The following is a 144179-nucleotide window of genomic DNA, read 5'->3' on the forward strand; positions in this document are numbered from 1 at the left end:
AATCAACCCAGTAAACTTCAACATGAATCCTTAGAAAAGGAATTTAGGCCAGTCATAAGACTTTATACTTAAAAACTTTTATTCAGGGTGAAATGAAATCCTTCAAAACTGACACTGATCGATTTAGGCCTCCTGCTCGTTGGTATCCAAGTCAATGGAAAATAAAACAGAAGAGTTTTGATCTTCGTCAAGGTTTCAAATATCTCTATGATGATAATGATCTGACCACTATCCTATAATCACGGAGATAGAATTCTATCTCTATGATAGGCCTAATGTATATGTTTTCATCACAAGGGCCTGATCTACAAAGTAAAACTGCCTGAAAAAAGAAGTGTTTCATGGGAAAAAAAAGTTGAATGAATTCAGTTAGTGTTATCATCAAAGAATTGTAGTTCTCTGATACACGAAGGGTTAAACAGTGGAGAAGGAGAATGAGATAAGAAGGTCAATGGGGAGGAGAAGAAGGGGGGGGGGGGGAGAAGGAGAAGGCATGATAGGATGAGAAGGAAAAGAAGTATAGAGGAAGGGATGTAGAAGGAGAAGTTGGAAATTAGAATTAGGGTGTGTTTATGCTTCCATTGAGAGGACAAAATCAGCGTTTTCAAACGTCGATTCAAAACGCCGATCGTAAACGTGGTTCTGGGAGTGCTGTTTATGCTTAACTTTTCAGAGACGAAATCACGATCTCCAGCTGGCTTCGCATCGTAATTTCCGTTGAGCAGGAAAGCGAGGTCAAATTGGGCGCGCCCTTTTTCGAAAGTTTTTTTCCGAGTGTTGTTATGGGAAAGGTACGTCGACTGTTATATAAACATCGAACAATTTCCGATATTTCAGTCATTGCATGGAGCTTCTTGATATAGCCATATGATTTTTGGTGAGGATAAAATAAAGAATATTAAGTATACAAAATAATAAAATTTGTTTATGCTACTGGGGCATCTGGCGATGTCTCCTCATTATAACTCATGTTCCAGTTTTTTTTTTGTGTAAATCTCTCAACGTTCATCGTGATGACAAACTTGAAAGAATAATACTGGTAATAGTACTACACATGCAAAACAAGGGAGATGAGAGGTAATTACATGGAGGTAACATGCGACCATGGAGCAATGCGACTGTATTTGCCTGCGGATTTTCATCTCACCGGAAGCATGTACCAAATGACGTCATTTAAACACGTTTACGATCGTGGTTCTGTTTATACTTCCCCAGAAAGCCTGATTCTGGTCAAACGACGTTTACAAACGCACCTTTTTGTGAGTTTATGATCGGCGTTTTGAAACAGCGTTTAAATGAAAGTAAGCATGGACGCAACCGTGTTTTGGACTAATCACGTTTGGAAACGCTGATTCTGGCCTGAAAAGTGGAAGCATAAACACGGCCTTAGAATGATGAGGAAAAGACCGAAATACAGAAATGAGAGGACAAAGAGAAGGAATATGATAAAGAGAAATAACAAGAATGAGAACAAGGAAGAGAAGGAGAAAGATTATAGTAGGAAAAAGAGACAGAGAAGTAGAAGGAGTACAAAGAGGAGATAGAGGAGTAAGAAAAGAAGACAAAAGTCCAAAGCCTTAGAAAATGAGTATTCACATTACATGTACATGCATCTGGAATTTGTTGATTAGAATGAAAAATGAAATACACTGAAAAGAAAGAAAGGTGTATCATTGTGGTGTCAGCATTGATCATTGCCCTTGTTTACTTCAAAGACTAATGATGACAAAATATCATAGTAAAAGTTACTCCCCTGCAGTTCAGGATTTTGTTGTTAATTTGGCTGAGTAAAAAGACAGCAGAGAGTATGGCTACAGTTGTTGAAATAAACTACACAAAGCACATACCATGTAGTTGAAACTCGCCCCTTTTCACAGAATTTTTGACGTGAGTGGTATACATTGACTATACAGACAATCACTTTTATGAATGAATTACTCAGAAGTCAGAACTGCATGATATTTTTCTTTAAAAATTCCCTCAGAGTGTAGATCACTTTTTTTGTTGGAATTTTACCACTCATTTTGCATATTTATCTCATTTTTAGGAATTTGTGACCTATTTGTCATTAAAAGATAAATAGGCCTAATGAGTGACAGTCCATTCAAATTTCAAAAAGAAAAGATTGAAAACGTGTTCTGTTATTTCACAGCTAATTTCCATTTGCAAACTTTTTTTACTTTCCGCGGGAGTTGCCCATCATTCATCATAATGAATAATTCTGGGAAATTAAGGAACATTAATAATATATATTTATACAAATACTGTGATCAATATGATCTATAAAAAAAAAAAATCCATTCAAGATTTATTAACCACGCTAATCATTCAATCAACAAACTAAACACTGAATGAGTCAGTCGATCAACAAATCTTATATAAATCAATCAATCCTATGCCCATAAATGATAGATATTTAGATTTTTTTAGGAAAAATAAATAAATCATCGACCAATTGATTGATGAATGAATCAATCAATCAAACAATTAAAACATGTAAATCTAATCCTTTCCCCTCCTCCCAAAAAATAAATCTAGAATTTCCTGCCGACTTTGATGCATCTAATCCCCCCCCCAAAAAAAAAAAAAAAATTCCCATGGGTGAATTTAATAGAATGAGAAGCAATCAAAGAACCATTCCAGTCACCTCCTCAAATGATTTAAATCTTTCAGCTATTCGAAATCAGAATCCTCTCTTTCATAATACATGAGATAATTCATTCACTAATGCATGCATTTCCACTGAAGATGAACTAGGACAGTAAAAATAGCCTTCTAGCAAGAAACGACACCATCTGATGGTCAGCCAGCCACACTGGTCAAATGATGATTACAACAGCCAATCTGGTGGCGGCTGACTGACCAGGCCGAGTGACCACTTCAGCTCATTATAGCTAGCAAACAATGCTGATCCTGCCAGAATGACCAAAGCTCTTGTCCAAGTCACTTGCACTCTATATTTACTGCCAGCTCATAACAAATCACTTTAGATTTCAATAAGCAGATTTCACGTTTTAACTTCCAATTGAAGATGTTTTTTGAGGACCTCATATTGAATCGATTTTTTTGTCTGGCAAGCTGAGATACAATCTGAGGGATGCTTTGGACAATTTTTAATTTTAAAGAACTTTACACTTTATGGATTTGTTGTCAAAGATATATATGTGGATTACAGTAACTGCGAACAAACTTTAAGGTAAGGAAGAGTTATTGTAATGTAAGTTAATATATTTTTTTAATCAATAAAAGTGATATTTCTTTTAAAAACTAAGTCTAATTATTTTAAAACCAATCTCATATCTTTGTCTGTGCTACAAGTGCTTCAGCAGAAATCCTTGATACAAAAATAGTGATAATTATGAATTCTGTTTATTATTTGTTTATATTTTTAAACTTATTGATTTCTGTAATGTAAATATAGCACATGTTTACATCATGATTTTATTTTTATTCACCGTGGGTTCTCCCCATAAAAAACAAATTAGCTGATAAAAGTAGAAAAAGTACTTAATCTTTCTCAAAACATTTTATGTGATGGTGTGGAAACTGATTTTGACAAGATAAGGAATAAGACAAACACATTCAAATCATGGCAGAGTGTGCCTTTAAATTAAATGCTATGTATATTCAGAAGGATGTACCTAGTATCGAGTAATATCATAATTATTATTATTATCATTATTATCATCATCATCATCATCATCATCATCATCATCATCATCATCATCATCATCATCATCATCATCATCATCATCATCATCATCATTTCATTATTAATAAAACCATTATTATTACTATCATTATTTTAATATCATTAGTTATTATTATCATTATTTTATTTATTATCATCATTTTGATATCAATGTTATTGTCATTATTATTCTTACTATTATTGTTATTATAATTTATCATAATTTATTCCCATTATGAAATGTCAAAGTATATGGTTAGCCCATTATTAGAATTAATATGAACTGTGTAGTGATATAATAATTATATCCAAATCCACACTGAATTTTATGATCTTCATTTTTCTACAATGTGAAAAAACAAAACTAGTTCACTATGACTGAAGGTGATAACTACCCTGTGGCAACAGTTTCCAACACATGGAAAAAATATGTCTTTCCTATTTTTACCCCAAGACCAATGTGTGAGCTACATGTAAATATCATGAGAATTGGTTAAAAACATATGAAGTTTAAACCGCAAGATCTTTGCCTATTTTTTTTACATATTATATGTTGTTACCATGGCAACAAGATTTCCGACACATAGAAAAATACGTCCTCCACATCTTTACCTCGCAACCAATGTTAGAACCAAAGTTCAGGAGGATTGGTTGAAAAGTGATTGAAGTAATCCAAACTGCAAGACTTTTCACCTACATGTAATTTGGGGATAATATGTTGTTACCATGGCAACATGATTTCCAACACACACAAAATGTGGTCTCGCACATTTTTACCCCAACACCGATATGTGTTCCAAGTTGCATGAGAGTTGGTTAAAAACTGAGGAAGTATTTTGATGCGAAAGGTTTGCAATGGACCGACCGACCATACACTGATCCTTCGTTTGGCAGGGGTATTAAAACAGTTGGTGGCTGCCAACACCATAATAACCTGTTTTTGGTTGTACTTGATCATCTGAAAGCAAAAATACATTGCCTCCTTGCAAGCAGGGGACATTGACATGTTTTCAAATGGACCCTGATGATTTCTAGATAATTCAATGATGTAGCAATACATGAATACTATTAATACCTCACCGTACTAAGACCTACAAGGCAAAAATAAGAAAAAATATTAGTGGCTGCCAACAACATCATTAACCGTTTCCCAATGTCTATGTATAGGTCAAGTCAAAAGTACATGTACATCACATGTAATTCTGCGCAAAAGAGGGTATTGACCCACTTGCAAAGGGAATATGAGAACCGCTTGATTAAGTCTAGATAATACAATGATGCAGCAATAAATAGGTTAATATGGTGTCAGAGTATAAGCCTAGATCTTTATCACATCATAATCACATAGCTCTCTTACTGACTTCCACTGGGACGGTTTTTATTAATAATTCCATTCCAGCAATTACCATGAAAACCATGAAATAGGCCAACTCTACTTAATGCATACAACATCATCAGATAATGCATACATGTACTGACCAAACAAAACTCTATATAGGTCAATGATCTGACCAATGAAATTTGAACGGGAACGAAAAACATTCTGCTCCATTGGTTACCACGCATACTATATTTCAGTGTGACTTGATGACGCTGTGGCCCCTAGACCCTTCAACTAGATGTTGAAGCAAAAAAGCTTTTAAAGAGGGCTGTCAAACTGTAAGCGTTAAAAAGGTTTCCAGTAACCCCCGCCCCCATAAATTTAAAGATGAACCAATAAAATGTCAGTGTTACTTTTTCATGCTGCAGGCCCTCCTTGATAGTGGAGAATTTCAAGATACAAATAGTCAGTGATTTTTTTTTTTACAGATGAGCAACAGAAAATCATGGCATCTGATAGCATTGTCTTAGAACAGATTAGTAAGTGAAAAAACAATGAAAATATGCCTTAAAATGAAACAATCCCCTGGTTTGAATTAGACATTGGATAAAAAAGGTAAACCCTAATATTGCTTTGATGCTTTAATATTTACCCTGTGATCAATCTGTCAAATATTACCAATTTCATCACGACTGTTGAAATAAAAATGCTCTATATTTGTTCAGGATATTGGGGGGGGGGGAGGAAGAAGTTACATCGTTGAGCAGTATTAGATGAATCTCTCCAGCTATTCCTTTCCCAGCTCAATCCCTCCTTGACCCTATTCTCATAACAAGATACAGATCAATCAATAGGAAACAATCCATATATGGTACCGACTGGACCCATTCACACTACTGAGCAAGATGGCGATTCAAAACGTAATTTTTTGACAGTGTGAACACAGCCACCCTCCTCACAGTCATTATAAATCAGATTTAGCTTGAGAATCCAATTGCTGTTGCTATTATAATCTGTTTACACTCTAAAGCACGCTTACACAACGGGAGGTGTAGGATGAGCTACTTTAACTTTTCTCTTGTCCGGTTCTGCAGTGTCCGTCCATCAGTCCAAAGTTTTCATGAAGGATTGCAATCAATGAGAGTGACCTTGTTCCAGGCTTACTGATATTTTTCTGCCCAATGAACATGTGTTTGACTGTTTCTGAGGGATATAGAATATGCAATTTTAAAGACGTTTCAATTGAATTGTGTTTTGGGAGTGTTAACATGCTGATACCTCTGGGGCACCATCTCATACTGTCAGCACTGATAGTTTATCATTATCCAAGTGGTACCATGGGATCAGTCAGAGACTAGTGCTTTTCTGCAAGTCTGTGTAACTATCACATCAAGGATTTCACTCAAATTTTCAGAGCAGACAGTTTGGTTGGTGCAAACATGAAAGGGTGTCCTGTATTAAATCTAGTGTCCTATTAAAGCAGATGAGGTGTTGGTGGTGGAACAGTAGGAACACTTTATCAAATATGAAAAAACATTGAATTTTGATGGTATATATGATCTGAAATAAAGACAGGATAAAGAAGTGCATATACTACATCCATCAAACAAAGCCGCCATGGCTTTGCTTGGCAAAGAATTACAGCGCACTGAGGATAAAAGAATTGCCTACTCCTTATGGCCTGCACCTGCTAACAGAACACATCGACAAAACAGACTCCAACCCGACCAATGGTACAGAAAACTTTCATCAGTTGAGGATGATCAAATAAAATTATGTTTAAGCTTCTCGTCTACCAACCATACCAATATTTTTGACAAGCTTTCATCCAATCCTGTGGACTTTCTCAAGCCAAGTGATCAGCCCAGGGAGGTTCTCGAATTATAAAATGGATACCTATGTGCCGCACCAAAAACAACAATCGATGGTTCTGGAAATGAACTTTGGTCTTAAAATGGGGGGTCTCCGGAACTCTGGAACGGCATAAATTATACCCCCCCCCCCTCTCGGGTTGATCAGTCAAATCTAATGCGGCCTCAAGTCTACCAATTTATTGGGAAAAACTTAACATCTTTGTTGATCTGGGGTGTATTTCACGAAAGATGTCAGCACCGATGAAATTATCGGCTCCGACAGTGAAATTCTTGGTTCTGATTGGCTGAGTAGCACTGGTCTCCGACTGTTACTATGGCAACTGTCAGAGCTGATATTTGGTCGCTGCTGACAACTTTCATTATGCACCCGTCAGGAGTCAGTTTACTCAGTATGGAGTCAGTTTTTTTTACGGTGTGATAATTTAGTGAAGTTATGTGAATAGACAACAAGGTTGTGCATCTGTGGGAGTTACATGTACATGTATGTGGTGATGACAAATAGAATTTTAAGTACAATTTACATTACAGCTGGCTGGATAATTACAAAATTGCAAATAAACATAGAAGCATAAATGACATGCTTTGCATTTTGCAAATTCCACATTATGAAATAAATTCTTTAAAAATAACTAAATCAAAATCTGGCACAACTACCAGTTTTAGATTCTTTGATTTGTTGATGTCACTGTTTCTGAACTATCAAACTTCTTGAAAGAGGAGCACTTATGTGTTACATCAAGCTAGGTTAATTGACATAAACAGGTTGTAAAAGTGCTTTGAACTTAAAATAGTTTTGTCAAGCTCCACAATATAGAATCATCGTAAATTACAGATGAATACTTTCTACACAGAGTCATGCATTCTCTATAGATTCAACAATATTTTGTGATTTTTTTTTAAAATTCAATTATCTAGAGCAGTCATGTGTGATGGATTAGAAAACTTCTCAGCCATAGTTAATCTTCAAGATTTTTCTAGCTTCTAAGAGATTATAGGAGATTAATGTATTTTGGCTAGTCATACAGCCCAGAATGCATCTAAAAACAATATCTGGATAATTACTCAGTTAGATATTATAAATTCCACAGGAAAACTGGCATGTTCTTAAAGGGGTACACCAGGATTAAAATTATAAGATTTGAACAGATAAAGTAAAATCAGATACATACTGAACATTTCATCAAAATTTGAAAAAGAATAAGAGAATCCCATTTTAAAGTTTTGCATTATTTCTGTGAAACAGTTCTAACATGTCTTCATGAATATGCAATGAGCAAGCTGATGATGTCATATCCCCACTTATTATTTGTCTTTTATTGTATGAAATTATGTTAATTCAATCTTGTCCACCAAGAATGAAAGAAAAATTGATTGAAACTGATTTCATACACAAGATATTTTTTACTGCAATGCATTTTGTTACAACTTACAAGGGAGATATAATTCACAAACATGTACAAAAATATCAAATAATTATTACATCGTGTAAAGACATTTAAGGGAAAGTGGGGGCATGACATCATTGGCCACCTAATGAATATTCATGACTGGTCAGCGAGCTTATAACTGTTTTCACAAACTATTGCTTAACTTTAAAATTGAATAACTTTGTTGTTTCATATCAGATATTGATGAAATTTTCAGTGTTTTGCTAGGTGAATTTTATGGTGTAGGCCTACCCCTTTATACTGTTTTAATAAATTCTAAAGAATATGATGACCAAATAATGCATCAGGGCAATTCCATAAAATATGTACGTCTGACCCCCTAAATGTGGGACCTTCATGAAATTTTCTGTCTCTGATTTCTTGTTCTTTTGACAGTCTGTAATGTTTTCAAAGGACCATGGCTTGATCAGTTCATAAAGTGAAGTAAAACTTGAGAAAAATGGGGGTCGGACGTACAAAAGGTTGATCATTTTATGGAATTGCCCATCAGCTTTGAAAAGAAGGGTATATTCTACACAAAAACACTTATCACTGGATACAATTTTCAAATTGGATTATGGTAAGAATTGGATTACAAATATCTCAATTCACATACGGGGGGGGGGGGGGGGGGGAGGGGGGAAGCCATTATCTCAAAAGAGCACTTATGTGTTATATCACATTACGTTGATTTAAATAAATGGGTTATACACGTACTTTGAACTCATAAGGTTATTGACCAGCCTTACCACCATCATAAATCACAAATATTATCTTAACTTTTTTTCTGGTCACATATTCTTTCTAGATTCAATAATATTTTTGTGATTTCTAATGTGACACTTCCCAATTTATCCAAAGCAGTCATGTGAAATGGAGTATTAAAACCCTGGAACTATCAGTAGGTCCATGAGAAATCTACTGAGCCATAGTTAATCTTAACGCTTAAATAATCATGCTTCAGTGAGAGTAAAACAAAAATATTTTAACCCTTACTAATTAAGGATACCCCAAATCCAGCCCGCCTTGCAGGTCTTAAAGCAGTATCAGTTAATTATTCAGTTGGTAAAATTTTCCAATGAGAAAAAAAAAGGCCAAATATTGCATTAGCTTTTGAAAATAATCTATGTTTTACACCCCACCTCCAAAAACAATCATGACTTTAACGAATTTCTGAAAACACATTAAAAAAAAGAAGAATATACTATGAATTTGATAATTCAAATTGGAAAGCTTTATCTAATTTTTCATAACACATCAAAAATGTAGTCCATTAGCAAGCTAATTTCATTTTTAACTAGGTCACTTCATACTGAAACTCAATTATTAGTGTGTTAATATGGTCTACGTTGGTATTCTATCAGGAACATAAACTCCTGATGAGATCGACACCTTCAAAATATGATACTCTATTCTTCTCATGTGGTATGGAAATTAAATTTAACACCCAATCTGCTTCAAATTAAAATCATCATTGTCTACTAGTCTGCAGACACAGACCCTGATTGAAAATTAGATCAACAAGTGGGTCTCCACGCGAAAAATAACATACATGTATACAAAACTTGCTGTTTCAAGGGAACTTCAGTACACAAGGCAATAACAGGCTGTACATTCAGACCCTTAACTCAAGTGAAGGGTTTGCACAGCAGACTGTCTACTGAGCAGAGATGCAGTGTGTCAATAACATTCTTATCTGGAAAAAAATGTCACACATGGGTGTGAAGCTATAATATAGGCAAAAAAGAGAGCAAGGGTACCAGGTGCAGGAATGCATCTGAAAGCAACATCCTATATCTAATACTTTGGAAGTGTTGTGGTCTAGTGGTTATGACTCTCGTCTTTCAATCGGAGGGACATGGGTTCGATTCCAAACCACGGCGTTTTTTCCTTCAGCACAAAATTTACCAACATTGTGCTGCACTCAACCCAAGTGAGGTGAATGGGTACCTGGTAGGAATTCATTCCTTGAAACGCAGCGCGCCTAACAGCTGCTCTGCTTAATAAAGCCAGGGTAATTATGCTGCATTACTGTATAGCGCTTAGAGACTTCTGATAAAGCAAGTGTTAAACGGTATATAAGCAAGTATAATTATCATTATATTTATAATTATTAGTGCATATCATAAACATTTTGCCCATATTCACTTGTCTGATTTCAGCAGGACAACCACGTATTACTGTCAAGACACTAACAACCATTTCCGCTTCTGCAAAGCCACAAGGATTATGTAAGAAGAAAGTTAGCCCTTGAGAGACTATTAAATTGAAAATAGTCAAAATAAGCAGGAAGAGGAGAAACATGATAATCCGGATTAGAGATGTTTAGGAAAAGGACATATATCCCCAAATCTATAATTTATGTCGAGCTGAATTATCGCATTTAATCAAACTAGATTAATCCATTTGCTTCTCACCACGTCTTCTATTTTGTTCTACTCACATGAATGTATTGTTCTGAATCAGTGTATCATCTGCATCACAACAACATGAAAACTAATTGGTTTCTCACAGGCAAAATTTTTCTTAACCCTGTTTTATAAGTGGGGCTAAATGGGGCTAATAGTCCGAGGTTAAGCTTAGCCTACTTTCTTTTCTCACAGTGCTTTTGTGGGCTAAGTGGGCAAACCCCACCTATAGTATGGGGTTATTTGGCCCTGCAGATAGCAGGATTAGCGAAGTTATAGCAGTGAACAAAAGTGTGAAAGTCCAGGGTTAAGGTAGCTGTGAGAAAAGAAAGCCAGCCAAGCCAAGGACTGTGCTCGATGTATGCTACAGAGGCAACAGGGTCATCGCTGTTGTCCAATCATGAACACTCAAGAATGTCTACCAATACTCCGCGATTACTAAATTTTGTGTGAGAAAAGCTAGCATTTCCTTAGCCAGGGTTAGGCTAAAAATTTGGTCAGAAATGAAAAGGAAAAATTATAGAATGGTATTCAGGATAGTACAGGTTTAAGGAAATGTAGTGAGAAAAGCCTATTAAAGACCTTAAACCTCAAGTCGGCTTTAGAGGTGACTAAAACTAGTTTACTGGAAACCGATTCAGGAAACCACTTTGGAAGATCGCTTTGCTAGCGTTCCCACTTGATCACACGAAAGTGGTTTTCAAAATCGCTTCACATAAAGCGCTCTTGTTGCTATGGAAACGCTCTCAGTGGGGTGACACGTTTCACGCGAAATTCGAAACCGCAGCATGGGCATTCTACACCTGTCGTGTGGAGTAGCGCGCTCACAATGTGCGAGGATCGCTTCCCGAAGAACGGTTGTGTCCTCACGCTAAAACCAGTTTAACGAGGCAAAGCGATCTTGAAAACTACATCGCGAGGTGGTTTTCCAAACTGGTTTGGAAGATCGCTTCCAAGACCGCTTCGACCGTTCTCACTACGCGTTAAACTAGTTTCCAGTAAACTAGTTTTAGGAACGTAGTGAGAACAGCCTCTATGTAAAAAAAACATAGCAGCACATACTTAGGAACAAAAATGAAGACATCCAGAAAAAAAAACAGATAAGAAAATAGACCATTGGGTAACAATATATATTTTTTGCCAAATAACTAATAATATTTATAATAATAATACTAATGAATATAGATAAAGAAGCACAAGACATACATATTATTTTATCTTTCTCTATTGATGATAGGTCATTTTCAGGAATTGTGTTTATTAAAGGTGTGCAAGCCCTTTCATACTTTAAAAATGCATACTGGCTGCTCAGCCCAGTGGAAGTAAAATCATTGTACTTACACTAAAATCTAGTCAATCTTTTATCCCTTCTATACTTTGATTACTTTCCAAGCATTTAAATGATTAAATCCAGAGAGAAGTAAAGTAAGAACTGCAGCATCTATTATAGGCCAGGTTTTTATAATCTCTCGTAAGAACTGCCCAAATGGGCAGAGCCCGAGATTGACCCTCCATTAATATTACATTCAATTAACGAGTTTATCACTAAAAGACCATCACATCAGACAGTGTTTAACAGTGAGCATCAGCCAACTTCATAGCAGCATAGACCTATTACGAATGGACATTCAACGAGAGTATTTTATGACCACCACCTGTTTCCAGCTGTCAAAATCGCTGTCTAACCCTTAACTTTCTCTTTACGCGGTTTTTACGACCACCGCCCGGGGCGATTGTTTACACAAGATCCTTTCGCCTATTGAACGTCACCGAGCGATCACTGGCCCTCTTTCGACCAAAGGCGGTCATGTTTTAGCCCCGATTGCCAAAAGGGAAAGTCCCTACATTACCTAGAATGCAATGCGCAATTGATATCCGGTTTTTCAGTACATTATTTTAGGCTGTCTATAATGTGCGATTGTCGTCTGTCCATCAAAAAAAATCCTGTTAAATTTCATCAATCCTGTGGAATTTTATGCCCAAATGAAAATCAACTTCTGACCGAAGGTAAGCGCTACTATCGACATCAATACTGTCTGAAAAAGATGGAATTTTAACGTTTTTCCGCAGATGTTTTCGTCGAATTTCAAGTGCTTTTTTGCCATAGATATACGGATCTGCAAGGTGATGTCAATGCATTTCATTTACGGTTGTGTGCGATGTACGTAAAAAATACGTTTATGCACGCCTGTTTTCTTGTTTCTGCTATCATTTTCATAGCGCTAACGTTCGCTGCTGTGCGTTGCTGTTGATAAAGTGAACGAACAACATCGCATGTGTAGGAGCAGCGTACAATTGATTTCCGCTGTCCATCAGTGAGAGCATGGTGAGAGCATTTTTAACGACCGGCTTGATGGGTGTCAGCTGCCAGCGGGGCCAGCGCTCTGTTTATAAAAGGATTAACGGCGACGGTCTTTGTGTCAAAGGAGGGGATTCGTTGATTGTCCATTCGTAATAGGTCTATGATAGCAGGAAGATGCCTTTCCAAGACAAGAAAACAAGATGGGTCTCATGGAGATCTGCATAGGGAGAGAACCCACATATTAGGCTTCTGACCCAACGCACTTTCAGTGCTCCCTAACTTTCTTCCCTAGCTCCCAGAACACCCATTAGGCTTACGCTAATTAGCCCTGTGTCCATTAGTCCCAAATGTACTAAGAGTCCATAAATTCTGATCAGGGAGAAACTGACCTGGGTTTACTGCGTAAAAAAAAGTTATAGTAACTTTGCCATCCAATGGCAAATGCCATGAAATCCTTGATTTTGATTGGCTGTTGAGCAATGTCATGTTGGTAGTTACCATTGGATAGCAACGTTACTACACTAGTAACTTTTGTGCAACAGACCCTGTCTGGCTCCAGTCAAAAGGGTAGTTCACTATTTTCATTTGGAGAATAAAAGTTCAAGTAAACTTAGGGGATTTTTAAATAGCCAAATCACCCACTATTTGGTATAAAATTTGACTGTTAATTTGAAGATATTCCAAGTGAAGAAGCGGGACATCTTACAAGGCAGATTGGGCCAGAATCTTGAGCTCAGGTAAACTTGTGCTGCTCTGGCCGATGCACCTCAAAATGCTCTGATTCAGTCAGAAGAGGTTGTTGTATGCTCTCCACTTGACACCTCTTGGTGTAGCCATTCATCAAAATCAACTCAAGGGGAAAAGTCTAGACACCCTTCCACCCATTCATCAAAATATAAACTATAATGGTAATCCCAGCATGGACCCTACCAATGCCTGTAATAGTAGTAGAATACTTGCTCATATAGCAACTAACACTTTGCTCTGCAATAATAACTACCCTACCAATAATTACCCTGGCATAAAAATGACATCAATATCATATGAACTTAAATGAACTTGATATTGAGAATGAAATGGCGCCATAACAGTCTTGCTGGCTGTGAATCTCTTGCAGTATTCATTGTTGATGAATGAGAATAACAGTTCTAAAGGCGTCAAATAATTCTCACAAGTAATAGATGGCTTTACCTGACCTACATTGTATAGATGGAAATCTTGTTTCTACATCCACTTCAGAGTGTTTAATAATATCATTATTCCATAGATAAGATTTCCCTTCTTTCTTTTTTTAAAAAGATATTAACTGCAGTTGTGGATGATGGCAAACCAGACCAGACCTATTAGACAAGATTCAAGGGGTAAATTAATGGCTCAGTGCCTCTTGAGAAAAAGAATAAATCTCAAGGAACCATAATCAATATCACTTTAATCCAGTAATCAAAGAGATCTATACGCATTTAAATTGCTTTGAATGTTGGAAGGCCACAATTTAAAGTTCTACCAGTGATGTTCGACCAAAAACATCGTCTCTGTGACTATTCCAGCAGACCCCAGTGTCAAGTACTAGTAGATAATGTCCATGAGTAGAAAGAGGATAATATATACCAGCATGACAGGGCAAAGATGTGTCTTTGTCAGACATTCAATAGGTCGTGAAAACATATCACATTTCCCAGATGTTTTCCATTGTTTTTTAAGTAAATATATCTTGGCATACAGCAATGACTCTTCATCTGTGCGGTAAACCAGTAAGTTCTGTTTTCTCTACAGTGTATATGGATATTGTACTTTTTTGGAACCAAGGACCATTTTTTGGAACCAAGGACCATTGGTAATACACACTTTGCCCTCATTCCTATCATAAAAGTGAAATGCTTCATTTACATGAAAATGTGGGTCTAAGGACTAAGTTTTTTTTCAGAGGACTACAGACAACGTCAGAGTTAGTTTTCACGAATGGGTAAATATTCAAGTAAATAATATCTGGGCCTTGAGTGGCAACACTGCCATCAATGATAACTACCCTGGTTACATTGCTCAACATCCAATTATAGTCAAGGTTTTCACAGAACTTCCATCCATGGGAAAATTGTAATCAGTGCTATTACTGGTAATTGTCATTTTCAGGAAAGGGTCCCTGGACTTATGACTTACAAATTCCGAGAACTATGTTTTAAGTTCTATGGGACAGTGATGGGGGGGGGGTGGGAAGTCAACTGTCATTATCAATAATGCTCCCTGGACTTTTGATCTATTTCTGAGAATGATTTCTTGATGATCTTGTAAACTGTCACCTTGGACCCGTTTCATAAAGGACTTGCAACTGCAACTGTAACTTGGTCATTATGGCAACTACCATGGAAACTTTGATTCTGATTGGCTGCTGAGCCGTTACAAGGGTAGCTGCCATTATGGCAACGTTACAACAGTTGCAAGTCCTTTATGAAACGGGCCCCTTATCTGATTCGGTAATGGTTGAGACAAACATCACTGCAAATCTGTATTGTTTCTAGTTTAATGGTCAAGGGATTCTCTAAACGATGTAAAACCATTCTCTAAATGAACACTTTAATCCAATGTAACTGCTCAATATTTACTTTCTAAGGTTCCAAATTCATGTCATCAGTATTTGAAGCATTTTACACAAAAAACATTTCTAGAGAAAGACCTGCTTTGTTAAAAAAAACACAATTAAAACCTTACAATACGTAGCTTTCATTTTAACTGGGATGAATTCCTAAAAATGGGCAATTTATACTAGTAATATTAGGCTTTCGATGAATTATCTTGGTGTATTCCTATTCAACATAGGTGGTATACATTACATCGGACATTGACAAACTGAATCGATTGTGAGTTGGAAAAAGAGATAAATTCCTTTTATTCTTCTTCTCCTTGGGACTTTTTATTACAATGTGGACATGTGATTGAACAAAACCATAATTATCTTTTGTTACAGGCGCAAGTAGCCACATCGGCTGATGTAAAATAATATATCAAATAAAATTAAGTATGTACACATCTTTCACATTTGCACAAAGAATTATTAAGAAGAATTCTTAAATGTCGTGAATTTATCAACTTTAGAGGTGGTTCTTTCTTTTTGAGGGAATATAATTAATAGTGAAAGATAGATTCTATTCAAACAGATTAATTTGAGTTGAATAGACTAAATGAATAGATTTTTCTTTCCCCATGCAATAAGCACTTTCAAACGTGTGCCTATTGTTATTAGTATAATGTCTGATGACAGGTAGGACATGGGGAGAAAGAAACAGCCCTTACACTTCTGAATGATGACATTTGCTCCTGCGAAATTTGCTCCGGTCTTAATACATGTATCTCAGAGGGCATCGAGTAAGAGTTGGGACTGAAATAGAGTTTTTGGTTCAGAATAATGTAAAGATTAGGATCAGGGTTTATATAGTTTTCGAGGTTAGATTTTATGTTTGGCTTAACGTGCAGATTTTCCATCTGAGCAATTGTTGCCAGAGCAAATGTCATGGAACCCACCATAGAGGTGTTGTGGCTCAGTGGATAAGTCTCCGGACTTTGAACCACAAGGAACTGGGTTCGAATCCTACCATGTCATTTGCGTCCTTTGACAAGGCGTTCATCTAATGCCACTCTCCATCCAGATATAGTAAATAGACACCCTGTAAGAGTCCTTGAATGGTCGAACACCCATCAGGGTAGCCATAACAAACAAACATTGCACTAAGCGCTATATAAATGTTGCATAATATCATTATAATTCAGGAAAAATTGAGTGCTCCTGCTCCTATTAATCTATTTGGCCTTTACTTTCTGCACAAAAAGTTTCCTGAAAATAATTACTAGTTTGGGATAAATAATCAGACAAGAAAAATCTTGAAAAAAATTACTTCTCTACAAACACAAAATTGCAATTTAGTTTGGGCTTTCCAGAACTTCAAAAGACCTTTCGTTTTGACAGGATAATAGTTAGTTCCCAAGAAACATCGGACAACATTTTGGAAATAAATTAAACCCCTAAAACACACACACACACAATGCTTTTGTTTGCAGTGTGAATGCTACCCTTGTAGGTCTCAATTTTTGGAGGAAAACCTAGCCTCATAACAAACTTCACTTCTAAGTTATCCTAAAAGTAAATTTTTTTGCGACAATAGTTGACATTTTGGCGTATGCTTATCACATTCTTTCCATTTCTTTGTCCAGTGGAAAAGAACCCTAAAACTGAGGTCATATAGTGTTTACTATTAAAAACACAGAAAAAGAAGTACAATAAACCTGCACAAAAATTAAAATATTAAGATATAAAAGGCCAAGTACTTCTTAATTTCCTGATAATAATTACAAGTTTGGTATAAAAAACATGCAGACCTGGGGCCCGTTTCATAAAGGACTTGCAACTGTTGTAACTATGCCATTATGGCAACTACCATGGCAACCTTGATTCTGATTGGCTGCTGAGCCCTGTTACCATGGTAGTTGCCATAATGGCAAAGTTGCAGCAGTTGTAAGTCCTTTATGAAACAGGCCCCAGAAGTGGTACTGGTCCTTCCAGTGTAACCTTTGACCAAAAATTTAGCTTCATATATATGAGCTTGATGTAGTTACCATGACAGTTGAAAGCCCCACCTCCCCTGTCACAAAACACAACAGAATTACTGAGTCAGTTTAATTGGCCTGCTTGGTTTAGACCAGGGGACAGCTGAAGATGAGTTGCAATCAGATCCAACTCCAAGACCCATGTTCTGAGGTCGGGTTTAATTTAAACTTTGGTCTAAAGTGGTGGTTTAACTATGGATAGCCAATTGTGACATAAATCTCTAACATTAGAGGTTTATAGCATCAGCTCATTTGACTCCCAAACCATTCTTAACTGTCTGGGAAGGATAAATAAGATAATTGTCTTCACCTCCAAAGAATTAGGAAAGAGCACAATAAAAAACATACCCCTTAAACAATTTTTGGCATGTTTGGCTTCCGATGATTTTAGCACAGAGTTAGACCACCGTCTTTAAAGTTAAACCCGAGTTCAGAATACGGGCCCAAAAGTCAAACACAACTTGATTATCAACCAATCAGAAGCATGCAACTGGGACTTGCGATTGAATGCATCTCTTTGTGAAAAGGGCCCCAGACATGGAACAATTACTGGAAGGGGTGTACCGTGTAAGACACCTACATCAGAGAATACATGTAGTTGTACAAAGATGATATAACGAGAGGTCGTGCCGAAAATTGGTCCTTCTCCAAGCATGCCCCTGGCTAAAACATCATTGACAAGTTTTGGCACCAGTCTGCCAAATAGTATAAAAAGACTTGTATTGTGATATGAGAATAAACTGTCATTATACAGGTAGGTGTAGAATAACTGATTTTCTCTCATTTAGAGTAATTGGGGAGAAATGAACAGAGGAAGACCTTAGAAATCATCATCTTTTTGAGTACGGAGTTAGAGTCAACAAGTAGGGAGTATAATAGTGATGGTATGATACCTTTTCACACGTACGACCTAATTTGGGCACCAAGTAGGCATCATCACAAAATGAATCAAATATTAAGGTTTCAACTGAATGGAAAAGTTACTCATTAATTACTCATTTAACTGGATGAAGAAAGTACAAAATTCTGGGTGGTGTTTCATAAAGGTGTTGGTAAAGTTACGCACAACTTTACGCACGACTGGAACATGTTCTTAGGTGCTAAATCAGTTACATAGGGATATCATTTAGCACAAGAAATGGTCACCAGCCGTGCGTAAAGTCATTCTAACTTACGAGCAGCTTTATGAAACGGGCCCAGTAAAATTTGTGTTAAAAGCATGACAGTAGTACTGCTGTAAAAAATAAGACTGGATCGATTTCGGGACAAAAACCACACATAATGAAGTAAGTTCAATGAGAAGAGTGCAAATGATATATATTTTTTAAATATATCTAAAACAATGTAGTTTAATATCTTGAGCTACCAAAATTGTATAAAATATGAATACGACCTTGCTAATTAAACTCACATCATATGCTGTCAAAATCATGGGACCACATGTACAATTATATATTGCTATATATGCATCCCTTTTAAAAGTACAAAATGTGTAGCATAAATTCCAATTTGATTTTGGTATAAAACAACTCCTTGTGAGTGCCGAGTATATCAGCAATGACCAGCCACATAACTAAAATTTCTAAGGTGTCCAAAAAAGAAGTTTGCATCCTGGCTGGAGGAGAACCAATTTAAAACATTTTACGGTAGAGAAATATCAAAAGAAATCCCCAAGCCTGTCGGGAATGATCAAAGATAAAACGAGAAGGGTAAAGAAACATTACATTAGTGCATTAATCCCCTCAATTCATTAGTTTGTTAGATAGATTATGTTGGAATTCAATTTTTGGGAGCCTCAGCAGTGCTACTGTGACAGGATGCGTCTACGGTTAGTGGATTACCGTTAACCATGAAAATTCAGTCCAAATGCAAAACTTTACGGCTTCGCCATTGCAGCCGGCATTGGAGTGTTAAGACATTCCTATTCATAGCTGATAGCATTATATAAACCCAACAATTATTCCTAATCACTCCCCTGTGTAAAGAAGTTTGCTTTAGTTTTGAAAAGCAGCTGATGAATAGAATGTTCAGTTCTTGAGCCATATATAATTCAGAATTACATGAATACCATGCCTAAATGACGCTTTTCATCAAAATACGACGCTGAATGCTGCTGGAATGAGGCGTATGCATATGGATGCCGGGAGAAGACGTGATCATTAATAAAATTCATGGTCACCAGAGTGATTAGGATGTAAAGAAGAGAATAAACAAACAGAGTCAACACAAAATAATATCAGTGGAGATGTACCCCTCTTAGTCGACATCTATGAAATAAACATTTAAAAAAATTGTCTTTTGTTAGTTTGATAATGGATGCATACCAATGACTTTTCTTGCTATCAAATCAATTATTCCTAATTGCTCCCCCGTGTAAAGTTTGCGTTAGTTCTGAAAAGCTGCTGATGAATAGTGTCTTTTCTTTGTTTGATAATGGATGCATAGCATTTGACTTTTCTTTTGGTCAAATCAAATATCTCCAACACTGAACATTATGTCAATCTGTTTGTTATTTGTTCCTATTTTCATGATGTCAAAGAATGCCGAGAAATAATCAAAATGATTTTTAATTATGACAAGAAATTATGTAATTGAAATGGATTTCATAATTTGAAAAAAATGACATATTGTTAAGTACTTGCATGATTAAAAAATCCAATGAAAAATACAATAAAATGGATTTAATAATTCCCCAAAGAATAAGATTTGCTTGTATAGATGCAAAGGTAAAGTCCCCATTTTTTCTAAAAAGAAGTCAGTTTTCTTTGGTCATAAAAAACAAAGCAATTCAAAATAATTATTAAAAAATCTGTTAAAAATTGTAACATTGGTGTGCGTGTATCTGTTTAACTTGTCTTTTAAAACACAATAAATTATGAAACATTGTCTGTCTGCTGGTGCTCTCTTTGTTTACTGGATCTTGCTTAGTTAATTAGCTTTTAGCTTTCTTAGTTTTTCATGAGTTTTCTACAGTGCATATACTTTGGGAAAAACTAAATTTTGCCCCCAAAATCTTGTTTTTCCCAAATTCTGTGAAATGCAGCCGCTTTGGGCCAAAAATGAGGACTTTCATGGAAGGCTCAATTTTCAGAAAAATGATAATAAAGGACAATAAAGTTATGCTTATGCAATCATTTAGTAAAGCTCTTCTAAATAATTATTCCAGTAATTTGAGTAAAGTGCTTTAATATTTAAGACATGCAATTCAATCAATCCTTGAGGCATAATCCGATAATTACAGGATTCTCCACCATTCAGGCACATCTTCATCAATAAATTATCCTCCTAATTACACACATAGAGGGCTACATCACAAACAAGTCCACTTATTTCAATAGATAATTGCCAAAACGCATCTCCCAGGTGAGTTATTTGTACCTCTATTAGAAAATTGGCTCCAGAAGTTTCAGCTAGTTGGTATCAAAGATCTAACTTGGTTGACAATTGGAAGTCATTGGAAATTATTTTTTTCAAAGAATAATAATTTTTTAAAAGATACATGTACACTGTACAGTCGGAATGATCAAACGGCCCTTTAGGTACTGACTGTTAAAAGGAAGACAAACCAATCTGCAAACTCATATAAACAAATTTTTGTTCCGACATATTTGAATGTAAATGCCTTTCAGAGTTTTGGGGACAGGAGAAAATCGGGTATTAAAATCATAGTCCTACATGTATAGAAGGGTACTCTATTCCCATTGCAATGTAAAACAAATATCAAAACAGGGGACCGTTGCATAAAAGTTGTAACCTAAGAGAATGATTATAATAATGCTCTATAGCCAATTAGAATCAAGGATTTCAGGGATTTTACCATTGGATAGTAACTTTTATGTAATGGATCCAGATATCTAACCACCATGTATCCTCACTCAGGAGTACTGCAGTGTCATTGCTTTACAAGTCAAGAAGACAAACATTCAAATTTTGCAATGAAAAATAATGTAATTGTCACTATAAATTTGTTAGAAATGAATGTTTGAATAAGATTCCAATAAAACTATCAAATCGTTGAACCTTTCGCAAAACTTAACCAAGTTTTAGATACGGAATGGATGGACAATAAGGACTGACGTCATATTATTTTCCCTACAATCTGTGAAAGATGACACTTCCTATTATTGTAAGAAAAAAAAGTAATGAAAAACAGGATTACAAATTAAGAAAGAAATGTCAATTCTTGTCCTGTCATTCAAGAAAATGATGACTAAAATCCACAATTCAACAATTGAATGTAATTCAAGAGAAGAATGGTGCATTTTAGCTGTCAGGTTGGGTTTCGAGGAAGATACAGGAGAATGACCTGACAAGGCGTGAATGTGAGACAAATTTCTTGCACAGATCATGACAGTAAACAAACAAAATAAAATGGATGACTGATTTCTTGAATAGCAGTAGAATGAAAAGGAGTGATTGGAAGAAGTGATTTTCACGCCCCAATTTGGCAAAATGCAATGATTTCTTTTATTGCTTACTCAGTTGACAAAACCACAATAAAAACTCACTTCTGCTTAATCTTATATAAGAAAGGGGAGATTATGAAAGCTGCACAAACTTTACACCAAAAGCCCCACTAAGATGAAAGAAGTATATACTGGGAAGAATTTGTGCTTTTTTGTGATTTCATTTTAAGTGCTATCGATGCATGGGGCATCCACATGCCAGCCCGCCTCAAATTTTGTTGTCTAGGCAGCATTTGGACACATCATACAGGTGCTTGGAAGAATACAGCAGTTCTTCCGTGAAGTCACACCCTCAACTTCATATCAAACTTCCTATAACAAGTGTAATAATTATTTACTCCGTGTAATATATGCATGTATTTCTTGCTTCTGTGGTATGCATCTGAAAGTATTGAATTGTGCAGTAAAATGTTGATTACCAGTCTTACAACAATGTAGACGATATCAATTTTTGCTACATGCAAATTTGGACCCACCTGTACTGGATATAAATAGAGAAGCATATTACTGGGCAAATCTGCTATTAAGACTCCCATGCTTTGTATGCATAGCTCATGTTCCATAAACGGGCCTTTGCTTGAAGAATAGGTTAGTTAAACGTCTCCCTTTTGAGGCAAAGACCGATGTTGAGAGGGGCTCCGGATTAAGGACACTTGTAGGCTTTGGAGGCTCTTAGCCCGACTAGGCTTCTTCTGCAAATATCTTCAGCTAACATTACCGATTGTGTCTCGTTGATTTACTTTGCAATCATGAGTTTATGGCTAGAGGGTGTGATTTACCAGCACGATGCCATGTGAAATGACTTAAGATATGTTTGAAATGATCTTCATCACTTCTGCATGAAACGCGGAGAAAGCGTTCACTCCATTTTGGTTTGGATCGTCTCCCACGCTGCCGATAAGACAAGCGCTCCTGAATCGTGAGTAGAACTTGATAGAATGGATGCAGTTTGTCAGATCAAGATGATCTATTTTCTATAGTTCTAAATAGTATGCCTTGCCTTTATCGATGAAATAATACATGGAGTGGCACTACCCAAGCTCAATAATGCCCTTGTAGTTTTATTATAGTGATATCAATGAAGATTGCTTTTCAAATTATTCTATCAAAGAAAACCTTAAATTACTGGAAATACATAAAATATTGGCCATTTTTAGGTCATTCATGCAGGTAGGAATACAATAGTGTTGGTACTTAGATGGGTACAGCCACATGTTATATAAAATGCATTTGTTGGGGCCCTGGAAAGGAAAACACAATTGTGCCTTTTTTAATTTTGCAAGTAAGATATTGCAGACATTTCCATGTACGTGCATACTGGGTGTGTCACAAGGCAATGAAGTTTCAGCTGTAACTTCTGATGGTTTCCATGGCGAAGAAGAATAGCGTACTAGGTTTCACGGCACAGCATGTATCTTTCTTGGGCAAATGTTGGTCCTAAAAGCTATCATCCACTCAGCACATGCGTGATTCATATTACTTTTTTTTTTTTTTACAGAATATTAATTTTTGTAAAAACTTCAAGAGATGACTTTTGTAGGTTCAAAGTACATGTAAAAGGTAAAAACTTTGCAGGGATATGTACCAGCAATTCTTTGGTTCAGATCAAGTGGACAACAGAGAGGGATAAATAGAAGGGCCAACCCAATTCAAGCATGGACTGGGTGGTTCCATGAAGTTGTTCTTAAAGGGGAAGTGCACCCTGAAAAAAACTTCATTGTAGTAAAAACAGCAGAAAAAAATAATATAAAATGTGTAAAATTAATAAAAATATGACATAACAAATGAAAAAAAAATGACTTTCAAATTATTTTTCAATCTTTGATGAATTTCCCTCAAATTTTCACCAAAATTTTATATGAATTTTTCTGCAATTTTTACAGGGCGAACTTCCCCTTTAAGTTATGCAAAATGTACCAAAACAGTTTCTCTCATTTTTTAAAATTCATTAGCTAAAGTTAAACTGATTCAATAGCTAGAGTTAAACTCTAATCTTTGTAGATTTTAAATTTTTCTTGAAACAAGAATATGAATTCATGTTGATCATTTTTTCAAAATTTGAGTAGGGGTATGGAGAGTGCACTCCAAGTCTCCATCAATGTAAAAACAAAGCACGATAAAATGGGATATATGCAATCTTGAAAATGCTTTACAGTCACGACTATTTAGGATAATCCATGGGCGCTATTTCACAACTAGTTTTTTTGCTATCAGGATAACTTTTGCATAAATGTTTGAAGGAGTTTTATAGCATCTCTGAAACTTTTGATGAATTATTTGGAAAATGAAAATAAATTCCAATTGTGTATAACAATTTTGACTGTAGCAAAATGCACACAGAACGTTTGTTCATTTGATATACATGCAATATTAATCATGCATTATATCAGTCTTTCCTTACACTCTCAATACGCTACCAAGCTGAGATAATTGCTTCAAGTCGCCAAAGAGATAATCCTCACAACAGACACCCAACTATACCTTGTGTGATAGATAGGCCCACAGAAGCCTTGTATATGTATCACCCACTCGCAGAGAAATACAAAATGTTTAAACCTTACGCTGTGGAGAAACTAGTTGGCTTCCAACAAATGTGTGTTTAATAGTTACTGTCTAAACAAACACCTTAATTACATGATAAATCTGAAATTTAGACGAATGTTTAGTCTAATAAATCAATGAATACTTATCGCCCCACATCGGGGTGCATCTGCTTTGCTTTGTGAGTAAGCCGAATCACGTTTGACGATGGATAATATAGCAGCTAGTTGTAAGGCTTGGAAGTTAAATTTAATTACTTGATGTCGACAAACAGAATACTTTGATATGCAATGATAAAATGCATATGAGTATCGGGGAGGCCTTAACAATTTTAACCCACACTTGCAGTCATAAAGTATCAATGTTATCAGCTCTCTCAATATAATTACAACTCTATCAATTAAAGGGGAATCTCTTACTGATTTGAACATGAGTAAAAAAGTGAGGCCAAATATAACAGTCTGTTTTTAATTCTAAAAAAAGAAATCCACAGGAAACATGCACTGGTATCCCTAATCATAAAATTGCAAATTATTGCTAAATCTTCAAAAGGAAACAAATGCATACCGACCAGGATGTGCATATAACTGTTCTGTGAAATTAGGCAAGTTTAAAATGTCATACATGTAACTTTCTTATTTTACAACTGATTTTGATGAAATTTTCAGTGTTAAGCTTGTTGGATTTCTCTCTTTTCATTCGAATCAACTTTTTGTTGGGGTGGACTTGTCCTTTAAAACTGATGCTCAATAAACCCAAGTAGAATTCTAAACTAAAGACAGCCTCACCTAAAAATACTATCTGCTGCTACTGCACATCAAATAACTATTTAGAAAACTGCTAAAGTTACATGTACATACAAATTCAGAGGAGGTAGATTTCAACTGCATAAATATGCAGAGAGATTAACTTTTTTAACTGGAGAATGGTTTTTACTGTTTAGTATGAAAACTTTTGTTGCGAACTGAGAATCCTGTCTCTTTGGGGAAACCTTCTGTGTATAAGTACACAACATGGAATGTCTTTCTCATATTTTGCCTTGAAAGCTTCCTAAATGTTGCAGGGATATGTTGACGAGTCTATGAATAACTTATGCATACATAGAGTGTACATGCAATGGGAGTATCATGAAATGCATTACAGAAGAACAAACTTCTGACAGGTTTTGTAAAGAATCTTTATAAATTAGCTTTTCAGCTCAAAGGCTTTACGAAGAATGTATTTTTGTTTACAAGTCTATGTTATCTCTTTCTCTCTCTCTCTATCGCTTTCTTTCCCATTCTTTTGATGTAAATCATGTTTTTCTTAAATCCATTTCATGATCAACAGTGCGCTCGGTCTTTTATCAGAAACCTTGCATAAATTGAGTTATAATGGGGTTACTGGTTAGCATGTGAGCGAGTATGAATGTATTAAAAATGCGCATTTCACAAAGAATGTCTACAATCTACATTTGTAATCTCTGGAAGATTCGGCATGATGCAGGTAGTCTGTGAGTGAGCCAAACATACGATTGGAACTAGAGTTAAAGAAAGCTGTGATACAGTTTTTAGTTTAGAATAATGTGAGATTAGTATGAGGGTTGGGGATAGGTTTGAGGACAGGATTTACATGTAGGGTCAACATATTTGTATACTCTATTTTGCAAAGAGCCATAGCAAATTATAGAATCCCTTTCTAACATTACAATGATTTGGCTCTTAATTGTAAAAGATCTACTCTCTATAGAATATATAATAGTCTCTTCCAATAATGTTCAAATGTATCACATCCTTTAGCTCTGGTCATGTTTCATAAAACTTGTTATAATAACAAATGGGCAATAACAGTTAAAAGCTACTGAAATCCACCAATCTGATTGGCTGAAAGTAAATTTCTAACAATAACTATGCATATGTTTTTATAACAGGTCTTTGTGACACAGGGCCCTGGAATAACTTACACTGCAGATAAGAGCATTTAAGACCTATTGTGAGATATTTATCCATGTTTGTTATTCTTCACTCAGGTTTTAAATGGTTACAAAGTAAAATATGAACATTAGTGTGACTATTCTGGCAAGTGTTCACTTGAATCTAATAGCCAGGCCATCATTGCTTTCAAAATGCAGTCATTCTCAATTTATCATTCATACTGCTAAGTGAAACAATTAAGGGATTTTCTTTTATATACCTATCTTCCAAAATTTCATGAACATTAAAAAAAAGACATCTGGTGGGTGTTTCATAAAGCTGTTCGTAAGTTAAGAGCGACTTTAAGAACGACTGGTGATCCTTTCTTATGGTAAATGGTATATTCATTGGCGATTGTTTAATGCGTAGGAAAGGATCACCAGTCGTTCCTAAAGTCTCTCTTAACTTACGAACAGCTTTATGAAACATCCCCCTGAAAGGTACTTCACAGACAATTAAGTTTGAAAATAAATCATCATGCCTGCCCTCCTATATTTGATTTTTTATAATCCCATCCTTGGTATATTAATAAAAATAGCTACAACTAATATTGACAATTGATAGTACCTATTAATCTTACAATACTTTGTGAAAGTTGGGATCATGGTGGATTAGAGTTAATGGGTTATCGCCTGGACTACCTTGGAAAGTGTGAGGAGCCACACCATGTCACTAGACACCCATCATCCAACTTGCATTGGTCACTCTGCGTACTAAATGTTCCTGTTTGTACAGACAATATCCCCCAAGGCAATCCCTTTAAACATTACAAACACTACACCTTTATCAAGGCAATTCTATTCTTTTATTCTATAAAAAAATACAAATTATAATAGGGGCTATCATATCAAATTTGCTATAACAGTTAAAAGCTACTGAAATTATCCCTTCTGATTGGCTGATGGTAAATTTGTTAGATAAATTATGCATTCATTACTAAAAACAAGTTTTTATGAAACAGGATCCTGAATGTTTTAGTCAATGTATGATGACAGTAAGGCAAGCCGTTTTTTAAATCCTATTTCAAACATCGTCTTTTGCTATTCAACACACATGATTCTTCATACATACAAAGAATTTGAATTTGTACAATGCAATTCTTGTATTACTAAGTTGAATCAAAGGAGGTCACACATACAGTACAGTACACTGTACATCTGCATACACTGGCTGAAGTTTCCAGGTGCTACAGTCCCTTACGACCTTTCAAGGACCGCTTATTTATCTCCCATGGAGGATTGTAACTTCATGTAGTTAAGAAATAAAGTTTACACAACTTCAATTACTAGCCTCACATTCCTTTTTTGAAACCAATGCAAGCATAGGAATGTTATACATGTACATTTGATTCTACATACGCTGTCGGCACGAATATGAATACCAAATAAAAAAGGCTCTTAGTTGACTTACATGTATGAACATTTGCATTGATCAATATTTTAAAGATAAAACAATTTGAAAAGTGAATTCCTGAGAAACCATGTATAACACTGTTTTGGAAGAACCATTCTAATAACCTGGGCCCCCTTGTTTTCAAAGACTGTAGCATTGTAAGTAAGTAATGGTCAGGGATTCCTAAGCTGTCCAGATAGTTTTTAATTGACCATTAACTCTTTTCAAATCATCCCTTGGGAGAATGATGCCTTGCATTTGAAGTATAAAATCTAAAGCCCCCATCACACTTATTCCGAATCAAGCAGAATTGGCCTGAATGAAAGGACTATTGTTTGACCACCAGTTGGTCATTTAAATCTACTTCGAACACCGTTCGAAAATACCCCTCGAATGTTTTGAACATGACCAAAACCTTCGGGACGGCCAAAAGAAATGACAAAAATATTTCGAATGCACCCAGAATGCAGTCAGAATATTTAGAATGCGCCTAGAATGTCCAAGAATGTAGCACCAATTATCAATCTGACTCCATTGCGGCTCATTTTGACTAGTGTATGATGATTCACCTGGTCAATTTACTGAATTTGAACTCCAGTTTGGTGAATTCATAAGTTCCTCCCAAAAATTTCTGAATATTTTTGAATATTTTTTTCGTTCCAGCTTCTGCTTGATTCCTGCTGATGGGGGTTTAATGTGTGTTGCATGAAAATATTTGTAATCAATTGCAAATTTAAAGATGCAAATTTCCAAGTGATAGTCTAGATCAATTTAAAAGAAAATCAATTTCTACTGGTTGATGCAAGAAGCAGATTATCAATCAATTGCATATTTGCAATGAAATGCACAACATTTAAAATTGATTTCGAGACCTAAAATTTACTTGAAAAATTGCAAGTTTCTTGCAATGTTCAGATCTTCCTTCTTCTGAAGATGACGCTGAGTTATCAACAATTATTAAAAAAAATTATTCAGTTTTGGTAAAATCAAAGCGTTATCTATACATGTACATGTATAAGTTTGAATAAAAATATGTCAGATAAAGTTAAATATTGTATAATGAAATACATCTTGTGTACAAAAAAAATCTAATATTCATGAGGAAGAGGTTACACAATGTGTCAAGATTAATAATATTATATCCATACCCCCCCAAAAAAAAAATCATGTCTTTTCCTCAGAAATTAGAACCATTTCTCCACCAAAGGAATTGGACATCGACTTCAATATCTGTAGAGCTTTTTGATAGAAAATAACTAACTAAAATAAGTGTTTGCATTAAAAAAATCTTTCATTATTAAGAACAATACAGCAACCACAAGGGGGCACTATCTGAGCAACCATTCATTTCATGTTTTTTAAATCTAAAAATTTATCTCGTTGAACCCCAATAGTCAGGCAGGAAATTGCATGAAAATGGCAAGGAAAAGAAACACTTTAAATTTTCCAAAGTTTCAGGCATGTACACGTACATGTAGGACTGGATATCAATTATCTCATCACACTGTCAAAAACAATATTTGCGTAAAAATCCAAGCACTGACGTAGACCTACAGGTACGTCTGCTTGATGTTTAATTTGACGATGCAAAAGATTGTATTAAAAGATAAATAGAATGTTAAGTTGATTACATAGTTGCTATGGCAACATCCATCATGGCCCTGCGTCACTGACCAGTCTCTGGCTTATTACGCCCCGTCCTCGCAACTATGCTCCTTCTATCTTGACATCGTCAATTAGACCTTGATAGAAGCTAATCAAGGACTCTTATCCAGGAATCTCATTTAAGACTTTTTTTAATACGCCTAAAGGGAGTGTAATTATGTCCAATTGTACATGTATTACTATGACATCCCCCTACAACAGGCTATCTATTCTAGACTGTGAATAATTAACATGTGATTTACAAGCTCAGCAGTGTTTCAGATGGGCGATCTTCATCTCTGCCCTTCAGAAATGTATACAGATAATTTTTTTTAAAGAAAAGATTTTACAATCCTTACTTAACATATCCCTATCTCACTGCCTTCAGTGTCCCTACCCCACCCCAACCCCTATCCCACTACCCCCCCCCCCTCCCCATGTACCTCCGATTAGTAATGAAAACCTATTGTTGGTGTTTAAGAAAGGAATTGCATGGGAGATCCTTGATTGGTCAATTGGGAACAACATTTCTCTGTCAATGTTTGACCATCTCAAGGACCTTTTGTATGTAAGCTTTAATGACAAGGCAATTACATGGAGTTGGTGTTTCCTCAATTGAAGATTTTTTTTTTTGAGGCGCAGCCCGATAATAATATCAGTCAAATTGCCTGTAGCCTCCTACATTTTATAAGAGTCAATAATGATGTAAAGGTATGAAAAGGTGATATACATGTATGGGTGTTATTCATTGACTTCAAGCTTGCACAAGCTATCTGACCTTTCACCAGCCAAGGAGGGATTTTTAATCCATTATTAAAAAAATCCAACAATCACAATATCCATGTCATCTTGTGGATGAAATTTGTTTAGACATTAAACTGCGAATGCTTTAAGCCACATTGCTTGATTTTTTTTATTGACAAATAGTTAACAGACTTTATAATCCAAAGTTGGTGTCAGAGTCCAAAGCAGAGTGTTTTGAATAGGTGTTAAAGCTTTATCAATTGAAGCGGTTGCGCACACCAGATAATGCCAAAAGCTTTGTTCCAGTTGTATTTTCTTTTCTCAAATATGTACACATAGGTTGTATTGTATCAATGGTTACACATTATGGCACTTCCACAGTAGTCTGTTACTCCATAGCAAGTTAATTCATATAAAATGAAATGCTGGTATAATTATTACACAGTTCTTGCACAGAGCATATAACATTACGATAATATCTTCGCATGGTGCCGACTATAACCGCTCGAGCCTTCTACGGCATGCAAACTTATCAAGGACTGACTCCTGCTAGGTCCTCATTTACCTCACCTTTCTTGAGTGCAGTACATGTGGATAAATCTCTTACTGAAAGAAATTAATGCCATGGTATACAGCTATCTCATGATCACTGGCTAGCCCATGTTTATTGAATTCTTGCCTACTTCTTTTATCTCCACCTTCAGGTCTCATACCAAGGCATCAAAACCACTGAAGGACACTGCAGTGTAGTTGGCCCATCTGAAATGTTCCTCTTCGGCTTGTGCAACCAGTGACGAAGCTAAAAATGGCAACTTCCTGGACGTCAACTCAGCCTCCTACAAAGACCATGCTCATCAGCTACCGCACGGACAACAACACAACGATGCTGACGGACACTGACGCTGATGGTGGATTGCATGTTGAACACAGCTGGCCTGTGCTGCTTCTTGTACCCATAATTCTTTGCACCATTGTTGGAAACCTCTTGGTATGCTTGGCCATTAGCAAGGATCATAAGCTACAAAACCTGACCAATCTTTTCCTCTTTTCAATGGCAATGGCTGACCTCTTGGTGGCGCTACTCGTCATGCCTTTCGGACTTGCAAAAGACTTACTTGGTAAGCCATTAGATTTATCTTGAATAAACATTATCTGGTGAGGTTATTCAGAATGGGGGTAAAATCTGAACAATAGCATAGGCTGCGGATACAACTAAATGTAACAAGGCCAAAGTGCTGCTACAAACAAATTAAAAATACTTGGACCGAATGATAGAAAAGTTAAATTGGAGCAGCTAAATCATTAGCATGTACCAACAATAGATGAAAATAGTTATAAGTGCAAAAAAAATATTTTTGTCATTAATTTGAACACTACTAAAAAAATCTATTAACTCTTTTGACCCTACAATAAAGGTATGTTCCATTAAATATACATGTAGCTTATATCCTTGAATTCCACAATACATTTTCAATTTCAATTCTAAACATTGATGTCAGTTAAAAAGTCCCAACAGAAAATCATATATGATAAAATCATAATAACAATGATACATGTACATAACAAAAATAATTTGTAAGGTTTCATTTGAACTTGCCAGTGATCTGTCATAGTAAAGCAGAATGTCCTTTACTAGATTGATAAGAAAGGTATGTTTTTTCTTTATTCATTTTGTTTCAGGACACTGGTCTATGGGTCTAGTCATGTGCAACATCTGGTCCACTATGGATGTCTTCTGCTGCACTTCGTCCATACTGCACATGTGCACGGTCAGTATTGACCGCTACCTCGCGATCAGTGACCCTCTGAGGAACAAACGCCAACCAAGAACTAGACGAGGCATCATCATCAAGATCTGCATTGTTTGGGCCTGTGCAGCAGGACTGTCCAGTCCGCTTTGTATCATGGGTTTCCTTCAACCTGAAACAGTCCTGAACAATGGCCAATGTGCTGTGACCAACATCCACTTCATGATCTATGGATCGGTTGTAGCGTTCTTCATCCCACTGTGCATCGTTATCATCACATACAGTCTCACAACGTACACTCTTTACAAGAAAACGAAACTCTGCGGTGGTGAGGACAGTGAAGAGATCCAAAACAAAGACAAGCAGAAGACCTATCCAAGGTTTATTCTTCAGGTTGCCAAAAAGAACGGCTTTGAGCCTGTATCAGTCAAAGACACCAAATGTGATTCTACAAGTCTTGAGAGCTTGCCAACCCATAAAGAATGTCACCTGTCCCAAACATCTCTTGCATCAGTCAATGGTAATGGCAGCATTCGCAAGCTGAATGTATCTAATCTCAGTCTTCGGCGGACTATGTCGCATCAAAGCCGTAACGGCATGAAGCGGCTGAACACCGAGCAGCGGGCCAGCAAGGTCCTTGGACTTGTCTTTGCCGCCTTCGTAGTGGGATGGACACCATTTTTTGTGGCGAACATCACCTGTGCGATCTATCCTAATTGTGCAATTGATATAACTGTATTTACAATCTGTACATGGATTGGTTGGGCATCCAGCATGGTGAACCCGTTTATCTATACAGCATTCAACATCCGATTTAGGCAAGCTTTCATCAAGATATTATCATGCAATAAATATTACTCCATTCTCAAGAGAAACTCTTCTAATAACTCTGAAAAAGACAGAGAAAGGGGTCCGAACAGAAGCATCCCCATGCGGCGGAAGTTTGTTGCGTACGATGGAAGCATTGACCGACATGGCAACAAGCTTTGGTCATTGCCAGAGGCTTCCCAGTGACATCATTGATACACCACAGAGCATTAATCTTGGAATGGTGCTGAAAGTCTGTGATCTTTGACATGTGCTGAAAGTTCTTTACTGAAATAAAATGTGTTTGTATAACAAAGGCAAGATGTATACGACTCAGTCTTTGATGATTGAACAATACAAATACTCAAGATACTGGATATTTTTGCCTGAAGAATCCTTAAGTTTTATATATACATTTATTTATCAATTGAGTATATGGTCTTGTGTGTATTAGACCTACATCTTTTGTTTTACAAAAGAAAAGGCATTTGGATATGTGACAGAAATATAATAATGGTTTGGTTTTGATGGTTTAAAAACAAGGGGAGCGACGATTAAAGAAACAATTAACTTTGGAGGATCTACAAGTTGGATATTCACACTATCATGGGACATAGAATATCTATATTGACTCTTCTTGAGATTATTCACTTACTGCTAAAATTATTTTCAAGAAGCTTCAGGCAAATCAACTATAAAATCATTTGCATCTCATATAAAATTGATCTCAATTGTTCATGAATCATCACTGACTTGCCTTGAATTTATTTGATTTATAGTTATCATATTTTCATCAAAGTTATATTTTTCTCTCTTGAACACATTTGCTTACAATCGATTGTCTTGATTTTATTTTAGACCAAAGGGGGGGGGGGGGTGTTTTACAAAGGTTAAGCATGACTTAGAGTCACACTTAAATTTCTAGTTGCATGCAGTATAGGGGGCCATTCTCGGTCACGTGTGACAGAAATTATGACAAATCGTTACTTCATTTAGATATTTATAAAACAATAAAATTTTAGAGATTTATAATTGTAATGATTTTGAAAGTGAATTTCAAAATGAAACTGAACTTTCAAAATCATGCTTCTGTGTGAAGTCAAAAACGTGACCCACTTCTTTTGACCTCTGACCTTGAACCTACATATTGGAGACAGCAAAAAAAATCCAAATGATAGCTGACTATTATGTTAATGTTATATAACATTTGAATTACTATTCTCTCTAAAATTTTCAGATTTATAACTAATTAAAGTCAAGATTTGTCATAATTTCGGTCACATAAGTGACCGAGAATGGCCCTATATTAGGCATCATTGCATTGGTCACATGACAAGGGGTGTTGCAAGAAAATATTTGCAATCAATTGCACATTTCAGATGCAAAATTTACGATTGACAGATCAATTGTAACTGGGGCAAATCAATTTATACTTGTGATGCAAGAAGCAGACTATCTATCAATTGCAAATTGGCGATGAAATGTATGACTTTCAAATGATTTTAGAACCTTAAATTGATATTGAGGATTGGTTTGCATGGTGCTAACTACATTTATAAGTAAATGTTGACAATGTATTGCGTTGACAAAACATATGTACAAATTGAACAATAACACTTACCAGAAAACATGGCCTGGATAGAATTTCTGTTCAACTTTAATATTATAATTATAATGTTAAGTTATTTTTAATAAACTTCAACACATAGCCTTTTTTCATAATGTGCATTTAACTGCATTTTATGGTTCATAATTTGTTAATCACATGATCACTGTTGATTACCTTAAGTAGACAAATGGATATCATTCAAATATGTGTTATTGATTTATTTATAAACTATCAATAATCAAGAGGGGCATGGTATAGCCTTCTGAAGAAATGTAAATATAAACTGAGGATGAGGTCAAACATATATATGCAAGATGAAGAAATATTGCATTATATCAGATTATTTTATAGCTCAATGTTTTTAATACAACAATACTGTGTGTGTCACTGTCAAGTATTAAATGGAATAAAAAGAAAAAATGTCCTAGTACTATCATAATTCAACTGCATGAAAATATCAATTTTACGCGTAAAGTCATTCCCAACCAAGGCGCTGTTGCCTAAAATATGTCATAAAAATGGTTCAAGGATGTAGCCAATAGTGAGTGTGTATGCAAGTCACATGTTTATACTTTAATCTTTTGAAACCTCTCAGTCATGCATTATTTGTGCAGCAGTATGAATTTTTGGTGCATTATTTTACCAATTGTGTTTTATAAAAACTAAGAAGCTACCTGAAGTAAGCATTATTCAAAAGAAAGGGCTATATGACAAGGATTTTGATGCGCTCACTTACACATACATGCTAGATATGCGTGTGATGTCATACATCTCTCCATCAGTGCAATCCTAAAAAATATGGCGGGACTCGAACTAACTTCCCACAACAAATTCATATGGCAGATGATTCATAAAACAAATAATGCACGTTTTTAAATTTGTGATGTTGGTGACAATGCAGGCATAACATACATTTGTGTAATAAGGCAATAAAATGCAAAAGCATTCGGCGTAAGCGCCTAATTCTTTCTCATATTGAAAATACAATTGAATGCCCTGCATCGCCACAACACACTCATAAATGCGCATTATTTGTATATTATTATTTGCCATCCAAATTGCAATTTCCATGACATCCTCGATTTGATTGTTTGTACCACTGAATGGCAAAGTTGTAACTTTTAAGTAAAGTGACCCAAAGAAAAAAGAAAAAAAACCACCACAAAACACAAATAAAGAATGAGACCCGGGAATATTTCATGAAACAGACAGTGATTTTCACAAGCTACCAAAATCCTTACATCTAATTGGCTCAGAGCAAATTTGTCAGTGAATATTACAGACTATTTGTTTCATGAAACTCTCCCCTAGTGAAAGCAGTGTGCGTCAATATGCATGTTGGCAATATGGTAAGACACGATGAACAGATACTGTTAAAGGATGCTAGATCATACATGAGAAACAGTTAAACAGATAACTTGTTTTGATATTAAAAAAAAGGAGCTTTGTTTGGTTCGATAGACGTTAGAAACAAGGAAAGAGATAGATAGAGTTGGATTGCCGCCAAGAGATGGCGCTAGATAATGAAGATAAGTCGGGACATTGATTGGACAGAGAAATCTAGATGTTAAACACTGTACATTTATTTGTGGGTATAATCATCTCTAAAGAGAAAAAACTTTACTTTAAGGAAAAGTTTTTATTTATATATATATTTTCATCAAGAATGTAAAATCATTATCAATTTGAATATGCATCCTTTATCTACTTTTTTAAAAGGGAACACAAAGAGTTTCAACTGATTTTCTGTAATATGATTTGTCAAAGATCAATATCACAAATATCACAGCCAAGGGGAGCTCTTCATTATAGGACAGGATGTTTTACCTGACGAAGTCTGTTTTATCTGTTACCATAGCAACAGTTTTTAGCCAATCAAAATAAAGACAAATAGCAGATGGTGAATGATGATGAAAAGCTCTCCTGATAGAGGAAGTGAGGTAGGGGCACTTCACTCATAACCAAACTACATGCAGTTTATAGGTCAAATGATAATGCATGATGTACTGATGTTGACTATGTCTAGAGTATAAATCAAAGAAAGTCTGTTTTATCTGTTACCATTGCAACAATTTTTAGCAAATCAAAACAAAGACAAACTGTCAGATGATGAATGATGATGAAAAGCTCTCCTGATAGAGGAAGTGGGGTAGGGGCACTTCACTCATAACCCAACTAGTCTATAGGTCAAATGATAATGCATGATGTACTGATGTTGACTATGTCTAGAGTATAAATCAACTGCATGGATTGCAGACAAGCCACGCCTCTGCATTTGATGTGAACTCAAACATCTCTTACTCATTCCCCAGAATCTTTCTCTCACTGCTACATCTAAAAGCCACCGCACACCTTACGACAGTTCGCGATCCGATTTAGGAACAAATCGCATTTTGCTCATTTTTTGAAAATGTGAATGGAACATATCATTTTATTTGAGGTTAAAATTAATTGAAAGAAATACTAATATAACCATTTTGAAAGATTGCAAGCCTTTATTTTGGAGTAAAGGCCAAATCAGTTTCAAATCGTAGCCAATCGTACGACTGCTATGACGTCATTACGACTAGATATTAAATTCGCTTTTATTCTAAGAAGGATGATAGTATAGTCACAGATTTGAACATAGGTATTCGTACGATGATTTAGAACATTATACAGTAAGATATCCCAAGCTTCAATATTAGCATAAAATTCTACTACATTTTATTCTGAAATCGGGGAGCAGACCAATCGTAAGGTGTGAGGTCGCCTTAAGACAATTTCCAACAGTATACACATTACACAATGTCATTCTGAAACAAAAAGCCTATCAAAACCCTAATTCTCATATATCTTTAGAAAAATGAGCACAGGATAAATTATCGTGGGAGCAAATGTTGTGTTACCCAGACAAACTAGATCTCTGACATTGCAGGACAGTTGCCTTCTTCACTAATCTTCCTTATTCCACTTGCGATGATAATAAACTTTTTTGATTGCGGGCAACAATGGGAAGACAAGACAAGACAAACGGCTACACACACACACATAAACACCCACACTCACCTGAACAGCAAGAAGCCGAGAGAAGTAACGGCTGCCCGTCGGACATCGTCATCCACATCACTGACGGCGAAGTGAAGGAGTTTCCTGATGGCCTTGTTGTTTCCGGTGCCGCAGTAAGCCAATGCTATGGTGTACATCCCTGATCGCCTTAGGATGGGATCCTTGTCCCGGCTCAAGCTCTCGATGAGGGTGTCGGCCTCTTCAAGACGACCGTACATGGTCTAAGGTTAAAGTAAAAGTAGTGAAAGTAGTTAATAACATTGCTTCATATCAAGATTATTTTATGGTGTAATTGTTGTTGCCGGTGCTGCAGTTAGGCAAGGCAATGGGGGGACCTGCTCAAGCTCTCTGAAAGTGTGTCAGCCTCTTCAAGACAACCGTACATGGTCTCTAAGGATAAAGTACATGTAGTGAAAGAAGTTCATAACATTGCTTTATTTCAAGATTATTTTATGGTTTAATTTTTAATGCCGGTGCTGCAATAAGGAAAGGCAATCCCTGTATCTGCAAAAGCTCTCAATAAGGGTGTCAGCCTCTTCAAGACGACCACACGTGGTTTGAGGAACCAAAGTCAGGAGTGGAATTAGATTCAATTTAAGGTTTACACAGACTCTGAACCCAAGAGCCTCTCCTCAAGGTGGGAGATTTTCTTGCAGAATCCCCCTTGCAGAGAGGAGACTGTGCTTCAATGAGCGCGGAGACCATATCAACAGCAAAAAGTCAAAAATTCCTATGAGCAGAGGATACCTTTAGGGTTTCAACTTGCTATCTACTTACAATACTACAGTGACAAAATTTCAATTTTTCAATCAGAAGGTATAATGGGTAAAATCCAATATCTGGTATCACATTAAGATATGCACAATACTAATGATCCATACTAGATATGACATTTTATTTTCTCTGGAACGGGATAGGGGTTAGTACTCACCAGGGCAATTCCAAGACAAAGGCCACGCAGAATCTTCTCATGCTGTGTGTCTTGAGCATACTAGGAAAAAAAAGGGAGAGGCGTGATACATTTACCAACAAGCTCGACAATCATTAAAATAGAATTGTCAATGCATGTCGTGTGAGTGGACATTGAAAACTTGGCAAATATGGACAAGCAGTCATTGCAGACCAGCTGTTCAACAGGTTTATTTTTAGGACATAATAAACGTGGCCACTAAGATACCGTAACAAAAGCTTAACCATGGAAGCAAAATGAATTTACAAAGCCATCAGTTTTGCCACACAGTGGGTTTTACGACAACTTTCCCATTTCTCAAATACTCTGTCTATAAATACAGTAGAAGATAAGATGCACAAAGATGCTGAGTGGGATTCTCGAGATAAGCCAGGGCTAAAAAAGGCTCAGACATTTGAAAAAGGTACCTTAAGATTATAAAGTCAGATAATATTCAATTTAAAACTACCAAGAATAAGCATGCATGGTAAGGAGTAGACTAGTAAGGAGACATGTTATTTGTGTACTAATCAAGAATCAAAGGTATATGCATATAAACATGTCATATCAGAAACACATAATGCAACTAAATCTAATAAAATACCAGTAACACGTAATATAGAAGAATGAAACCCAGGGGGAATGAGTCAATTTCAATGAAAGGAGAGAAACTCCCTTCATCCTCTTTTTGTGAATAAAGAAAACATTACTGATCACTACTGCAATACGGAGCACCAGGTCAAAATTGAAATACAAATATACTAACTACAGACAATCTTTCCCCGCGGTTTTATTCCCTTAACTTCTCTCAAAGATGCTTCTAGACTATAGAGAAGGTGAGACAGAAGTGATGGGAGCAAGATCAAGACACTTACGCTGACCATATCTTCAATGGCTTGAGCCGACTTGGTACCGACCATGACAAGACCCATACCCAGACCTGCTGCCTCGCCTAAAAGTGTGCAAGGAATACCACAAAACCAATCAATTACTGATATGATTAAATCAATTCACCTATCAAAAGATTAGCAGGACCATGTCCAAAAAGGGTCGGGAGTCTCTGGGTAGGACATGGCCATACCAAAATGAGCAATAAAAAACAAATAGTAACAAAAATAAATAAATAAATAGAGTCAAGCATCTCATCAACAGCTCAATTTATAAATTGAAGTATAGGAATTTCACAATGAAAATTAAGAATACCAGTAATTAAATATGATTTAATCAGCCCTTTTTAAGAATAATATTATCTATGATAGAAATCTGAGAATACTTTCCAGTGATATAATTCATAATTCAGCTTTTACAGTTTCTACCTAGACACCCCTCAAAGTTTAAAAGAACATAACAAATAATAAAAGATAATGCTGGTTGTCAATTCAATTCAATATTTCATTTCAAGGTTGATTAAAAACTCAAGTTGCAGCCAAACGGCTGAATTGATCATGTATACAAAGTACAAACAATTAATAGACTCATTACATACATGTATACATTTCAAACACAAAAAATAAACATTTCAAATATTGAGATAAGAAATATGAATATAGTTAACAAGGCAAGACTACTTAGGCAATGAAATAAATATACATAAGATAATGAGAAAGTGGTAAAATAAGAACAATAAAAGCAAATGGGTGTTTTCCACCTTCCTTCATATCATATCAATTCAGGACTGCCTCATGAATATTCATCTTTGATCTTTCCTTCATATCATTCTGGATCAAGGGAAATGGTTAAGTTTACATACAACTTTTTATCATTTAACTATCCAAGAGTCCAATATAATGGTGTGTATTACCTGTTACAGCATCATCTTCATAGAGATTACACTTGAGCTGTTCATACACGTCTTGTCTCGCAGTTCCCATGGCAGCAAGACCAAGACCCAAACAACCTCCATGCCGTACCATCTAAAAATTGAAAGAACAGGAAATTGGGAGAAAATGAAAGATTATGCATGAGGTTATTTGTTGAAATGGGATGTGAATACAATTAGAGAAGTTCAGTATTAATTAGGCATAAATAATTTTGTAAATGTGTTTTATTCATTAAGCACATGAAAGACATTGTTTATTCACAATTACTTTCAAGCATAAAATGTCACTTCTGATGGATTCCCAACAATATTAATAACAAAACATGATCAAACATTTTTCCTTCCTAATTTAACTTTTGTTTTCCAAGCATTTCAGGAGCCCTAGAAGTGCTATATATATCAGTATATTCATATAAATCAGTATATTATCATTCTATTTTTTTTTTTTTGGGGGGGGGGTCTAAGACTGCCATGGCCATCTGAACCTTCAAAACAATGATAGTATACTTAACACCGACATAATCTCCACCAAATGTGTTAACACTGGTACATGAACTACTATCCCTATCACCTCCACAAACACCACTGACATGACATTTAATAAAACCACCATCATCACCACTACCAACTCCATCTCAATAACCCCTACCATCATCAGCATCATTACCACTACCAACTCCATCTCAACAACCCCTACCATCATCAGCATCATTACCACTACCAACTCCATCTCAACAACCCCTACCATCATCAGCATCATTACCACTACCAACTCCATCTCAACAACCCCTACCATCATCAACATCATTACCACTACCACTACCAACTCCATCTCAACAACCCCTACCATCGTCAGCATCATTACCACTACCATCACCACTACCAACTCCATCTCAACAACCCCTACCATCATCAACATCATTACCACTACTATCACCACTACCAACTCCATCTCAACAACCCCTACCATCATCAACATCATTACCACTACCATCACCACTACCAACTCCATCTCAACAACCCCTACCATCATCAACATCATTACCACTACCATCACCACTACCAACTCCATCTCAACAACCCCTACCATCATCAACATCATTACCACTACCACTACCAACTCCATCTCAACAACCCCTACCATCATCAACATCATTACCACTACCATCACCACTACCAACTCCACCTCAACAAGCCCTACCATCATCAGCATCATCACCACTACCATCACCACTACCAACTCCATCTCAACAACCCCTACCATCATCAACATCATTACCACTACCATCACCACTACCAACTCCATCTCAACAACCCCTACCATCATCAGCATCATTACCACTACCATCACCACTACCAACTCCACCTCAACAACCCCTACCATCATCAGCACCATTACCACTACCATCACCACTACCAACTCCATCTCAACAACCCCTACCATCATCAACATCATTACCACTACCATCACCACTACCAACTCCATCTCAACAACCCCTACCATCATCAACATCATTACCACTACCATCACCACTACCAACTCCATCTCAACAACCCCTACCATCATCAGCATCATTACCACTACCATCACCACTACCAACTCCACCTCAACAACCCCTACCATCATCAGCATCATTACCACTACCATCACCACTACCAACTCCATCTCAACAACCCCTACCATTATCAGCATCATCACCACTACCATCACCACTACCAACTCCATCTCAACAACCCCTACCATCATCAGCATCACTACCACTACCACTACCATCTCAACAACCCCTACCATCATTAACATCATTACCACTACCACTACCACTACCAACTCCATCTCAACAACCCCTACCAACATCAGCATCATTACCACTACCAACTCCATCTCAACAACCCCTACCATCATCAGCATCATTACCACTACCAACTCCATCTCAACAACCCCTACCATCATCAGCATCATTACCACTACCACTACCAACTCCATCTACCATCATCAGCATCATTACCACAACCATCACCACTACCAACTCCACCTCAACAACCCCTTCCATCATCAGCATCATCACCACTTTCATCGCTGCCAACGCACAACAGCAATAGCTACCACAAAAAGGATGAACCCCAAAACATATCATTCCACATACCTCGGATGTAGCCTCTTTCAGCTGACCCAGCAAGTATTCGATGATATTCCCTCCATGGTTAGCATGGATCAGACCCAGCGCGTACAGTCCGCCCCCGTCCTGGTAGGTACTACCACCTGTTGAATCTTTAGGGAGGTACGTTGACATCAGGTTGAGTGCTTCCTTCTCATGGCCTCTATGGATGACACCCAGACTGGCTGTAGCGGTAAACTTGGCCCAGTTGGTAGCCCTAGCAAGCCATTCAAGGTTGTCTCTATAGATGGGGGAGATAAAGGACATTGATTGTATAACTGGAGAGGTTTCTAAAATCATGTAAATATATGCAGTTTGGCACTTTTAAAACAACTACTGAGGCTAGAGTGGTAATTGGGGGAGATAATGCTTTGGATATTTAAATACTGCGTCAGTCACAAACAAATTAAGTTTACATATTCACCCTTTATTTGAGCACATTTGACCCCTAGATGGCTTAAATATGAATAAACAAACATTGTCTCTCTTGGCATTGGTGTTGTTCATTTTCCTTCAAATACCAACACAAACATAAAATACAATAAGAAATCCATTTGTATTGGTGTCAGGTGCCCAGACTGAAGAAGCAACACATTAATGAACAGAATGAAATATCTTTCTCTCTCTTTTTATAGATGGTCACCCCTAACCCTATAACAATCAATATAACCGACAAAAATTTTAGCAATTCAGACTGAATGTACACTGAGTGGAGCGTTGTGGCCCAGTGGATTAGTCTTCGGACTTTGAAACAGAGGGTCGTGGGTTCGAATCCAAGCCATGGCGTAATTTCCTTCAGCAAGAAACTGATCCAAAGTGTGCTGCACTCAACCCAGGTGAGGTAAATGGGTACCGGTAGGAAGTAATTCCTTAAAAACCTGTGTGCGCTATGAACGCCTAGCTTAGCCGGGTAATATAGGAGCGCCTTGAGCACCTAACAAGGTGGATATGTGCGCAATATAAAAACCCTATATTATTATTATTATTACACGAATCTGAAATACAATTTCTTCTCTAAATCCCTCTTAACCTGGGTATTAGAAACAAATATAGAGTTCATCAAATAGAATTATGAATCCTTGAATACAAAACCCACATGTGCTCTGATAAATACAATGATCCGGACTACGTAAGAACGTATGATTGGACAATTCGGTGGATTCCCAATACGGTTTATCGGTCTATCGGTTGCAACGGACAGGCCAATTTCTAACTGAAGGGTTGTCATCGTGCACAGGCGCAGGCAGCGCACGGTGCTGTAATGTGATGCTTCAAAAATGAAAACCATATAGCAAAAGCAGAGGAAGAATTCAACGAAAACGGACTAAATTTTGCAAATAAATATGCGGCAAATTTCTCTCCCACCCCCTGGGCCCTGGTAAACTGCATATTTTCATACAAGCCGGCCGTGCCGCATCGGCCAACACAGCAAAATTGCATGCATGCACTAGCACGCGCAGCAGATGTTGACTTTTTCCATGAGGCATTGTGAATTTCGGCCTGTCCGCTGCAACTGATAGATGGCACACTGTATTATGGATTATGAAAGCAGCACTTACCGTAGGAATGCATCACTGGTTGTCCCACAATGCATGAAGGAATTAGAAATAACTGTTGCATTGTGACAAACTGAATTCCTCACAGATTCCTAGAAAAAAGCAATAGAAGGTAAGTATCAGATAATGGGATGAAGATAACCACATATACTTAAATGCATCAAAGTTAAAATAATCCCTTTACAACCATCAGTGAAACATTAATTTTAAGTTGCAATATCATACTCTATTACATATACTACAAAATGGTTTTTGTAATACAAATGTGCCAAAAAAGCACTTAAAATGGTAAATACAGTACACAATGTTACCCAATCAAACAAACATGAAACTAATATTATTGTAACATTTTTTTTTCTTGGACAAAAATGGGAACAGATTTATTGCTGAAGATATATTGTAATTACTGAAGTTTATAAACAAGATTTTCAAGGTAATTAAAGCATTTATAAGCAATAAATTTGTTTGCCAAACATGTTGATTGGGTTTGCAATTTGCTGAAATATCTTTACAAATAAAAGAATAAACACTTAACTTCCTTTTCAAATATAATTTAATTGACAAACTTTTATATGTGAAGAAGTACAATCAAAGTTTGATTTTGTGATCAATATGAATAGACATCATCACTATTATTGCAACGTCTGTGGACATAGAGTTTTATGATCAACTGGTATAATTTTACAGAGAAAAATAATGATCACTCCACGAACAGTTTTTGAGAAAAAGCAACGTTCATGCACACAGATTTTGATTTAACCAACTTGAATAATTTTATTGAAAAACAACGATCACTCCACGAACCTTGGTGTTTTTTAGAACAAGCATATCTGTCTTGTTGCTACGTATCAAGAACTGTAGATGAAGCGCTATTGTGAGGTTCCCACTTAGGATCTGAGTCAGCTTGTTCAGTTGATCTCGATGTGCTTTCTCTTCCGGTGATAACTAAAGAGGAAAAATTAAAAGGTTCATGCTTTAATCTTGTAAGGGCAAAAACAATTTCTAAATTATACAAAGTTCCCACTGTTCGTCCATCCGTTCCGATTGGCCTTTGTAGCTGATCTGGAAAACCCTTGAGCCATCCCAAATTTTTCTCTACAATCACGATTGCCATGACTAACCTCAATATCTGGTGAGATCTACCACAATCACTATGATTATTACATTATTCAGAATGCGGTAAGTCATGGTGTAAATCGTGACAGCGGTAACTAGATATTACAGAACAAATATGAAAAAAATCAAACAGGCACAAATCTTCAAGGCCAATGAAAAGGGCATCAATGTCAGTCATCAGGGCATGCATAGCCATGGACTCTGATTAACTTAGGGTGTGTTTATGCTTCCATTGCGAGGACAGAATCAGCGTTTTCAAACGTCGTTTCAAAACGCCGATCGTAAACGTGGTTCTGGGAGTGCTGTTTATGCTCAACTTTTCAGAGGCAAAATCATGAAATCCAGCTGGCTTCGCATCGTAATTTTCGATGAGCAGGAAAGGGAGGTCAAATTGGGCGCACCCTTTTTTGAAAGTTTTTTTTCCGAATGTTGTTATGGGGAAGGTACATCGACTAGTTATTTAAACATCGAACAATTTCCGACATTTTAGTCATTGCATGGAGCTACTTGACATAGCCATATAATTTCCACCATGGTGAGGATAATAGTGAGAAAAAATAAAGAATATTAAAGTATACATAATAAAATAATAAAACATATATTTGTTTATGCTACTGGGGCATCTGGCGATGTCTCCTCATTATAACTCATGTTCCAGGTTTTTTTTTGTAAATCCCTCAACATTCATCGTGATGACAAATTGGAAGAGTAATCCTAGTGATAGTACTTAAATCAATTATCACACATGCAAATGTAACAAGGGAGATGAGAGGTAATTCCGTGTAGGTAACATGCGACCATGGAGCAATGCGACTGTATTTGTCCGCGGATTTCAACTCATCGGAAGCATGTACCAAATGACGTCATTTAAACACGTTTATGATTGTGGTTTTGTTTATACTTCCCCAGAAAGCCTGATTCTGGTCAAACGACATTTACAAATGCACCTTTTTGTGAGTTTACAATCGGCGTTTTGAAACATCGTTTAAATTAATGTAAGCATGGACGCAACCGTGTTTTGGACTAATCGCGTATGGAAACGCTGATTCTGGCCTGAAAAGTGGAAGCATAAACACGGCCCTAGATTAATAAAAGTCCTGGGCCCCGTCTTACAGAGAGTTACGTTTGATCCAATCAACCTCATCTATATGGAAATCCATCAATGTTACAATTTTTTTTCTACAGGAAATATGCACACATTCTCTTTGGAAACAGATGATCAAGATGAATTTTCAAGACAAAGGTGCATGTATGAATATACTTCATATCTATAAAACATTTGAACAAACGTGCATTCTTATGTTGATGTTGCTGTCTGGCCAAAGTTGTGGTCGATTGGATCAATTACAACTTTTTGTGAGACGTGGCCCTGGAGGTCATATTTTAAATGGCAGCTGTAAGGAGTTAAAAGGGCAATGAATTCGAAACACAACATTTCTCCGACCATATTCCCATGGACATTAGGATAGCACTGATACCCTTTCACCACACAATCTGAAATAAATAATTGTCGATTGGGGTTATAAGAATATGATGGTCATGTGATTTACATTGAGAAACAGGAATGTCAGAAAAAAAAGATTACTTACCACTATCTATTACATCATACATTGATAACAGCATGGAATATCACAAAAATTATTGGGCTGATATGATATGAGAACTAATTAACAACATGTTTTTATCAGTATAGAATATTCAATCATTCTTACCTGCTCATCAGGTACAGGTGCTTGAGAAGAAAGGGCTTCAATTTTCTCTGATTTGTCACCCTCCGTTTCCATGGCTTCACTATAAAAACAAAATATATAATAAAATAGTGTGTTTACATTGTATCCATTTAAACAATATTCCATATACATCATTATCACGCCTAAGAGGCATTTTGAAGACATGACAGAATGGCATATTTATGAATTACTTTTAACGATGGGTATATGGGAATGTCTATAACGACTGTCTGCCTATCTATCTATCTATCTTCTTCTATCTATCTATCTGTCTGTCTGTCTGTCAATAGATCGATTGATCGATCCATCCATCCATCCATCCATCGATCAAGCTATATCTCTTTCCTCTTACCCCTCTTTCTTCTCTCCTTCTGCTGGTGTGCTAGCTGGAGCTGGGGTGCTGTCTGCACTAGGCGTACCAACCGTCTTGAGAGAAGCTTGGACACGTGAGAGGAAGTGTTGCGTTGCACTCTCGTACAGGTCGAAACCAATCTGAAATGCCATTAGTGCTTGGTCCTTTAGGGGAAAAAAATAAAAAGGTTGTTGTTGCTGTGTTTATTTAGTACGTCAACAATGTTCTGTGGATTTAAATCCATAATGAAAATAAAAAGAAACTCTCCATATATTTATCACTGGTTCTTGAAAATAAATTACCAAAATTTCTCGGTTTACAAGTATAAGCATAGATTTAGATTTATTCATTCCGTTCACCAAAATAAACAAAACATAATTGAAGTAATCGAAGCATATGAAATAAACACTCGTTAAAACTTAAATCATTTCTATTTCTTATAGGAATTGCAGGTCACAGCTGTCAGGAGCTATCTGTTGATTCCCACAAAGGCCAGAAATCACATTGTATTGTACGAAAAAGGCAATTTTTTCTAGAGCTTACCCTTCAAATTATCTAAAATTCTAAAGGAAATATATGGATACTTAAATACTAATATATCTGTTGTATTTGGCACTGTGCCTCATTAGGAATCAATTTGAATCGTGGAGGGGTGCAAGTAGGACCCAATGGCCAGTATTCTGAACTGGTTTAAGTATGGAGAGCCAATAGGGGAACACATCCCTAACAGTACACATCCAATTTATTAACTAATTTGACACTCAAATTGTTCATAATTGACAATCGAATTATTTTTCTTCATTATGAAAGCAAAAGGAAACAAAAGAGTAAACATAAGAAATATACAATATAAAAAGAATTTTTGAATTTTTGGCTTCCCATAATTTTAGCACAGAGTTAGACTGTGATCTAAGTTAAACCTGACTTCAGAATACGGGCCTATGAGAATAGAATGGAATGGGCGCGTCATGGTCTAGTGGTTCTGACTCTCGCCTTTCAGACAGAGGGTCATTAGCTCGAATTCGAGCCATGACATGTTTTCCTTCAGCAATAAAATTTATCCACACTGTGCTGCACTTGACCCAGGTGGGCTGAATGGGTACCCGGCAGGATCAAGTCCTTGCATGCACTGAGCACTGGTGACGGTAGCTTGAGCTAAAGCCGGGGTAATGATAGCAAGCGCTTTGTATCCTCAGGCAAAAAGCGCTATATAAATCCAGCTATTAACATTCTTACCCCTCCTTCTAAGATGAGTTTATCAAGGATATCAGCTACGGCAGGAGGATCATCCAGGAAGATGAGACACTGACAAACATTGATGAAGTCCGGGGTCGCCAAGTTGAGATAAAGACGTACCAGCATCCGCAAGATCTAGAAATGGATTAAAAAAACATTGAAAATCAAACAATACGAGCTTAAAATCAGTCACCTTGATCAAAATCAGACACCTTGGTGTAACTGAGTTGAGGTGATAGAATATTGCAAGATCTGGGAATGACGTAATGGAATTTACAAATTAGTAAATGGAACTTTAATGAAGTATGGTATTAACTGATATAGCGGGCCAATTCCATCAAACAATCAACCTCTTTGTATGTCCGACCTCCATTTTCTCTATTCTTAAATCATATCACTCACAGTTTAAGTCATGACTATTTTGAGAAAAAAATATAAAATATATTTTATGGAATTTTCCAGCAGCATTTTGAAGATTTATGAAATATTGATTATTTGAGCTTAAGTCTGGTTTTACCAAGATAAGATGATACGGATACCTGCACTCCTCTTGTTAAAAACCTATCATATTAAATTACAGAGTTCTGCATGAAGCATTTTCAATTTATTCTCAGCCTTTGCAAACATGGTGATGATAAAATATCTTAGCAGGATCTGCTGTCCACAGTACGATGGGGGTCTAAAATGACCAGTTTTATCCATTGAGCTTTCTTAAGGCGACCGCACACCTTACGATTGGTCTGCGACTCAATTTTGGAATAAAACGTAGTAGAATTCGATGTTTATATTGAGACTTGAAATATCTAACTGTGTAATGTTTGAAATCATCGTACGAATACCTATGTTCAAATTTGTGACTATGCTATCATCCTTCTTAGAAAAGCAAATTTAATATCTAGTCGTAATGACGTCATAGCAGTCGTACGATTGGCTACAATTTGAAACTAATTGGGCTTTTACTCCAAAATAAAGGCTTGCGATCTTTCAAAATGGTCATACTAGTATTCTTTCAATTAATATTAACCCCAAATAAAATTATATGTTCCATCCACATTTTCAGAAAATGAGCAAAATGCGATTTGTTCCATAATCGGATCGTGAACAGTCGTAAGGTAAGCGGTGGCCTTTACTTACCGTGCTTCTAAATGTTTTCTCCTGAAGGAGTGACATGACGATATTGACGCCGTATTTCAACATTCCTGGTATATCATCCTGGATTGAAAAAAAAAAAAAAAAAAAAAGGTCAAAGGTCAACTTCATGTGAATATACATTCTCATCTTCATAATCTCTTATCATGTGAATCAAAATTAATGCAGAAAAATATGAAATATGTAATCAAAAGGTATTTGACAAACGAAGTATGAATTGCAAACTTGATATCATAATGATGATAACATTAATAATAAAAGAGTATTTATATTGCACAGCCACTGTAAAAATATATTCCACTGTGCATAACAAAATACATTTCAAAGAGTATTACTGAGAACTAGAGAAGATAAAGTGACTTTTTAACACATTTACAGTGGGTGATTCCCTTATAGAGCATGTGAGAGTGTTCCATAATTTGGGAGCCGCATATTGGAGAAACCTCTACATGAGTAAGGTAGTCTTGGCAACAGAAGTATGATTCATTCTACAAATTATATTATCATTATCATCATAATCATCTTCACCATCATCACCATCATCACCATCATCATCATCACCAACACCATCATCATCATCACCATCATCATCATCACCATCATCATCACCATAACCATCATCATCATCACCACCACCACCACCACCACCACCACCATCATCATCATCACAATCACCATCATCATAATCATCATCATCATCATCATCATCATCACCATCACAATCACCATCATCATCATCACCATCATCATCATCATCACCATCACCATCACCATCATCATCATCATCATCATCATCATCATCATCATCATCATCATCATCATCACCATCACCATCACCATCACCATCACCATCACCATCGTCATCGTCATCGTCATCACCACCATCACCATCACCATCACCATCACCATCACCATCACCACCACCATCATCATCATCATCATCATCATCATCATCATCATCATCATCACCATCATCATCATAACCACCATCACCAATCATCATCAGGTACTCACTGAACTGAGGATAGCCTTCTCAAAGATATCAATCCTCCTCGTCTCCAAAGCAATACCGATGGCTTGCTTGTAGAGACGCTGCTCGAAACAACGCTGGAACATCCTATTAACTATCTCCTCCAGACGTGAATCAATAGACTTCAGGTCATCAGGGTGGTCATGATTATGCACACGCAGCTTGGTGTAGAAGTCAATGCACTTGGCTGTGTGCGAAAAAAAAATCATTTTAGGTACCGTAACTGACACAAACTACTAACAATTACTTTATAATATAGATAGTGATGTCCCAAGGATATAAAACTAATATCGCTTCAAAAAGATCTAGCTAAAAAGTTTTTAAAGGGGGAGCGAAAAGACTGACACTGCTTGGCCTTTCATTGATTGTGTGTTATTAATAACTAGTCTTAAAAATATACATTTTGAGATAACCATCAATAATACAGAGAAAGAATTAGCCTATAATTTTATTCATACAGAGTATCTAAGATGTTTTTGAGAGCAAAGTACTTGTATTCTTACTTGGTAACATAATTAGTATGAGTCAGTGCAATTGACAGAATACTTCATGAGGTGAAAGATGAACGCCTCGTTGAATGGATCATTCATTTCATCTTTCACCAAATGATTCTGTTCATTGCATGAATAAAAAGAACATTCATTATTTGGTTTATATGACACCTAATATAGATTCTTTTTCATATGAAATATGAAATTTGTGAATTTCGAGGCAAAATATGCTCATGCAATGAGAGATCGGTCTGTTGATTATCGTGTACATACAACATGCGCGCTGCAAACACGAGTGGTGCCTGCAGTCTGGGTGCGCACGTGCAATGGACAAAATCGTATGGATCCAAAATTGCACGATGAATGGATCTAAAATTGCATGGTTGATGACGTCATTGTAAAATGGGCTGAATGATCGATATCGACCAACAGATCAAATGACAAGGATCTATCTAGGTGTCATATAATGTGGGATGAATGTAATGAATAGCCATATGTGAGTAGGTGAGGTGGTGCTATTATGTCTGTTTGTTCTTTTCTGCATTTATATTGTATCATAAAGTGTAAAAGGACTAAATATACTCTGGAGAAGTAGACTTTTTCAGGGTCAACTATCTCAACAAACGATCCAATGAGAATTTGCTGTATTTCTGTTGATAAACCTAATTTGCTGTACTTCTGTTACCATACTACCAACTGAATTAAAGATGGAAAGAGACGAGAGCAGGACTTATGAAAAGGTTGATTGCCCACATGACAAATATGAGACAAAATACACTCTAGACATCTTTTTTTTCCATTGTAAAATACCCTTCTTAATATTTCACTTACAGATGGTCGTCTCTTCATATTCTGCTGTTGCGTTTACATTAAACAGACTTCCCGCACCAAGAGCGTAAGTCAAGGATTCCTCAAAGGCACCAAGATGATAATAGACCTTGTAAAAAAAAATTCAACTAGTTAAAAAAGAATTATACATGGATATATCTCAGAAGAGATAAATGTTGATGGTAGTATTTTCTCACAAAGTAGTTTACTTTGTTATACTAAAGACAAATGTATTTAATATGACATGCAAATCTTACCTAATTAAAGTTTCATTAATGCAATAGTTGAATTGGAAAATCAATAAATTGAAAAATGAATAATTGAATAGAATATTACTACACTTTTTACTCTCAGTTTGATTCACTTCATTAATTATCCTCACACATGTTTACACTAACATTATCATAATTGGGTTCTGGAGTTGTAGCATGACCAAATCTGGCCTTATAATAAACATTGGTATTAAATATCCTAAATGCAAGTTAACATGCTGCCTACAGGAACCAGATGGCCCCTGCATATAGTCTATTTGATTTAAAGAACAAGCAGTGAATAGTTAACATAACTATTTTGTAAAAAGTACACACACACACAAGTTTAGTAAAGATATTTTCATTTTTTTTCACTTTTAAATTCTATTTCTTATTTCTTTCTTATTTATTAATTCATCCATCCATGCATCCATGCATTCATTCATTCACTTAATTATTTATTTATTTTACATTTACTTATTTATTCATTCATTTATCTATTTATTATTATTATTATTTCATTTTTTTTGGGGGGGACTCTAATATTATGCATATATATGCTTAATACTGAAAAATACTTTCAAAATATATTTTGAACATATCAACTGAATTGACAAAATCCAATATGATATTCATTGGAATTCCAATAAAACTTAGAGAACACGCTAAAATAAAATACCTTTGATGCAACGAGAGCAGCAAGACCCCTCTCTGGAAATGATTCATCTTCATACAGCATCTCACTAAGAAGCAACAACAGCAACAGAAAAAAATAAATATCACTGAAGGTGATCCCAACCCTATGCCATTACCATGGCAATAAAATATTGTTGAAACCTGTCTATTTAATAGAAAATTAACGTTGAAACTTTGAAAAGGTGACATCAGTTAAATAAGGAAAATGAATCACAAGAATGAATTATGAATCATAATCAAGAAAACTAATGGTACTATAACTGAGAATCAAACACTTTTAAAATACATGAAAGCAATGACTAAAAATAAACAAGGTAAATATACAAAATTGAGCTTTATAGTTTAATGTTCAACAAGTGGACAATGTATGGTAAAGCACTTTTGCGGTAGCATTCCGTCCGGCATTTATCTTCTGAGATTTTGTGACTATTTCGAAGCTGTCGCTGGGATAACCTTGTCGGTGGAAGCCCATCTCGAAAGTTTTTGTACAGTTGTAAGGGAACTTTAAACACAGTTCATCTCTACGATCCCTTAGAGTGACCAAGGTGCATAATGCCATAGCTTGTTCATATGATTGATATTCATTACCTAGTATCAAGCGTAGTGCTCTTTTTTGGATAGATTCAATTGCTGCAATTTGTCGTTGATTTAATGACGATTACGAAATTGATATGTTCAATTACAATTACTTTTCAATTAAATTACTTTTTTTTCAATTACAATTACCAATTACTTTTGTCAAATACAATCACAATTTCAATTACTTTCTAAGTTAGAAAAGTCATGATTGAAATCAATTTTTATTCTGTAGATCTACAGAGTACCACCTATTTCTACATAATAAAGTTACAGAGAAAATGACAAGATGAAGGTTTAGGCTTAAGAGCACGGATTCTGCCTATTATTCTCTTTGATGATGAAGCAGTTGACATGAAAAAGGTCATGAAATTAAATCATAAATTAAGTAAGTTTATTGTAAAGTAATTGAATGTTATTAAAGTAATTGACAGTAATTGAGGTCAATTGCATTTTTTAAAATTACAATTAATTTCTCTTTCAAAACTTCAATTTACAATTACAAAAAATACTCAAACAAATGTAATTAATTACGTAATTTATCAATTACCTTGTAATTGAGCCCAACCCTGGTTGGCGATCAGCATTACCATGGTAGTTACCATTAGATTGCAAATTTACAATACTTTTAGGTAACAGGACCCAGGAATGGTGTAAGAGGTATAAATAAGGTATCAATAAAAAGTTGAAGAATTGCTCTTTCATATCTTGGTAATTTTAAAATATTCAATAATTGCTGAATATTAGGCGTTGAAACTTGAATTACTTTTTTTTAATGCACTGTGTGAAAGGGTGGTTAAAACTATTCAACATGACAGCAGACACAATGGCCCGAATTCGCGAAGGTGTTTTGAAAACCATCGGTTGAACCCATGATTTAGTATGCTATTTATTCATGAGTCCACTGTTTTGAATTAAGAGTCAACTGTTCAAAACAGTGGACTCATGAATAAAATAGCGTGCTTAACCATGGCAACAGGCGTTAAGTTGGCGAACTGTGGCAAAAGCATGCATCAGCATTGGATATTTGTTTAATTTACACAGTGACTAAGCATAATCTATACAATAAATCTACATAAACCATTGGTTCAATTCAACCAGTGGTTTTCAAAACCACCTTTGTGAATTCAGGCCATTTTTTTTTTCTGGTTGTGTGTAATTGGTACCAAGTACAGACCTTATGCATTGAAGTCCTCGGACCACCCTCTTAGAGGCTGAAGCCACTGCCTTGCATGCACTTTTTTAATCGGTTGGTCTCGAGTATAAATATATTAAACTTGAAATCACTTACATTTTTTCAACTGTGTCCGCTATCTCTGCCCAGAAGTCATCGACAAGCTGATTCAGTCTTTCCAGAGCAAAGGACTAAAAAAACAGGAAGAAAATATGAATAGAAGGTAGCCCTGCCTTTAAAATAATCTGTTTGACATTTGAGAAATTTGACTTAGAAGAGATACATATATCTTATGTTTTGCATGATATGGCGCAAAAATTAGGCAAATATTCTACTTATGGACAGTTGACTTGGGAAGTTTATCAAAAAAATAATTGTTACCCACATGCTACTTAAATTCTTCAATCTGGTTGGTTGAGAGGATTTTCTTCAGTGACGCTCTCTAATCCTATAAAGATGTACAATGAATTTCATGATATTTTCGTCTCATTTGTCAATTAAAAATGGGCCTAATTTTTTTTATTCTATGACTTTTCATCCATTTTATATAGTATCTTTTATGCAATATATTTTAAAATGCAATCTTGGGTTTTATCAGAAAAAGAACACAAAGATGAAAAATAGGTAGTCTTTAGATTTTTATAGGTATTAGAGGTTAATATAAGTTTTCATAGTGTATATAATAAGTTGGAAGTTAAAAACTGGTTTATCAAATTCCAAACATATCAAGAGAGCTCAGAAAACAAATATTTTACAAAAATGGCAAATCTGCCAACCTTATACTGTTTAAAAACAGTCTTAAATTCTGTACAAAACTCTTTCAAGGCAAAAGGTGGTTTCAAATTACGTCATGAATCTGAAAACGGGATTTTCCAGAGCTGTCCTAAAATTTATTGAATTTCGAGATACAAGATTTTGTGAGCCCACTTGACAATCTGGGGCCCCATTTAATCAAAAGTTTTTTTTTATTATTCTAGATTTTATTGCTTCAAAATCAAATCACAATATACATGAATAATAGCAGCAATATAATAAATCATATAAATAAGTTTTTAAAAATGTGTTACAATTCAGCAAGAACATCTTGATACTTGTTTAATGAATTCCATTTATCAAAGTGAACTGAAAGTTTGCCTTGTTTTACTGCGATTGCTCGCTCTACTTTTTCTTAAAAAATAATGTCATTTTTAAAGTGTTTGAAGACTAGCATTTTCTCATTATATTTTTGTTTATAAATAAAGAATTTTGCATAAAATATAATGGTATTGATAAGGCTATTTTTTATTTTGACTCCAAAACAAATATCCAAAATTGAAAGAGGCAAAGAATGTTTAAAATGACTAACCATTTGTTCACTTCATTCTGAATGAATTCCAGGAATGAAGTGAACATTTCATCAAAAGTTGCTATGATAGAAACTCCTACTGGAATGTCAACTGTCATTGGAGGTGCAAATTACGAAGCAGAATATTCACTGTTGTCATGGTAGATGACATTCCATCAAGATTTCCTATCAATCAAGTGTTTATGAAATGGGGCCAAGGCCCCTGTCTTACAAAGAGTTACGACTGATCCGATCAACCTCAGCCACATGGAAATCCATCAATGTCATAATTTCTACTATATGGGAATTTTGCACAATATCCTTTGTAAATGAATACAAGAACACACTGTATTTTCAAGAAAACAATGAATGTACATTACACATCTGGAAAACATGCAGTTTAGATGTTGATGTTGGTGGCTTTCCATAGTTATGGTTGATCGGATCGATCACAACTTTTTGCAAGACTAGGCCCAACTATTTCAAATTTCAATGGTATTACCTGAAGCTGAATATCTGGTTCATCCAGAAGGGAAATCACGCCACCTGAAAGAAGTAAAAAGAAATATAAACTTCATTTTAGAAAATTTCTTATACTTACGTATAGTATAGGTAATTATAGTAGCTAAGCTAAGAGACGCATATAGGCCCGTTTTCTCAAAAGAGGTTTCAATTGTACCATGGTACAAAACCATGGACTGTGAACTTAGATATTTAAACATAATTACGCTTATTTCATCATGTACACAAAATTAAACCAATTAAATGCGCGCTCTCGGCAAAGTGCACTTAAAATGAAGCGCATTAATGAAATATATCTGTATAGTCCATGGTTTTGTACCATGGTACAATTGAAACTTCTTTTGAGAATACGGGCCATAGAGTCTGCCTCCCTCTATAAAGCATCTTGTAGCTTAGCTACTAACAAAGAAAGCAAGATGGCTACGTAAACATCGCCAACTTTTTTTCCATGTTTCTCAAGTTATATTTTTTATTTTTAAAATGAATATTTGTTTAAAAATGAAATCAATATTCTATAGATGTTGGAAATGCAAGCTCTCGCCCATTTTCCTGATTTAGGTCTAGATCTATTAAGGCGACCACACACCTTATGATTGGTCTGCGACCCGATTTCAGAATAAAATGTACCGGTAGTAGAATTTGATGCTAATATCGAGAGTTGGAATATCTTACTGTGTAATGTTCTAAATCATTGTACGAATACCTGTGTTCATATCTGTGACTGTGCTATCATCCTTCTTAGAATAATAGCGAATTTAATATCTAGTCATAATGACGTCATAGCAGTCGTACAATTGCCTTCGCTTTGGAACTAATTTGGCCTTTACTCTAAAAATAAAGGCTTGTAATGTTTCAAAAATGGTTTATTATATTAGTATTCTTTCAATTAATTTTAACCTCAAATAAATGATATGTTCCAATCACATTTTCAGAAAATGAGCAAAATGCGATTTGTTCCAAAATCGAATCGCGAATAGTCGTAAGGTGTGCGGTGGCCTTAACAGGTAAAGTAGAAATCTTGGGGAGGGGGCGAAAATTGCAATGTTGACCGCGGTATACACACATGAATGGGGCACAATCCCTGGCTCCATGGAGAGTAAGCATATGTGAGTGAATGATTTTTACTCTCTGGTAGACAGGAATGATCATCGTTTCTGGGGACTTCTTTAAAGGTCAAGTCCACCCCGACGGTAATACGTTAATGCGAGCCTGCATGTGTAATCATGTCGCCCAATTCTGGCCTATAGTGTTTTGTCGAGATTTAATTTTTTTTTAGGTCTAAATGACCTATCGTCTATAACGATGGCCAACATTTTTTTACTCTTGTTTTCTATTTTTTCTTTGTTCTTGTTTTTTTCAAATTATGCACATGGTGTCGTACAAGGTTTTTTTTTCATTATTGAAAACTGTATAGATAAAAATAGGTAAATAAACAAATTACAAAATAAATGAATACTCATGTATAAAATGAATATATTCGTTGATCAAAAATAATGAAACAATTAGCATATCATCTCTTAAAAGAAGTTATAGAAATACCATATTGACGCCTATAATCTGGAAAAATATAAAATATGAAGAAATCACCTTATCACCCACAGTACCCTCTCTCTCTTCTATAAGTTATGGTTTCAGGAACTCAGCCTTAGAAAGACCTTTGGCCTTTGCTGGCTTCCCCATATTCTCTTTTTTCTATCTCTTGTTATTCATAATTTCCATTTTGTGCATTTTGTCTACTGTGCATGTATTCTTCTTTCAATTGGAATTGTATGTTGTATGTTTTTAATGAGAATTTGAAATAAATAAATGAAATGAAAATTAAATGTAAATTTCTAATCAATATTTACAATACTTAAATATCCACTCATATATAATCATCCCACCAGTAGCGTACACACAGCAGGGTGGATGGGGGGGGGGGGGGCAGGTGGTGAGGGTTGGTTACAGGGGATCAACCCCCCTTAATTTTTTTAAAGACCCAAGCTCAATTCTAAAGGCATTCTGCCTTTTGTCTTAACCCTTAAAGGACTGGAGGGCCATGATGCCCCCCCTCGATGATTCAAGCGATATTTCCAAAATGCAAAAAGTTAGCGCCGCAAAATTTTATGACTTTTTTCTTTGAAGACTCGCGCAACTTTTGAGACCAAATTCGTGACATACGGGTATGGCATCGCGACGTCACGTGGCTTTTTACGAGACAATGTCATGCCGAAAATTGCTCATTTTTATACTTTGTGTACAAAGTCTATGGGAGATGAAATTCATAACAGGGTGATTATTTTTCGTCCTAATCGGTTTGCTTAATTAATTTAGGGTTGTATTTAGATGTTAATTGGTCTGTAATGATTTCCATTGAAAAAACAATGAAAAACAAAAGATGTAAACCTTTAATTTAGATTATAAAGATGAGATCTGCAAAAAAAGAATAAAATTTGAAGTGAAATTGGGTGTTAAATATGCAAATAATGTTATTCATTAACAAATTTGCATTTTTTTTTTATAATAAATATTATTTTCAGGATTTATTTTTATACTATCTTGTAGTTTATTTGGCAAGGAATGTGCATGCCAAATTTCGGCGCGATTGCGCAAACGGCGGCCGAGATGGCCCCCCCAGTCCTCAATAGATCTCAAATAGCTCAGTCCTTTAAGGGTTAAACGTTTTTGCTTTAATAGGAATTGAAAATAATCATGACACTAAATCAACTTATCTTATACTTGTACAACTTACTACTACTACTACGTCCACTGGTGTAATGACGTAGAAAATCAGATTTTTGTGATAAATTTTGCCTCATATGCCTTTATCACACCTTTTACCCTTTATTTTATAACAAGTGCGTAACCAGATGGGGTGGTCTCCCCCACCCAGACGTCCCCAAAAAGAAGGAAAAAAAGAGGAGAAAAGGGAAAAAATAGAAGGTACATGTAGCTTTGTGGGTTTTTATTCGCATAGGCCTAAACAAAAAACTTTTTCTAAAAGAGTGAAAACCTAAAGTTCCTAAACAGAACATTTTCTTTTCTCTCTAAATTCATATATAAAAGTTGCTTCCGCGCTTTGCAAGGGAAATAATATTGTTTTTCTCCTTTGCTTCCCTTATCCTTTTTATACTACCTCATTTTCCACTCTTGGTTAAATGTGTTTCATGGCAGCAAGTTAACAAAAAAATACATATTCAGGAACAGAATTAGTAAAAAGATTAGGTCAAAGTATATGAAGTCATATTTTTTAAATAATTAATTACATAACATTCCCAATACTTAGCTCATGCAGGGTGGGTAAACTATGCCGTCACTCCCCTCATATCGGCTGCTTATTCCGCTTCTCACCTGGTCAATCAAAATTTATTTAGGGGTCACGGCCGGACGTTACCTCATTTAAAAAGAGGTAGTCGGTAGTCATAAAATTTGTGCCAACAGGCAACACCAACAGCCAAGGTTATGCACAAGAAGTTATATTTTCTCCCGGTATAACCGTTTTGGGGGAACGTTTAATGTGGCTAAATTGTTTGGGTAAGAGTTCCATATGCACCCCCCACTAAAATTGAAAATAAAAACATGGAGAAGGTTCAGAATAATATATCTAGCCCTAATATCGAACATATATGATGGGGAAGTGGAAATACATACCAAAATATGGCTTTATTCCGTCAAATTTCGAGCGAGATCTTGTGCGTGTAATTGCCCATGTAGACATCGGTTTATTTAGTCAGTAAAGGGTCTGCGAGTCAAGACTAGTCGAGCTATCGGGTGATAATCGTAAAAATACCCTTTCCGGTATCAGCGCTTCTCGCTAACATAGCGGGAAAGGTCTTGACTGCAGATCAAACGAGGTGAGTTCGAGTCCCAACTAAGCCTAACTAAGTCTAAGGAGTAATGAGTAACTCAGTAAGGTAAGCAACACTGCCAACGGCAACAGTAAAAAAATGATAGAAAAATCGGAGTACCTTTAGAATCCAATGTCATGAATCGATTACAAAAGAGCAATTACCTACTAATTGCTGCTGCCGGTGTGGTGCGATATCAGTTTTGTCGCCCTCTACGTTCGTGAGTGAATTAAGAGTCCCCGGCGACAAGCAGGAATCGGATCGGGAGATGGATAAAGGATGGGGGGAGGGGGCAGATGGGGGAGGGGGGATGGCCCCGTAGAGGGAGTACACGACTTGTCCAATGTCATGAATGTGGTGGATGTAGTAGGAGAGAGTGAAGTAATGGCAGGTGAAATAATAATCAGAGGACTTAAAAAGGGATGATATATATGAAGGGATCAAAGAGGGGGCGCGTGATCGAGGACACGTGCAATGGTATATAATTATGTTGATGATGTTGTTTAAGGAATGATATACGTTGATATCTATATATGGATACAGAATACTTGGATACTATTATATTAAAACATGTATGGATATGAATACATGGATACGTGGATACTTGGATACTATTGGATACTTGGATACTTGGATACGTGGATACGCGGATACGTGGATACTTGGATACTATTGGATACTTGGATACTTGGATACGTGGATACGTGGATACGTGGATACTTGGATACTGTTGGATACTTGGATACTTGGATACGTGGATACGCGGATACGTGGATACGTGGATACTTGGATACTATTGGATACTTGGATACTTGGATACTTGGATACGTGGATACGTGGATACGCGGATACTATTGGATACTTGGATACTTGGATACGTGGATACGTGGATACGCGGATACGTGGATACGTGGATACTTGGATACTATTGGAGACTTGGATACTTGGATACTTGGATACGTGGATACGTGGATACGCGGATACGTGGATACGTGGATACTTGGATACTATTGGATACTCGGATACTTGGATACGTGGATACGCGGATACGTGGATACGTGGATACTTTGATACTATTGGATACTTTGATACTTGGATACTTGGATACGTGGATACGTGGATACGCGGATACGTGGATACGTGGATACTTGGATACTATTGGAGACTTGGATACTTGGATACGTGGATACGTGGATACGCGGATACGTGGATACTTGGATACTATTGCAATGGAGACTTGGATACTTGGATACGTGGATACGGGGATCTTAGATATCTTTGGTTACATGGATACTTGGATACGCGGCTACGGGCACATGCCTACATGAAAACTTAGATACATAGATACTTGGATAAGAACATCAAGGAGTTTTTGATACTCCGGAACATGGAAAACACATGAAGAAGTGCCTGATACTAAGTGTACTTTTAGAACGAAGCATCACAGACCCTAATTACCTTATTTTCAGATAATTGTCATCGTCACTTTTAATCTGTATTTTTCTTGAGAGAAAAGATAGAAAAGGCTACTTTCATCAGTGAATCGTTAAAAATTGGCTGCTCTCTTTATAATTATAACGAGACATATATCAATTCCCTAAGATCATATGATTACAATTTGACCAACTAATCTTAATCCTTTTTAGGATTGATTTTATTTAATTAAGTTGATTTCAGTAAACAAAATATAAATAAACTATTTGGATTATTATAGATTTTTCAGTCAACATAAAAGAAGGCTAATATAATAACATGTACGAATATGCAGCTTAAAGGTCAAGTCTACCCAAAAAGTTATTGATTTGAAACAATAGAGAAATAAGAAACAAGCCAATTTCATCAAAAAACGTATGTAAAATAAGAAAGTTATGACATTTGGAAGTTTTTCGCTTATATTTCGCAAAACAATTACAATCATGTACAACTCAGTGATAAGTAATAAGACACGAGCAACAGAGAACAACAAAATAGTTAAGTAAGGGGATAATAAGAACGATATACGTTTTGGTTATATTAAAATGACCAATCAATTTCAAAACATTGGTTACAATTCGACAATTAATTTCACTCACTCCTGTTGGTAATTGCAACGAGACACATCATAGGGCCAATATCACAATCCTTTTTTTTAAACAAATTAATTTCATTCCTATGTCTTGTTATGTGAATGTCTCGTTCTGATTATAAATTATCTCATATATGACTCGTTCTATTTATAATTATTGGCATATAATTTACTTCTTTTCAAAAATTATAGAAAGAGTGAACTTGATGAAGAGAAATAGAAGAGGAATTACAGAAGGGGGAAAATAGGATAAAAGGAGAAGACGGAGGAGGAGAAAGAAGAAAAATAGGAATATGAAGTAAGGGAGTGCAATACAAAGTTTTGTGAATGATATATTGCATTATTGGCATATAATTTACTTCTTTTCAAAAATTATCTTCCTACTTATACATCCAGAAGACTATCAAGAGAGCATGGAGAACTGCAATTGTAACAGAACATCGGCATGCAATGACGCCTATGATATAATATCTCGTTTTAAGCATAAATTGGATTAAACTTTAATTGGTGGGTTGTAATGTGAATGTCTCGTTCTGATTATAAATACGGATAAGTATTAGTCCTATATGATTCGTTCTATATCTTAATTTTTATCAAAAATGATTTTTTTTTTTAAATAAATATTTTATGAATTTAGACCTAGTTAAAAATTGAATAAGTTGACCGGTTTATGAAAAGACATGACTTTCTTAGCGTTTTTTGAAATTAATAAACTGGTAATTAGATACTGTCTTGCTCGAATGCAGTATATATACTGAAAATTTATCAAAATCGAATATAAAATAAGAAAGTTATGACATTTAAAGATACGCTTATTTTCAACAATTGGAAATTTTGAAATATGACGTGCTTGCACAACACATGTAATTCGATTTAATTATGTTAAAAAATGTCACTTCAGAATTCCTTCAGTTCATTGATAAAGAACCACCTGTGAATGCCTTTGAGACTATAGGGATACCGTGTAAGATTAATACCCCAAATTCTTGAAAGGAGGGATTAAGATTTAATAGTGATTACGTAATCTATTGAAGTTAATGACCGGCATGAACGTGAGACCGGCATGAGACGAGGAAAGAAAGATGAAATAAAAAAAGAGAAAAAAATGTGAAAAAGGAATATAAGAAAAAACAGAAATTCAAGTTTATATTCCTTATGCATTTTAAGCACTTTGTTTGATCGTGAATGATATTTTATTAATAAGAAATAATAATAAATGATAGCATGTTTATAAATATCGCTTTTCTCAGAACGGCTCAAAACGATTTACAGCATATTATTGTCCCATGATTCATTTCAATCCCGCATGAAAAGTGCACAATTTCCACATCTTGGGAAGCATTCCTTGCATTCATCGCAGCCTCGAAATGGCGCTTGCAAATTCAAGCATACAATAACTTTCGCATCCAACCGGGTACCCATTTAGCACCTGGGTCGAGAGTGGCAAGGTGTGCCGGCAATACGTCTTACCAAAGGACGGTATATAGACCGCGGTGAGAATCGAACACACGACTCTCCGTTTACAAGGCGGGAGTCAGAACCACTATACGCCACGACTCTTAAAAAAAAGGCCTTCCTGAAAAAGTCGTGCACAGAACATGTTTCTCATTATAAACATAAAATATGAGCGCGAACTTCTTTCAAACATCAAGGACGAAAAGACCTAAGTATTTTTCGTAAAAATGAATAGCGTGCACAATCTTCTTAATTAAAGTATTAAAAGCATGAAGAGCGAAATGAACCAATAATTTTAACAAATTGACCTAGCTGAAACACTGATATCTTCCCGTCTGTAAATTTCTTCACTCTTTTTCTTCTTTTCCACTCTTCTGTGCATTTATTCCATTTTTCCTTTTTACGCAGCCAATAGGGCGTAGAGATCGCATTCGGCCTCCTGGAATTGCCCATTTACATTTTCTTTTTTAGTCTATATTTTAATTGGTACAAGAGGAGGCAAAGGCGATTAGACACTGGATTCACAAGTTCGTCCAAAAATTAAAACTGATATTTCTAATCTTACACATTCACAATCTTGGCCAATTATTTTCTGTTCATTATCGCGATTTTTTTTCCTACTTGATTCTATTTCACCTCATTTCATTCATCTCCTTTGTTTATCCAGGGGCCGCGGAACGGTTTTCAAAGTGGGGGCGGGGGCTGAAGCCCCCCAGCCCCCCCCCCCGGTTCCGCGGCCCCTGTAATTCCTATTTCTTTTGTGCTGTTTGTATATATCTTTAATACTGGGAGGGATAAGCCAGCAGCAGGGAGAGGAGGGCAGTATTAGCACGACATTCCCCCTTTGTTTTTCTTTTCCACCATATCATTTTTTAAGTTTCCCTTTCCATTTTACTTATATTTCTTCTGTTTGTACTTTTTTTAAAGGGGTAAGCAAGACCACCTCGCCCCTTGGTCTGCATGTGCCTGTCGAATGCTATTTGCATCCTAACTTCCCGTTTTCTTCCTCTTTTGTAATATATGTATTAATTTGTGGAAAAAAACTATTAGAAAGTAATGTTATAAAGGGAGCCTCGACTTTGCTATTAACATATGCAGTCTTTTTAAAGTTACCTTAGATCCGAGATAATTTATTGTCATGTATAAAATGCACAAAATCTGCTTTCAAAAAGTGAATACTATTACACCGACAAACACAATTGTTTTTAGCCTACATATTTCAACAATCAAATAATGTGAGCGCAAAGCGCGAGCTGAATATTTCTTACATTCCCAGCTATATACAGGGCATTCTAAGCACCTTTTAAAATCACGAACAGGATAGGGGTATGACTATACACTTGATGTGATCGCGAAGCGCGAGCCGAAACGAAATTCGACATCTCACGTTTTGTAAATCATGAAAAGGATGGATAAGTGGATAAATGGATAACATTCCTACATTAAGTTTTATCATCCCCGCGAATTCGACCCTAAACACGTAATTTTCCTAGCGAAATAGATACCCTTTTTTCATTATTTTTGTGTTTTTGACACCCTTATCACGTTACGTACATAACGTGCTCTATCGTGAAAAAGACATCCTTTTTACGTGTTTTTGGTATCCACTCGTCAATGTAAGTGCCCCCCCCCCCCCCGCGGGGTTCAAACAAGGACAGAAAATGAGCTATGCCTATATTATACGAATCGCTTCATATTTATCCTCCTAAACATTCAGAATCCATGTCATATTCATCATAATCTCTAGATTTATAGAGAAAAAAACAGCAAAAATATTGCTCTACAATTCTAAAAAGAAGGGTATATACATGTATATATTATTTTAATTATACGAACCAAAAGTCCAGTTTTCTGTCTTATAATTTACTGTGAAAATCACAAGAATTTGATTTAAAAAAAAATAGGTAGGCCTGTACAATTTTTCTTTTAATTAAAAAAGAAACAAAAATAGAATGGACAAGAAAGGAAGAATATAAAAGAGAAAAGAAAAATATATTTTAAAAATACCATGTATCCAGTTATCAGTACGGTAGTAGTATCCACGTATCCGCGTATCCACGTATCCTCGTATCCATGTATCCAGTTATCAGTACGGTAGTAGTATCCACGTATCCGCGTATCCACGTATCTTCGTATCCATGTATCCATTTATCAGTACGGTAGTAGTATCCACGTATCCCAGTTTCCACGTATCCTCGTATCCATGTGTATCCACGTATCTTAGTATCCATGTATCCGCTTTTAATTTTATCTCAAAAACGTAATTTCTAAAAAAGTTAACAAGTACCGGTACGTCGTATCCGTTGTTTTCTCGTTTTAAAATCTAGATTTTTGTAATCGATTCATGACATTGGATTCTAAAGGTAAGCCGAAAAATCTGACTGAAGTAAACGAACCGGAACTTAAGTCTCACTCTCAGGTGCTCACTCTCAACAATCTTTTGTTATTTTTGGTGGGGGGTGCATATGGAACTCTTTCCATTGTTTGAAATCAAATTTGATCTTACCAAGGGAGGCATTTAATTATGACTCAAACTCAAAGATAGACAGCTGGCAGCCGTCTGTTTCGAGGAGTTTTTTAACTTTTTTTTTTTTTTTTTAAATGTCTCCTCGTACACAGACGGCTCGCTAGCGTGCAGCCACCATTAGGGGACTTGCAATGCAAAATCCCCCCGTCGGGGCTCTTCAATTTTTGTCTTTAATGAATAAAAATTTTGAAAATTAACGCGACCAAAATGCAAATTAATATTCCCTCTTGGCATTAATTGCCAAAAAACGGAGAAAAATCAAGTTAAAAGGAACAAAAACAGTGACTTACCTCGGCTGTCGCGCAAATTCACTTCCCCGTTTTATCAGATCTTAAGTACATAAACATATGGCCATTGAGTCCCCTGTACAGATCGCGCTAGATCTTCGGTCTCTGTATTTGGTGAGTGAAGCCAACGGAGTTCAGCTGAACAACCAACATAACAGAGACCGAAGCTTTTGGTCTAACTCAAAGAATGCCCTTTTGTTTTCAGAATCTCGACTACAAACACAGAAATGAACATATGGGACAGGTCAATGAAAGCCCACAAGTCCGTCTTTTTGAACCCATTAAACATCCTTTAAACTAAATACTATGTACAGGATCAATACTACTTACCTGCTGATGTTATCTTCATATTGATGTTAACAAAACTGGCAACCTAGCTAAGAGTTTATCCCGATATATCGATAATAGACAGTCGTAGTCCAGAGTTTGATTTCCGAAAAATTACTTTGTCACCGTATGCAATATAATAATTGGGGCACAGAGGGCGCTTTCTCTTTTGTTTTCCTTCTCTTTAGATAATACCGAGGTTGTTTTACCTGACTGCTAAGAAAGCACGAATGCCTGTGAGCAAGCAACCAGTGGACCAACGGCTTAAGGTCCTCTCCGAGGGACCTGGTAATGAGGATAAATGCCTTACCAAAGGGCACTAGCGCACCAGATCTCTCTCTCTCTTTATATCCCCCATCCCTTCTCTCCCTAAATCTAGCCTAGATCTTTTCTCTTAGCCTTCTCTCTCTCTCTTTCTATCTCTCCCCTTTCAACCCCCCCCCCCATGGCTCCTACCCCCAGCTGTCTGATTGTCCTGTTTGGGCCTGCTTCTTAGTAGTTATTAATCTTAAATTAAAAAATAATAATAATAAAAATGATACCTCGTGCTTCACGTTCACAATTGTTTCTTGGATAAATATCTTGTTCTGAATTTTAAAAAAGTACTTAAACTATACCTTTTTTTTTCGATCAGAATATAGCAAAAACAAATCAGCTAGTTTCGAGCGAGCAGTTTAGTGCATCGTGTCAGTACTTAAATGGATGGTCCGGGCTGAAAGTATTTATATTTAGATGGAGTCAAATTTACTGAGCAAAATGCTGAAAATTTCATCAAAATCGGATAACAAAGTTGTTGAATTTTAAAGTTTATCAATATTTTGTGAAAACAATTATATGCACATCATCATGAATATTCATTAGGTTGGCTGATGTCATATCCCCACTTTCCTTTTCATGTTATTGCATGAAATCATAATTTATTCATACATGTGTAAATGATGTGTCACCATTATGAAATAAGTTGCGGCCACAATAAATAATTAATGCACTTATCAGTTGTCAATCCAATTGTTTTAGTTCTTAATTGGTAGAAACATTTAGAATAAACCTATTTTCCTTTAATAAAATATGACATCATCAGCCCACGTAATGAATATTCATGAAGCATACCTAGAACTGTTTCACCGGAATAACGAAAATCTCTAAAATTCAATTACTTTTTTGTTATCCGATTTTGATCAAATTTTCAGCATTTTGCTCTGTGAATCTTACTCTATTTATTGAGATATAAATATCTCCAGCCTAACTAGACTATCCCTTTAAAAATTACAAAAAGTGCTTAGAACATCTATTTTTTAGGTCTGAATTGCTCCTAAAAGATACAGATTACGCTTCGTGCTTGCATCATTTCTATAGTTACAAAAATGTCTTCTTTATGGTCCTTATTTCTTTCATATATTTTTTTGTATCATCTGTTTATTGATTTGTACTCATTTGTTTTGTTTTGGAATAAATTGAACAAACATTTTGAAACTATAAAACCAAAGGGACATTATCTAAGTAAACAAAGGTATATTAAGGGCAATTAATTAGAGGTTAAATTTGACAAATTTCATTATAAAAAAAAAGTAGCAAAAGGGGCAGATCATGTTTTGAAAGGGATTTTCTTGCATAAAAAAGGCACTTTTTTCAGTGCTTCAAAAAGTGGGGGCACTATGCCCCCAGGATCGCAGCCCCTGGTAGAAAAAACCCTACATATATATGACAGATTTCGATGACATTTTTAGCAGATTGCTCTGTGAATTTTACTCTATTTTATTAAGATATATAAATATTTTCAGACCAGAGTACCACTCTATTGTTATGTAGTATGTATTTAACTTCCTGTTATCCTTTCAGTCATTCACCTTCACTTGTTTACAAACTCCCCCAATGTCATCTAAGAATCCCCAAACCCCCAATACCATTTAACTCCTAAACCTTGACCATAAAAAGACCAACCCTCAGTGACGTCAGCTAACTTCATGGAAGAAGTATGACTCACACTCCCAGCCCCAGTCACTTGCACGGAGCATCACCACACCCCTTATACCAGAGAAAGTTTGATAGACAGTTACCTATAGACCAATCAGATCAAGTTTAGATCACTCCTACCTTAAATTGTTACACCCCTAAAACTAATGATATAAAAAAGACTTCTTGATTATTAGAGAAGAGAACGATAGAATACTAGACCAACACTCATCCATATAGAGACTGACTGACTTCAAGACTTAGACGTCCATCCGGTATTAATTTAACTTCACTTCGAATCTCAATCTGAGACTTCTAAATTATTTTATATTCATCGTCTCCTGATATACTCTGAATCTTCATGTACTTCGAACTGTAGCTGAATATTGATGATTAAATACTTTGTGATTTGAACTGTAACTTTCTCCAGTTTCTTCATTACGCTTCCCTTCAATAATCACCGATCCCATCCCTACACGACACTATCCCCACTGAATTGCCACGTACACTCAACCTACGTGAGGTAAATGGGCATCCAAGTTATTTCTTGAAATAACTTAGAATGGAATCTGTGTTAAGGCCTTGGTATTTATAGATCAGTACCAATACTATTTTTTGACTGTTCTACAATATTCCACCCCGGGATTCTTATCATTATTTTAAGCATGTGTACTCATCTGACCTATTGAGGCATGTAACACACAGCAGAAAGAGAAATTGGAAAATCAATGTAACATAATTCAAGCTGTTTTTTTTTATTACATTGCCATTGCAAACATAATTATGAAAAATACTCTTACAATTTAAATCTAATTCTTTTTTGTCCTTTTTCTTTCAGAACAATCAAGAAAATCTGCTCCGACGTGTTTTGTTTGCCAACACTTTTGAGATTTGAAAATTGATTTTTTTTTAAATTAATCTATCTCACAATATAGTGCATAATTGTGAATTCATCACGCACACAAAATTAATCTTGTCATATAAGTATCAATAAATTGTTTCAATTATTTCTTCCATGCGATTCAAATACGACCTTTTCATGTTATATGTGAATGGTGGACAAAAACCACAATTAGTTTATTTTAAATTGGTCTAATGCTAATTTGTCCAATTACAAACTCATCTACTATCATTTGGTCTACCATCAGTTCATCCACTATCCACATGGTCTAATAATTGCCATTTCATCTAATAACCATTTAGTCCATATAACATTTGGTCTAATTGGACCAAGTGTTTATTGGGCGAAACGAATGAAAAGAAAATAGACCAACTGGTTATGAGACGAAACTGGCGATTAGACAAAGTGATTATTGGACCAAATGGTTGTTAGACGAAATGTCAATGGACAGGATGGTATTAGACTAAATGAAGGTAGACCTTGTGATGAGTGGATGTGTTGGCAATAGACAAATTAGGGATTTACCCAATCATCATCTGGATTGAGATTTAAAGTTCCATTTCCTCTGCGTATGTTTGCTCCTGTTGCGTATGAGTGGAACAATGACCTACATAATGAAAATCAGGGGAACGCTTTATGAAAGTTGTCAGCTATCTGCTCTGAAAAAAAATTGACTTTCTCCGACAGTTACCATAGTTAACAGAGGCCAGTGCCTCTCAGCCAATTAAAACCAAGAACTTCACTGAAATTGTCAGCACGGACAGTTTAGTCAGTGCTGACAACTTTCACCCCTGAATATCTCTATCGCTACAATACGCCAACTCTTGATCCCATAATTCTGACTATACAGATAACCCTCAAACAATAACCCCCTACCCCCTCTCATGCAAGCTTAATTCACTAACAAACTATCAGGAATTTCTTGCTTTCATCTCCCATCTCCTGTCAGCTTTCCTCTTCATCTGCTTTATGATTCACCTTTCACAAATAAAGACGCAAGACATAGTTTATAAGGGGCATAATAATAATAATATATATTAATAATCAAATATATAGCCCCTATATAAGAAATAATTGCAATATAATATAATAAAATAATATACAATATGATAGGGCAAATAATATAAATAACATAATATAGTGTAATAACAGATAAAGATGGCTCTTCGTTACATTGTTGCCACTCCTGTCTGATTGCTTGTGTATAGACAAGTCATGGAGTGATTATATCTCCAAGCAAAAGATGACGCAGGAACGCCCGGTATGAGTCGCAATCAGCCCCTATCACTTGCCAGTAAACTGACAAATGACAGGGGCTGAAAAGTTTCTCAAACCAGGTGCCTCCCATGTTCCCTGCGTCATCAATTGCTTAGGGATAAATCACACCATGACTGCTCTACACACAGGCAATCAGACAGGAGTGGTAACAATATCACAAAATCATCTTTTTGCCCCCTTAAAAAAGATAATAAACTGCAATAACAATGCCAAACAAAATAATATATGAAGATAATGGCAAAATAACAATACTTGAGTAAAGGATTGAATATGAATTGTTAGCACTTCTGTCTGATTGCTTGTGTATAGACAAGTCATGGAGTGATTATATCTCCAAGCAAAAGAAGACGCAGGAACGCCTGGTCTGAGTCGCAATCAGCCCCTGTCACTTGCCAGTAAACTAACAAATGACAGGGTCTGAAAGTTTCCCAAACCAGGCGCCTCCCATGTTCCCTGCGTCATCCATTGCTTAGGGATAAACCACACCATGACTGCTCTACACACAGGCAATCAGACAGGAGTGGTAACAATATCACAAAATCATCCTTTACTCATCACAAAAAATGATATATACCTCAATCACAATGCCATGACAATGGCAATATAACAGCACTTGTAATTAACAAAATAAATTTGCAATTACAATAACAGGAGTAAAAAGGAATTGTTAGCACTTCTGTCTGATTGCTTGTGTATAGACAAGTCATGGAGTGATTATATCTCCAAGCAAAAGAAGACGCAGGAACGCCCGGTCTGAGTCGCAATCAGCCCCTGTCACTTGCCAGTAAACTAACAAATGACAGGGTCTGAAAGTTTCCCAAACCAGGCGCCTCCCATGTTCCCTGCGTCATCCATTGCTTAGGGATAAATCACACCATGACTGCTCTACACACAGGCAATCAGACAGGGGTGGTAACAATATCACAAAGTCATCCTTTACACATTAGAAAAAATGATATATACGTCAATCACAATGCCATGACAATGGCAATATAACAGCACTTGTAATTAACAAAATAAATTTGCAATTACAATAACAGGAGTAAAAAGGAATTGCTAGCACTTCTGTCTGATTGCTTGTGTATAGACAAGTCATGGAGTGATTATATCTCCAAGCAAAAGAAGACGCAGGAACGCCCGGTCTGAGTCGCAATCAGCCCCTGTCACTTGCCAGTAAACTAACAAATGACAGGGTCTGAAAGTTTCCCAAACCAGGCGCCTCCCATGTTCCCTGCGTCATCCATTGCTTAGGGATAAATCACACCATGACTGCTCTACACACAGGCAATCAGACAGGAGTGGAACAATATCACAAAGTCATCCTTTACACATTAGAAAAAATGATATATACGTCAATCACAATGCCATGACAATGGCAATATAACAGCACTTGTAATTAACAAAATAAATTTGCAATTACAATAACAGGAGTAAAAAGGAATTGTAAGCACTTCTGTCTGATTGCTTGTGTATAGACAAGTCATGGAGTGATTATATCTCCAAGCAAAAGAAGACGCAGGAACGCCCGGTCTGAGTCGCAATCAGCCCCTGTCACTTGCCAGTAAACTAACAAATGACAGGGTCTGAAAGTTTCCCAAACCAGGCGCCTCCCATGTTCCCTGCGTCATCCATTGCTTAGGGATAAATCACACCATGACTGCTCTACACACAGGCAATCAGACAGGAGTGGTAACAATATCACAAAGTCATCCTTTACACATTAGAAAAAATGATATATACGTCAATCACAATGCCATGACAATGGCAATATAACAGCACTTGTAATTAACAAAATAAATTTGCAATTACAATAACAGGAGTAAAAAGGAATTGTAAGCACTTCTGTCTGATTGCTTGTGTATAGACAAGTCATGGAGTGATTATATTTCCAAGCAAAAGAAGACGCAGGAACGCCCGGTCTGAGTCGCAATCAGCCCCTGTCACTTGCCAGTAAACTAACAAATGACAGGGTCTGAAAGTTTCCCAAACCAGGCGCCTCCCATGTTCCCTGCGTCATCCATTGCTTAGGGATAAATCACACCATGACTGCTCTACACACAGGCAATCAGACAGGGGTGGTAACAATATCACAAAGTCATCCTTTACACATTAGAAAAAATGATATATACGTCAATCACAATGCCATGACAATGGCAATATAACAGCACTTGTAATTAACAAAATAAATTTGCAATTACAATAACAGGAGTAAAAAGGAATTGTAAGCACTTCTGTCTGATTGCTTGTGTATAGACAAGTCATGGAGTGATTATATCTCCAAGCAAAAGAAGACGCAGGAACGCCCGGTCTGAGTCGCAATCAGCCCCTGTCACTTGCCAGTAAACTAACAAATGACAGGGTCTGAAAGTTTCCCAAACCAGGCGCCTCCCATGTTCCCTGCGTCATCCATTGCTTAGGGATAAATCACACCATGACTGCTCTACACACAGGCAATCAGACAGGAGTGGAACAATATCACAAAGTCATCCTTTACACATTAGAAAAAAATGATATATACCTCAATCACAATGCCAAACAAATCAATACATCATGATAATGGCAATATAACATAATTAACATACTACCCATGTGAGCAACTGTTTCTGGAGTGAGGGACGGTTTCTGGAGTGATTGATTGATTTCATTCGTCAAGAATATCACAGGTAAATGAAATTGAAGAATACCTTGACAGGATAGCCCATGAAAGCCGAAAGGCTCATTTCCAATGGGGTCCTATTGTTAGTATAAAAGAAACATACAATTGAACCTCTCGTCGACTGATTGCCAGATTTATATAGCGCTTTCAGCAGCGCTGCAGTGTTGGAATGAAAAAAATCCTGCCATGCAGATACTCATTCACCTAACCTGGGTGAAGTGCAGCACAGTGTGCTTGCTAAAAGAAAACACGCCATGGCTAGGATTCTAACCCAGGACCCTCTGGTTGAAAGACGAGAGTCAGAACCACTACACTATCATGGGAAAATTTATTGATAACAATAACGGGATGATCCACTATTCCTGCATCAATCAATTGCTTGGAGATAAATCACACCATGACTGGTCTGCTTATACAGGCAATCAGAAAGGAGTGGTAAACAATACCACAAAACCATCTACTTATTGCAAAAATAATGCAAATAATATCTGTGAAATAATGCCACATATAAATGCAAAAACAACAATGCCACTATATGCCACTATAAACAATGCCACTATTCTTGTGTCTCTCAATTAATATTTATTAACACAAACATATATAACTAAACAGTCGCTTGGTGTGAACTCGGGCACTCCCCTATCATGGCCTCAAAGGGCAGGAGTGCAAGCTTGTGTCGTAGTAGTCCGAAGACTAAGAAAGAACCCAGAGAATATCAAGCACCTCTAATTCATACTTTATTCCTGCGTCTATCAATTAATCGTAATGAACTAGCAAATCAAATGAATATATCCCAGTTATTGACAGTAAATAAAATAATATACCATGATAATGGCAAATGACCAAAATGCCAATACAAATAGACATGGCACTTATATAATTTGTTTGCTAATTATTTCGGTGTTTATTATGATACTGACTTCAATATTGTTGAACATAGTTATTGATATTGTCATCATTGATAATTTTGTTTAATACTATTGTTATCATTATTACAATATTTTGTAATTAGGGCGACTGTTTTCATTGTTATTATTGTTTTGAGTAGAGGATTGAATTTGAATTGTTACCACTTCTGTCTGATTGCTTGTGTATAGACAAGTCATGGAGTGATTATATCTCCAAGCAAAAGATGACGCAGGAACGCTTGGTCTGAGTCGCAATCAGCCCCTGTCACTTGCCAGTAAACTGACAAATGACAGAGGCTAAAAAGTTTCCCAAACCTGGCGTCTCCCATGTTCCCTGCGTCATCCATTGCTTAGGGATAAATCACACCATGACTGCTCTACACACAGGCAATCAGACAGGGGTGGTAACAATATCACAAAAAATCCTCTACTCAAAACAATAACAATAAAAACAGTCACCATAAATACAAAATATTGTCAATAATGATAACAATAGTAATAACCCCGGGGGGAGATGAGGATATCAATAACAAAGTTCAAAATTGAAGTCAGTATGATAATACTCATTTGTTAAAACGGGTGTGTTCGACTCGCCGTACGGCTGCCGTAGGGGAAATGTGACTTAGTATAAGTGATAAAAGTTTCATCCTACAAGGTTAAAGATTAAAGGTAATGCACAGTGTCTATTGCCACCAATTTGGTGGCAAATAGAAGAGGAAATTTAGAATATTGTATGTATCTCTCAATAGGTAATAGCATGGCTATACCAATAAATCTGGCAGTGACATGATTGCCAGTTACTAGATTAATCAAGTGCTAAATACCCTTTAACTCTTGACAAGTGTATTGGTATCATATTTTTGTCCTCAATAATTGGTCAAGTAAGAGGAGTATATATAATTTGCTATACACATGTTACAATAAATCTGATACAGTATGCAATTCTTTACAACTGTACCGATATCATATCTTAATCAAGATGAATATGTATAATATATTTTGGCATAATAAGCCTGAAAATATACATCTTGATTATGTGAGAGATAAATGCATACAATATATCCATCATACATAAGGTTTTACATAGAAACCATAAATGGATTCAAGAATTTCCCTCTTAACAAATACATGTAAGGTTATGCATTATTGCAAGTTATTGATTGTAGGCTAGCATAATAACTAATAAGCCCGCAAATAGAATATTCATATCTCCATTGTGTGAGAGGTGGTTCCCCTACCTATATTAAAACTGTTTGAAAAACAGTGTATAACCCCGTAGGGTTGAGCCTCAAAGATGTCAAATTACTCTCTGTTCATGGACAAAATATGTCCATATTTGATCATCATATGATTACAATGACACTGTGCATTACCTTATCTCTTCTAAGGTTGGTGAGACAGAAAAATTTTCTCATGGACCCTGCCATGGTTCTCGTAGGATCCATTCATCATCTACTAGAGGGTTGCATCTGTTATTTCACTATTAACCTACATTCATATCATTCTGTCTGCACATTGTGGGTAGGGAATATAGATGGGGGAGGGGGTACTCAACTCGTCAGACACCTTGTCAAAAATCAAAGCTGCTTCTTTCCCGCAGGAAACCAACACATGGCTTTTTATTGCCAATTCACACATTTCATCACAGACAAATATCATGCTGTGAAAGACACCACGTTCATAGGAGGAATCCTGCTAAAGACACAATGCAGACTTTTGAAAATTTGCCTTTTAAGTGTGCCACTTGAGAAAAAATATTTGTAAGTGTGTAAAAACACCTTAATAGCAATTCCTTGCATAACTGACCTTCATGGGCCTCCATAGACCTTCATGAACGTCAATGGCACAATCTTTTCAGAATAAAATGTGAGTACCCCCTCCCCCCACTACACCATTTGGAAAGTGTTGAAAACGGTAATTAGAGAAATTGATAATATAATAAAATTTTGGTTTAACCCTCTTTTTTAGGGGTTATTTCTGACCTTGGAGATATAGAGGCCCCTCCCACCCCACTGCAGTTAGGGACTTCATTTGTGACCAACCACCCAAAACCACCAATAAGTTGCATATATCATATATATCATTTTAAGCTCAGGATGTGCTTGTTCAAACTCAATAGAAATTTGAAAATTAATAAAATTAGAAATTAAAAACTAAAAATTAAAAACTAAAAACTAAAAATTAAAAACTAAAAACTAAAAATTAAAAACTAAGAATTAAAATTTAAAATTTCATATAAAAACATGTTAAAATAATTTTTCTTTAAATTTTTTTGGCCTGTTTAACTTTTTTATTACATTGCTTTTTCAATGAACTTCGAGGAGACTCTTTTACAATCATACACAGCATAAAATAAATCCATTTAAACCAATGAAAGTAAAAGTAATTACACATTTTTTACCTTCATTTGAAAAACCCAATTAGCATTGACAAAATGATGTGTTTTGATCAATTTTGGGGGTTGACATGCATGGCATTGCAATGAGGGGTGACACATTAAAATAAATTTTGTGTTGCACATCTATAACTCAAGACCAGTGAGTGCTAAATTTCATGAGCAATGGTCAAAACCTAATTAAAGCCCAATGTGTGCATTCATAGGCACAAATAAAAAACTCAAGTATTTCGGTTGGTTAGATTTTTAACATGTTTTTGCTATAATATGTGGTTATCATGGCCACATAATGTCCAGCATAAGTGAAAAATGTTGTCTTGCACATCTTTACCTCAAGACCCACAGGTGCATGAGGGAAGTGTGAATCCATACGGACCAGAGGTCCAATACCAAGAGAGCCAAAGGATAGTAAGGGGTGGGGTCAAAATCAAAGAGGATCAGGAAAATCTTGGGTTTTATATGGGGAAAAACAAATTATTGAAAATACTATTGTTAATCATACAATTATTACTAGGATTCAGAAAAGAACTATTTTATAAATATTTGAAATTGGTTCTTCATTAACTAAAAATATTCAGTGCAATACCTTTTGTGATAGTTTTGTACAATACAAACATATTTCTACTGCAATTTTTAATTCCATCAACCCAATTGAAATAATAAAAATCACTTCAAAATTTGATTCTTGGTCTGGTGCAGATTTTGACAAGTATGACAAGTAAATATTTTACTTGTTAAAAATGGTTATACTTATCATCTGCCCTCCTTTGTGCCAAATTTCATGATAATTGGTTACTAAAAAACCGAGTAGGAAGGTCAATGTGCAACATTTGCTAAGGACTGACCATCCAACCGCATGCTGATTCTGCTGTCACGCACAGGGGCAGATGCTGTCAGGCCTAAGGCTAGAACATGTCAATCTCGGCATGACCGAGGCTGTAAAGAAAGGGTCTATTAAAAAGCCAGGGTGAGCAAGACAGTGGGTAATTGTTCATCCATGAGAGATAGGAACTCTATCCGGACAACTATCACAAGAGCAGATGGGTCGGGGGGGGGGGGGGGTGGGAGCTTTACAGCCCACGGTGGTAGGTAAGAGGGAATAGCAGGCAAAACGTCCCTAAAAACAAGAGTCACTTATCAGTGTTACTGGCTCATACTGCTGACTGAAGAGTTAAGAGTCTCAGGCATGAATAAGTAAATATTCTCTTTCTATTGTGATAACATGAGCTCTTAAAACTACTCAAGCAGAAATCGAAAGATGGTGGTTAAGTGTATGAGATCCAGTCCTGCTGTCTCACACAGGGACAGATGCTGTCTGGACTAAGGCTAGGAAACCAAGGTCATGACAAATCGCTCGGAATAAGCAGGGATAGCGATTCTTCTCGCCTAGGTCTTGTGCACGGGTATAGTGAGAACCATTGAAAAGAACATGAATTTGGGAGAGTAAATGAAATCCCAAGATGGGTATCGTCCCTCCTGATATTTCTCTTCCCCTCTATCCTACACTGGCTCTTTGGACAACACCTATATATTCACACTACAACAGCCCACAGTACATGATCTCAAAACGACGTATTTGTAAAGGATACACAAAGGGTTTTCATTAACCCAATTTAAGGACGTTCGACAGTTAAAATGAATTTGGCATTTTTAGACCCCACAAGATTACTACCTTTACCAGGGGGAACGAGTCAAATGCATTGCTGTACACACGCATGACCAAAAAAATGCGTTTAAAGGGGTCTTTTTTTGTGGGTTTTTTGGACGTGGGCCGCGCGTGCACTCGTTAAGGGTATAAAAAACACAGATTTTCAAAAAAATTGTAGTTTTGAAAGACTGGCCAATGGTCAATTACAGGGTCAAACGTATTTTAGGGTGTTTTTTTTTCAAAGCTTTTTTTTAAGACCAGCCAAACATGTTTAGGGTATGTTTTTTCCCCCAAGCTTTTTCTCCGTGGTCATATTCTGGCGACAACTTGTTTAGGGGCCAATATGTGTAAATAAAGCCCGCAAAAATCTTGAAAAGGGGTGTTTGGAAATAATTTGGCTATGCGTGTGTACAGCAATACATTTGACTGCCCCCCCCCCCCTCCGGACATGGTCATTTTCATCATACCTTGCAGCACTTCAGAGTAAAGTAACTCGCAGGAGCAGATCCACGGGGGATGCCATTAAAACCGAGGTGTGCTCCCTCTTTTGAAATTGAAGACCTTTCTTCTTTTTTTTTTGCTTCTCAAATTTTTTCGGGTATGATATATCCTTCATTTGCGGTTGTCTTGTCAAAATTTTGCTCCAAAAAATGTGCCCCCCTTTTGGAAAATCCTGGATTCACCCCGAGTACTCGGAAATTGTAGTGGTGTTTAAAAATATTGGTCCATGGACTATTTTTAGCTACTTAGCTTTATAAGATAGCACATTGAATCTGCAATTCAAATGTACATCATTTGAAAAACGATTGATACCTATATAGCTAATCAATCACCTGTTTATCCATTGTGACATCAATGTGCATGGCAAAAGATATGCGCAGATCATGATGCACACAAACATAACTGTGGAACGTCCTTAAACTGGGCTATTTCAGACATTTCAACTGGGAATGGGAGGTGGGGTCAAATTCTGGTCGTGAGATCATGCATGTAATACACGCTGGGTGTGAACCCTCACACATATCAGGTTACTCAGACAATTTCTTCCTCCTCGTACTTCTGGTCCATAAGGACGGCCTCTGACATTCCATGATCCAATGACACAAAAAGCAGTCTGCACTTGAAGCCAACAAAAGCTCTCCTGTATCTTGCTTATGACCTAAATCTGAAAAGACTCAAACAAAAGGTTAGACACTGCATGGATGATGCAAATTTCAATGAAACAAGGTTGTAAAAGAGTCATGAAAAAATGCATTTGCCCCCTTTTGGCCCAAATTTCAGTCCCATAAAAATTAGTCCCTACACTAAAAAAAAAAAATGAAGAAAAATCTACAAAGTATACTCACCCACTTCCAGAATCCTCCTTGGTCCTCCTAGTCTCACATTATTCTTCCTTCAGTATCTCTCTAAAACAAGTGTACCCAATTCTAAACAGTCCTTTCTCCCTTACCCTATACTCTGTACCTTGACGGCATGTGGGTCTTTTTATAGGATTTCATCACAAGGGAAAGAGTTCATACTGTTTTGGTTGTTGGCAATCAATCCCTAGTATCCACAGTGTAAAGGATACATGTATCATCATAAGGAAAGAATCCACACTGTTTTGTCCGCAATCTATTCCTAATATCTACAGTGACTGGTAAAGGGTAACACATAACAAAAAAGTCCACTTGATCTGTACGTTACGCTTGTAAGCAATGCAACCTCAGCATCCAGAGTATAAGATATCATCATATTATGGAAAGAGTCCATGCTGTCTATCTCTAGTGTTCAAACAGACTGGTAAAGGGTACCATCACAAAGAAAGCATCTACACTGTTTAAGTTTTAAGTAATCTATCCCTTGTTAATATCCATATAGTGACTGGTGTGGGACATTATCTCAAGGACAGAGTCCATACTGTAAAGGTTGCAGTGGTGACCAATAAATGGTCAAGTACTAAGAAACACAGAGGCATGAAGGGCCATTTCTCTAGCTCTCAGGTGGCCTAAAAGGGGCTTCAGGAGGAAGCTAGCTAAGGACAGGCTGGTTGTAAATCAATCCCTGGGGCAAGAAGATAGAAGTAGGATGCCCCTGAACTATCTGGATAGCCTAACAATATCTCATAAAAGAGCCTAGTGAGAGCTACAAAACCTGATAAAAAAAGACAGATAAAGACATCCCATTCACTATTAAAACTGCAATGACTACATGTCCTTGTCTGGAAAGAAGATCTGATAGCATGCTTATATTCCAAGGCTAAGAACTGAGAAGTACACTCCAAGAAACAAAAGCTTGCAACTATCCAAAAGTGGTCAAACGGTCAAGAGAAGCACCACTGCCCAAGGATGAAGGATTCCTACAAGAGGCTGGAATACAGAGTCCAGTAATAGAATGAGAGGTTGAGGATCCCCATCTGATAAAAAACAAGAATAGATAAACCAGTCTTGCTTACCTAAACTACACGACCTGACATAGGAGAAAGGCTCTGGTCTCAAAAGAAAAGAGGGCTAAGAACAAGATAACATAGGCCAATACAGAGAACATTAGCCTGGCAGAGATGGAGTGGTGTCGTCACTTGGGTGTATTGGGTTAGAAGCCAAGGGTGTTCGGGAATAGAGGGGAACTAACAGGGAGAATGACAGTGTCCCATTAATAGCGAGCTACCGAGGAGACACCAAATTGTATGCATCACTAAATGCTGAGAAAAAAGGGAGGAACCCAGAATAGAGTCCTTCATCCTCACTCCCCGTTTTGCTGAAAAACTGTGATAAATAGCCCCAAACCACTCCTGATTTGCCTAGGGCAGAAGTACTGTAAGAAAGAGTCAGAGTTCTCCTCCCAAAAGCATCAGGACCTAAGAAACATAAAGAAACATGTCAATCTCAGAATGACCAAGGCTGTAAAAAAAAGGGTCTGATCAAAAAGACAGGGCAAGCAAGAAAATGCGTAATTGTGCATCCATAAGAAAGATAGGAACTCTATCCAGACAACATTCACAAGAGCAGTTGGGTCGGGGGGGGAGCCAAAAGCCAAGTAGGTAAGAGGGAATAGCGGGCAAAATGTACCTAAAAACCAAGATTTTTAAGAGTCACTTATCAATGTAACTGGCTCATACTGCTGATTGCTCTGAATAGAGTAAAGGGTTCACCTTATAGGCATGAGTAAGTAAATATTCTTTTTCAATCATGAAATTATGAGCTCAAACTACTCGTGCAGAAATCGAAAGATGGTGGTTAAGTGCATGAGATCCAGTCAGTGATGTGATCTCTCACAGCTAGAAAGTACTGTCTCACACAGGGACAGATGCTGTCAGGACTAATGTTAGGAAACCAGGGTCATGACAAATCGCTTAGAATAAGCAGTGATTGCGATTCTACTCTCCTAGATCTTGTGCAAAGCAGTCTTGAGCTGGCTAGCAGAAGACAGTCGTTAGGATAGACAAAGAATGTCATTCATCTGTTTGCATCCAGAGAAGAGATATTGCTCAAACCCCAAGAGTAAGGATCTCTGAGAGAACTCCATGAATTGAGTCAGTATAAAAGGTAGAGCATGGCTTCACTAGAAACCAATTATCATGGTCAAATTACCAGAGGTTCAGCTGACCTCAGCACCAGACCTTGCGAAGGTGGGGAATGAAAGTATTCCTGCATGGCAAAGACCTTGCCTGAGTAGTGTTCCCTTTCCCTGGCTCAAGCTCTGTTAAAAGGGGAGAGATGTATAATGGATGAAAAGGCATCTATGTCCTCCTCACACAAACAGGGTCAGCATGAGAATGGGATGTGATCTCAAGCAGACAGCAGTTCAGGAGAGACAAAAGCTCTTGACCTGATGAGTTACTTAGCTGTGGGTTCAGAATGGGGCTGAAGCTACCGAAGATCAGAGCTTGAATAGAATATGTGGAAATTGACTAGTGCTGTAATGATGCAGGTTTCGAGCCATGAAGAGGGTCTCACTGCAGAGAGGGGAAGGTAGCTCTTATCCTCTTCTTTTTCGGTAGCGAGAGGTGACATAGAAGGTATGATAGGTCAAAAAATCTTCGGCTTACAGTGAGGCAAGCACGACCCTGGCAGGTCAGGAGCTTGAAAAGAATTGGCATCCAACATAAATGGAATGTGGGGAACCTCTCTCGGCCAGAAATTGCCATTCTATAATGGAAGGGGACTGCTTGCTTTGAATGACTTGAGCTAAGGATGAACCTTCCTAAGTTACGGCTCCTGCAACTTTTATGACCAAAGTTGTGATGCCCGGTCAAGTGGTTCTTAAATTACTGTACATTTCATGAGTGCCCATTTCATGTATAATGCCAAAATTCATGAATGTATCAATACTGTCATTTTTACTGTTTATAATAGTGCCAGTGATGATTTTGATAGAAAGGCACTAGATTTTTTTTTTAAACAAGGAAATACATAAGAAATTTCAGAAAATAAAAAGTGTAAGAAATTCTGACGCCAAAATTTGTCTGTAATGTGCATTTGATAACAATCCTAAAATCCAGAAGTTTTAGAAGTTCTCCAGCTTGATAACAATTAATAGCTAAGCCTCTGATTTTCTGCATGACCTAGCATAATGCATTGATTAAAAATGAATAAGAATAAATATGATACAGTTAACTATTGGGGTTTGGAGATGATGTCAAAGATGACATATTTTTTATGATCATACACTCAGCTAACAGGAAGGGGAAAAATACACCCTGTGGGTTATGGTATTTAAGAATAGCAAGACCTATACAATGCTGGCTAAATATTCCCTGATATAAACCACTGCTGCTGCATTTTTAGCATAACCTTTCCACTATCAAGGAGCATATTATTTTGTCAAGGGTTCCACTTCTTTTATCAGACTCTACCACTGGGGGCCTTTATCCTTCACTCATCTTATCTCTAACAGAGAGTATGTGGATCCCCATGGAAATTAAATTTCCTAGCAATAAAATGGGCAAAAGAGAAACCTTAAAGTCCTATATAAAAACAACATTTTAGAAGAAAAATATGTGTTTCATGAACTGCCCTCGTACATAGCACACAAATTAAGAAGTACAACAGTGCCATCTCCCACCAAACTATAGCCATGCACATCTGAATGTCCTGTATCAACCCTGTCTTGTTCTTTATGAGCTCTCGCGGTAGTGTCTCGTTGAGACACAAGGCAGATGGATACATCAGATTATAGCGTAGATAAGAAAATCAGGTAAGTATTTTCATGATTTACTTCAATAATCATGATGTATCCATCAACTTGTGCTAGACTGGCAAGGATAAAACCATGGGAGGCATGTCACGAGCAAGGAAGTAACTAGCTTTCCTCAGCAGAGGAAAAGTCGTTTAAGGAGAAAACATAAGGAATTGGCAAAACCACAGGAGTGGTCCTCAATTGAAGAGAACACCTTGAAAAGACTGCCCAAGACGAGTTAATAATTCTATTATCGTGAGCCTCCGGCCTGGCATCAAGCAGCAACGTGCCTGCGTCTGCTGCTTGGATCGCCCAAACAATCAACAACGAAGAATAGCGGGAAGTAGCAGAAAAATTTGTGTGAGATGACAAAGAGCTGTTCCGATTTGTGAACATTCGATGTCTTGTCAAGATACCACTTGAACGCTCAGACCGAGACTGAGCCAGAAGAAATTGTGTGATTCTTGGCTAAGAAAGGACATGTTGGAACTGGGCAGATTCCATCTGAAAAGTCTGGGCATAATACATGTAAGTGCAATCAAGAAAGCTTGACGTACATGTAGGGCTCAAACGGAGAATAATCTAAGGAAACAACGCCCTTGAGAGACTCCAAAACGCACAAGCTTAATACTTGGAGGACGCTTGGGACAGAAGACCTCAACAATCTAGAATAGATTGGAGTTCTAAATAAACAAGCCAACAGGAAACCAGGAAAGCCGAACAGTAACCCCTGAAGATCAGCAAAGACCTACAACCTGCGGTGCGGAGTGGAGGCATATACAGTGCGTCCCAAAAAAAACTATACACTTTTGAAATGGCTGCCAAATAAAAAATGTAGCACTTTGGGGGAAAAGACTTACATATATGGAAAGCCAATAAAGTCAACTTTCAAATAACACCAACAAGTTGGAAAACTATTCATGCTTGAGCCAGCACTTCCCACTGAAACAAAGGGTATGAAAATTAGGGTGGGCTGGAATTAGCCTTCCAACTTATATCAGTTTTTGAGAGGCAAATCCTTTTGAACTTGCAAAGTTAAGGGCGTTGTGATAAATTAATGATCAACCGTGACCAGTTTTGGTTGTTTAAGCAATTTTTTTAAATTATTAAATTGAACTTTAATGCATGAGTGAACATAAATTACACTTTTTGGGCTGCATTTCAACTTTATCATTTGGATCTCTTTTGGGGCAGCATTTCAACTTTATCATGTGGATATCAGCAATGTGTTCATGGGAGTCGGAAGAATAGGGGGTGAGATAGGACTTAAGTGGGAGAAGTAGGTTGATGGAACAAGGGTCAACAGAACATTCAGCCCCCGCCCCCTCCCTCTTTCCCGCCCTCCCCTCCTGTTGAGAGACTGATGGCTATTGTCATGTTCACGTGAAGTCCATAGCAGAATGTTAATTTAATGATTAAAGGGGAATCCAGCCTTGCCCATAAAATGTTGTGTTGGGAAGGAGAAAAATGAATTAAACAGAATGGTGAAAGTTTGAAAGAAATCGAACAAGCAATAAGAAAATTATAGCTGCTTTAAAATTGAGATCACTAATACTATGTAGATTTTAAATTGGCAACTGGGTAAGTAAATTAGGACAAAGGGCAAGGACAACTTTCCCATAGGCATAGAGATGTATACTAATTATAGGCCATGTACTTTATTATCAGGGATTTGTGGTTTTCTCCTAAGTACCAATTCCCCTGGGGCAGTAATCTAAATTATAACCCAGGTAGTATATGTTTTATGTCCTCATGAAAGAAAAATATAATTTGAAATAAAACTTTTGGGAAAAATTACATTTTAGCCATAATATGTATTGGAGTACATGGAAGAGTAGTCCTTGCCTTACATCACTATGACATCCCATATGTGGCCAATTTGAAGTCTCCATTGGTATAGTGATTACCAATATTTACAACTTTTAAAAATTCATAAATTTCTTGTTCTTTGTCCAATATTGTTCAAACTTTCCTCTATCAACTTGTCTGATTTTTCTTTTCCTTATAAAAACAAGTTTTTATTTGGGTAGGATTCCCCTTTACATGTAATTCTGAATTGGGGCATCAACTTTTTCCTATCAATAATTTAATCAACAATTCATCAGTAAATCAACTCTTTCAATGTGCAATGTGACCAATCAAACATTCGTTTTTTTCAATAAATTACTTCATTAATCACCATAATCATTAAATTTCTTGGTAATCATTAAATAAAAAAAACGGACCATCAGCCACCGGTCACTTGGCAGTTAAGTTTTGAATAGGCTACAATCCAGGAAATGAGACAGAGAAAGAGAGAGAGAGGGGGGGGGGCTGGGAAATTGAGGTGGAGAGGGGAGGGTACATATGACTTTTAATTTTTAAAGGACAAAATGAAGAGGAATGCCCTTTTAACCAAGTCTTAGCAAGTTAGCATATCTCGGCCTGTTGCTTGTAACATGTACCATCACATTAATCTGACTCTCACGAATACACAAAATGAATATGCTACACTAAAATTACAATTCCTGTTCACTCATGCATAACATTTCAATTTAGTAACTCATTAAATTTGCCTAAGAAACCAAACCTTATCTCACTCATAAATAGCAGAACACCCTTAGCTTTGTAAGTTCCAAAGGACTAACCTCTCAAAAAAACTGTAATGCTAATTCCTGCCCAGCCTAGCCAAGCTTAGTCTCTCAAGAAGTGGGGGGAGGGGGTAGAGATGGAGGGAGGGGTTGCTAAATGTTCTGTTGACCTTTATACCATCCACGTACTTCACCTACCTACATGTAAGTCATATTACCCCTCTCTTCTGACTGTCATGAACACATTGTTGAGATCCACATGATAAAGACAAAATGCTGCACTAAAAATTGCAATTCATGATCACTCATGCATTACATTTCAATTTAATAATGCATTACATTTTCACAAACAACAATCTGATCACATCTGATCTTTTATTCACCAAATAACCCTCAACTTTGCAAGTATCAAACAAAAAAACCTGAAAGAAATTGGAAGGCTAATTCCGGCCCACCCTAATTTTCATACCCTTTGTTTCAGTGGGCAGTACTCGCTCAAGCATGAATAGTTTTTCAACTTTTTGGTGTCATTTGAAAGTTGACTATATTGGCTTTCCATATCTATAAGTCTTTTCCCCCAAAGTGCTAAATTTTTTATTTGGCAGCCATTTCAAAAGTGTATAGTTTTTTTTGGGACGCACTGTATATAACAATTAATAGCTAAGGCCTAAGCCTCTGATATTCTGCATGACCTAGCATAATGCATTGATTAAAAATGAATAAGAATAAATTTGATACAGTTAATTATTGAGTTTTAGAGATGATGTCAAAGATGACATATTTTTCATGATCATACACTCAGCTAACAGGAAGGGGAAAAAATACAACCTGTGGGCTATGGTCTTTAAGAATAGCAAGACCTACATGTATACAATGCTGGCTAAATATTACCTGATATAAACCACTGCTGATGCATTTTTAGCATAACCTTTCCACTATCAAGGAGCATATTATTTTGTCAAGGGTTCCACTTCTTTTATCAGACTCCACCACTGGGGGGCCTTTATCCTTCTCTCGTCTTATCTCTAACAGGGATGTGGATCCGCATGGAAATTAATTTTCCTAGCAATAAAATGGGCAAAAGAGAAACCTCAAAGACCTATATAAAATCAAAACTTTAGGGGTCAAGAAAATATGTATGTTTCATGAACTGCCCTCGTATATAATATACAAATTAAAAAGTGTGAAAGTGACATCTCCCGCCGAACTAAAGCCATGCACTTCTGAATGTATCAACCCTATGTCTTCTTTATGAGCTCTTGCAGTAGTGTCTTGTTGAGACACAAGGCAGATGGATACATCAGATTATTGCGTAAAAAAGAAAATCAGTATTTTCATGATTTACTTCGTGATCGTGATGAATCCATCTACTTTTGCTAGATTTAGCTGCCCACGGATAAAACATGTGAGGCATGTCACAAGCATGGAAGTAACTAACTTCCCTCAGAAGAGGAAATTTCATTCCAGTAGAAAAATGTAAGGAATTGGCAAAATGACAGGAGCGGTCCTCAAAAGTCATCAAAGAGAACACCTTGAAAAGACTGCCAAAGACGATTTAATAATTCTATTATCGTGAGCCTCAGGCCTTGCATCAAACAGCAATGCGCCTGCGCCTGTTGCTTGGATCGCCCCAACGATCCAAGACGAAGAATAGTGGGAAGTAGCAGAAAAAGCTTGTGCGAGAAGACAAAGAACTCTTCCGATTTGTAAACAGTCTATATCTTGTCAAGATACCACTTGAATGCCCAGACCGAGACAAAGCCAGACGGAATTGTGTGATTCTTGGCTAAGAAAGGACGCGTTAGAATTGGGCGGATTCTGTCTGAAACTAAAAGTCCGGGCATGATAAATAAGCATGTAATGCGATGCCATCAAGAAAGCTTGGCGTAAGGTTTAAACATAGAATAAACATAGAATAAAACCTGACCCTGGCCCTCAAACTCAGAGCCATCGGAGGGAGTGAGCAAGGGATATGAACTGGCTTTGAAAGTCTATTTCCACGTCTAGGTATGTATGGTACGCGGGAAGGCATGAGCTGAGCCCCAGCAGACTCCCCCTATATGGAGGGGGATGCTTGGCCTCTGATAGGTGGAGCACTAGCGAGCTTGAGGCGACTGCTTTGTCCAACAAGCAATAGGTATCCTTCCCCAGCAGAGCACTAAGTGCCGATGGAAAGGCTATATCACTAACATAGAGGGCCACTGGTGAGAGAATCAGCATCGAATAGGTATTTTCATCCGGCAAAGTGGCACTAACCCTAAGGCTAGGGGAAGTAAGCTTTGTTCCTCTCCTCCATTGCTCCTTAAAATGGTAGGAGAGATTCCAGGCTCCTTGACCCTAAAAGGAGCTTGATTTGGAGTGTTGCATAACACATCAAATTCGTCCGGCATCCTGCCACCAGGAAATGGGGTGCAGAGGTGATGGGGACGAACCCTAAGAGCTCAAGAACACCTCAAGGAGGTGGAGTCGCCAAAAATTATGGTGAGTTTGACCTCAGATTTCTCACACTTTGATAAGCACCGTAAGGGTGACGAAGTTAAAATAAGGCCGCCCTGAAACTCAACCCTGCTAGTAGTGGTTCGAGAGCTAAAGGCAGCGCCCCCAAAGTTAGGGGGCGCCCCAGCAGGTAGCAGTACTTGTAGAATAGTAATTCTGTTCTAGCCACGTAAGGTGTCGACGATTTGCCTTCTATTCACCGAGATTCATGGGGATAAGAAAGGTATGGAGCTGATGGGTAAAACGTCACAGAGCTCAAGAACATTCATAAACTTAAATAAAAATAAAAATTGTGAGATTGTTCCGTTGGTACAAAAATACACGAGTGCTGGAAAACACCGGGCTTACGTCCTTACATTTCTCGCTCCCTCTCCTTGGGTCACACATTCTCTGTGGTCTTAAGTGTGAGTGGCTTACTGATGGGCAGTAGCAGTAAGCCATAGACGGTTTTCGAACGGAAGACGTCCACAGGCGGGAGGCTTTGAGATCTTTCATTATCTTGTTTGCCTGCTTTCAAACCTGCATTCACTTACGAAACGTTTAATTTCGTAACCAGGTACACAGGGTTCGCAACTTTGGTCTCAAAAGTTGTGCGAAGTAAAAAGTCAGTCCTTCGGGGCAATCAAGCCTATTTGATTTTACTACTAGAGAGAGAGAGCTCAGTACCCTGCCCAGTGACCCGATGGCCAGTGGGTCAGGCAGACATGGAGAAGACACCAAGGGATTTTCAGGGTGGTTCCCTCCCATTTAGGCCCTGACGCGGGTCCCTGGCCATCACCATGGAAGCATTGGAACGTCTTCCATAAGACAACATGGTTCCACCCTCTCTCAAGCTCGTCGAGAAGGACTTTTACATTTGCTTTCATAGTCACCGGCGCTTTAGAAAACCACACCTGAAGGAGATTCGCCCATGGCGGTGAAAATAGGTTCACCTGGAGGTAAGTTGGAACTCATCCTCTCTTATGTTGTTGGTCAAAAAATAATAAAAATACGTAGGAAGAGAAACGAAGGGGGGGGGGGCAACAAGGAATAAACATCCGTGGACCCCCGAAAGCGACAGTCAAGGAAAGAAAAAGCAAAACCCCAAGGAAGAAAATTGTAAGGAGTTTCGTGAGTTAGCTGGGCAATGTATCTGGACCAAAGGGGAAATAGTTATATTCACTTTGTTTTGTTTTAGATAACCAATTAACACCGAAATTATGAAAATACTTACCATGATTTTCTTATTTACGAGATAACTGGATATACTCATTTGATTTGCTAGTTCATTACGATTAACTTGCACGCCGAATAAAAGTACATAATTTTTCCTGCGCGCGCGTAGCATCTCCTTATGCACGCACTATCCCAAGATCATCACGCAAATACATGTAGGCGTCCATTTCCTCTCATGAGCCTGAACGCAAGACATGTTGCCACGCAAGGCGAGGGGTCGATGGGAGGGTTCAAATGAGTATATCCAGTTATCTCGTAAATAAGAAAATCATGGTGAGTATTTTCATAATTTACATCAATAACTGGGATATACTCATTTGATTTGCTAGACCAACACGGATTCAACGTGAAGGGAGGCATGTCTAGACTAAGAAAGTGCGTACAAAAATAGGGAGATGAAGACACGAAAGGCCGCTGCCTTAAGGACAGAGGAGGCAAATAAGGCCTTATGTGAAGAAAGATCCTTAAGAACAAGGAATTAGAAGAGCGCCAAAAAGGCGGTCCTCAAGATGTCGTATACGACGATTCCATAGAAAGAGCCCAAGAAGAATGATACTATAGTATCATGGGCCCTCGGCCTAGTGTCAGAAGGAGAACATCATCACCAACTGACTTGATCGTTTCAACAATCCAGCGTGAAAAGATGTCTCGAGAAGCTGCCGCAAACGGCTCGCGCGACAAAACAACCAACTGCACAGAGTTGGGAATTGTCTGAAGAATGGCAAACAAAGACGAGGGTTAAAAGTCACACCTAATCTAAGCCAATCCCGGCAACGGTCTGGGAGCGATGCATAAGTAGGCTATGCAAAGCTTTGTATTGTAAATGGTTATATATAAACAGATACAGGAGGGATCTCGACTGATAGACAGACAAAAGATACCCTGAATACCGACCCAAGAGGGAGTTAGTCAAGCATCAAGAACGACCGATAGGTGCCATGACAGACTAAGCCATACAAGCTCAACGTTTGAGAAGAACTTAAGAGGTTGTAAGATTCGGATTGAAGGTATTAATCATCCGTAACCGGAGGGATGATAATTGCCGATGATCAAAAAACGATCCGATTTTGTTGAAAATTTCGACAAGAATCGTGATCGGAAGACTGAAACTTGTACGGTTCAGTAAGTGATCAATCAATCAATCTGAGAAGGCGACAGCGGGGCTAATAAAAGCCACGGTCAAGTCACCGGCTTAATAATTTAAGCCAAGCCGCAACCATGCAAACGTAAGGAATGCGAGATATCTCAGAAGCCCCCACGTGGGAGAAGGCGCCCAGAATTCGATATCTGTCTCAAATGCGTGAAGGCAGAACATCTGCAGAATTCTGATAGAGAGCTGTGGCAGGACGTTTCCAGCGGTCCGATAAGGACATGGAACGACAGAGAGTAAGGTTGAAGTAAACCACTCGTAAGGCAGTCAATGTGTCGAGAAAAGCGACTGAGTGCCATCCTGTTATAAGAAAATGCCACGGACCTGCTGTCTATGTAGAATAGAACAGTCTGGTCAAAGCAGCTCAAACGGGCGTGTCGGAGAAAAACGCGGCACGCATAACGACATACATGTAATAAGTGTGATAGACAGCGGATCCCTTTTCTCCCGTGCTAAATAAAACACCCGCCCAAGGGTGCAGTGCCCGCGGCGGGAGAGGTGGGCGGTGGTTTGGCTGAAGCCACCATCGCAGAGAGGGCCCGTAAGGCTAGGCTGCGATGGATGTCCGCTGAGCGGAGCAATCCCTAGTCGCAGCAAGCGTACGCCAGAGGTGAGCTGGCGAACAATGTCTCTGTCATGATCTTACGTGTAAACGATGATCAAGAGATGTCGGTCAAGATGTTCTGAACCAACAGACAACGCCAGACATGATACCTCAACAGTTACGTTCCCGACGGAATCGAGTGAGGTAACAACGGCCCTGTCCTATCAAGGTTAGGGACGGAAACTGGCTAAGAGTGTCTAAGTCCTCGCTTGACGAAACAAGTGGAGGAGAAAGGCGACTTGAGGAAAATAATCACCAATATTTCCCTCAGTCTGCGATGAGAACCAGTTGTTTACGAAAACAGCCACAAGGCCTGGTTTCTCTGGTGATCGCAAGGGCAAGCACCGCCGGCGCCGGTTGCAACAGCATGGAACAGTCCGATATCGGTAAGATAAGGAGTTCCGAGAAGCTGCGGGGGGCGGCAAAAATGACGCCCTAAGCAGCGGGGGATGAGAATCTAAGCTTCTAAAAAGAAGAACTCCAGTGAAGTAAATCACTTTCATGGAGGGACTCATCCACAGTCGGCCCGAGAGAAAGCGGGTCGTGGTGATCGTGGTTAGACAGGCATAAGTATGCATACACACACGTATACATTTTATACATACAGTGTAAATGTATATCCACCACGATTACATCATCCTCGGTCACGCAGTGACCATGGTCACATACATAGCATGGAAGGAGGATGAAAGCAGCCTGCAAGGCGACTCAAGTGTGCCGAGTGAAAAAGCTTCTAAAAAAGAAGACAACTCGACACACGGGCACGGTAAATGCATCGACCGTAGCCCACTCCACACGAGGAAGCGGCGGAGACGCCCGCAAGCTTGAACCACATAGAGGGCAGTCTATCGGATAGACTGTTTGAGCTCGACCGATGGCCTGGTGGCGGACAGTTTGGTGTGAATTCGCCGACCCGGCACGGTGGGTGCGCCCAGGAAGTAGGCATAGAAATGCCGACAGAAAAAACCTGGGGCTTGAAACAAGCCTGAACGCACGTACACAGCCGACAATCTAAAGAGATATATGGCTGTTTCTTTCCACCGAGATGATGCTTACCCGACCGGGAAAGACTCGGGGAACAAGTTGTGAATGTCAACAGGAGGGGTATCTGGCATATAAATAGCCGATTCCCTCCGGGCGTTCGGTTCGGGTGCTGCCGGCGGGGTCCGGGGGGATGACCGATGATGGCAGCTCGGGCAGGGCTCGCACGAGCCGCCCGAATACGAGATACAAAATAACCATAATGCACCGGGTGGTGAAGGCATAGCGATTATTAAGTATAGGAGAACTATTAATCGCCGTGACATTCAGATCCGATATTTATGCTCATAAGCTCGGCAGAGCTACGAGATAGTGAGACATACCGCTGAGCGGTGATGGTGCTAATATCGGAGTCGCCCTCACTACAGCGGCGATCACTGGAGGACGGGTGTCTGTACTAGCCCTGACTCTAACCTTACAAGAAAGAGAAGGAGTTAAAAGTAAAGACAGGGCACCCTTACTTTCGTATAGAAAGTGAGGTTCAGGCCAAAAGCTGACGGTCCCGTCGCCTGGGCGGACGGTCCGCGGGCGTGATAGGTTGCCCTCTCAAAAACAGCCAAACATTCTCATGAGAGAAGGAAGGCATGCGGTATGTTAGAAATTCTTACCTCCAATCTACAGGCCCGCCTAGGGGGTAGAATGGAGAGAGTTACCGCTGAAAGAGCCGTTGCCGTAAGCGATGCCCGGTCAAACTGTGAAGCTTGACGTAGAGGGCGAATTCGGGAGTACCTGCATATTAATGGGGGATACCCATGCAGGTGAACTCGCCGACGGCTCCCCGGAGTGCGGGACGGACTCAATCCACTCAATGCCCGACACCGGCAATAAGACCGACAGAAAGCAGCCAAGCGGCTGCAGCGTCCAACCAGCGACATACGGGGGCTTGTCGACTTGCTGGGTGAGACCCATACGTCAGCAGCACCTGTGCATATCGTGAAAACACCTGTGCGGGTGAAAGGGCCGGCAATTTCAAAGAAAAGGGCCGGTGGCTGGTGCGAGGCTGTTGATAAGCCCGGCCGTCGCGTAGCGGCGGTCTGTAATGACGGAGAACACGAGGGTAAGAACCCGTAATGCTCGGGACGTGTTGCTGCAACCTGTAAGGATGCAACGTCCAGCCGTCGGTCACCAAGAGCTTGCCGACATGTTGGCTTGAAAGCCGTATGTTGGAAGCACCTGCATAGAAACGGGGTCACCGTGTAGGTGAACAGCGTTTCAATAAAAGCCCGGCAAGGTGACTGCTTGAACCGCACGGTGCTTAGCATGGCGGCTGAAGCTGACATGAAGCGTGGGGGAATTTACCCGCACTGCTCGTGGGCGTGTGAAGCAACATGAGAGTTGCGACGCCTGACCCACAATTATCGGGAGTCTGGTGACATAATGGGGGGCGATGCCCGTATGTCGATAACACCTGTGTATTAGCGGGAATTTCCCTTGCAGGTGCGTGAGCCAGCGAATCATGAAATTGCCGGTGACTCTCCAAGGTGTGAGATGGCGAATGTCTGCTTGACCTGCCTGGTGCTTGACACGGCGGCTGAAGCTGACATGAAGCGTGGGGGAATTTACCCGCACTGCTCGTGGGCGTGTGAAGCAACATGAGAGTTGCGACGCCTGACCCACAATTATCGGGAGTCTGGTGACATAATGGGGGGCGATGCCCGTATGTCGATAACACCTGTGTATTAGCGGGAATTTCCCTTGCAGGTGCGTGAGCCGGCGAATCATGAAATTGCCGGTGACTCTCCGAGGTGTGAGATGGCGAATGTCTGCTTGACCTGCCCGGTGTTTGACACGGCGGTTTTAGCTGACAGAGAGCATGAGGATAAAAATCTGTGATGCTCGAGGGCGTTCTGTTGTAACATGAAGTTACGACGCCTGGCCATCGGCACAAGAATTAGAAAGAAAGGGTCTGCCCGCGAAGCGGGGTTAGCAACCTAGAATTTCTTCTTCTTCCTCTTCTATGCGGCCCCCGCCGGGGGGCGGAAGAGGGCACAAGAGACAGGGGGGACGTGATATCTCGCATGAGAAAAGTCACCCAAATCTGATCAAGCCGTTTAGGCACATGAACACTAATTCCACGGTTCCACCTTTAAGGGCACGTGAACGCGATTCCACGGTTCCACCCTGATCAGATAATCGTGAGATTGACAGAGTCGAGCTCACGTGTCTCTAGCGACTCGGGGCTGGTAGCCCTTTGCTAATGCTCCCTGAAGGAGACTGACAAAGCATCGAGCCTAGTCTGTGCCGGGAAAAGAGTCCCATGCTCTTAACCCGGACTTGTTGGACCCGATAGCCGGTGGGTAAAGCAGCCCTGGAGGAGTGAAGTTTTCTATACTAGTACAACACTCCCCAAAATAGGTTCAGGTCCCGTCGAGGGAGTCTTGGCTATCACCTTTCAGGCACGTGGCCGCTGCGCCACAGTTCCACCCTAAAACGCTCGGGCACGTGGGCGCGGTTCCACGGTTCCACCCTCTTGGGCACGTGGACGCAACTCCACGGTTCCACCTTCCTTTTTTCAAGGCACATGGACGCAACTCCACGGTTCCACCCTTTATAGAGCCCATCGCAAAGGGTCTCTCTCTTGCCCTCATACTCACCGCCGCTGATCACGGGAACAATAATACCATGTCTGGTTCTCTCCCAGCGGCAGGTTTGGAGTCATCAGGAGATGAGTCAAAAGAGCTCATCTACCTGGTAAGTTCTTAGCCTGAAAGAACAAAAGGAGGGTCGAAAACAGAGAGGGGGCGGAGGGGTGGGTGGACAAGAAAGGTGACAAAGCAAGATCCTTTTCAGAAATATTAATAATAAAATTAATAACTTCGGAAAGAACAGGACCGACTTCTTAAACATGAGATCAAACAAAGTTAAGAAGCTGAAGTGAGAAAAAAAAAACTAAAGTTTTTTTTTTTTTTTTTAAATCAATTACACGTATACATGACGTTAATTAATTTTTTTTTTTTGACAAGGGTCAAAAGAATAAGTAAAGGAGCTGATCTGAAAGGAAGAAGTAAAAACTTACTTCCCTTAAACTGGAAAGCCAAAAACTCTTAGCGAAAACTTTTTTAAAGGACGCTAATAGATAACAGGGGGGCTTCCCAAAAATTTTAAGAGAAATTTTTTTTTAAGACAATAAGTAAAAAAAAACATTTTCAATACAAAAATAATTATTAAAATTAATTAATAATTAAACAATTAACCAATTGGTTAATTAAACAATTAATTCATTCATTAATTAATCAATCAATCAATTAATCAAACAAGAACAAAAGATTGATTGAGACAATCAACCGACTCACAAAGGAACAAGTTGAAAACAAGTTTGAGAACAAACAAGGACGACGCTCCTACCTGTCCCATAGCCTAAACTGTGGGGATTAAATAAAATCAATTCAATTCAAGACGAGGCAAAGGTGCAAGTCAAGAATAATAAAGAATTAAAAAGGATTATAAAGAAAAGGGAGCGTCGTATCAATGCCTGCGGCACGCAGGAGGAGTGCGCGGAGCTACGGGTAAGGGAAGCGGAAGCAACCCGTCTGTGAGAAAACGAAACTGACGGTTCGATCGGAACTCACAAGTTTATTTAAAGAAAAACGTGAATAATAATACGAAAGCTCCATGCACTAGGATATAAATGAAATCAATCTAAAGCCGAAAGGCAAAGGATTGAAATAGGCTGTAAATACATAGATAAATATGTAAACAACGGACACTTTTAAGAAGTAAAGTGGGAGTGTACTTAGCTAACGTCTGATCACGGCGGCAGGCGAAAGTAAAAGAGGAAATGGACGCCTATTTGCGTGATGATCTTGGGATAGTGCGTGCGTAGGGAGATGCTGCGCGCGCGCAGGAAAAATTGTGTACTTTTATTCGGTGTGCAAGTTAATCGTAATGAACTAGCAAATCAAATGAGTATATCCCAGTTATTGATGTAAATAATCACCTACTCAATTAGGAAGACAAGGATTAAATAACTAACTTGTAATTAATTAACAAAATACAAGAGAATAAAGAAGGATTACATTAATTAAATAATCCATCAAGCCAGAAGAGGAATAAAAAAAAACAATAAAGAATAAAAGAGAGGAGTGAAACCAAGCTTAAACCTATAAAAGGGAGCTAAATAAATGAAATCAAGACCGGCTGAAAACTTTTAAGGAAAGCTGGAGAAAAGTGACGCCCTAAAACTGTAACAAAAGACAGGAATAAATCAAGTCAGGGCATCAAACAAAAGTGTATCACGCAAGAGGAAAGGCAACGGGAGGACGAAGATCTCACATAGGCACCATGTACAAAAGGTACACGGCTAAATGGAAAGCAATTTAGAAAATCACTTAAAATGTCACGCTCAGAGAATTTTTTAAAGAACCAAAATACCAATACCAAAGTAATAAGAGTTGGCAATGAATCTGGTGCAAAGGAAACAAACAAAACACTATAAAATGTACTTTGGAAGTGTACTTCGCACTTTCACAAAGAGACCTCTTCACTCCGCAAGGGCGAAAAAAACATGATATAGATTCTTCACTCCGCGAGGGCGAAAAAACCAAAGAGGAAGATATAGAGTTAAATATTCGGAAGTGCATGGTTATAGTTCGACGGAAGATGGTGCTGTTGCACTTTTGAAATTGTGTACTATATTCGAGGGCAGTTCATTAAATATAAACTAGCAAAACTAGATGGATACATCACGATTATTGAAGTAAATCATTTTAACCTCTATATATGGTCCATTCCTATTCAAATATAAAAAAAAAAAATTGTTAGGAACTGCCCAGAAAAAATATATCTACACAGCTACATACATGTATCTATAGGTCATAAAAGCATGTCAAATGATTGTATCATCCCTATATCCATTACTGTGTAGCTAAATATGCGATAAAGTTTAGACATATAAATAATAGTTTTGTTAAAACAAAAGCATACTCACGTCAAGCCATGATGTCCACAAAGCCCTTATATCCTATTCTAAGTATGTAGAATACCATATGGATAATTTTCTAAGGTACAGCCTTGCCAAATATTGCCATGATAAACCTTTCATGGCATAAAAAAGGTGTATTCTACATTTTTGGCCAACCCTAAAAAAGAAAAAAATACTGGCAAATGCTTTTAAACATGACTTTCTTACCACCCTAATCCAATGAAATTTGCTTCTCATCCATCCAGCGTCGACACCTGATGCCTGGGTCCTCACAGTCTAGGTGACAAGCAGGGTCCAGGAGGGTTATTGATGACCTCAAAAACAGAATACCTTCTGCATCATCTTCACATGGACTGCCAGAGATTGCCCTGAAGGTGTAGAAGAAAATGAGAAAGATGTTTAGCCTGGTAACCCACAGGTGCATGAGGGAAGTGTGAATCCATACGGACAAGAGGTCCAATACCAAGAGAGCCAAAGGATAGTAAGGGGTGGGGGCAAAATCACAGAGGATCAGGAAAATCATGGGTTATATGGGGAAAAACAAATTATTAAATATTAATCTTAATCATTCAATTATTACCAGGATTCAGAAATGAAATATTTAATAAATATTTGAGATTAGTTCTTCATTTAACTAGACATATCTGGTGCAATACTTTGGGCTATAACTTTGTAAAATACTAAAATGTAACTTTATACTTAATTTTTTTAAATCCTATCACTCCTCGTAAAATAATAAAAATCACTTCCAAATTTGATAATCAGTCTAGTGCAGGTTTTGATAAGTAAATATTTAATTTGTTGAAAAGGTTATAACATTCCTAATAATTATAAACAACAAATATTTCCAGTACCAAAACAGAATTCTTATGTCTGTTCTTGATTTATAATTACTTATGCAATTCTTTATTTTCTTTCTCTTTATAAATTTTTCGATAAACTATGCTGGTGACATTATTTCAGCCATAAATAGTATCAAATTAATACCTATTGTCAATAAAATTTAAATGAGACCTTTACAAATTTGAGCTGAAATCATATTTTGCATTGACTTTGTAGATAAAATCACATATTTTTGCCCAAACATATGACTTTGCTGTAAATGATCTTTAAACAACCATGACCCCAAGGAGTAATGGGGTTAAGGCTCCTAAAATATGGAAATACCTGGTGAAATAAAATCAAGTGCATCTTTTGATACATTAAAGGATTTCTTTAAAAAAAATATATTAGGTACAATTTGTATCATTCTTGAAATTTTTCATCCTATGTGTAGGGTCTATCTTGGTATATTAATTATTATTAACCGTACAGACATCTGAGCAGGGCAACTTTTATACATTACTGCTTGCTTATGATTGTGATCAAATGGTCGGTCAATAAGTTTCCACTTGTTTATCCACGAACCCAATTTATTGCCCACTCAGGAAAGTCAATGAGAAAATGTGTGGAAATATAGCGGGCAATAAGGCAGAGCTAACATCCGGGTATTCTATGGGTCCTTGAACCGGGCAGTGCTATACGTCACAATGTTAATCAAGTTGAGACAATGCTGGATACTGCATCCCCAGGCCAGGGACGCATTATTTCAATTACGTCACAATGGGAAAGTTCAGAGGCCCAGTCTGCTCAACATGTCAAAATAGATTCCCATTCTTAAACTCTAAACTATCTAAATTTTACAGATTTTTGCTCTAGATGTCTACGCCTCGGGCGATATAAATCTAGTTTGGGCGATATATGTCGTATCGCCCTGAGGCCGGTCAATATTGCTTTATTATTTCTATTATCCCTTAATATGTTTTTGTTATCTTGATTTGTTAAATAATTCAACCCAAATGCCATGCATGTCAACCTTGTCACAGGGAAAATTGCCTCCTACTAGTGAGATGACATAATTTGTACACTTCCATTATAATTGTCATCACTATTCATTGTTAATTCTATGCTGAATATAAATAATGTACTTATGAAATCAATAACCACTAATGACAATAACTAGTCATTCTTGGAAATATATTTTCTTTTCCTTCTTCATTATTGGCTCCCCTTGGATTAGAAAAAATCTTTTTCTTTTTAAATGAAATCGGACTCCGAAGTTGATGGTATAAGATCTGACAAATTATTCTTTTTCAAGTGAAATGGGTGATTCCTGACTAAAAATGAATAAAAACTTATTCAAAATAATATCTCAAAACAAATGTATTATCATCATTATTAAATTTTGTGCATTTCATTATATACTGGATAGAGGATCATATAATGGATCTTTCAGATGGAATTCTTTTTTTCTCCATTTAATCCAGCAAATAATTTTGCTAACCAAATTTATTAAGCATTTTCAGTCAAAGGAGAAAAGCTCTCAACTATGTTCTATGTAGTCCTATGTATATAGCTGCTGTACAAAAGACTCATGTACTAGTCTTTGAAAAAAATATGTGGAGTAAATTCTGAGTTATATCAGAAAACATTATTCCCTGGACTCTGAGAAGCACCTTTGAATTCAATAATGAATGAGGAGCTTCCATTAATCACTATTTAAAAAAAAAATGATATCAACACGTACTAGACAATGTCCAATGGCTGAAAGAGTTGAGTGTTGTAGAAGAACCCACATTTATGGGGTGTTTTTATCTAAGATTATATTGAAATCCCCTTTTAAACTTTTTGTCCCCTAACAAAATACCCTGGTACTTCAACAACATGGAATACTTTTAAAATAAGCATATGTATTTCAAAATAGTTTTCATCATTGTGCTGACATGAATCCATTTGATTTTATTTTCATAGGATAGTTGATATGAATGTAGTACAGATTTTCTTTCTTTAAGTAAGCAACCCTCAAAAACATTCTATTTTTCTGACTCAAAGAATAATTATCCATATAAAGGAATTCAACCTTAAAAGAGATTTAAGTGAAAGAGATAACTACTGGATACCAAAGTATGAAAACATTTCTCAAGTACAATTTAGAAACAGAGGCAAAGAATAAGCTAAGAACAGTACACTGGCCTACAATCACACAAAAAAGAGATTTAAACCAGGAAGGGAACTATGAACCCCTTGATAAGCCTAAGTGGCACATACATGTATTGCCCATGTGCGTAGGCGCAGATCCAGGAGGGTGGCAGGCGTGGGCACATTACTGCACCCTACAGAATACCTTCAATGGAAATGCAAACCCTGTGAGAATTAACAGTGACCTTCTTTTTTTTGCTCAAGCTATTTGGGAGACATAAAAGGCCTTCATTTTGAAGTCATGGCCTTTAAAAAAAATTGCATCCCATAAAAGTATGACTCTGGATCTGCGCCTAGTGTCCACATGCAGATTTTTAAATCTCTCCAATGTTGATTTCAGGCCGAGGCAGTTCTCAGCCTCACTAATGAGTAATTCTTTAAACTATAAGTCGGGATAGGCTCAACCGACCGCTGCGTGCGTAGAGTGCAAGGAGACAGTGACAGCTAGCTGCAAACCATGATTTCTATAGACAGTAAGAACTCACCTTGACAACTCGGCAAGTTTGCTTCAAATTGAAAATAAGTAGGGGTATATATATATATATATATATCATTTTTGCATGGTTCAAATTCTCTGAGGATGATTATGAACCCCCTTCGCACTTACATGTATGAACCCGGGGGGGGGGGGGGCACTTCCATTGACGGATGGATACCATGTGCGACCATGGGGTCTCGAAAAGCATCCAAAACACGCATTTGCCATATCCTGACAATGCACCCCTTAACAAGTATTGGCGTGTGAAACCCTACCCTTAACAAGTATTGGAATCAAAACAATACCCTTGGCAAGTATTCCCTGAATTGAACCTTAAACAAGTACAGCGATATTTTGTTATGTCACAGACGTCGGTCGTCGTTTTTTACCTACATCATTGGGTTTAGTACTGCCCCATCTCCCACACCACGCACAAATCGGTGATGACTGCTGGGGCAAAAAGTACATCCTTTATAAAACATTTTAGTATTTTTTATACCCTTGCAAATTTTTCCCTAAACATGTAGCTTTCCTATTGCAAAATAGATACCCTTTTTTCATTATTTTAGTGTTTTGACGCCCTTATTACGTTACGTATGTAACATGCCCTATCTTGAAAAGGACATCCTTTTTACTTTGTGGTCGCGCATGGTATCCACTCGTCAATGTAAGTGGCCCCTGGGGTATGAACCCAGGAGGGGGAGGCACTCACAAATATTGGTGGTACGGGGACATGCTGCTTTGATGACCCCCTTTTTCAGACCTAATTTTCAGTTCTCTAGATACTCCGAATGACAAAAAAGGTTCATTCAGAATCCACTCCGTCCCGCTTGCAAGACCCCCGTTACAAAACATCTCAGTTCCCTAGCCATGCCAATTGTCCAGCTCGAGCACCACATGCAAGAGCTGCAATTCACAACTCTCTCCGCCAGCAGCTCCATGCACTGCTAGCGTCCACATACACATGAACAGCGCTAGCGTGCACCGTAGACCCCGTTTTTCACACCGCCCGGTATAGATCCCAAGACCCTGTATTTTACCCTTGTGGTCAGTTCCTTAGACCCCCATTTCAGGGTTTTGTGAGGCACATCCCCATCAAAATATAATTAGATTGCCCCCCCCCCTCCCCGGGGTATGAGCTCCAATAAATTTTCATGTATAGTTAATATAAGATCCTGAAAAATTGCCACTTTTTCTTGGAATCATCCATATCATTTGATCGGATAAAAACAGTTAAGAATTCTTCAATTAAAAAATGATAAAATTTTAAAAATAATCTAAAAAATAAAAATCAATTAAAAACTAAAAATTAAAAACTAAAAACTAAAAGTGATAAAAATGCTTAAAAGAAAAAAAAAATCTACAAGTAGAGATGCAAATTTCAAACATTTAATATGGTTGAGGTATTCTCTATTATTATTTTTTTCACCTAATTTTTTATCTAAATCCTTCAGTATGATGATAAACAAAGTTATTCAACTTAATAACCTGACTTATAAAGTGACTCCATCTGTTAATATATTGACCATAACCCTAACCCCTCTTTGAAATCTCGGCCGCCGATGGCCGGAAAGCAGCGAAATTGGCATGATAACTGTAACTGTGTGGGATGTACTCTACAAGCCTGTATGGTTAATTATTTCTTAATCTAACAAACATTGACCCTGACGTGACCTACTTCTCATACAAGATAATCAGGGATATTAGATTACCCTTGTGTCCAAGTTTCATGAAATAGGCGGATTTAATTTCAAAGTTATTACATTTCTGGAAAATTAACCTTGGTTAAGATTTAAAATTTTGATATCCCAACATGGTAAAAGTTAATTGACCCTAAATTACCTTTGACCTTGACCAGGTGACCTGCAACTTGAGCAGGATGGTCAGTGATGTCCAAGTTTTATGAATGAGGTCCTGATACTTTTTAAGTTATGGTGATATTTCAAAAACTTAAATTTGGTTGAGATTTCAATGTTCACAATCTCTTACAAGACAAAATAGTCTTGAAAACTGATATTTATATCTATCATGGGTTGCCTCATGAGTTACCATGGAAACTACCATATTTTTGTCATATTTCATATGATAACAATTTTTAAAAACTCAATATTCACTATATAGCCAAAGTAATAGATCATCATTCACATTTTTTACCATTTTCATTGAATTTCAACCAACAGAAAGTTAAATTTTTATTTTCTAAGATTTTATCTAATATGAAATATTATGCTGCCATGGAAATGGAATGGAATTTTTATATTGAACTGGTTCAATTGTAAACAAGTCTTGATAAACTAATGATGTACATGTATGCTACCTGAAAATCTTTAATATGTGGAAATCATTAAATTGCTGTAAAATTGTACTTTTAGCATGAGCAGACAATTTTGATATCCCAACATGGTCAAAGTTAATTGACCCTAAATTACCTTTGACATTGACCAGGTGACCTGCAACTTGAGCAGGATGGTCAGTGATGTCCAAGTTTTACGAATGAGGTCCTGATACTTTCTAAGTTATGGTGATATCTCAAAAGCTTAAATTTGGTTGAGATTTCAACGTTCACAATCTCATACAAGACAAAATAGTCTTGAAAACTGATATTTATATCTATCATGGGTTGCCTCATGAGTTACCATGGAAACTACCATATTTTTATCATATTTCATATGACCAACAATTTTTTAAAACTCAATATTCACTATATAACCAGAGTAATAGATCATAATTCACATTTTTTACAATTTTCATTAAATTTCAACTAACAGAAAGTTAAATTTTTATTTTCTAAGATTATATCTTATATAAAATGTTATGCTGCCATGGAAATGGATTGGTATCTTCATATTCAACTGGTTCAATTGTAAACAAGTCTTGATAAACCACATGTATGCTACCTGAAAATCTTTAGTACAGTAGAGGAAATCATTAAATTGCTGTAAAATTGTACTTTTAGCATGAGCAGACATGTGTTATTGACAATAACCATGGCAAAATGCTAACTTTGGGGGCGCCATATTGATGATGTAATTTAAGAATGTTCCCAATGATATTTTCTGAGGAATTTACATATGGAATATTGTCAGGGACAGGGCATATACTTTAAGAAAAGTAAAAATGTGCATGTTATACGAAAGTTGCCAGAAAGTTGCCATTTTCAAGCCTCTATTTTTAGCTTTCTGCTGTCTTGTAGCTACACAGTCCGACCTCTCTTATCCGGGCTCCCCTTATCCGGATGCACACTTGCCGAGATTTTTTTTCTTTTTAATCTATTACATGGGGAAATGAAATTTTAATTTAAGCTCAAATTCCTATGCGAACTCACTTTGATTACATATATTTTCTAATAGAGTCTACCTACAACCACATCAATTTTTATGAAAATATCCGACCAAAATCACTGAAAGACAGGATAATTTTCCAGTAAATGGGGGCGGAGCGCAACCATTTTACCACATTCTCTTTTTTTCCAGGAAAATCAACACGTCTCACTAGCTAGAGCTAGGCCTCGATATGGACAGCGCCATCTATCATGTTTATACCTACAGGCATAACAATGGCTGACTTTGCGAAGCTACGATAATCGCCGCTATGATCAAAATTTAAAACTTAGTTTCATCGAGTCATTCACTTTCTTTTGAGGTATGCTCAATGTATTCCACAATCATTTCAGTAGGTAAATTATCCAAGCATTTTGATAACCAATTGATATCATTTCCGTAAAAAAAACGCCTTTAATTTTGCACTGTCTGCGTACTCCCACTACAATACATTACGTGAAGCTAGCATAGGGGAGGCAGCTGCGTGTACATGTACATGTATTCAATATTGGGTCTCCCAGATCCGGATAAATCCCTTATCCGGATTGGTGCTGGTCCCATGTCCGGATAAGAGAGGTTGGACTGTATCTGCTATCTCCTATATAGGGCTTGGACCCTCAAGGAGCCGTATTCATTTCCCCATAACAAATGTGACAAACACTCACAAACATTACCATTAGCAGCTGACATTTCATCGTTTTCTGCTTACTCTCTAGTTTCAGGGGGTGTCTCCGCAAGTCAATGCTCCAATTGTAGAGAAAGAAACCTGTAGTTAAAGTCACCAGCAGTTCCCCCAAAGCCTCCTTGTATCTTTCAACTGATTAGACTCAAACAAAAGGTTAAACACGGCATGGATGGTACAAATTTCAATAAATCAAACTGTTAAGAAAGTCATCTGCAGAAAACAATGCCATTTTTTGCCCCAAATCTACTGCTGTCAAAAACTTTCCCTAAAAGAGGAAGAATTATTACTCACCTTTTGTCCTTTGTCATTCAAAAGCCTGGAATCCCCAACACGGAAAAAGGAATATTACCTTGTTCAAAACCCCTTCCCGTCTGCCCCCTCTCCTTCATTTACAACCCAACCATCAAGAAATGTTAATATCTTTCCCTTTCCCTTGTTTTAGGACCAAACAAAACTTTATTAATGAAATATTTCAAATTTTGTAATAAAACAAAGGTGGTTCATGAACCACAAGTCTCGCCTGATTTCGCAATCAGTAAAATATGCAATATGATCTTTTGACCTTTAAATGATCTTTCACCCTATTAAAGAACACGTCAAGTGTGGTTTTACCCGATGATTATAATATTGTGCTAAGTTGAAGCAGATGTACATAAATTAGAGCAAATTGAAAGGAACAAAATTGAAAAAGGATGGACATGACCTCATAATATTTGACATTTTTGACTGGATGACCTTTGACCCTTATCATCCTCATGAACACACATATGGTATAAAGAACATTTGTACCAAGTGTAAACAGAATTAATGCAGAAATAAAGAAATGAGAGCAGTTTGAAGAAAAAAATCTTGACCTTTTTGACACCTACATGTAGATGACTGTAACTGTTGACCTCATTATCCTCAACAACACATATGTGGTATTACCAAATGATCAGTTGTACCAAGTATGAACATAAATGATGCAGAAATAAAATGAGCGCAAGTTGAAGAAAATGACCTTTTTACCCTTACATGACCTTTAATCCCATCATTTTGATATTCTGATCTGAAACTGGATAACTTAACCGTTTAACATAATGAACCAGCTCTCAACAAACATGCATGCATGTGTTTTAGATTTAGACCTAGAATTTGAGCATTCTGAATACATTTTTTATCATGAAAATCAATACTGTGAGTGTGAAACGCAAGCTGAAAATATTTGATATTCCGATCTAAAAAGCATCAAATTAAGCACTATTTCGAGCACTATGTAGAAAAACTGTTAAGTGGATGTGGATAGCACTGAAAAAATGAAACAAGCACGAAGCACAAGCTGATATATTTTATTATTGTTTTTACCTAGGATCTGGAAATTCAAATGACATTTTGTCATCATATGAAAATATTGACTACGTATCTTCCTATTCCTCTTTCTAAGCACGAGATGAAACTTTTCGATATTCTGTTCTGAAAAAGGGGACAATTTAGTTATTAGTAGTTCATGAAAGTTTTATAATCTTATTTATTAATCTGACAAGCCTTAAGAGAAAAATGTTATTGATATTAAGGCCTGAATTTTAAGCAATTATGAATATGATGCATGGGTTGATATATTTTAAACAATCAATGCAAGGACACTTTTTTTTGGTTGCCAAAAAATAGGGGGGAGGGCAAGCGCTGGCATGGCCAACCTTAGATCTGCTCTGGTCCTCAACAACACACATGTGGTACCCTTGGATCACATTTACAAAGTACGAACATAACTGATGCATAAAAAAATAAGAGCGAGTTGAACAAAAACTGTGAACATTTTTGTAACAGACCAATGGACTTACAGACGGTGGAGTGAACGGTCCTCACCGGCCAAATAATCAGATATCACAAAAACAAATGCCATCATGCAGAGGCCATCCATACACCCAAAATTATTTTAGGCCAGGGAGGCAGCAATCAATGTCAAGACATCAACAGAAGATCTGATGATAATCTCCGATCAATCACACAGCGTTCGTGCGATAGCTGGACATCGTATGATTGAAAGGTGGAGTATCCTATGGACATCATACGATGCCTGGGCGATTGTCGGCCGGTTTAATTTATGGCGTCTGCTTGTGTTGTGTACAAAAACTCTGAAAATGCACATGCGAAAGGGCCTCCAGTGCATCTCTAATCACCGACCATTGTCCAGCCAATGTCAATCACATTGGTCAAACATCGATCATACATTTTGCATACTGGTTGGACATCCATCGGTTAGTGTCCAAACAGACATCGATCAATAATCGACCAATTTCTGACAGATATCTGCTCTCAAGGACTTGTCTTCTGATGCTAGGGACACTGGTGGATTCAAGGCTGGACATCGAATGATACCTAAACGATGTATCGAGGATGGGTGGGCGATTAGTAAGATCAGCTGAGACATCAGAAAATTGTATCTCCCAGCCACAGCCTTAGTACGATGACCATGGGTGTCCAGTAGGCAACCAGTCCAAAATGGCCACACAAAAAAACATCACAAACCTGTTCGGACTGGAATGTGACAGAGCTATAACAGACCAATGGATTAACATACCAACAGGAAAAGTGATTACTGATTACTACGAGACAAAAAAAGGGAGGGAGACTAAAATGAAACCCAACCCAATAGTTTGAAAGTTTTAAAATTGTGAGTATGATTTCCATATGAACCCCCCCTGCATCTATTCCAACAAATGAACTGACTTGGCAATACATTATTTCACCTAGAGTTTGGAAGATTTTGCCTGGTAAGCGTATACATGTACATGTAATTCACAGGCCGCCATCTCCGAGCCAGAACAGGCACATATTTCGCAGGTCACCATTTCCCAGTCAGAATCTACTCAAACTATCCAAACTATACAAATCTGACTGGGCATTGCCATTTACTTAAAAATTACAGAGCAATTGTCCTGTAAGCACATAATTCAAAGGCCATCATATCCCAGTCAAAATGTATATAAATCAAAAGTGCATTAAGAACTTCCTTCTTTCTCCCTCCTCCCCCAACACCTGGCGACAATCTGAACAAATCATCTGACTGGGCATTGCCGTTCACCTACAGTTCAAGGGAAGTTGCCCGGTAGCCACATAATTCACAGGCCACCATCTCCCAGCTTAAATGTGTGTAAGCTATTTTTTTTAAATATCCCTCCCCTCCCCTCCCCTCCCTCCCCCAAATCCTAAAAAAAATATCTGGCTGGGTGTGGCCATTCACCTACAGTTCAAGGGACGTTGCCAGTAGGCACATAATTTACAGGACACCATCTCCCAGCCCAAATGTGTGTAAGTTATTGTTAAAAAATATTCCTCCCCCCAATCCTAAAAAGTCATCTGGCTGGGCGTGGCCGTTCACCTACAGTTTAAGGGACGTTGCCCGGTAGGCACATAATTCACAGGCCACCATCTCCCAGCCCAAATGTATGTAAAGTATTATTAAAAATATCCCTCCCCCAATCCTAAAAAGTCATCTGACTGGGCGTGGCCGTTCACCTACAGTTCATGGGACGTTGCCCGGTAGGGACATAATTCACAGGCCACCATCTCCCAGCCCAAATGTATGTAAAGTATTATTAAAAATATCCCTCCCCCAATCCTAAAAAGTCATCTGACTGGGCGTGGCCGTTCACCTACAGTTCAAGGGACGTTGCCCGGTAGGCACATAATTCACAGGCCACCATCTCCCAGCCAAAATGTATGTAAAGTATTATTAAAAATATCCCTCCCCCCAATCCTAAAAATTCATCTGACTGGGCGTGGCCGTTCACCTACAGTTCAAGGGACGTTGCCCGGTAGGCACATAATTCACAGGCCACCATCTCCCAGCCAAAATATATGTAAAGTATTATTAAAACTATTTAAAAATATCCCTCACCCTCCCCCCAATCCTAAAAAGTCATCTGACTGGGCGTGGCCGTTCACCTACAGTTCAAGGGACGTTGCCCAGTAGGCACATAATTCACAGGCCACCATCTCCCAGCCCAAATGTATGTAAAGTATTATTAAAAATATCACTCCCCTCCCCTCCCTCCCCCCAATCCTAAAAAGTCATCTGACTGGGCGTGGCCGTTCACCTACAGTTCAAGGGACGTTGCCCGGTAGGCACATAATTCACAGGCCACCATCTCCCAGCCAAAATATATGTAAAGTATTATTAAAACTATTTAAAAATATCCCTCCCCCTCCCCCCAATCCTAAAAATTCATCTGACTGGGCGTGGCCGTTCACCTACAGTTCAAGGGACGTTGCCCGGTAGGCACATAATTCACAGGCCACCATCTCCCAGCCAAAATATATGTAAAGTATTATTAAAACTATTTAAAAATATCCCTCCCCCTCCCCCCAATCCTAAAAAGTCATCTGACTGGGCGTGGCCGTTCACCTACAGTTCAAGGGACGTTGCCCAGTAGGCACATAATTCACAGGCCACCATCTCCTCGCCCAAATGTATGTAAAGTATTATTTAAAATATCACTCCCCTCCCCTCCCTCCCCCAATCCTAAAAAGTCATCTGACTGGGCGTGGCCGTTCACCTACAGTTTAAGGGACGTTGCCTGGTAGGCACATAATTCACAGGCCACCATCTCCAAGCCAAAATGTATGTAAAGTATTATTAAAACTTTTTAAAAATATCCCCTTCCCTCCCCTCCCTCCCCCCAATCCTAAAAAGTCATCTGACTGGGCGTGGCCGTTCACCTACAGTTCAAGGGATGCTGCCCGGTAGGCACATAATTCACAGGCCACCATCTCCCAGCGCAAATGCATGTAAAGTATTATTAAAAATATCCCTCCCCCCAATCCTAAAAAGTCATCTGACTGGGCGTGGCCGTTCACCTACAGTTCAAGGGACATTGCCCGGTAGGCACATAATTCACAGGCCACCATCTCCCAGCCCAAATGTATGTAAAGTATTATTAAAAATATCCCTCCCCTCCCCTCCCTCCCCCCCAATCCTAAAAAGTCATCTGGGCGTGGCCGTTCACCTACAGTTCAAGGGACCTTGCCCGGTAGGCACATAATTCACAGGCCACCATCTCCCAGCCAAAATGTATGTAAAGTATTATTAAAAATATCACTCCCCTCCCCTCCCTCCCCCAATCCTAAAAAGTCATCTGACTGGGCGTGGCCGTTCACCTACAGTTCAAGGGACGTTGCCCGGTAGGCACATAATTTACAGGCCACCATCTCCCAGCCCAAATGTATGTTAGGTATTATTAAAAATATCCCTCCCCTTCCCTCCCTCCCCCCAATCCTAAAAAGTCATCTGACTGGGCGTGGCCGTTCACCTACAGTTCAAGGGACGTTGCCCGGTAGGCACATAATTCACAGGCCACCATCTCCCAGCCAAAATGTATGTAAAGTATTATTAAAACTATTTAAAAATATCCCTCCCCCCAATCATAAAAAGTCATCTGACTGGGCGTGGCCGTTCACCTACAGTTCAAGGGACGTTGCCCAGTAGGCACATAATTCACAGGCCACCATCTCCCAGCCCAAATGTATGTAAAGTATTATTAAAAATATCCCTCCCCTCCCCTCCCTCCCCCAATCCTAAAAAGTCATCTGACTGGGCGTGGCCGTTCACCTACAGTTCAAGGGACGTTGCCCGGTAGGCACATAATTTACAGGCCACCATCTCCCAGCCCAAATGTATGTTAAGTATTATTAAAAATATCCCTCCCCTTCCCTCCCTCCCCCCAATCCTAAAAAGTCATCTGACTGGGCGTGGCCGTTCACCTACAGTTTAAGGGACGTTGCCCGGTAGGCACATAATTCACAGGCCACCATCTCCTAGCCCAAATGTATGTAAAGTATTATTAAAAATATCCCTCCCCCAATCCTAAAAAGTCATCTGACTGGGCGTGGCCGTTCACCTACAGTTCAAGGGACGTTGCCCGGTAGGCACATAATTCACAGGCCACCATCTCCCAGCCCAAATGTATGAAAATTATTATTAAAAATATCCCTCCCCTCCCTCCCCCGAATCCTTAAAAAAATTTGGCTGGGCGTGGCCGTTCACCTAGTTCAAGGGACATTGCTCGGTGGGCATATAATTCACGGGCCACCATCTCCCAGTCCAAATGTATGTTAAGTATTATCAAAACTGTAAAAAACACCCCTCCCCTCCCTCCCCCCAATCCTAAAAAGTCATCTGACTGGGCGTGGCCGTTCACCTACAGTTCAAGGGACGTTGCCCGGTAGGCACATAATTTACAGGCCACCATCTCCCAGCCCAAATGTATGAAAATTATTATTAAAAATATCCCTCCCCTCCCTCCCCCAATCCTAAAAAGTCATCTGACTGGGCGTGGCCGTTCACCTACAGTTCAAGGGACGTTGCCCGGTAGGCACATAATTCACAGGCCACTATCTCCCAGCCAAAATGTATGTTAAGTATTATTAAAACTATTTAAAAATATCCCTCCCCCTCCCCCCAATCCTAAAAAGTCATCTGACTGGGCGTGGCCGTTCACCTACAGTTCAAGGGACGTTGCCCGGTAGGCACATAATTCACAGGCCACCATTTCCCAGCCCAAATGTATGTAAAGTATTATTAAAAATATCCCTCCCCTCCCCTCCCTCCCCCCAATCCTAAAAAGTTATCTGACTGGGCGTGGCCATTCACCTATAGTTCAAGGGATGTTGCCCGGTAGGCACATAATTCACAGGCCACCATCTCCCATCCCAAATGTATGTAAAGTATTATTAAAAATATCCCTTCCCCTAATCCTATATAAAAAGTCATCTGACTGGGCGTGGCCGTTCACCTACAGTTCAAGGGACGTTGCCCGGTAGGCACATAATTCACAGGCCACCATCTCCCAGCCAAAATGTATGTAAAGTATTATTAAAAATATCCCTCCCCCAATCCTAAAAAGTCATCTGACTGGGCGTGGCCGTTCACCTACAGTTCAAGGGACGTTGCCCGGTAGGCACATAATTCACAGGCCTAAATCTCCCAGCCAAAATGTATGTAAAGTATTATTAAAACTATTTAAAAATATCCCTCCCCTCCCTCCCCCGAATCCTAAAAAAAAATTTGGCTGGGCGTGGCCGTTCACCTAGTTCAAGGGACATTGCTCGGTGGGCATATAATTCACGGGCCACCATCTCCCAGCCCAAATGTATGTTAAGTATTATCAAAACTGTAAAAAAACACCCCTCCCCTCCCTCCCCCCAATCATAAAAAGTCATCTGACTGGGCGTGGCCGTTCACCTACAGTTCAAGGGACGTTGCCCGGTAGGCACATAATTCACAGGCCACCATCTCCCAGCCCAAATGTATGTAAATTATTATTAAAACTATTAAAAAATATCCCTCCCCTCCACCAATTCTAAAAAAAACATCTGACTGGGTGTGGCGTCGATCACGTAGTTGAAGGGACATTGCCCAGTAGGCACATGATTCACACGCCACAATCTCCCAGGCAAATTGTGTGTAAACTAAAACTGCACTAAAACAATTAAAAACATCCTACTCCCTCCCTCTTCCCCCAAACCTCGCAGCAATCTGTACAAATCATCTAACTGCATATGGCTGTTCACCTATAGTTCAACAGATGTTGCCCAGCGGGCACATAACTCACAACTCACCATCTCCCAACAAAAATGTTGCAACTATGTAGTAAAGCTGATAAAAAAAAACATCCCTTCCCCTTCCCCTGACAACATTCCAAAAAATGTATCTGACTGGTGTGGCCGTTCACCTAGAGTTCAAGGGACGTTGCCCGGTAGACACACAATTCACAGGCCACCATCTCCCAGCCAAAGTTTATGTAAACTAAAACACAGTTTGTAGGCAAGAGCCCAATAGACACATAATTCACAGATCACCTTCTCCAAGCAAGGTAATAACTAAAGCTACATCTCCTAATCTGAATGGCCGAGGCTGTTTACCTTAATAAGGGGCATGCAGTGCCTTACAAAACATCATTTGACTATAATCTAGGCACAGACAACAGCTTTTGTCTTAACCTATTTCAGTCTGATGCTGTTTTGCGAAGTCAGCAATACGTCTGATGCAGAAGATACAAACCGTGGCTGTAAAGGCGCCAACGCCTTTATATTCCGGTCTTGCATTATTTTGTTAAATAAACCAATTCCCCAACCCCATCATTTCCTTACCTTTCACTCCCCCCCCCCCCCCCCCCCCGGCAACAATCTAAACAAATCAACTGACAGGGCATGACCGTCCGCATACAACTTCCGTGGCAGGACCCTGTATGCATATAATTCACTGGCCACCGTTGTCTAGCAAGAATCAATTTAAACCATGCAAACTATACAAATATGACTGGGTGTGGCTGTTCACCTACAGTTTAACGATCAAAGCCCTGTAGGTACATAACCAACAGGCCACCATTTCCCAGCTAGGTAGTAACTAATCTAAGCTACATATCTGATAGGGAGTGGCCACAAAGTAGGCACATACTTCACAAACCACATTATCCAAGCTAGGTCATACCTGTTACTACTACAGTTTAATGCACAAAACCTGATGTAGTGGGCATACCTTTCAATTAGACTAGACATATCATGAGCATATTGGGGGTGGGGCTGTCGGGGGAGGGGGGCGGCCCCCCAGGAGGCAAAATTGGGGGCGCCAAAATGAATAAAAGAGAGGAAAAGAAAAGGGGATGGAAAAAGGAAGAAAAGAAGAGAAAAAAGGGTAGAGGGAAGAAAAAAATAACAGGGCACGCCGAATTGATGTTCAAACGGAGGAGGGGGTGCTGAATTGAAGTTCTACCTAGGGGTGCCAAATCAGAGTTTGAAAAAGGGGTCGAGCCAAATTTATAACAATAATATAGGGTATTTATATTGCGCACATATCCACCTTGTTAGGTGCTCAAGGCGCTCCTATATTACCCGACTAAGCTAGGCGTTCATAGCGCACACAGCTTTTTAAGGAATTACTTCCTACCGGTACCCATTTACCTCACCTGGGTTGAGTGCAGCACATTGTGGATCAGTTTCTTGCTGAAGGAAATTACGCCATGGCTGGGACTCGAACCCATGACCCTCTGTTTCAAAGTCCGGGGACTGATCCACTGGGCCACAACGCTCCACGTTTATTTATGTTCGATCTAGGCGCGCCGAATTCATGTTCGACATAGAGTGAGCCGAATTTATGTTCGACACAGGGGCGCCGAATTGATCATCAACCTGGGGGGTGCCGAATTAATGTTCTACCTAGGGGCGCCGAATAGATGTTCGACAAAGGGAAACTGAATTTATGGTCTATCTAGGGGTGCTGAATCGGAGTTTGAAATAGGGGTCGAGCCAAATTTATTTTTGAACAAGGGGGCACCGAATTGATGTATGACCTAGGGGCGCCGAATAGAAGTTCGACATAGGGGCGCCGAATTGATGTTCGACAGGGGGACGCCAAATTTATGTTCTACCTAGGGGCGCCGAATCGGAGTTTGAAATAGGGGTCGAGCCAAATTAATGTTCAACCAAGGGGCCCATATTGATGTTCGACCTAGGGGCGCCAAACGGAACTTCGACATAGGGGCGCCGAATTGATGTTTGTCATAAGGGGGCTTTGAATTGAAGTACGGTATATGGGCGCTGAATTGATCTTCAACAAAAGGGGGCACCGAATTGATGTTCGACAAAGGGGGAGATGACTTGAAGTTCGACACAGGGGCGCCAAATTGATCTTCAACCTGCGGGGTGCAAAATTAATGTTCGACCAAGGGGCGCTGAATTGATGTTCGGTATATGGGCGTCAAATTGATCTTCAACCTAAGGGGGGCGAATTGATGTTCGATGTGGGGGCACCGAATAGATGTTCGACATAGGGAGAGCCGAATTGAAATTTGACAAAGGGGGCGCCGTATTGATGTTCAAACGGGGGGGGGGGGTGCTAAATTGAAGTTCAACATACGGGCGCCGAATTGATGTTCGACATAGGGGGGCACCAAATTTATGTTCTACCTAGGGGCGCCAAATCGGAGTTTGAAATAGGGGTCGAGCCAAATTTATGTTCGACCAAGGGGGCATCGAATTGATGTTCGACCTAGCGGCGCCGAACAAGAAGTCCGACATAGGGCCCCCGAATTGAAGTTCAACATAGAGGGGCGCCGAATTGAAGTTCGGCATCGGGGAGGAGAATTGATCTTCAACCTTGGGGGCGCCAAATTTATATTCTACCTAGGGGCGTCGAATTGGAGTTTGAAATAGGGGCGCCGAATTGATGTTTGTCATAAGGGGGCGTCGAATTGAAGTTCGGTATATGGGCACTGAATTGATCTTCAACTTAAGGAGGGGGGACGAATTGATGTTCGATCTAGGGGCGCCGAATTGATTTTCGACAAAGGGGGAGATGACTTGAAGTTCGACACAGGGGCATCGAATTGATCTTCAACCTGCGGGGTGCAAAATTAATGTTCTACCTACGGACGCCGAATTTGAGTTTAATAAAGGGGGCGCAGAATTAATGTTAGACCTAGGGGTGCCGAATAGAGGTTCGATCAAGGGGTGCCAAATTGATGTTCGACATAGGGGGGCGCCGAATTGAAGTTCGACATTGATCTTAAACCTAGGGGGCACCAAATTTATGTTCGACAAAGGGGGAGATGACTTTAAGTTCGACACAGGGGCGCCAAATTGATCTTCAACCTGGGGGGCGCCAAATTAATGTTCTACCTAGGGGCACTGAATTGGAATTTGAAAGAGGGGGCACAGAATTTATGTTCGACCTAGGGGTGCCAAATAGATGTTCGACCAAGGGGCGCTGAATTGATGTTCGGTATATGGGCGTCAAATTGATCTTCAACCTAAGGGGGGCGAATTGATGTTCGATGTGGGGGCACCGAATAGATGTTCGACATAGGGAGAGCCGAATTGAAATTTGACAAAGGGGGCGCCGTATTGATGTTCAAACGGGGGGGGGGGGGGGGGGTGCTAAATTGAAGTTCAACATACGGGCGCCGAATTGATGTTCGACATAGGGGGGCACCAAATTTATGTTCTACCTAGGGGCGCCAAATCGGAGTTTGAAATAGGGGTCGAGCCAAATTTATGTTCGACCAAGGGGGCATCGAATTGATGTTCGACCTAGCGGCGCCGAACAAGAAGTCCGACATAGGGCTCCCGAATTGAAGTTCAACATAGAGGGGCGCCGAATTGAAGTTCGGCATCGGGGAGGAGAAATGATCTTCAACCTTGGGGGCGCCAAATTTATATTCTACCTAGGGGCGTCGAATTGGAGTTTGAAATAGGGGCGCCGAATTGATGTTTGTCATAAGGGGGCGTCGAATTGTAGTTCGGTATATGGGCACTGAATTGATCTTCAACTTAAGGAGGGGGGACGAATTGATGTTCGATCTAGGGGCGCCGAATTGATTTTCGACAAAGGGGGAGATGACTTGAAGTTCGACACAGGGGCATCGAATTGATGTTCGACATAGGGGGGCGCCGAATTGAAGTTCGACATTGATCTTAAACCTAGGGGGCACCAAATTTATGTTCTACCTAGGGGCGTCGAATTGGGGTTTGAAATAGGGGCGCCGATTCGATGTTCAATCTCAGGGGGGCGAATTGATGTTTGATCTAGGGGCGCCGAATGAATGTTCGACATAGGGGGACCCAACTTGAAGTTCGACACAGGGCGCCAAATTTATCTTCAACCTAGGGGGCGCCAAATTTATGTTCGACCTAGGGGCACCGAACAGGAGTTTGAAATAGGGGTCGAGCCAAATTTATGTTCGACCAAGGGGGCATCAAATTGATGTTCGACCTAGGGGTGCCAAATGGAAGTACGACATAGGGGCGCCGATTCGATGTTCAACCTCAGGGGGGGGGGGGCGAATTGATGTTTGATCTAGGGGCGCCGAATGAATGTTCGACATAGGGGGACCCAAATTGAAGTTCGACACAGGGCGCCAAATTTATCTTCAACCTAGGGGCACCAAATTTATGTTCTAACTAGGGGCACCGAACAGGAGTTTGAAATAGGGGTCGAGCCAAATTTATATTCGACCAAGGGGGCATCGAATTGATGTTAGACCTAAGGGTGCCGAATGAAAGTTCGACATAGGGGCGCCAAATTGAAGTTCGACGTAGAGGCGCTGAATAGATGTTTGCCCAAGGGGCGCCGAATTGATGTTCGACATAGGGGGACGCCGAATTGAAGTTCGACGTAGGGGCGCCAAATTTATCTTTAACCTAGGGGCACCAAATTTATGTTCTGCCTAGGGGCACCGAACAGGAGTTTGAAATAGGGGTCTAGCCAAATTTATGTTCGACCAAGGGGGCACCGAATGGGAGTTTGAAATAGGGATCGAGCCGAATTTTTTGTTCGACCAAGGGGTGCCGGATAGATGTTCAAACAGGGGGGGTGCTAAATTGAAGTTCAACATACGGGCGCCGAATTGATCTTCGACCTAGGGGGTGCCAAATTTATGTTCTACCTAGGGGGTATCAAATTGATGATCAACCTAGGGGTGCCGAATGAAAGTTCGACAAAGGGGCACCGAATGGAAGTTCGACATAGGGGCGCCGAATTGAAGTTTGGTATATGGTTGCCCAATTGATCTTCAACCCAAGGGGGGCGAATTGATGTTCGATCTAGGGGCACCGAATTGATCTTTGACATAGGGGGAGCCGCCTTGAAGTTCGACACGAAGGCGCCGAATCGATCTTCAACCTGGGGGCGCCAAATTAATCTTCTACCTAGGGGCACCGAACAGGAGTTTGATAGAGGGGGCGCAGAATTTATGTTAGACCTAGGGGTGCTGAATAGATGTTTGCCCAAGGGGCGCCGAATTGATCTTCAACCAAGGGGGGCGATTTTATCTTCTACCTAGGGGGGGGCAGAATCAGAGTTTGAATTAGGGGTCGAGCCAACATTATGTTCGACCAAGGGGTGCCTAATAGATGTTGGACCAAGGGGCGCCGAATTGAAGTTCAACATGGGGGGGGGCGCCGAATTGAAGTTCAGTATATGGGCGCCAAATAAATCTTCAACTTATGGGGGGTAGAATTGATGTTCGACATGGGGGAGCCGAATTGAAGTTTGACAAAGGGGCGCCGAATTGATGTATGACCTAGGGGCACCGAATGGAAGTTCGACACAGGGGCGCCGAATTGAAGTTTGGTATATGGGTGCCCAACTGATCTTCAACCAAAGGGTGGGCGAATTGATGTTCGATCTAGGGGCACCGAATTGATGTTCGACATAGGGGGAGCTGCCTTAAAGTTCGACACAGAGGCGCTGAATAGATGTTTGTCCAAGGGGTGCCGAATTGATGTTCGACATAGGGGGACGCAGAATTGAAGTTCGACATAGGGGCGCCGAATTGATTTTCAGACCTAGGGGGAGCCAAATTTTTGTTCTAACTACGGGTGCTGAATAGGAGTTTGAAATAGGGTTTGTGCCAATTTAATGTTCAACCAAGGTCGCGCTTTATTGACGTTCAAACAGGGGGGTGCTAAATTGAAGTTCAACATACTGGCGCCGAATTGATCTTCGACCTGGGGGGCGGAAAATTTATGTTCTACCTAGGGGCGCTGAATAGGAGTTTGAATAGGGTCGAGCCAAATTTATGTTCGACCAAGGGGGCATCGAATTGATGTTCGACATAGGGACGCCGAATGGATGTTCGACATAGGGGGAAGCGGCTTGAAGTTCGACACGGGGCGCCAAATTGATCTTCAACCTAGGGAGAGCTGAATTTTTGTTCTAACTAGGGGCGCTGAATAGGAGTTTGAAACAGCCAAATTAATGTTCGACCAAGGGGGCATCGAATTGATGTTCGACCTAGGGGCGCCAAATGGAAGTATGACATAGTAGCGCCAAATTTATATTCAACCTAAGGGGGGGGCGAATTGATGTTTGATCTAGGGGTGCCGAATGGATGTTCAACATAGGGGGACTCGACTTAACGTTCGACACAGGGCGCCATTTTGATCTTCAACTTAGGGAGCACCAAGTTAATGTTCTACCTAGGGGCGCCGAATTAGAGTTTGAAATAGGGGTCGAGCCAAAATTTATGTTGGACCAAGGGGCGCCGAATAGATGTTGGACCAAGGGGCGCCGAATTGATGTTCATTATAGGGGGGCGCCGAATTGATGTTCATTATAGAGGGGCGCCGAATTGAAGTTCGGTATATGGGCGCCAAATTGATCTTGATCTTAAGGGGGGTTGAATTGATGTTCAACATGGGGGAGCCGAATTGAAGTTTCACAAAGGGGCGCCGAATTGATGTATGACCTAGGGGCATCGAATGGAAGTTCGACATAGGGACGGCGAATTGAAGTTTGGTATATGGGTGCCCAATTGATCTTCAACCCAAGGAGGGGTGAATTGATGCTCGATCTAGGGGCACCGAATTGATGTTCGACATAGGGGGAGCTGCCTTGAAGTTCGACACATGAGCGCCGAATTGATCTTCAACCTGGGGGGTGCCAAATTAATGTTCTACCTAGGGGCGCCGAATGGAAGTACGACATAGGGGTGCCGAATTGATGTTCAACCTAAGGGGGGGAATTTGATTTTTGATCTAGGGGCGCCGAATGGATGTTCGACATAGGGGGACCAAACATGAAGTTCAACATAGGGGGGCGCCGAATTAAAGTTCGGTAAATGGGCGCCGAATTGATCTTCAACCAAGGGGGGCAATTTTATCTTCTACCTAGGGGGCCGAATCAGAGTTTCAAATAGGGGTCGAGCCAAATTTATGTTCGACCAAGGGGGCATCGAATCGATGTTTGACCTAGGGGCGCCGAATGGAAGTACGACATAGGGGCGACAAATTGATGTTGGACCAAGCGGCGAATTGATGTTCAACATCGGGGGGGGGGGGCGCCAAATTGAAGTTCGGTATATGGGCGCCGAATTGATCTTCAAGTGAAAGGGGGTCGAATTGATGTTCGACAAAGGGGCACCGAATGGAAGTTCGACATAGGGGCGCCGAATTGAAGTTTGGTATATGGTTGCCCAATTGATCTTCAACCCAAGGGGGGCGAATTGATGTTCGATCTAGGGGCACCGAATTGATGTTTGACATAGGGGGAGCCGCCTTGAAGTTCGACACGGAGGCGCCGAATTGATCTTCAACCTGGGGGCGACAAATTGATGTTCAACCTAAGGGGGGGCTAATTGATGTTGGACCAAGCGGCGAAATGATGTTCAACAAACATAGGGGGGGGCGACAAATTGAAGTTCGGTATATGGGCGCCGAATTGATCTTCAAGTGAAAGGGGCCGAATAGATGTTCGACATGGGGGAGCCGAATTGAAGTTTGACAAAGGGGCGCCGAATTGATGTATGACCTAGGGGCATTGAATGGAAGTTCGACATAGGGGCGCCAAATTGAAGTTTGGTATATGGGTCCCCAATCGATCTTCAACCCAATGGGGGCGAATTGATGTTCGATCTAGGGGCACCAAATTTATGTTCGACATAGGGGGAGCCGCCTTGAAGTTCAACACTGGAGCGCCGAACTGGTCTTCAACCTGGGGGGCGCAGAATTGGAGTTTGATAGAGGGGGCGCAGAATTTATGTGACACCTAGGGGTGCCGAATAGATGTTCACCTAAGGGGCGCCGAATTGATGTTCGACATAGAGGGGGCGCCGAATGGAAGTTCGACATAGGGCCGCCAAATTGATCTTCAACATAAGGGGAGCTGAATTTATGTTCTACCTAGGGGCGCTGAATAGGAGTTTGAAATAGGGGTCGTGCCAAATTAATGTTCGACCAAGGGGGCATCGAATTGATGTTCGACATAGGGACGCCGAATGGATGTTCGACATAGGGGGAAGCGACTTGAAGTTCGACACGGGGCGCCAAATTGATCTTCAACCTAGGGGGAGCTGAATTTTTGTTCTAACTAGGGGCGCTTAATAGGAGTTTGAAACAGCCAAATTCATGTTCGACCAAGGGGGCATCGAATTGATGTTCGACCTAGGGGCGCCAAAAGGAAGTACGACATAGTAGCGCCAAATTTATATTCAACCTAAGGGGGGCGAATTGATGTTAGATCTAGGGGTGCCGAATGGATGTTCGACATAGGGGGACTCGACTTGACGTTCGACACAGGGCGCCAATTTGATCTTCAACTTAGGGAGCACCAAGTTAATGTTCTACCTAGGGGCGCCGAATTAGAGTTTGAAATAGGGGTCAAGCCAAATTTTATGTTCGACCAAGGGGCGCCGAATAGATGTTGGACCAAGGGGCGCCGAATTGATGTTCGTTATAGGGGGGCGCCGAATCGATGTTCATTATAGAGGGGCGCCGAATTGAAGTTCGGTATATGGGCGCCAAATTGATCTTCATCTTAAGTGGGGTTGAATTGATGTTTGACATGGGGGAGCCGAATTGAAGTTTGACAAAGGGGCACCGAATTGATGTATGACCTAGGGGCATCGAATGGAAGTTTGACATAGGGACGGCGAATTGAAGTTTGGTACATGTATATGGGTGCCCAATTGATCTTCAACCCAAGGAGGGGTGAATTGATGTTCGATCTAGGGGCACCGAATTGATGTTCGACATAGGGGGAGCTGCCTTGAAGTTCGACACATGAGCGCCGAATTGATCTTCAACCTGGGGGGTGCCTAATTAATGTTCTACCTAGGGGCGCCGAATTAGAGTTTGATATAGGGGTCAAGCCAAATTTATGTTCGACCAAGGGGGCATCGAATTGATGTTCTATCTAGGGGCGCCGAATGGAAGTACGACATAGGGGTGCCGAATTGATGTTCAACCTAAGGGGGGGGGGATTTGATGTTTGATCTAGGGGCGCCGAATGGATGTTCGACATAGGGGGACCAAACATGAAGTTCAACATAGGGGCGCGCCGAATTGAAGTTCGGTAAATGGGCGCCGAATTGATCTTCAACCAAGGGGGGCAATTTTATCTTCTACCTAGGGGGCCGAATCAGAGTTTCAAATAGGGGTCGAGCCAAATTTATGTTCGACCAAGGGGGCATCGAATCGATGTTCGACCTAGGGGCGCCGAATGGAAGTACGACATAGGGGCGACAAATTGATGTTCAACCTAAGGGGGGGGCGAATTGATGTTCAACATAGGGGGGGCGCCAAATTGAAGTTCGGTATATGGGCACCGAATTGATCTTCAACTGAAAGGGGGTCGAATTGATGTTCGACATGGGGAAGCCGAATTGAAGTTTGACAAAGGGGCGCCGAATTGATGTATGACCTAGGGGCATCGAATGGAAGTTCGACATAGGGACGGCGAATTGAAGTTTGGTATATGGGTGCCCAATTGATCTTCAACCCAAGGAGGGGCGAATTGATGTTCGATCTAGGGGCACCGAATTGATGTTCAACATAGGGGGAGCTGCCTTGAAGTTCGACACATGAGCGCCGAATTGATCTTCAACCTGGGGGTGCCAAATTAATGTTCTACCTAGGGGCGCCGAATTAGAGTTTGATATAGGGGTCAAGCCAAATTTATGTTCGACCAAGGGGGCATCGAATTGATGTTCTATCTAGGGGCGCCGAATGGAAGTACGACATAGGGGTGCCGAATTGATGTTCAACCTAAGGGGGGGGGGGAATTTGATGTTTGATCTAGGGGCGCCGAATGAATGTTCGACATAGGGGGACCAAACATGAAGTTCGACATAGGGGGGCGCCGAATTGAAGTTCGGTAAATGGGCGCCAAATTGATCTTCAACCAAGGGGGGCAATTTTATCTTCTACCTAGGGGGCCGAATCAGAGTTTCAAATAGGGGTCGAGCCAAATTTATGTTCGACCAAGGGGGCATCGAATCGATGTTCGACGTAGGGGCGCCGAATGGAAGTACGACATAGGGGCGACAAATTGATGTTCAACCTAAGGGGGACTCGACTTGACGTTCGACACAGGGCGCCAATTTGATCTTCAACTTAGGGAGCACCAAGTTAATGTTCTACCTAGGGGCGCCGAATTAGAGTTTGAAATAGGGGTCGAGCCAAATTTTATGTTCGACCAAGGGGTGTCGAATAGATGTTGGACCAGAATTGATGTTCATTATAGGGGGGCGCCGAATTGATGTTCATTATAGAGGGGCGCCGAATTGAAGTTCGGTACATGGGCGCCAAATTGATGTTCAACCTAAGGGGGGGGCGAATTGATGTTCAACATAGGGGGGGCGCCAAATTGAAGTTCGGTATATGGGCACCGAATTGATCTTCAACTGAAAGGGGGTCGAATTGATGTTCGACCTATGGGCGCCGAATGGAAGTACGACATAGGGGCGACAAATTGATGTTCAACATAAGGGGGGGGCGAATTGATGTTCAACATAGGGGGGCGCCAAATTGAAGTTCGGTATATGGGCGCCGAATTGATCTTCAACTGAAAGGGGGTCGAATTGATGTTCGACATGGGGAAGCCGAATTGAAGTTTGACAAAGGGGCGCCGAATTGATGTATGACCTAGGGGCATCGAATGGAAGTTCGACATAGGGACGGCGAATTGAAGTTTGGTATATGGGTGCCCAATTGATCTTCAACCCAAGGAGGGGCGAATTGATGTTCGATCTAGGGGCACCGAATTGATGTTCAACATAGGGGGAGCTGCCTTGAAGTTCGACACATGAGCGCCGAATTGATCTTCAACCTGGGGGTGCCAAATTAATGTTCTACCTAGGGGCGCCGAATTAGAGTTTGATATAGGGGTCAAGCCAAATTTATGTTCGACCAAGGGGGCATCGAATTGATGTTCTATCTAGGGGCGCCGAATGGAAGTACGACATAGGGGTGCCGAATTGATGTTCAACCTAAGGGGGGGGGGGAATTTGATGTTTGATCTAGGGGCGCCGAATGAATGTTCGACATAGGGGGACCAAACATGAAGTTCGACATAGGGGGGCGCCGAATTGAAGTTCGGTAAATGGGCGCCGAATTGATCTTCAACCAAGGGGGGCAATTTTATCTTCTACCTAGGGGGCCGAATCAGAGTTTCAAATAGGGGTCGAGCCAAATTTATGTTCGACCAAGGGGGCATCGAATCGATGTTCGACGTAGGGGCGCCGAATGGAAGTACGACATAGGGGCGACAAATTGATGTTCAACCTAAGGGGGACTCGACTTGACGTTCGACACAGGGCGCCAATTTGATCTTCAACTTAGGGAGCACCAAGTTAATGTTCTACCTAGGGGCGCCGAATTAGAGTTTGAAATAGGGGTCGAGCCAAATTTTATGTTCGACCAAGGGGTGTCGAATAGATGTTGGACCAAGGGGCGCCGAATTGATGTTCATTATAGGGGGGCGCCAAATTGATGTTCATTATAGAGGGGCGCCGAATTGAAGTTCGGTACATGGGCGCCAAATTGATCTTCATCTTAAGTGGGGTTGAATTGATGGTCGACATGGGGGAGCCGAATTGAAGTTTGACAAAGGGGCGCCGAATTGATGTATGACCTAGGGGCATCGAATGGAAGTTCGACATAGGGACGGCGAATTGAAGTTTGGTACATGTATATGGGTGCCCAATTGATCTTCAACCCAAGGAGGGGTGAATTAATGTTCGATCTAGGGGCACCGAATTGATGTTCGACATAGGGGTAGCTGCCTTGAAGTTCGACACATGAGCGCCGAATTGATCTTCAACCTGGGGGGTGCCTAATTAATGTTCTATACCTAGGGGCGCCGAATTAGAGTTTGATATAGGGGTCAAGCCAAATTTATGTTCGACCAAGGGGGCATCGAATTGATGTTCTATCTAGGGGCGCCGAATGGAAGTACGACATAGGGGTGCCGAATTGATGTTCAACCTAAGGGGGGGGGATTTGATGTTTGATCTAGGGGCGCCGAATGGATGTTCGACATAGGGGGACCAAACATGAAGTTCGACATAGGGGGGCGACGAATTGAAGTTCGGTAAATGGGCGCCGAATTGATCTTCAACCAAGGGGGGCAATTTTATCTTCTACCTAGGGGGCCGAATCAGAGTTTCAAATAGGGGTTGAGCCAAATTTATGTTCGACCAAGGGGGCATCGAATCGATGTTCGACGTAGGGGCGCCGAATGAAAGTACGACATAGGGGCGACAAATTGATGTTCAACCTAAGGGGGACTCGACTTGACGTTCGACACAGGGCGCCAATTTGATCTTCAACTTAGGGAGCACCAAGTTAATGTTCTACCTAGGGGCGCCGAATTAGAGTTTGAAATAGGGGTCGAGCCAAATTTTATGATCGACCAAGGGGTGTCGAATAGATGTTGGACCAAGGGGCGCCGAATTGATGTTCGTTATAGAGGGGCGCCGAATCGATGTTCATTATAGAGGGGCGCCGAATTGAAGTTCGGTATATGGGCGCCAAATTGATCTTCATCTTAAGTGGGGTTGAATTGATGTTTGACATGGGGGAGCCGAATTGAAGTTTGACAAAGGGGCACCGAATTGATGTATGACCTAGGGGCATCGAATGGAAGTTCGACATAGGGACGGCGAATTGAAGTTTGGTACATGTATATGGGTGCCCAATTGATCTTCAACCCAAGGAGGGGTGAATTAATGTTCGATCTAGGGGCACCGAATTGATGTTCGACATAGGGGGAGCTGCCTTGAAGTTCGACACATGAGCGCCGAATTGATCTTCAACCTGGGGGGTGCCAAATTAATGTTCTACCTAGGGGCGCCGAATTAGAGTTTGATATAGGGGTCAAGCCAAATTTACGTTTGACCAAGAGGGCATCGAATCGATGGTCGACCTAGGGGCGCCGAATGGAAGTACGACATAGGGGTGCCGAATTGATGTTCAACCTAAGGGGGGGGAATTTAATGTTTGATCTAGGGGCATCGAATGGATGTTCAACATAGGGGGACCAAACATGAAGTTCAACATAGGGGGCGCCGAATTGAAGTTCAGTTAATGGGCGCCGAATTGATCTTCTAATTTATCTTCTACCTAGGGGGCCGAATCAGAGTTTCAAATAGGGGTCGAGCCAAATTTATGTTCGACCAAGGGGGCATCGAATCGATGTTCGACCTATGGGCGCCGAATGGAAGTACGACATAGGGGCGACAAATTGATGTTCAACATAAGGGGGGGGCGAATTGATGTTCAACATAGGGGGGCGCCAAATTGAAGTTCGGTATATGGGCGCCGAATTGATCTTCAACTGAAAGGGGGTCGAATTGATGTTCGACATGGGGAAGCCGAATTGAAGTTTGACAAAGGGGCGCCGAATTGATGTATGACCTAGGGGCATCGAATGGAAGTTGGACATAGGGACGGCGAATTGAAGTTTGGTATATGGGTGCCCAATTGATCTTCAACCCAAGGAGGGGCGAATTGATGTTCGATCTAGGGGCACCGAATTGATGTTCAACATAGGGGGAGCTGCCTTGAAGTTCGACACATGAGCGCCGAATTGATCTTCAACCTGGGGGTGCCAAATTAATGTTCTACCTAGGGGCGCCGAATTAGAGTTTGATATAGGGGTCAAGCCAAATTTATGTTCGACCAAGGGGGCATCGAATTGATGTTCTATCTAGGGGCGCCGAATGGAAGTACGACATAGGGGTGCCGAATTGATGTTCAACCTAAGGGGGGGGGAATTTGATGTTTGATCTAGGGGCGCCGAATGGATGTTCGACATAGGGGGACCAAACATGAAGTTCGACATAGGGGGGCGCCGAATTGAAGTTCGGTAAATGGGCGCCGAATTGATCTTCAACCAAGGGGGGCAATTTTATCTTCTACCTAGGGGGCCGAATCAGAGTTTCAAATAGGGGTCGAGCCAAATTTATGTTCGACCAAGGGGGCATCGAATCGATGTTCGACGTAGGGGCGCCGAATGGAAGTACGACATAGGGGCGACAAATTGATGTTCAACCTAAGGGGGACTCGACTTGACGTTCGACACAGGGCGCCAATTTGATCTTCAACTTAGGGAGCACCAAGTTAATGTTCTACCTAGGGGCGCCGAATTAGAGTTTGAAATAGGGGTCGAGCCAAATTTTATGTTCGACCAAGGGGTGTCGAATAGATGTTGGACCAAGGGGCGCCGAATTGATGTTCATTATAGGGGGGCGCCGAATTGATGTTCATTATAGAGGGGCGCCGAATTGAAGTTCGGTACATGGGCGCCAAATTGATCTTCATCTTAAGTGGGGTTGAATTGATGGTCGACATGGGGGAGCCGAATTGAAGTTTGACAAAGGGGCGCCGAATTGATGTATGACCTAGGGGCATCGAATGGAAGTTCGACATAGGGACGGCGAATTGAAGTTTGGTACATGTATATGGGTGCCCAATTGATCTTCAACCCAAGGAGGGGTGAATTAATGTTCGATCTAGGGGCACCGAATTGATGTTCGACATAGGGGGAGCTGCCTTGAAGTTCGACACATGAGCGCCGAATTGATCTTCAACCTGGGGGGTGCCTAATTAATGTTCTACCTAGGGGCGCCGAATTAGAGTTTGATATAGGGGTCAAGCCAAATTTATGTTCGACCAAGGGGACATCGAATTGATGTTCTATCTAGGGGCGCCGAATGGAAGTACGACATAGGGGTGCCGAATTGATGTTCAACCTAAGGGGGGGGGATTTGATGTTTGATCTAGGGGCGCCGAATGGATGTTCGACATAGGGGGACCAAACATGAAGTTCGACATAGGGGGGCGACGAATTGAAGTTCGGTAAATGGGCGCCGAATTGATCTTCAACCAAGGGGGGCAATTTTATCTTCTACCTAGGGGGCCGAATCAGAGTTTCAAATAGGGGTCGAGCCAAATTTATGTTCGACCAAGGGGGCATCGAATCGATGTTCGACGTAGGGGCGCCGAATGAAAGTACGACATAGGGGCGACAAATTGATGTTCAACCTAAGGGGGACTCGACTTGACGTTCGACACAGGGCGCCAATATGATCTTCAACTTAGGGAGCACCAAGTTAATGTTCTACCTAGGGGCGCCGAATTAGAGTTTGAAATAGGGGTCGAGCCAAATTTTATGATCGACCAAGGGGTGTCGAATAGATGTTGGACCAAGGGGCGCCGAATTGATGTTCATTATAGGGGGGCACCGAATTGATGTTCGACATGGGGGAGCCGAATTGAAGTTTGACAAAGGGGCGCCGAATTGATGTATGACCTAGGGGCATCGAATGGAAGTTCGACATAGGGACGGCGAATTGAAGTTTGGTACATGTATATGGGTGCCCAATTGATCTTCAACCCAAGGAGGGGCGAATTGATGTTCGATCTAGGGGCACCGAATTGATGTTCGACATAGGGGGAGCTGCCTTGAAGTTCGACACATGAGCGCCGAATTGATCTTCAACCTGGGGGGTGCCAAATTAATGTTCTACCTAGGGGCGCCGAATTAGAGTTTGATATAGGGGTCAAGCCAAATTTACGTTTGACCAAGAGGGCATCGAATCGATGGTCGACCTAGGGGCGCCGAATGGAAGTACGACATAGGGGTGCCGAATTGATGTTCAACCTAAGGGGGGGGAATTTAATGTTTGATCTAGGGGCATCGAATGGATGTTCAACATAGGGGGACCAAACATGAAGTTCAACATAGGGGGCGCCGAATTGAAGTTCAGTTAATGGGCGCCGAATTGATCTTCTAATTTATCTTCTACCTAGGGGGCCGAATCAGAGTTTCAAATAGGGGTCGAGCCAAATTTATGTTCGACCAAGGGGGCATCGAATCGATGTTCGACCTATGGGCGCCGAATGGAAGTACGACATAGGGGCGACAAATTGATGTTCAACCTAAGGGGGGCGAATTGATGTTGGACCAAGCGGCGAATTGATGTTCAACATAGGGGGGGGGCGCCAAATTGAAGTTCGGTATATGGGCGCCGAATTGATCTTCAACTGAAAGGGGATCGAATTGATGTTCGACATGGGGGAGCCGAATTGAAGTTTGACAAAGGGGCGCCGAATTGATGTATGACCTAGGGGCATTGAATGAAAGTTCGACATAGGGGCGCCGAATTGAAGTATGACCTAGTAGGGGCACTGAATGGAAATTCAACATAGGGGTGCCGAATTTAAGTTTGGTATAGGGGCGGCGAATTGATCTTCAACCCAAGGGAGAGCGAATTGATGTTTGATCTAGGGGCACCGAATTGATGTTCGACATAGGGGGAGCCGACTTGAAGTTCGACACAGGGGTGCTGAATTGATCTTTAACCTGGGGGGCGCCGAATTGGAGTTTGATAGAGGGAGCGCAGAATTTATGTCTGACCTAGGGGTTCCGAATAGATGTTCGACCAAGGGGCGCCGAATTGATCTTCAACCTAGGGGGAGCTCAATTTATGTTCTACTTGCAGCAACAAAGAACTCTGTTTGACAAGAATTTAATTTTAATTTATTATCAACAAGCCACGATTGAATGTCAGACAAACACTTTGAAATCCGAAAATATATCTCCAGGCTTGGTAGGATAAAAAATTGTGAACATCTGAATGTTATCAGCATAAACATGATACTGAATTGAGTGGCGACTGATGATGTTCCCAATATTACTGATGTAGTATGTAAACAACTGAGGCCCGATAATTGACCATTGCGGTATACCATATTCTAATGGTTTCTCACTTGAAAGTGACCCTTTTATGTGTACTCGACTAGACCTGTTGCTAAGATACGATTTGAACCAGGAAAGAGCATTATTACATAGGCCAAAATCATCAGCCATCCTTAGCAAAAGGATTTTGTGATCTACCGTATCAAAGGCAGATGAGAGGTCAAGCATTAATAAGAAAACAGCTTGCTTATTGTCAATTGCACAATTCATATCATTCTGTAGACTAATCAGTCCAGTTTCAGTGCTATGTGCCTCACGACATGCAGACTGCATTGGATCAAGTAAATTATTCTGTGTATAACAAAAGGAGATACCTGTTTGGAAACACCCTTTTCAATCACTTTGCCTACAAATTGCATGTTAGACACAGGTCTATAACTACCTAAACTATCTTTGCCCAGAGTAGACTTATTGAAAACTGGTGTTATAATGGACGATCTAAGACTCTCTGGGAAAACACCAGTAGACATTGACAAATTCAGGATACGTGAAAGTACTGGGAGTAAAACAGACAAATGCTTCTTAACCAGCCATGTAGGCATGGGATCCAAAGTGCAAGATTTTGAGGAACACTTAGAAATCCTACGTTGTAAGACATTCTCACTCACAGTATCAAATTTATCAAGAGTTGAATCAAGTTTACATGTATTTGAAGATACGATAGATACACTACAATCAGTTGGAACAGTGCCCTCTATATCATCCCTAATTTTCGAAACTATACTGGCAAAATGATCTGAGAAACTTTCAGCAAAATCTGAAGAGTTAGTAGACACAGGAAGGACATAACTACTGGCATTGAGCAATTCGTTGACAGTCTTATACATGTCCTTAGTATTACACGAAGAAAGTTTGTTATGATAATAGTCTTTCTTAGCAGAAACAACAAAATCGACTACATTCCGCTGGGCCTCTATATAAAGTCTATAATCAGCATCTGACTTTGCTTTGCGCTAACGTCTCTCAGCATGTCGTCTGGTACGTCAGGCTTCATTCAATTCATCAGTTTACCAGCTAGGCTTCACCCAAACAAAGGGAGGGGACAGAGGGCGGGATAGTAGATGGATATATCCAATATCTCATAAATAAGAAAATCAAGTATTTTAAAGTATTTTCATGAATTACTTTAATAATTGTGACGTATCCATCTACAGAGCTCGAGAGCATGCATCAACTTAAAAGTTGTAATAATTTCTCCATCAGTACAGAAAATATATGAGTGCCGCTGAACAAGATTATATCATAACATTTCTCGCTCCCTCTGGGGCCACAAATGCTCATGATCTTTGGCATGAGTGGCATACTGCTGCATTAGCATGAGACTGCTAGGCGGCATCCAAGAGGCAACTCGGGGAAGCAAACCAAACCTGAGGACTCATCCACGGCAGTGAAGATGGGCTTGCCTATAGACGAGGCGGAAATCATCCTCACCTTGTTCTTTGTCTGAAAACAAAAATATGAAGGGAGAGAAACAGGGGGGGAACATCCGTGGAGCCCCAAGGGCGCTCATGTATCAAAAAACAAAGGAGATATAAATTCACTCTGTTGTGTTCTAGTTAATTCACACCTAAATTAGGCAGACAAAGGTTAAATAATACCAATAAGTACAAGAGAGGCAAGAAGGATCCATCAAGCAAGAAGAGGAAAAATTAATTTAAAAAAAATCTCCAAAAGTGGAGCTAAACCATGCTAAAAACCTATTTAAAGGGAGCTACATAAAAAGAGAAATCCTGAAGGGAAAGCAGAGGAAAGAATTCAGGTTTTGAACCTAAGAGAAAAGAGGCGATGCCAGCAACTTCCGCAAGGAAGCAAATGAGAAAATATTTGCGTAACAAAAGACAACAAAAATTAAGACCGGGCATCGACCAAAAGAGCTTCCATGCAAGAGAAAGCGCGGGGAAGCTATGGGAGGAAGAAGACCTTGCATAGGCCGATGGACGCTGTGTACAAAACAAAAATGGAAGAAGCAATTTTAAAAAATCACTCAAAAGTGGTGCTTAGAGAATTATAATCCAAATTAGAATTTGGCTTATATTTAATCCAAATAATAATTATAATCATAAGTATAAGCCAATCCAACAGTATCCAGGTTAAATGGTTGGCAATGGATCAGATAGCAAAGAAGAAAATATGGCCTAGAAATGTATTTTGGAAGAGCAAAGTATTTTGGAAGGAGAAAAAACAAAGAGGATGTTTATGGGTGTAAACTGAAGTAGTAGTCATAAATTCACCAGGAGATGGCGCTATTGCCCCAAAATCTGTGTACTATATTTATTCGAGGGCAGTTCATGAAACACAAACTAGCAAAAATAGATGGATACATCATGATTATTGAAGTAAATAATCCGCATTTGTATAGTGCTTAATAGATTGGAACGACGTGTCTTAGCGTTTTACAGATATACGTGTATTATTACACCGGTCATCGATTCAATCAGTCATTCCTGCACACAATGTGTGCACAACCTCCACTACCAGTCAATTGCCGGTGAGGTGCACACAGTACTGGACAACCCACAATGATCATCCTACCGGTAATCCATTTAGAACCTGGGTCGAGAGTGGCAAAGTGTGGATTATATTGCCAAAATATGCCAGACCACGGTGGGATTTGAACACACGACCTTCTGTTTATAAGGAGAGAGCCAGAACCACTACACCAAGGCTCCTCCACATACATCTGATGCGAGGACTATGAATGCTCATATACAATCCGGTCTTACGCTACTTGTTAATATCAACTCGGATTTGGTGAGAGTTTTTTTATTACAAAAATAGACCGGTCCTCAAACAAATTGCTAGGTTGTCCAAGAAAGGTTTGATCAGAAGGGGTCTTGGGTAGGTTCGTGCGTTTACATTGGATTAGAAACCTGCCCAAGACTATTTAGGAAAGCCGGTGTAACAGAGGTCCATTGATGTTTCATAAAAACAGCAGACTCGTAACAAATTTAAAAGCTGCAGCCTACATCTAGATTGTAGGCAAACAATTTGCCGGCCACTATTTCCCTGCCAGAATCTCCTTGCACTAGTTATGAAAATTATAAACTAGCACTATCACTGAAGGGGATTAATGCCCTGGCCCTACGATGTTACCATGGCAACAGTGTCCAACACATGGAAAAAATATGTCTTGCCCATTTTTCATTTTTACTCCAAGACCTATTTGTGAGCATAATATGAGAATTGGTTAAAAACTGATGAAAGTAGTTTCAATTGCAAGATTTTCGCATATTTTTTACATATGTATAAGAAGAATTGTATAAAGAGAAATTACATTTATATTCAGTCATTTTTTTTTTTTTTTCTCTACGGAAATTCATTGCATAAGAACTCCAGAAAGACTCGGTTAAGCTGTGTTAGACACGCATATCAAATGAGGCAGAGCTATGTCTGATGTTTCTGTAATTTACAGTACAGCCTGCCAGCATGGAAAAGGACAATAGAGCTGCATGCACGTTCTATACGGATGCATACGCACTCACACGCAGGCAACCAGTTCCAAGGACCCCCGTTTTCAGAAACATTTGTAGTTACGAAGCCCTTTCCGAGGACTCTCCTTTTTACAATAAGCCTGCTCCAAAGCCTGTTTTTTGTCGCGCCCGCGGCACATACCTTCCAAACCATCCAAACAAATCAGCCAACTAACTTGTCATACCATTCATGAGTCACCATAACCCAGCCAGGAATACTATCATTATCAAACTGAACAAACTACTCCAACTCCCCTTAAAACTAAAACTATCACTTAAGGTGATTAAGTGATTGATACCACCGGTGTTACCATGGCAACAATATCCAATACTTGGAAAAATAAACCTTGCCTGTTTTTACTGGACAAATGTGTGAGCTAAAATCATGAGAATTGGTTAAAAACTGATAAAGTAGTTAAAACCAAAAGATTTTGTTGCCAAGGCAACACAATTTCCGACACACACAAAATATGTGTCTCACACATCTTTACCTCAAAACCAATGTGTGAGCCCAATTTCATGAGAATTGGTTGAAAATTGATGAATTCAAACTGCAAGATTCTTACACAATTTTAACTTTATAATATGCTGTTACCATGGCAACATGATTTCTAAAACTTAAAAAATGAGTCTTGAACATCTATACCCCCAAACCGATGTGTTCCAACTTTTATGAGAATTGGTTAAAAACTGAGGGAGTAGTTTGATGCGCAAGATTTGCAACAGACTGACCATACACTGATTCCTAAACATATATGCATACCCCTTCAAACTTCGTTTGGCGGGGGTTTAATAAACAACTACATGTGATGTTCTAAACTGGCTTATTATGGTCCAGTAAGAACCGGTCCTACAAAATGAATGTGAATGGGGTATTAGCAATATATACATACTTACCAACTGTTTCCTTCTGAAATGGTCTTTAAAAAGTATGAAATGCCCAAACATTGACAGATAATCTAATCAAATACCAACTTGTACTAAAAAATCTCTAAACCATGGCCATTGGTTATTCATTTTTAGGAACAATCTCTTTCTCAGCAAGACAAGAATGGTTGATCACCTTATAAAACTAAATAATCAAATGGTGGTGGTTGGAAGACTTTTGAACAGGCTGACTTTTTGATATCAGATTATCTGTCAATATTTGATGGTTTCATGCTTCTTAAAGAAATGCAATCCATCTACACAGAATCCACATTGCCCCTACATTTCATGTTTTCTTGCCACATAATTTCAAAATACCATTCATGGTTTTCATGATGGAAATTCTGCCAATAAAATGATAAAAACAAAAATGATTCACGTGGATTCTGTAATTTGGCCCAGTCCCGAAAAACCATAGTAATAAGGCAATTGCTGCACATGACTTTCTTACCGATCTGATCCAATGAAATCTGCTTCTCATCCATCCAGTGTCGAAACCTGATAATTGGGTCCTCAGTCTAGGTGACAAGAGAGGTCTAAAAGAACAGTCGATGACTCTAAATACAGATTTTATTCTGTACAACCTTCACACAAGATCACAGGAGATGCCCCTGAAAGGTGAGAGCAAGAAGAAAAAGATTTAAGTCAACTGACTAATGGTACGTAAGGTAAAGGGTCACATTTTGATGGAAAAATGAAATTCCAAAAGAGCACAAACAGGAGAGGATGATGGTAGCATCCAGCCATCAATACAAGGGGAAAGGGAGTCACACCCTACATCTAAGCAACCCATTTAAGGACGTTCCACAGTAAAGTGAAATTCATGTAATTTTCAACAAATTTTTCACTAATAAATACTTTGCTTTTTTTCAGTCAAACAGCACTATCAGTTCTTAAAAATAGTGTGAAAGCTACGAAAAACCTACTCTTGAAAATGTGAAATTTCAATAATAAACTTAAGTAAAATGAATGCTGCCTTTTATTCAAAACCCATGTCATTTTCACCAAACTTTGCAGAGTTGTATATGAAGGTACCAACCAACATGCCTATATAGCATATTTCACTGCCAAATGTGGCATACCTGAGAGGTGCAAACCTAAGAATTAGGGGGTTCATGTGCTTGTTTTCAAACTATCAGCACTTCTACAATTATTAGAGCGAATGGGCTTTTAATACACCAAAAACGCTTTGTATCTATGTGAGAAAAAATTCAAAACCACTCTACCATTTATTCGACGTACAGTGGAATCTAGAAATGCTAGTTCTCACAAAACTATTCTGCTCATTATGCAGACCAGTGATTGAGTATGGTATTCCAACATGGCTCCCCCATCAGGAAAACCATATCAGAGCCATTGAAAGTGTACAAAGGCATTTCACTAGGTTTTGTTTCCCGTACGAAGTACCATTTTTAATTTGTACAGTCTCATGCAGTATCAAAATTGTCTTCCCTGCTAAAGGCTTCCCATTTCTTAGATTTTTTTAATATTTTTCGTTTACATTCAATATGTCACACTCTTGTATGTATCTTGATTAATTATTTGATTTTCTAATAATTTGCCGTACGTATATATTTCAATCTACTGAAAGTCTCTATTACACCTTCATATAATTAATTACCATTCCCCATTTCATGTAAAGCTCTTAACTTAGTTAATGTCACAGACCATTTCTTTGAATGTGTGTTTGATTCGTGATTATTTGTTTTTCTAATGCTTTGCCATATATTCCCATTCTTTATATTGCTGAATTTTCCTGTTACACAAAAATTCAATTACTTTTCTTTATATGGTAGCTTAAATTCAGTTGATATGTAAGAAGTAATTTCCTTGAATATGATTTGGGTATGAATCTTGATTGTTTTTTTTAATCATTATTTGTTATATACATACTTTGCTGTTTTTGGTTTGTTAAACCCACACATAACCGTGACAAATGTCATGTACAACAATTCATTTCAGACTCTCAAAGTTCAATCAATTGACTAACCATCTCTGTTTCTAATTTGATAAATGACTAATTGCTGATTTGACCCAATATGCATTCTTTCTTAAAGTATTAATTCGATAACCTTGTTTTTTGTTTCTCTCTTCATATTACGATGAAATTTATATAGAAGTATGTTTCGATTGCTGTCATGCTTTCTTGCCTGGAAATAAATACATTTTAAAAAAATAATAAATTCACACTCAGGGTCATATTCATCATACTTTGCAGCACTGCAGAGTAAAGTATTTTGAAATTGTAGAGGTACTTTTTAAAAAATGGTCCATGGAATAATTCCAGTTAATATTAGCTTCATAAAATAACACATCGAATCTGCAGTTAGAGTGCAGATAATGAGACAATTCAGCTCATACCGACAGCTGAATAATCACCTGTTCATCCATTGTGACATCACTGCGCAGTGTTAATATGCACAGATCATGATGCGGGGTGTAACCTCCTTAAGAGGACCTGTACTTTACTCTGCAGCGCTGAGATTAATTGATTTTAATCAGTAAAAGCAAAAAATAATGATACATTTTGCATTTTTGTACACGAATTCATGTTTTTGAGCAATTATGGGTCTGCATGCACTAACGAAATGTTGCGTAATTGTGGAACTACGTACGGGGGGGTCACAATTTTGGTCCCAAAAGTTGCGAGACTAAAAAGTTAAAGCAGTGGAACACAAAATTAATTGGAGCTCAAAATTAGTGCGACTTTTTTTAGAGGTTTACCATGCCTGGTCACATTTTATGAAATTGCAGCTCGCATGTCACGTCTCCTGTTATACTCACTACAAAGGCTATATAGGCTTGATATTAAGAGCAAGGCATCCAGTAGTATCACCTTTCAAAATTTAACCACAGTGTTGATACTGTACTGTACATGACTGAGGTTTCCATTTCATCTACTCCAGGAAAATTCAAACTTCATTTAAGAAGATTTTCATTAACAAGGGATAATTTGACTTCAATCAATTTCATGTTATTTACTGTTAACAAGTGAATCATTGTCCTTTATCATATGACATTAATCTTCATTCTATTTTATAGAGATTGAATGTAAACATTGAAATTTTGATTGGTCCTCTCAAGTTTATTGAATGAGATAATCATTCTAAAACTTGTTTGTAATATGCTTTTTCATGTCAAATATAAAAGACAATTGATGGCATGTACTATATATATGTATACTGATCAAACACTGTGGTTAAATCTAAACCCTTTAACCTCGTGGGATGAAACTTTGTCACATCTTGTTCTATTGTCTATCAAATAAGTGATAATAATCACAGTGACCATGAAAACAAAGGTGAATTTCTTGTAATAATGTGGAAAGGAAAAAAGATATATTTCTTGAATCTCTTTACGAGGATAGAAATAATGTGTAACAGACATTTGTGTAACAGACATAATTCTAGCCCGTACTCATTGACAATGACAAAAATGGTGGCATGTTTCTATAATACAGTGGCAATTATAAGGAATTTATAAATTCTCCAGAAACATGTGTTGCTCACATGGGCAAAAGAAAAAAAAACAAACTACCATACACTATTAACAAGCATACTAAACCATCCTCCGGCAACAACTTCTTCTGCAGCTTCCTCAACTACAATCTCCTCCTCTCCTTCCGCCTCTCCTACCTCCGCTGCTACCTCCTCCACTACCTCCGCTGCTACCTCCTCCATCGCCTCCTCCCCTATCTCCAGATCTGGCACCGCCCACCACTCCTCTACCTCTTCGTACTCCTCCTCAACTCCTACCTCCTCCATCGCCCCCAAAACCATCACCACCTCTACCACCTCCACTGGCACCTGCCCAACACCTTCCACTACCTCCTCCCCCACTGCCACCTGGCCATCACCTTCCTCCTCCTCCTCCTCCACTGGCACCTGCCCAACACCTTCCTCCTCCTCCTCCTCCTCCACTGCCACCTGGCCATCACCTTCCACCTCCTCCTCCTCCTCCTCTGCCACCTGGCCATCACCTTCCATCTCCTCCTCCTCCTCCTCGACTGCCACCTGGCCCATCTCCTCCTCGTCCATCCTCCTCATCTCTTCCTCCACCGCCTCCAGCTTCTCCACGTAGATTTTATCTGGAAGGGAAAAGAATTTCAAGAGTTAGACATCATCATTAAAACTTTTCTCTCACTATCCTCCTTTTTTTATATGTTAAATTGCTCTAAATCCTTGAGTGGGACTTATCACCTAAATGACAAAATGTCACATACTGGAGGCTTTCACTCCAAAGTAAAAAGTGAGATTCTAAAATTAATTATTCTAATCGAAATGTGATTTATGGGTGACAAAATTGCGATTAGAAATGGTTTTATCTATCCCACAAAGAGGCATATAGAGCTAACAAAATTTTAGAAAAAAAAATACACATCATTAAAAAAATGGAATTTATACAATTATACAATTGCTTGTAGAGGTCTAAAACATCCCTAATCAAAATCTTGAAATTAAAGTAACTTTCTTAATCTTAGTAAGATGATCTTTGAAGGTTTCCATGGTGGAGAGAATAATAAACACCATGTATGTATTCCTGAAAAGGACTGTTTGTTATTCTTTCTTGATTGTATGTTAGCTCTGAAAAGAACTGTTAACGACGTTTTGACCAGCGTGTTCTTTTCGTCTTCAGGAGAATGAGCAATGTTTCTTAAAGCAGGCCTTATATACTCTGTCAAGGTGCCCAATACACGGTACCTTGTAGGGAACATGTCTCTAACTAGCTGGATAACTCACATGACATCCACATATATCATCTCTATTTACCCTAATTTTCTATTGTTTCTTTAAACTACTAAATTAAGAACTACAAGTAGTGGAATGCCACTAACAGTCTTGCCTGCATCACAAGTTTCATTATAATAACAGGAGTGCTGGGTTTGAAAACAAATGATAATTATTCGCAAAAAATCAGTCATATGATGATACAATTCTATCATTGACCCTAAATGACCTTAACCCTTGATCATGTGACCTAAGACTCGTGCAAGACAGTCAGTGATACTTGATTACCCTTATGTCCACGTTACATGAAATAGATCCATAAACTTTCAGTTATGATGGCAATTCAACAAGAGTCTAGTCCAACATTGCCAAAGTTCATTGACCTTAAATGACCTTTGACCTAAGTCATGTGACCCAAAACTCACACGGATTGTTCACTGACACTTGATTATATACTCTTATGTCCAAGCTTCCTTTACTAAATCCACAAAATTTCAAAGTTATGACAACTCAACAAATACCCAAACATTTCCAAATTTCATTGACTTTAAATGATATTTGACCTACTTTATATGAACTGAAACTCATGCAGGATATTTACTGATACTCTCTTACGTCTATTAAACTTCTATGAATTAGATCCATACACTTAAATTGAAATTTCAAAAACTTAATCTTAGTAAAGATTTTGATGTTGATCATCCAGCCTAAATGACCTCTGACCTTGGTCATATGACCTGAAACTCATGCAGGATATCAATTTTAATAAGAGTTGATTAACCTTATGTCCAAGTTTCATGAACTACGGTAGGTCATTACACTTTCTATTATGAAGACATTTCATAAACTTAGATTAAAGATTAAAGATTTAAAAAATGTTGATGCCATTGCCATCAGAAAAGCAGTGCCTGTTTCAAGGTATCAAAGTCATTTGTTCCTCTCCTTGGATAACAAAGTATTGGTCAAACTGAATATAAGACAACATGGAACTTGTAACTGAAGTTGTAGGCAAATTTGTTAGATCAACTGGTGATTAGATCAAATGGCAATTAGCAATTTACCTAACGACCAGACATGGATAGATACATCACAAACAGATATTGGGTCAGATGTATAAAATTGCTTCAACATCATAGCACAGGCAATCACTAGCCAAGCAAAGGATCAGACCTTTAATATAAATTGCTTTATTACCTCTCTGCATAACCCTTTGCTTGTTGTTTTTCTTGTGTTTACACCCTTTTCTTATTGAAAAGCAATTGCTATGGGTTTGAACAGTAGTTGTCAATGTCATGCTAGTGAGAACACGACTCAGAGAACAGAGGCGGGACTCGAGAGCAGAAGTGTGGCAGTGCAAAATACTAATTCTCCCATGTAACATCCTGAGATGTGGTGTCAATTTTTTTATATTAACTTGTTTTCAATTAATAAATTTATAAATGTTCATATGTTCAGGGGGGCCGAGAGACCCGGGCCCCCACTACTTGCGGAGCAAAAAAAAAGGTCTTGTAAACTTTGTAAAATATTCGCTTGTGCTTCATGCTCGCATTGCTTGTTTGATAAGGTATAACTATATTTAGGCTCATATGGAGCTCAAAATATCAAGCTTTGAATTCAAAATACAATTATTCAGCTCGGACGTCAAGCTTTCATTATTTTGTTTGATTTACAAATTCAATTTTGAAAAGTGCTCCATCAAATGTGTTCTACTATGGCCTGAACATAACATTTTTAGCTTGCGCTGCACATTTACTTTATTTGATTTGCCAAGTACCTTATTCTTCGTGTATCTATTTATTCAATAACAAAGTACTTAAAATATCAGCTTGCCACTCACGCTTGCATTAATTGTTAAAAAGATATGAATTAAGTCAGGGCATGCATCCTATTCTCGATTACACAAAAACATCAAGTTTTCAGGCTTTAATATCAACAAATTTCACTCTCATTAAGGCTTTTTAGATTAATTAATAAATAAGAAAACATTTTCATAATTATTCCTTATAACTGAATTTCCCATTTTTTCAGAATGGAATATCGACAAGTTTCATATCTAAGTCAGGAACAGGGATCATTTTCATATGATGACATAATGTCCCTAGAATGTGCTGATCCTGGATCAAAATAATTGAACAGCTCGCACTACGCGCTCGCATCATATACTAAATGTGCGATCCACATCCACTTCCCAATTTTGCTACACAGTAGGCCTACTTGAAATAGTGACCCTTTTTCAGTTCAAAATATCTAATATTTTCAGCCCGCACTTTGCCCTCACATTACTGATATCATGATGACAAAAAATGTCTTCAGAATGCCCTAATTCTATGTCTAAAGCATGAGCACTCTTTTTTTGAGATATGCTGCTTCTTCGTTACCGGTACTAAAGTTAGAACATGCTTAAATAATCAGATCAGAATATTTTCTGTTCAGGTGCCGGGGTCGGGAAAAGCGCCATGCTTTTTCTGATTCAGTGTTGTGTTTTTATTAATTCAGTGGTTTTAGTTAAAAATAGCTAAAATTTTTCAAAATAAACAAGAAAATAGGAAATCATTCAATAAATGTGAGGGCAATGCCAATGGCATTGACAACTCATTAAAAAAAAATTAAAAAATAAGGTTATTTTTTTAAAGCATTAAAATGATGACATACGATACCTAGGCTAAAAAAAGCACTTTTTAAAAGAAAACCAAATATGTATTACCGTAATTGTTAAAGTTCTAACCTGTTATATTTTTTTATCCTTTTCTCTGAAGCACCTTGAGCAACTACGATTCAAAAGCACTATACAAATCTTTTGTATAATTCCTTATTATATTCTTATTCATAGGCGAATCCAGATGGACCCAAAGAGCCCGACCCCGACCCCTCCCCCCCCCCCTTTCCCATAGGCAGAGCAAAATAAAAATGAAAAAGGTGAAACAAAGGGGAAGGTAAAAGAGAGGAGAAAAAGAAGAAAAAAAAGACAAACTGAAATAAGGAAAGAGAAGACTTGGAAAAAAAAGTAAAATAAAATAAAGGAGGCAACAAAATGAAACGAATGGAAAACAATAGAACATGCCCCCCAAAACATATGAATAGACACCAAAACCAGAGAAAAAGACCACCAAATAAAGAAGTTGTGGCCAAAACGTGATTTTGGCGGCCATTTTGGATTTTGGCTATAAAGTAATTATTCACAAAAAACACCATTCATATATAATGATACAAAACTATGTTCATTGACATTTGACTTTGATCATGTGACCTAAAACTTGTCAGTGATACTTGATTACCCCTATATCCACATTTTATACACTATATCTATAAACTTTGAAAGGTCATGTGACCTGAAATTCGCACAGGATGTTCAGTGATACTTGATTACTCTTATATCCTAACTTTTATAAGCTAGATCCATAAACTTTCAGAGTAATTAAGGATGGTAATTCAACAAATACCCCCAACACGGCCAAAGTTCATTGACCTTAAATGACCGTTGACCATGGTCATGTGACCTGAAACTCGTGCAGGATGTTCAGGGATACTTGATTACTCTTATGTCCCAGTTTTATGAACTAGACCAATAAACTTTCAAAGTTATGATGGTAATTCAACAAATACTCCAAACTTGGCCAAAGTTCATTGACCTTAAATGACCTTTGACCTTGATCATGTGACCTGAAACTTGCACAGGATGTTCAGTGATACTTGATTACTCTCATGTCGAAGTTTCATGAATTAGATCTATAAACTTTCGAAGTTATGGTGGTAATTCAACAGATACCCCATTATGGCCAAATTTCATTGACCTTTGATGTTTGTCATGTGACCTGATATTCACACAGGATGTTAAGTGATACTTGATTACTCTTATGTCCAAGTTTCATGAATCAGATCCACAAACTTAAAGTTATGATGGTAATATAATTCAACAAATACCCCCAATTTGGCCAAAATTAATTGATCATTAAATGACCTTTGACCTTGGTCATGTGACTCAAAACCCATGCAGGATGTTCAGCAATACTTGATTAACCTTATGTCCAAGTTTCATGAACTAGGTCCATATATTTCTAAGTTATGATGACATTTCAAAACTTAACCTTATGTTAAGATTTTGATGTTGATTCCCCCAACTTGGTCTAAGTTCATTGACCCTAAATGACCTTTGACTTAGGTCATGTGACTCAAAACTCAGGCAGGATGTTAAGTAATACTGGATTAACCTTATGGCCAAGTTTCATGAACTAGGTCCATATACTTTCTAAGTTATGCTGTCATTTCAAAAACTTGACCTTCGGTTAAGATTTGGTGTTGACGCAGCCGTCGCCGCCGTCGGAAAAGCGACGCCTATAGTCTTCGCAGGTCAGACAAAAATGGTCATAATTCATGCAATATCCACCTGTGATTTGTGGTGGCATACTCCAGGCTGAGATATCTGTATTTAAAGTAAAATTGACAAGAGCAAAATGCTGAAAATTTCATCAAAATTAGATAACAAATAACAAAGTTATTGAATTTTAAAGTTTAGCAATATTTTGTGGAAAGAGTTATACATGTATGCACGTCGTTATTAATATTCATTAAGTGGACTGATGATGTCACATCCCCACATTCCCTTTTCTTATGTTATTACATGAAATCATAATTGTTTCATTTTTTCCATACATGTGCAAATGACGTGTCCCCATTATGATGAAATAAGTTGTAGCAATAAATAACTAATGTACTTAATCCATCATCAATCCAACTGTTATAGATCTTGGTAGAAATTTTTTAATAAACCTGATTTCATATCATAAAATACAAAAGAACAAGTGGGGATATGACATCATCAGCCTACATAATGAGTATTCATGAAGACATGCCTAGTACTGTTTCACCGGAATTATCCAAATCTTCAAAATACGATATAACATTGTTATTCAATCACCCAAAATTGGTTCTATGGGAATGCTCTCAGTGATGCATGCGTCTGTCTTGTTTTGTTCTTCCCCAACGTTACGCGACGCACGCGTCCATCTTGTTTCCTATTGTTCTTCCCCGATGTTAATATGCAACGCACACGTCCGTAAAGTTGGGGAAGAATAGGAAACAAGATGGCGGCGTAAACATCGGGCAAGTTTCTCCTGTCTCATTTTTTTCATGA

The 144179-nt window shown here is 38.8% G+C and overlaps 2 protein-coding genes across 2 annotated transcripts; one reads left to right on the plus strand and one right to left on the minus strand.

Annotated features, from left to right (window-relative positions):
* The first annotated feature begins 22171 nt into the window (after nt 1–22171).
* On the plus strand, nt 22172–34578 carry LOC129279560 (5-hydroxytryptamine receptor 2A-like). Its single transcript, XM_054915664.2, has 3 exons — nt 22172–23004; nt 31063–31476; nt 32039–34578. The coding sequence occupies exons 2-3, from the start codon at nt 31164–31166 to the stop codon at nt 33118–33120; spliced, it is 1395 nt and encodes a 464-aa protein (XP_054771639.2). The 5' UTR covers nt 22172–23004; nt 31063–31163; the 3' UTR covers nt 33121–34578.
* Nucleotides 34579–37498: 2920 nt separating this feature from the next.
* On the minus strand, nt 37499–67035 carry LOC129279678 (26S proteasome non-ATPase regulatory subunit 1-like). The gene is made up of 17 exons (XM_064110956.1): nt 67017–67035; nt 56506–56549; nt 54797–54870; nt 52913–52976; nt 51986–52091; nt 50648–50850; nt 49619–49696; nt 48485–48619; nt 47249–47412; nt 46879–46957; nt 44855–44995; nt 44054–44142; nt 42483–42735; nt 40321–40432; nt 39395–39471; nt 38502–38561; nt 37499–37791 (listed from the first exon to the last, which is right to left on the minus strand). Exons 1-17 carry the CDS (start codon nt 67033–67035, stop codon nt 37567–37569), a joined length of 1923 nt encoding a protein of 640 aa, XP_063967026.1. The 3' UTR covers nt 37499–37566.
* Between the last annotated feature and the right edge of the window lie 77144 nt (nt 67036–144179).

Source organism: Lytechinus pictus, chromosome 16, assembly GCF_037042905.1.
Source record: "Lytechinus pictus isolate F3 Inbred chromosome 16, Lp3.0, whole genome shotgun sequence".
Lineage (NCBI taxonomy): Eukaryota > Metazoa > Echinodermata > Echinoidea > Temnopleuroida > Toxopneustidae > Lytechinus > Lytechinus pictus.

What these genes read in the sequence shown, in the direction of transcription:
- LOC129279678 (XM_064110956.1), bottom strand. An exon ending in GCGGACACAGTTGAAAAAAT is followed by an intron (nt 52,977 to 54,796) that starts GTAAGTGATTTC and finishes GTTGCTTCTTAG; the next exon opens with TGAGATGCTGTATGAAGATG. An exon ending in ACCAGTGATGCATTCCTACG is followed by an intron (nt 42,736 to 44,053) that starts GTAAGTGCTGCT and finishes CCCCATCTATAG; the next exon opens with AGACAACCTTGAATGGCTTG.
- LOC129279560 (XM_054915664.2), top strand. Translation starts at nt 31,164, where the DNA reads ATGGCAACTTCCTGGACGTCAACTCAGCCTCCTACAAAGACCATGCTC. An exon ending in ACTTGCAAAAGACTTACTTG is followed by an intron (nt 31,477 to 32,038) that starts GTAAGCCATTAG and finishes ATTTTGTTTCAG; the next exon opens with GACACTGGTCTATGGGTCTA.